Source organism: Colletotrichum phormii (assembly GCF_030913505.1).
Source record: "Colletotrichum phormii strain CBS 102054 chromosome Unknown BDP81scaffold_18, whole genome shotgun sequence".
NCBI classification, from domain to species: Eukaryota; Fungi; Ascomycota; class Sordariomycetes; order Glomerellales; family Glomerellaceae; genus Colletotrichum; species Colletotrichum phormii.
Window position 1 is genome coordinate 352,108 of NW_026851460.1, and position 129,307 is coordinate 481,414.

The 129,307-nt window shown below is 52.0% G+C and overlaps 44 protein-coding genes across 44 annotated transcripts; 27 read left to right on the plus strand and 17 right to left on the minus strand.

The window, feature by feature from the left end:
* Positions 1–2,046: 2,046 nt before the first annotated feature.
* Positions 2,047–7,608, plus strand: BDP81DRAFT_397203 (kinesin motor domain-containing protein; the record flags this gene model as incomplete). The annotated part of the gene is made up of 4 exons (XM_060588283.1): positions 2,047–2,212; positions 2,328–2,651; positions 2,744–6,978; positions 7,033–7,608. 4 exons carry the CDS (start codon positions 2,047–2,049, stop codon positions 7,606–7,608), a joined length of 5,301 nt encoding a protein of 1,766 aa, XP_060441909.1.
* A 667-nt stretch (positions 7,609–8,275) lies between these two features.
* Positions 8,276–9,224, minus strand: BDP81DRAFT_72154 (6-O-methylguanine DNA methyltransferase). Its single transcript, XM_060596205.1, has 3 exons — positions 9,052–9,224; positions 8,752–8,875; positions 8,276–8,652 (listed from the first exon to the last, which is right to left on the minus strand). The coding sequence occupies exons 1-3, from the start codon at positions 9,164–9,166 to the stop codon at positions 8,508–8,510; spliced, it is 384 nt and encodes a 127-aa protein (XP_060441910.1). The 5' UTR covers positions 9,167–9,224; the 3' UTR covers positions 8,276–8,507.
* A 4,182-nt stretch (positions 9,225–13,406) lies between these two features.
* Positions 13,407–14,452, plus strand: BDP81DRAFT_354879 (Alpha/Beta hydrolase protein). The gene has a single exon (XM_060586274.1). It carries the CDS (start codon positions 13,439–13,441, stop codon positions 14,357–14,359), a length of 921 nt encoding a protein of 306 aa, XP_060441911.1. The 5' UTR covers positions 13,407–13,438; the 3' UTR covers positions 14,360–14,452.
* A 652-nt stretch (positions 14,453–15,104) lies between these two features.
* Positions 15,105–17,281, plus strand: BDP81DRAFT_408889 (sulfatase; the record flags this gene model as incomplete). The annotated part of the gene is made up of 4 exons (XM_060589060.1): positions 15,105–15,441; positions 15,521–15,678; positions 15,732–16,700; positions 16,767–17,281. 4 exons carry the CDS (start codon positions 15,105–15,107, stop codon positions 17,124–17,126), a joined length of 1,824 nt encoding a protein of 607 aa, XP_060441912.1. The 3' UTR covers positions 17,127–17,281.
* A 54-nt stretch (positions 17,282–17,335) lies between these two features.
* BDP81DRAFT_434637 (Mss4-like protein) lies at positions 17,336–18,565 on the plus strand. The gene is made up of 5 exons (XM_060590977.1): positions 17,336–17,798; positions 17,870–17,895; positions 17,960–18,069; positions 18,126–18,151; positions 18,205–18,565. The coding sequence occupies exons 1-5, from the start codon at positions 17,713–17,715 to the stop codon at positions 18,323–18,325; spliced, it is 369 nt and encodes a 122-aa protein (XP_060441913.1). The 5' UTR covers positions 17,336–17,712; the 3' UTR covers positions 18,326–18,565.
* Positions 18,566–18,591: 26 nt separating this feature from the next.
* On the minus strand, positions 18,592–21,183 carry BDP81DRAFT_326715 (family 92 glycosyl hydrolase; the record flags this gene model as incomplete). Its single annotated transcript, XM_060585084.1, has 2 exons — positions 18,592–19,285; positions 19,343–21,183. 2 exons carry the CDS (start codon positions 21,181–21,183, stop codon positions 18,592–18,594), a joined length of 2,535 nt encoding a protein of 844 aa, XP_060441914.1.
* Positions 21,184–22,511: 1,328 nt separating this feature from the next.
* On the minus strand, positions 22,512–25,747 carry BDP81DRAFT_380347 (uncharacterized protein). The gene is made up of 2 exons (XM_060586839.1): positions 24,110–25,747; positions 22,512–24,054 (listed from the first exon to the last, which is right to left on the minus strand). Exons 1-2 carry the CDS (start codon positions 25,661–25,663, stop codon positions 22,612–22,614), a joined length of 2,997 nt encoding a protein of 998 aa, XP_060441915.1. The 5' UTR covers positions 25,664–25,747; the 3' UTR covers positions 22,512–22,611.
* Positions 25,748–28,304: 2,557 nt separating this feature from the next.
* BDP81DRAFT_495638 (uncharacterized protein) lies at positions 28,305–29,134 on the minus strand (the record flags this gene model as incomplete). The annotated part of the gene is made up of 3 exons (XM_060595410.1): positions 28,305–28,679; positions 28,860–28,886; positions 29,048–29,134. 3 exons carry the CDS (start codon positions 29,132–29,134, stop codon positions 28,305–28,307), a joined length of 489 nt encoding a protein of 162 aa, XP_060441916.1.
* A 1,084-nt stretch (positions 29,135–30,218) lies between these two features.
* On the plus strand, positions 30,219–32,814 carry BDP81DRAFT_327015 (sulfate permease; the record flags this gene model as incomplete). Its single annotated transcript, XM_060585111.1, has 3 exons — positions 30,219–30,492; positions 30,618–32,173; positions 32,233–32,814. The coding sequence occupies 3 exons, from the start codon at positions 30,219–30,221 to the stop codon at positions 32,812–32,814; spliced, it is 2,412 nt and encodes an 803-aa protein (XP_060441917.1).
* A 2,572-nt stretch (positions 32,815–35,386) lies between these two features.
* BDP81DRAFT_434651 (uncharacterized protein) lies at positions 35,387–36,548 on the plus strand. Its single transcript, XM_060590978.1, has one exon. The coding sequence runs from the start codon at positions 35,651–35,653 to the stop codon at positions 36,287–36,289; it is 639 nt and encodes a 212-aa protein (XP_060441918.1). The 5' UTR covers positions 35,387–35,650; the 3' UTR covers positions 36,290–36,548.
* A 674-nt stretch (positions 36,549–37,222) lies between these two features.
* BDP81DRAFT_434652 (uncharacterized protein) lies at positions 37,223–38,301 on the plus strand. Its single transcript, XM_060590979.1, has one exon. The coding sequence runs from the start codon at positions 37,509–37,511 to the stop codon at positions 38,007–38,009; it is 501 nt and encodes a 166-aa protein (XP_060441919.1). The 5' UTR covers positions 37,223–37,508; the 3' UTR covers positions 38,010–38,301.
* A 555-nt stretch (positions 38,302–38,856) lies between these two features.
* On the plus strand, positions 38,857–40,171 carry BDP81DRAFT_452413 (uncharacterized protein; the record flags this gene model as incomplete). Its single annotated transcript, XM_060592746.1, has 3 exons — positions 38,857–39,148; positions 39,219–39,349; positions 39,407–40,171. 3 exons carry the CDS (start codon positions 38,857–38,859, stop codon positions 40,169–40,171), a joined length of 1,188 nt encoding a protein of 395 aa, XP_060441920.1.
* A 113-nt stretch (positions 40,172–40,284) lies between these two features.
* On the minus strand, positions 40,285–41,654 carry BDP81DRAFT_397213 (glycoside hydrolase superfamily; the record flags this gene model as incomplete). The annotated part of the gene is made up of 2 exons (XM_060588284.1): positions 40,285–41,362; positions 41,425–41,654. 2 exons carry the CDS (start codon positions 41,652–41,654, stop codon positions 40,285–40,287), a joined length of 1,308 nt encoding a protein of 435 aa, XP_060441921.1.
* Positions 41,655–45,270: 3,616 nt separating this feature from the next.
* BDP81DRAFT_397214 (uncharacterized protein) lies at positions 45,271–46,907 on the plus strand (the record flags this gene model as incomplete). Its single annotated transcript, XM_060588285.1, has 3 exons — positions 45,271–45,368; positions 45,430–46,499; positions 46,573–46,907. 3 exons carry the CDS (start codon positions 45,271–45,273, stop codon positions 46,905–46,907), a joined length of 1,503 nt encoding a protein of 500 aa, XP_060441922.1.
* Positions 46,908–47,359: 452 nt separating this feature from the next.
* Positions 47,360–47,800, plus strand: BDP81DRAFT_397215 (uncharacterized protein; the record flags this gene model as incomplete). The annotated part of the gene is made up of 1 exon (XM_060588286.1): positions 47,360–47,800. One exon carries the CDS (start codon positions 47,360–47,362, stop codon positions 47,798–47,800), a length of 441 nt encoding a protein of 146 aa, XP_060441923.1.
* Positions 47,801–47,802: 2 nt separating this feature from the next.
* Positions 47,803–49,384, minus strand: BDP81DRAFT_434671 (voltage-gated potassium channel subunit beta-2). Its single transcript, XM_060590980.1, has 3 exons — positions 49,050–49,384; positions 48,532–48,926; positions 47,803–48,474 (listed from the first exon to the last, which is right to left on the minus strand). The coding sequence occupies exons 1-3, from the start codon at positions 49,061–49,063 to the stop codon at positions 47,981–47,983; spliced, it is 903 nt and encodes a 300-aa protein (XP_060441924.1). The 5' UTR covers positions 49,064–49,384; the 3' UTR covers positions 47,803–47,980.
* Positions 49,385–49,686: 302 nt separating this feature from the next.
* On the plus strand, positions 49,687–50,646 carry BDP81DRAFT_327061 (NAD dependent epimerase/dehydratase; the record flags this gene model as incomplete). Its single annotated transcript, XM_060585113.1, has 1 exon — positions 49,687–50,646. The coding sequence occupies one exon, from the start codon at positions 49,687–49,689 to the stop codon at positions 50,644–50,646; it is 960 nt and encodes a 319-aa protein (XP_060441925.1).
* Positions 50,647–50,920: 274 nt separating this feature from the next.
* On the minus strand, positions 50,921–52,705 carry BDP81DRAFT_326805 (cytochrome b2; the record flags this gene model as incomplete). Its single annotated transcript, XM_060585088.1, has 5 exons — positions 50,921–51,084; positions 51,152–51,360; positions 51,426–51,886; positions 51,948–52,486; positions 52,555–52,705. The coding sequence occupies 5 exons, from the start codon at positions 52,703–52,705 to the stop codon at positions 50,921–50,923; spliced, it is 1,524 nt and encodes a 507-aa protein (XP_060441926.1).
* Positions 52,706–53,449: 744 nt separating this feature from the next.
* BDP81DRAFT_463521 (dihydrodipicolinate synthase) lies at positions 53,450–54,436 on the plus strand (the record flags this gene model as incomplete). The annotated part of the gene is made up of 1 exon (XM_060594036.1): positions 53,450–54,436. One exon carries the CDS (start codon positions 53,450–53,452, stop codon positions 54,434–54,436), a length of 987 nt encoding a protein of 328 aa, XP_060441927.1.
* Positions 54,437–54,757: 321 nt separating this feature from the next.
* BDP81DRAFT_463522 (BNR repeat-like domain-containing protein) lies at positions 54,758–56,412 on the minus strand (the record flags this gene model as incomplete). Its single annotated transcript, XM_060594037.1, has 3 exons — positions 54,758–55,605; position 55,775; positions 56,185–56,412. 3 exons carry the CDS (start codon positions 56,410–56,412, stop codon positions 54,758–54,760), a joined length of 1,077 nt encoding a protein of 358 aa, XP_060441928.1.
* Positions 56,413–57,233: 821 nt separating this feature from the next.
* Positions 57,234–58,913, plus strand: BDP81DRAFT_326992 (general substrate transporter; the record flags this gene model as incomplete). The annotated part of the gene is made up of 6 exons (XM_060585109.1): positions 57,234–57,404; positions 57,466–57,685; positions 57,754–57,915; positions 57,972–58,073; positions 58,139–58,421; positions 58,478–58,913. 6 exons carry the CDS (start codon positions 57,234–57,236, stop codon positions 58,911–58,913), a joined length of 1,374 nt encoding a protein of 457 aa, XP_060441929.1.
* Positions 58,914–59,935: 1,022 nt separating this feature from the next.
* Positions 59,936–61,196, plus strand: BDP81DRAFT_463523 (fungal-specific transcription factor domain-containing protein; the record flags this gene model as incomplete). Its single annotated transcript, XM_060594038.1, has 2 exons — positions 59,936–60,005; positions 60,094–61,196. The coding sequence occupies 2 exons, from the start codon at positions 59,936–59,938 to the stop codon at positions 61,194–61,196; spliced, it is 1,173 nt and encodes a 390-aa protein (XP_060441930.1).
* Positions 61,197–61,528: 332 nt separating this feature from the next.
* BDP81DRAFT_380377 (aminotransferase class-III) lies at positions 61,529–63,550 on the plus strand. The gene is made up of 6 exons (XM_060586840.1): positions 61,529–62,067; positions 62,139–62,485; positions 62,551–62,638; positions 62,709–62,874; positions 62,933–63,131; positions 63,200–63,550. Exons 1-6 carry the CDS (start codon positions 61,683–61,685, stop codon positions 63,461–63,463), a joined length of 1,449 nt encoding a protein of 482 aa, XP_060441931.1. The 5' UTR covers positions 61,529–61,682; the 3' UTR covers positions 63,464–63,550.
* A 306-nt stretch (positions 63,551–63,856) lies between these two features.
* On the plus strand, positions 63,857–64,937 carry BDP81DRAFT_434680 (uncharacterized protein). Its single transcript, XM_060590981.1, has one exon. The coding sequence runs from the start codon at positions 63,891–63,893 to the stop codon at positions 64,608–64,610; it is 720 nt and encodes a 239-aa protein (XP_060441932.1). The 5' UTR covers positions 63,857–63,890; the 3' UTR covers positions 64,611–64,937.
* Positions 64,938–65,190: 253 nt separating this feature from the next.
* On the minus strand, positions 65,191–66,367 carry BDP81DRAFT_463525 (pectate lyase 2; the record flags this gene model as incomplete). Its single annotated transcript, XM_060594039.1, has 4 exons — positions 65,191–65,353; positions 65,424–65,937; positions 65,992–66,161; positions 66,219–66,367. The coding sequence occupies 4 exons, from the start codon at positions 66,365–66,367 to the stop codon at positions 65,191–65,193; spliced, it is 996 nt and encodes a 331-aa protein (XP_060441933.1).
* A 5,181-nt stretch (positions 66,368–71,548) lies between these two features.
* BDP81DRAFT_397225 (MIP family channel protein) lies at positions 71,549–73,110 on the plus strand (the record flags this gene model as incomplete). Its single annotated transcript, XM_060588287.1, has 2 exons — positions 71,549–72,869; positions 72,932–73,110. 2 exons carry the CDS (start codon positions 71,549–71,551, stop codon positions 73,108–73,110), a joined length of 1,500 nt encoding a protein of 499 aa, XP_060441934.1.
* A 298-nt stretch (positions 73,111–73,408) lies between these two features.
* Positions 73,409–74,521, minus strand: BDP81DRAFT_452426 (HPP family protein; the record flags this gene model as incomplete). The annotated part of the gene is made up of 2 exons (XM_060592747.1): positions 73,409–74,011; positions 74,255–74,521. 2 exons carry the CDS (start codon positions 74,519–74,521, stop codon positions 73,409–73,411), a joined length of 870 nt encoding a protein of 289 aa, XP_060441935.1.
* Positions 74,522–78,283: 3,762 nt separating this feature from the next.
* BDP81DRAFT_397227 (retinol dehydrogenase 12) lies at positions 78,284–79,425 on the plus strand (the record flags this gene model as incomplete). Its single annotated transcript, XM_060588288.1, has 3 exons — positions 78,284–78,298; positions 78,348–79,093; positions 79,149–79,425. 3 exons carry the CDS (start codon positions 78,284–78,286, stop codon positions 79,423–79,425), a joined length of 1,038 nt encoding a protein of 345 aa, XP_060441936.1.
* Positions 79,426–79,528: 103 nt separating this feature from the next.
* On the minus strand, positions 79,529–81,963 carry BDP81DRAFT_326599 (uncharacterized protein; the record flags this gene model as incomplete). Its single annotated transcript, XM_060585077.1, has 2 exons — positions 79,529–81,194; positions 81,269–81,963. 2 exons carry the CDS (start codon positions 81,961–81,963, stop codon positions 79,529–79,531), a joined length of 2,361 nt encoding a protein of 786 aa, XP_060441937.1.
* A 6,274-nt stretch (positions 81,964–88,237) lies between these two features.
* On the plus strand, positions 88,238–88,918 carry BDP81DRAFT_452429 (uncharacterized protein; the record flags this gene model as incomplete). Its single annotated transcript, XM_060592748.1, has 4 exons — positions 88,238–88,382; positions 88,484–88,554; positions 88,596–88,648; positions 88,876–88,918. 4 exons carry the CDS (start codon positions 88,238–88,240, stop codon positions 88,916–88,918), a joined length of 312 nt encoding a protein of 103 aa, XP_060441938.1.
* On the minus strand, positions 88,895–89,671 carry BDP81DRAFT_434696 (uncharacterized protein). Its single transcript, XM_060590982.1, has 3 exons — positions 89,596–89,671; positions 89,372–89,546; positions 88,895–89,318 (listed from the first exon to the last, which is right to left on the minus strand). Exons 1-3 carry the CDS (start codon positions 89,644–89,646, stop codon positions 89,107–89,109), a joined length of 438 nt encoding a protein of 145 aa, XP_060441939.1. The 5' UTR covers positions 89,647–89,671; the 3' UTR covers positions 88,895–89,106.
* Positions 89,672–89,699: 28 nt separating this feature from the next.
* On the minus strand, positions 89,700–91,941 carry BDP81DRAFT_434697 (uncharacterized protein). Its single transcript, XM_060590983.1, has one exon. The coding sequence runs from the start codon at positions 91,720–91,722 to the stop codon at positions 90,067–90,069; it is 1,656 nt and encodes a 551-aa protein (XP_060441940.1). The 5' UTR covers positions 91,723–91,941; the 3' UTR covers positions 89,700–90,066.
* A 433-nt stretch (positions 91,942–92,374) lies between these two features.
* Positions 92,375–95,945, minus strand: BDP81DRAFT_327064 (uncharacterized protein; the record flags this gene model as incomplete). The annotated part of the gene is made up of 4 exons (XM_060585114.1): positions 92,375–94,387; positions 94,442–95,074; positions 95,128–95,612; positions 95,669–95,945. The coding sequence occupies 4 exons, from the start codon at positions 95,943–95,945 to the stop codon at positions 92,375–92,377; spliced, it is 3,408 nt and encodes a 1,135-aa protein (XP_060441941.1).
* A 194-nt stretch (positions 95,946–96,139) lies between these two features.
* BDP81DRAFT_72476 (uncharacterized protein) lies at positions 96,140–98,791 on the plus strand. The gene is made up of 3 exons (XM_060596206.1): positions 96,140–96,698; positions 96,796–98,022; positions 98,079–98,791. The coding sequence occupies exons 1-3, from the start codon at positions 96,584–96,586 to the stop codon at positions 98,744–98,746; spliced, it is 2,010 nt and encodes a 669-aa protein (XP_060441942.1). The 5' UTR covers positions 96,140–96,583; the 3' UTR covers positions 98,747–98,791.
* A 633-nt stretch (positions 98,792–99,424) lies between these two features.
* Positions 99,425–101,701, plus strand: BDP81DRAFT_495702 (major facilitator superfamily transporter). The gene is made up of 3 exons (XM_060595411.1): positions 99,425–99,755; positions 99,811–99,864; positions 99,991–101,701. Exons 1-3 carry the CDS (start codon positions 99,594–99,596, stop codon positions 101,236–101,238), a joined length of 1,464 nt encoding a protein of 487 aa, XP_060441943.1. The 5' UTR covers positions 99,425–99,593; the 3' UTR covers positions 101,239–101,701.
* A 572-nt stretch (positions 101,702–102,273) lies between these two features.
* On the minus strand, positions 102,274–103,168 carry BDP81DRAFT_408910 (uncharacterized protein; the record flags this gene model as incomplete). The annotated part of the gene is made up of 1 exon (XM_060589061.1): positions 102,274–103,168. One exon carries the CDS (start codon positions 103,166–103,168, stop codon positions 102,365–102,367), a length of 804 nt encoding a protein of 267 aa, XP_060441944.1. The 3' UTR covers positions 102,274–102,364.
* Positions 103,169–105,853: 2,685 nt separating this feature from the next.
* BDP81DRAFT_326648 (cytochrome P450) lies at positions 105,854–109,610 on the plus strand (the record flags this gene model as incomplete). The annotated part of the gene is made up of 8 exons (XM_060585080.1): positions 105,854–105,971; positions 106,062–106,180; positions 106,231–106,266; positions 106,331–107,023; positions 107,152–107,983; positions 108,041–108,618; positions 108,680–108,876; positions 108,932–109,610. 8 exons carry the CDS (start codon positions 105,854–105,856, stop codon positions 109,608–109,610), a joined length of 3,252 nt encoding a protein of 1,083 aa, XP_060441945.1.
* A 711-nt stretch (positions 109,611–110,321) lies between these two features.
* On the plus strand, positions 110,322–111,359 carry BDP81DRAFT_397236 (Alpha/Beta hydrolase protein; the record flags this gene model as incomplete). The annotated part of the gene is made up of 1 exon (XM_060588289.1): positions 110,322–111,359. The coding sequence occupies one exon, from the start codon at positions 110,322–110,324 to the stop codon at positions 111,357–111,359; it is 1,038 nt and encodes a 345-aa protein (XP_060441946.1).
* A 4,577-nt stretch (positions 111,360–115,936) lies between these two features.
* On the minus strand, positions 115,937–116,656 carry BDP81DRAFT_473983 (uncharacterized protein; the record flags this gene model as incomplete). The annotated part of the gene is made up of 2 exons (XM_060594671.1): positions 115,937–115,982; positions 116,202–116,656. The coding sequence occupies 2 exons, from the start codon at positions 116,654–116,656 to the stop codon at positions 115,937–115,939; spliced, it is 501 nt and encodes a 166-aa protein (XP_060441947.1).
* A 1,035-nt stretch (positions 116,657–117,691) lies between these two features.
* BDP81DRAFT_397238 (uncharacterized protein) lies at positions 117,692–118,270 on the plus strand (the record flags this gene model as incomplete). Its single annotated transcript, XM_060588290.1, has 1 exon — positions 117,692–118,270. One exon carries the CDS (start codon positions 117,692–117,694, stop codon positions 118,268–118,270), a length of 579 nt encoding a protein of 192 aa, XP_060441948.1.
* Positions 118,271–118,429: 159 nt separating this feature from the next.
* BDP81DRAFT_434714 (maltose permease) lies at positions 118,430–120,564 on the minus strand. Its single transcript, XM_060590984.1, has 4 exons — positions 120,105–120,564; positions 119,985–120,047; positions 119,213–119,909; positions 118,430–119,160 (listed from the first exon to the last, which is right to left on the minus strand). Exons 1-4 carry the CDS (start codon positions 120,284–120,286, stop codon positions 118,561–118,563), a joined length of 1,542 nt encoding a protein of 513 aa, XP_060441949.1. The 5' UTR covers positions 120,287–120,564; the 3' UTR covers positions 118,430–118,560.
* Positions 120,565–120,903: 339 nt separating this feature from the next.
* Positions 120,904–123,095, plus strand: BDP81DRAFT_434716 (uncharacterized protein). The gene has a single exon (XM_060590985.1). It carries the CDS (start codon positions 120,986–120,988, stop codon positions 122,924–122,926), a length of 1,941 nt encoding a protein of 646 aa, XP_060441950.1. The 5' UTR covers positions 120,904–120,985; the 3' UTR covers positions 122,927–123,095.
* A 334-nt stretch (positions 123,096–123,429) lies between these two features.
* Positions 123,430–125,263, plus strand: BDP81DRAFT_434718 (glucan 1,3-beta-glucosidase). Its single transcript, XM_060590986.1, has one exon. It carries the CDS (start codon positions 123,525–123,527, stop codon positions 125,004–125,006), a length of 1,482 nt encoding a protein of 493 aa, XP_060441951.1. The 5' UTR covers positions 123,430–123,524; the 3' UTR covers positions 125,007–125,263.
* A 136-nt stretch (positions 125,264–125,399) lies between these two features.
* Positions 125,400–126,894, plus strand: BDP81DRAFT_463540 (N2227-like protein-domain-containing protein; the record flags this gene model as incomplete). Its single annotated transcript, XM_060594040.1, has 3 exons — positions 125,400–125,549; positions 125,627–125,890; positions 125,944–126,894. 3 exons carry the CDS (start codon positions 125,400–125,402, stop codon positions 126,892–126,894), a joined length of 1,365 nt encoding a protein of 454 aa, XP_060441952.1.
* Between the last annotated feature and the right edge of the window lie 2,413 nt (positions 126,895–129,307).

Genomic DNA, 129,307 nt, shown 5'->3' on the forward strand with positions numbered 1-129,307 from the left:
AAAGCTCTAGTAGGTACGGATTGCAGTCGAGAAAAAGGGAAGCCCGGGATATCACGGCCCTCTCATCAGTGGATGGATCATCCCATCTTATCCTGCCTGTTCCATCCAATCCCCTGTCCTGGACCCTGGCTTTGTATCGCTAGAGTGAAGACCGGACTCTATGCCGTTGTCTCCCTGGACATTACAGCTGGAGATAGGTCTGCCAATGGTGATGGCTCCTAGATAATTAAGGTAGTTCTTAAGACCGGCATAGACTGGAACGAGCAGTCTAAAGAGACTCAATGTCCTTGGCCGAGTCTTATTCGTAGTCCTATTCATGATAGGAGGTAATGGCTTGTCTTTGTTTAATGGCAATGCGAGGTGACGAGTTTGGGGGGAACTAAACGAGGAATCTATTGTTTGTGCCTCTGCTCCTTCCACTCAATGTTCCCATTCATTGCTTTTTCCGTGCCAAAACCTCCATTCCGAGAGGAAGGTACTCCTAGCATGGCGAAATAAGGCGAATAGAATTGGCAAGAAGAAACGTCAGTCGCTCAGCCGTTTTATTCTTTCCTCTTTTCCTCCATTCCATCCCGTGATTACCTCCTTCCCGTTTGCCGCCTCCTTCTGTGATCCGTGGATTATTCATCTTCCACCATTCTTGCTCTTCCTCCTCGCCATTCTCGCTCTCTGCCTCCCGTCTCCGACTTCATCCTCCCCCCACAACCCACCTGGCAGGCAGTCATCTGGTCGGATATCGCGACTCAGAAGCGGCCCATACCTGTCACGACGATCCGCCGGGGATTATTTCGCACTCGACCTGATTCAGACCAGAAGCAGCAACAGACAGGAGTCCCCCAAGTCGCCCCCCTTGAGCCCTTCTGCTGCCATTCCCGAATCGGCCCAGGAGACATCAACTGTGAGAACGGGCGCATCCGTCACATCTCGCGCCACCCAATCACAGACCACCATCGACGCGCTCCTAATTTGCGAGACATCCACACCACACCCCCGGCCTGTCTGCTGCTTTCTGCTTTATGCTGAGTGCCACGGTGCCACCTCCTCGACTTCTCGAGACCCGTCGACACTTCTTTCTTCTCTGGCGAATAAACACGACCGAAGGTTGGGTTCCCCTGTTTTTTTTTTCTCTCGACCTCTCCCCTACTGTCTACACAGTAGGTACGGATACCCACGGTACCTTACTCTCCCACCCCTGGACCTCGCCAGTCTAACCACTCCCAGGTCCCAGTCCGGCCCAGTCCAGTGTGAGGTGTCTGCCACAAGGACACAAGGAGGCGGACTCGGCACAGAAGAACAGTCCAGCGCAACATTGCGAACCCCCAATCCCAATTCGCCGTCTTCCTTAGTAGCTTGTACACGCATGCCCCCCTCCACACTGCTCGGCCAGCAGAACCCGTAACAAAACACTCCAACATCCCGGGCTACCCTTCCTACGAATATCTACAACAATCTCGCGCGCCCCCCAAGCAACGCCAGACAACGCATTGCACCCGCAACGCAACACGACGACGGGCTCCGAACGAGCCATAGGCGACCCGTCCTTGCTTGTGCTTGTTTTTATTTTGCTTCCTCGACACAGCAATACGATATTCGATACCTTATGACGCCTTTGTTCCTTCACTTCTACCGAGCTGCTGCTGCTGCTGCATCTGCTGCGCTGACGCTTTTGTGGTGAATCCGAAAAAGAGCACCTTCTCATCACTCCTTCACATCCAACACAAAAATACACAATCTGCCGCCCCACGATAGCATAAAGAAGTAGTGCACCGGAATCAGCTTCCCCCCTCCTACGGATAGGACCCTCCACACGCTCGCGCAATCCGTCACCCGTCGATTCGATCACACTTTTGAGACAACGGCACAACCGCACCAGATTCCGAACAGTGCTTCATACCCTCCGCTGTACAGGGTTCGAGCCTGGGGATCAGGATTGCACAATCTCGACACCCCGTTCGCTCTACCGTTTGCCTCGCGCGCGATTAACCTTATACAAGGAGAAAGGCATTCCGCTCGCGCACCCGCTACCCTCTCTTTCCCTTTCCCATCATGGCCAGCTCACCGCCGGCCTCTCCTGGGAATCATCTGCCCCAAAGACCGATGAGCGCAATGGTGCGACCATCACCACGGAGCAACAGCCGTCTGAGCATGACGAGCAAACATGGCGGTGGAAGCAAAGCCTCCGACGAAGACTCCCGGACAGCTGTAAAAGTCGGTAAGTCTACAATTCCCATGTGCAGTGCCGTTCGTCGCTTGTCCGATCCTCGCGTCACCTCCCCTTTCATGCCGGCGCATCATCAAACCACTAACTTCTTTTTCTTCTTACGTAGCCGTGCGTGTTCGACCGCCTCTGAAACCCACAGATCCGGGTTACGAACTAATTCCTCAACGATTCCAAAAATCAATGGCCCAAGTGACATCGAATACGAGCTTAGCAATCGACTCACCACAGGGAAGGAAACTCTTCGTGTTTGATCGCGTTTTTGGCTCCGACGTTGAACAGGAGGGTGTTTGGGACTATTTGCAAGACTGCGTCGGCGCCTTCGTCCAAGGCTACAATGTCTCGCTTTTGGCGTATGGCCAGTCTGGCGCTGGAAAGTCGTACACGATGGGCACATCGGGTCCTATCGAGCAGGACGACCTCGAGATGATGGGTTAGTTACACTGCGTCGTGTTACCGTGCTACTCGGTTATCTGCGAAGCTCTCCCGCTTCCATAGGCTCACAAGCTGACAAAAGTCTTCCAGGCGTTATTCCCAGAGCAGCGACGGCTTTGTTCGAAAAGCTCGACGGCCCGAAGAAACAAGCGAACCGTGGCTCCATGTCTCAGCTACGAGCACCAAACCGATATTCCGCCCAAGCATCTACAAGCTCGGTAGCGGACAGGACATGGTCGTTAAAAGCAACATACCTCGAAATCTACAACGAACAACTGCGCGATCTGCTCCTTCCGGACCACGTTCCACAACATGAGCGTGGCAACGTCACAATTCGCGAAGATGTCAAAGGAAACATCCTCCTTACCGGCCTGCGGCAGGTTGAAATTAACTCGGCCGAAGACCTCATGAATGCATTGAATTTCGGCTCGACCCTTCGACAGACAGATGCGACGGCCATCAACGCTAGGTCTTCCCGGTCCCACGCCGTCTTCAGTCTCAACTTGGTGCAGCGGAAGAGCGGCCTGCAGGGCTCAAATGGGGCCGACAAGCGTTTCTCCGTGCCCATCGAAGCTATGACGGGATCCGAGACCTGGGTCACCACAGACAGCAAGCTGCATTTCGTCGATCTGGCAGGTAGTGAGCGGCTGAAGAACACTGGCGCACAGGGCGAGCGTGCCAAGGAAGGTATCTCTATCAACGCCGGCCTGGCTGCGCTTGGAAAAGTCATTTCGCAGCTTTCGTCACGACAAGCCGGATCGCACGTTTCTTATCGCGACTCCAAACTCACCCGTCTACTTCAAGACTCGCTAGGTGGAAATGCCATCACGTACATGATTGCTTGCGTGACACCTGCCGAGTTCCACCTCAGCGAAACATTAAACACCGTCCAATATGCACAGAGGGCCCGAGCCATCCAAAGTAAGCCGCGGATTCAGCAGGTGGAGGAGGGTGACAAACAGGCCATCATTGATCGTCTGAAGGCGGAGGTTGCCTTCCTGCGCGAACAAGTCCGCAGCGTGGAGCGAGGCGTGGGCGAGCGACGCATCGCCTCCACGGGCGAGCGGTCCGAGCGACAAAACGAGCGTGAAAGCGAACTGCAAAACCAGCTTCTGGACGTCCAAGAAAACTACACGACCCTGAGTCAACGTCACGCGAAGCTTATTGCCGAGATGGCCAAGGCCCGCGACAACGAAGCTGCCGAGAACAATCAACACGAGGAGTCCATGGGCGACACGGCGACAGAAAGACTGAATCGATCGAACTCATTCGCTGCTGCAGTAGAACAAGTCGTGCTCGAGTACGAGAAGACCATTCAAACTCTCGAGCAGTCGCTGTCCAGCACACGTGGCACACTCGCCAATACCGAGGCGAATTTGCTGGAAAAAGAGACCAAGTGCACGTACATTGACACTATCAACACACAGCTACAGGCACGCTTGCAAAAGCTCATGGATCGGGAAGCGAGTACCGAAAACTACCTGCATGACCTGGAGAACAAGCTGGACGGCCACACCTCTGGCGAGGAAAAGAACACGACCGTCATTGTGGAACTCCGCAAGGAGATCTCGCGGATCAGAGAGAATGAAGCTTCTTGCGAGGACTACATCTCCACCTTGGAGGAGCGACTCGCCGAGGCTGACCAGGACGCTGAGCTGATGCAGCGTGAAATCGATCGACTAGAGCAGGTGATCGAGCGCCAGAGAAGTCTCGGAAAGTTGGACTCACTTCTTCACGAGCTGGATCATATACAGGGCGACAGCAAAGTTCCCGAGCCAACTGCGGAGGCACCGAACGGTGTCGCGCGACAGATCGCTGACCACAGTCGTAGCCAGTCGCAGTCGCGTGTAATCCGTATGAGCCAGAACGATATTATTCCTGAGAATGCGGAGGAAGAAGCTGCAGCGGCAGCCGAGGCAACGGGCCTTGTGCAAAACGGCGATCACATCGAAAATGGCACTGACATCGCAACCCCCGATACGAAAGAGAACCTCCAGGCCGACCTCAACGACTACCCACCTCACAGCCCTGCCCAGTCCAAATTTGTGCACGACAAGCTGGAGAACGTCACTCAGGAGCTCATCGATTTGCGTGTAGAGCATGAGACCACGGTCAACGAATACGATCTCCTACACTCAAAGTACGAGGAAGCCCTGCGCACCTTGGCAGAGCTTCAGGACACCATTGATGAGTCACGCCACCCCGAACGCAAGGTCCGAGACTCTATGATGTCTGTCACGTCTCCTAATCTGACCCGACCTCCTTCGTTCTTTTCCGATGCCAGGTCGAGTGATCTCAAAGATGGCGGTCAATTCTCATCACGCTCTCTTTCATCAGAGCTTTCATCGGCCATGGAGTCGCCTGCCACTATTGACCCCTCGGATGCCGAGACGGCAGTCACTGCGAAGCCCGAGTCCGGCCCCGATCATTTGTCAACGGAAGACCTTATGCACCAAGATCTCCTGGCAACGGAGGTTGAGAGGTTCAAGACTCTTGCCGTAGAGAAAGAAGAGGCAGAGAAGGAGCTGGCTGAGAAGTATACACAGCTTGAACAGAAGCACCACGATGCTCTGGACATGCTTGAGGAGCTCAAGACCGAGGTTGCCCAAGCAAAGGCACTGGAGGCATCGTCACCACGAACTGGCCAACCTGTCATTCGCCGCAAATCCAGCCAAAATGTCATGATTATCGACCGTGCTCATCGATCTTTTGCCTCGCTCCGCAACATTGCCGCAGACAACTTCGAGGGTCAGCCTGACGTCATGCAGAACTTCGAGCTCAATCTCAACGCAGCCATGCACGAGCTGCATGCTCGCTCGGAGCGAATCCAGGAGCTCGAGGCCGACATTGCGTCCGCCAAGAAAGAGATGGAGACTAAGATGGCTCTGATCTCGGGGCTTACCCGGGAGCGATCTAGTTTGCAAGCTTCTCCGATGGATATGTCAATGATCTCTACTCTGAAGAATCAACTCGAAGCCAACGAGAAGCAGATGACAGAAATGAGAGAGAACCACGAGGCAACGGAGAAGAAACTCATGGCCGAGCTCGAGACATTACGCACCGCTGTGAAGGAGACTTCTGCTGAGCGTGACGCCACAAAAGGCACTACGGAGGCTGTGATTGCGACTGCTGCGGCCGGCGCTGTTGCTGACATTCCCATGGCATCGACCGAGGTGGCCAATACCGAGACGAGATCTTTGCAGACCACCGAGGAGAACGACAAGAAGATCACAGAGCTGCAAGCTGAACTTACGGCCTGGGAAACGAAGCACAAGACCGCCCTCGACACGCTGCAGGAGACGGAGACAAAGATGAAGAAAACCATCGAGGAGCTTGAATCTGAGATTGTAGCGCTGAACACGCAGGCCTCTGTGCATTCCACTGCTCGGAGTGCCGAGGAAGTCAAGGAAATCGAGGAGAGGCATGAGACGCTGGTCAAGTCTCTTCGCGATGAGATTGACGAGCACAAGGTTGCCATCACTACCAACTCCAGTAAGGTATCTGAACTTGAGGCAGCGCACGCTGCCACCAAGACTGAGCTGGAGGAGGTTGTCAGGGCCCGTAACTTGCACGAGACCCAGGCGAAGACGCAGCAGAGTCTCATTACGAACTTGGAGAACCAGATCACGGCCCACGAGCAGGCTCTCAAGACGCACCAAGATGGCATGAAGTTGCTTCAGGATAACCACGCAAAGGATCTTGAGGAGATGAAACAGATGGAGCAGAAGGGATACGAGGAGCAAGTGGCGGTTCTTCTCAACGAGCATGCAGAAAACGTCAGAACCCTCGAATGCGAGCTCAATGACGCCCGGGAAGATCTCATGAAGGTCGCTACCCAAGTTGCGTTTGCTCTTGGCCTTGACGTCAGCATCGAAAAGATCACAGAGCGTATCGATGATTTGATTGCGGATCAGAAGGCTTTGGGTGAAGAGCAGAAGAAGTCAAGCGCAGCTGAGAAGCAGGTCGCCGAGTTGTCGAGCGTTAATGACAACCTGGTCAAGGAGCTTGAGCAGGCTAAATCGACTCTGACGGATCTCCTCACTGCGGAGGGTGAACCCCTGAAGAGCCCCGCTCCTCTTCCAGACCAGCTTTCTGCTATTCGCAAGAAGATTTCAGATCTGCAGAGCAAGAACAAGAAGAACTCTCGTCTTGTGGAGGAGCTCGAGGATCAGCTGCAGAGCAACTTTGATCAGGTTCAGATGACCAACAACCGCCTGTCCACGCTGCAGACAGAGCGCAACTCGCAGATCGAGGAAGCTCAGGCTGCCAAGTTCAAGGCCGAAAGCGAGCTTGATTCGCTCAAAGCCGAACACGCGGCTCTCCAGGTATGTGTCTCTCGAGGCAGTCCGGTATTCTGTTCAATTGCTGACATGTTACAGGCTAAGATTGACGAGGCTTCGGCGTCTGGTCAAGTCCAACGATCCAACTCGATTAGCTCACCGCTGCGAAAGAGCGCCTCCGTGGCGTCTCTCCCCTCCCCGCCGCCGGCTATCCCCTTGCCACCATTGCCCGGAGCGTCGTCCGGTTCCAATGGCACGGTGCCAAGCACGCCTACTCAAGCAGGCCGACCAGGCAGCAAAGACAACATGGGTTCAACCAACCAAATCCAGGAGGACCAGGAGGCTCGCATCCGCACCATTGAGAAGCATCTCCAGGCCGAGAAGCAACTCACTCAGACTCTGGAGGAGGCTCTCACGGACCTCGAGCGCCAGTCGAACAAGGTCAAGGCCGATAGCGACGCTTGGCGCAAGCGCTGCGTGGAGTTGGAGTCCGAGGTCAAGGAGCTCAAGGATCGCCCCGCGCCTACGCCGCAAGCCGACAACCGCTGGAGTTTGCACGCCGTTGAGGAGGAACGCAAGAAGCGCCAGGCTGCCGAGGCACAACAGCGTCTGCTCGAGGAGCGTATGAATGCCTTGTCCAAGAAGAAGAAGAAGGGCTCTCTCAACTGCTTCTAGTTAAGGCCTTGTTGCTGGGGCCTCGCATCTCGGAGGGACCGAGTCCGACTGGATTAACCTGCGTCAGTACTTCAAAGTCTACTGGGTTGGGGGTTTGATCCTTTTCTCGGCGTGATGGGGCGTTCTTTTGATTTTCGTTTTTGCCTTTCACATTACCCCCCCGCGCCATCTCGTATTATGCGTTTGCGGCATTTGTTTCATGCTGGCCGAAGATGATTCCCCTTACGCATGGCGAAACCCAGAAAATTGGGCAGGAGTTTTTCATACTGGTGGCTCGTACGTGCGTTATTCTGCTGGAGGGTGTTGACGATGGACTACTCCTTTTTTTCAATACCACTACGCGACTTTGCTCATACTATATGCACCATCCAACCCTTCACTTCTCTTTGTTTCTATTCTAATTATTTCTCTTACATAACATTTGTTTACGAATAGCAAGACCGACGTCGTGCACTAATGACGGCACGAGGGAAGGATGATGGTGGCGGGAATGGTGATGGGTTGGAGGCGGACCGGTTGTGTTTGGTGGCGGTCTCTTGAGGCATTCGTGAGGCTGACTCGCACAACTTTTAGCTACGCGGTTACTCAGAGGAGGCGATTTGAGAAACGAGGCGAGGACGTACTAGACTTAACACCTTGGCTAATGCTAGTTTTTGGTGCCCGCTGGAATGCCGTCGGTTGAATAAAAGGTGGTTTGGAAGTTCACTGGTACTCCACGTGTGATGCCCTATGCCGTGCCTCATGCCATGCCTCACGCCTTGATGGGAAGTCCCCAATGGCCGGCCTCAGCGACCACTTTGAGGATCGCCCAAGGCATGCTCGTCCCATGCGGCCTTTCGGACTCTCAATGTCGAGGCGTATCTCCAGTCTGATTCATGGTCACGACTGTCCGTCCGCCTTCATTCTTCTTCAGAGGGGAGGGCCTCGGGAAACCAGCCGTAGGAACTAAAGTCTACCTGGAACTCGCCCATGGCCGTCCGCGAGACCTCGACGTCCTCGGCTTGTAGGGCTTCGGCTTGGTTTCGGGCGCCTGAGGGCTGGGAGCTAGAGGTTGGTGTTAGGTAAGGTACGTAATGTGAGTGTGAGTGTGATGGTGCGGAGTGCGGAAGGGTTCGGAGGTGTAGATGGGAGAAAGGCCGTTACCGTGGCGAGATTGTTCCTTTGGCGTTGATGACGCGCTGCCATGGGACGTTTTCGTTATTGAAGCGGGATGTTGGGTCTGTGGGGAGGTGTTTGAGGCAGATTCCTACTTGACGGGGGCGTTCGGCTGTTGGTGGGGTGGGGGTTGTTAGCAGGTGGATATTCTTGATGAATGTCGTATACGTCGCATTCTCTCCTGAAGAAGGAGTGAGGGAGGAGATGATGATACATAGATTGTGGGTAAGATGAGGTGAGATGGGGATGTTAAGGTGATGGCAGGGAGTGAGTGAGGGAGAGACTCACGGGTTCCGACGAGCCTGGCGATGTGGCCGTAGGTTGTGACTTTGCCGACGGGTATTTCTTGGACTGCGGTGTAGACTGCGTGAAAGAATGCTTCTGCTTCTTCTGTGCGGGCCATGTTTTTGAGGTATTGATGACAAAGGGTCTGGGAGGTGGGTATGGTGGTGAGAGACGGTGTGGCGATGAGCATGAATGATGAGTTCGTGAAGTATGGTTGGTGTTGTGCTGGATGGAAGTGAAGTCGCTGCTGACAATTTTAGCTAGGTGTTTAGCGTTGCTGATTGGACAGGGAATGGATGCAGGCACTTTAGGGAGCTACTTCGTCCCTTCACCCCTCCACCCCTCCACCCCTTCAAGCGCTTCGCGGTCTACTAAACGCAATAGTTGCTATTACTCCTTCATCAATGAGAATCATTGATGGTCTATCACGTTCGAATCTAACAAATAATATGCATTCGACTTTGGCGGGAATGTACTCCTCTGGCAACTGCCTTTGCGTTTTTACCTGGGCGCGTCTCATGGTGTCAGTACCTCCCGAAGAAGAAACCAAGCCCGCACGTGTATCCCCGGCCAATTACATGATCCCCTGAAAGGAAGCAAGCCATATGAGCAGAACCTCCTGCCATTGCTCAGCTCAGCTCAGCTCAGCCTGCTTGCCGCATACTCAACCTACGCCTCTTTTCCATCATTCACAATACATATTTGCTGGAAGGTCAGAATCCAGTTTGACAGCTTCGCCAACGGTATCCAGTTAATCGACCTGTCACCCTCCATTTGAGTCGACGACGACTTGTCTGGCAAGCAGTCTCCCAGGCCCATCCATTACTATTTGTACATGCCAGCGAACCCGTGCCAGGCTCCAAAGACCGTGAACAGAAACCACGCAACAGACGGCGACCGACCATGTCCGATCAAGTAGGCTTCAGCTTCCAAGCCGACGTCGTGAACACGGCCTCCCTGGGACATGTTTTGACCAGAAGACTGCTCAAGCCGTTCAGCGATGGCGGTGTTGATACGTACGCCATATGGGCTGCTGTTCAGTTGGGAAAGCGTATCCCGGTGCAAGCTTTGCACCAGAGCTCATTGCACGCACACATAACGTCGAAAAAGACATCAATCAGTCCTGTCTAAAGCACGCAGTATTGGCTGGGGCCACTCGGCACCAGTGGCAGATTTGGCTCGAACTGTTGCTGGAGCGAATGCTATCATTCTGATTGGCGCTCTCGGAACGGGAAGTCAGGCATTTGCTGCCGCCCAGTGTCTTTCCGAGGTGATGGCAATTTTCGGGCATGAAACCGACACGCTGCCAAGTGTCGATGTCCTCAAGGGACTGGTCAACTACTTGGCTCCCTTTACCCAAGACCTCGGCTTCGCGAAAGTTGTCCATCATATCACGAATGCTGCGGAAAGAGTGATGAGGCATGCCCTTGGGGACAACGAACTGGAACGCCTCGATCAAGCGAATGCCCTAGTCCAACGACTCAAAAGTCTTGGAAGCGCTACTTCCCTAGCAGGCGCTATCAAACAACTCATTCACACATCTCAGAGGAACGAAAAAGGTTACATGGCACTTAAGACGCGCGGATCATGGCTCCCAGCCTTTGCGAGCCATAAACTTGGCATGTCTGTGGAAGTTCGGTTCAACGGAACTACTGTCTGGGCTAGCGGAGGTGATCACGGGCATTGTCTCTTCCAACTTGAAGATGAATCCACCGTTCACCCCGCTCTCCATTCGTTTTCACAGGCCGATGGGGTCGTTGCACGTGTAAAGGAAGACTTCGAAGGCGTAAGCGATGGATCATCTTTGATCGTTGATTATCTGGTCGGAAAGGCTCTCGAGGCGCAGCTCCTCAAAAGGCCAGAAATTAATAACGAAATTGCTGCATCTATTCGAGTTGGGATAAAATGTCTCTGCTTACACCTTCTGAGAAGACTCCGGCTTGATAATGGCTACACTTCCGCCAATTGTGTTAACGGCCTCCTCGATGGCGTGGGGGCATTGGAGAGCGTCTTAAATACGATGGGTATTGACGTCAACTCTAATCAGCAAGTTCCCCCAGGCCTGGAAAAGTACCTTGGACCTCCTCCGAAGTCAGTGCTAGAGGGGACAGCGTACCATGGACTTTATTTTCTCGACCCCAAGGCTTTGAACACACTGACTGATTCTTGTCCTCTGCGTCACTTCGAGGGCCGTGGATTTGAATGCACTGGAAACCCCACCCTTTGCGTCTGCATGGATGTTGGGAGGTTGATTCACTGCACTGCAGCCACGGCCATCGCACTCATGTTCTGCAATTTCGATGCTGCCGAAGTAAGAGTAAAGGAGAAGGTCATGGCGGGAGACCTTATCACGATCTGGAGCAAAAATCTCGTCTCAAATCTCCATGAGGATGAAGTCCACAGGAGCGAACAGGAAGGTGGAGAAATGACCATAAATGTGAACCATCACGACTTATTCCATCACCTCGGGGAACTGGTTTGCTGTGACTATGAGTATCACTGGTTCGACAAAGCTGATCAATTTCCGAGACCCGGAGAAACATATACAATCTTGGGAATTTCAGGAAGAGCCTTCACCATCAATTACAAATGTGTAATGGAAAATGAGTGTTTCGACCAGTGCGGCAGATTCATCCGCATTCAGTCCGGCCGGGCATCAGTGGCCGGGACCTTTCGCAGCGTCATCGTGGAAGGAACAGTTGGCTTCGAGGATCAAATGAACGAGACGGCGGAGGTTGTCTCCTTGGCGGGAAAGACCACGCTGGAGCCTAGTCACAGACCACCGGAAACTGGGATCACATTGGATGTATTCGTGCATGAGGCGGCCATCTTGGTCAGACTGAACTTGACTGGAAAGATGTCAAGGTCAGTAGCCGCATCTTTTACGTTTTGCGTGCGTCATATATTTTCTCAGTGGGCCGTTCCAAGATGCAATCATGACAAGGACGGGTCATACACGTTGTTACACGATCAGGATGTGGTTTTGAATGGTTTCCACATCGCCAGTTTACGCCGACGAGAAGCTACAGAGGTGCTAGTGTACGCTTTGCGTGGGAATCAACTTGAGCAGCTTCTTGTTTGCGGTTTGATGCTATTGAAGGTGGCTAGATGGGCACATGGGGAGAAGTTACTTTTCTGGTCACCGGCCGACGAGCTTGGTGTTCTTCAAGCTTCAGCTTGCCTCAAGTGCTGCATTGACTTGGCTCGGCAACCGGGTCATCTTCCTTGTGTTGTGATGGGGGGTTGAAGAGGAGCTGATACGTTTTCTCTGGTTAGGTGTCTTCAAAATGTAATTGCACTCTGTATCGTTGCCACGAGTTGACTTTAGAATAAGCTAGACGAGGCCTGTTTCGCTTCATGTTTGCACCATATAACCAATGAAATATATCTTCGAGGATGTGGATAAATCTCTGGAACCCAAATCTTTTGAGATGGCATCCGCTATTGACGTCGAGTTGGCTCCCTTTCAAATTACCTCGGGCATGATTAGTGAAGTGGCCTACGAAAATTGCGAGACTCTGCAGAGATATGAGGCAACGACAGCTGCAAACGGATTAGCCAATATTTATCTTGCAGTTTCTAAACGTAGTAGCAGCAAGATATCTCCGGCGGGGTCGTTAAAGAGAAGTACTTATCTGTGTCGAGCACAGTCATCGCTCACGGATTACCCTCCGGATCTGCCCGTCTCAAGTCCGAACTCCTGTGGTGGGTATCAAACTGCATGTTGATTTTCCCTTTGATGAAAGATCACTCCTATAGAGTCTTGCCCTTCTCCGAGGGACACTGTTCCATGAGCGAGGCTCAAGACTTTCCCCATCACCTCCAGCTAGCATACTCGACGATGGTGGTGACTACTTTAGTCAGGTCTTCCTTCATCAGTTAGTGGTACCTAGTAAAGAGGTTCATGGCGGAGTGATACACAATGTGATGGCACCGCAGTATTTCACCACAATGTGTAGCAGGGTTAGTTAATATGATAGACCCCTGTGAAGCGTTCGTGTAGATTTGACAGCCCATATTCCCGGATCCGAAGGTGATTATTGCCGTACCACCATGTTAGACCAGCAGCAAGGAACTTCGGATTCCGTGCTGAACAACCCGTCGACGGACCCGTCGTGACAATTCGAACCACTGAAATGCTCCTAGACACCTCCGACGTCGCATTGCGGCCGCCGGACTTGGCCCGACGCCCCGCGTTCTCGACTTCTCCCCGGATCCACATCCATGGGGGCGGGGGCTGTACGACTCGGATTCTGAATACGACAAATCCGCGAGGAAACCCGAAACATCTCCTTCCAAAACGCCCCCATTTCTCTGACCTGTTCAATCTTTCAACTCCTATCTGGTCTCAACTCATCCCGTTCATGAAACCCCGCTATACGTTGTCATCATGGAAGCATTCGTAAAGTGCCGTGAAACCCGACCTCAACTTCTTCAAAGCCTCCTGGCCGCTCTTCCTCCACTTGACAAGTCCCTTGAGGAATTCCGCGACGTCGTAATTCTACCTGATGGCTACAAAATCGACCTTCAAGTCGTCCGCCCGCGCGGCGTAGACGAGTTAAAGGCGGACAGGCCTCTCATCCTGCTCTGGCCGGGCGGCGGTTTCATCGTTGCCGGCGTCGAGCCGACAACCCGCCCCGCTCGAGAATTCGCACTCGAGTTTGGCGCTGTGGTAGTCAACGCGACGTATCGTCTCGCGCCTGAGAACAAGTTTCCCAGGTCTGTCAAGGACGGATGGGAGACAGCTGTCTGGCTTTCGAAGAACGCTAGTCGGTTCGGGGCGGATATCAGCAAGGGCTTTGTCGTTGGCGGGTGGTCTGCCGGTGCGAATATTGCCGCGGTTGTTAGTCAGAGGTCTGGCGTCGAGGGACTGGGCATTACCGGTACGCTTCTGGGTATCCCATTCTTGCTTGTCAAGGAAATTGTGCCGGAGAAGTATGCCAAAGAGTGGGTTTCCCGCGAGACCAGCGCCGATTGGAGCCCGACTTTTACTACCGCTGTCATCAACGATGTGTCGAAGGCGCTGGAGGCGGAGATCAAATCGCCATGGTACTCGCCTTTTAACGACCCTGAAGCTATCCCGAAGTCACCAAAGACTTATATCCAAGTTGGCGATCGAGACCCGTTGAGAGATGATGGATTAATTTACGCAAAGGTTTTGAAAGATAATGGGGTCGAGTCGAGAGTTGATAACTATCCTGACTGGGGACATCAAGGCTGGACTATATTTGCTCCTCAAGACTCGCCTGCGGAGCTGGGGCCGAATACGATGAAGGGGATGCGGTGGCTGTTGAGAATTGGGAAGGAGTAGACTTCAGCGAAGGAGACTGAAGTTTCAGGCAATCTTGGAAAAATTTAGTAGATTCAGAGAATTCGCGCATAATAAAACACAGATAGAGAGGACATCTTGTCGGGTCAACGTCCCTACCTATCTCTTTGAAACTACAGCCAGGCGCAACTTAGCGGATTGAGGCCAACACCGATAACTTTACTTCTCGACTTTGCGATGAAGCTCTCGAAAGTCTACTTCAAAACATTCCAGGCAATGATAAAACCTGCCCAATGATTATCTGCCTGAGTCTCAGTGTCGAAAAGAGACATTACATGGATAAATCAACCATTACTAGTACTGTAATTAGGTACTGTGGAGTAAGTCCCGGGAGCATCGTACACCGAATCTCAACACAGATTTGGTGGAGGTGACGTGAAATACAACGCGCGATTCGCTCCTTGACCGCGAATATTCTGTCGACATCAATATGCGTTATTGGTTCTAGATAGCGTTGTCGTAGCTTTGTTTCTCCGCTTTCGGTGAACGGTGTGGATAATTTGAGCTGTTGCGATGCTGGGGCCGGAGCACGTCATCGGAACTCGCGCACGGAGGACGCTTCTCCCATCCGGCGAGCCCGGTTCGTAGCGCCGGAAGACGGGAAGTCGGCTTAGCTAACAGCCAAACTCTTAAAGTCTCGTCTCTGAGCGTTGCGCGATCATATTCACCTTCCGCTTTCGATTGAAATGATCAATTGAGCGAGAAGTTTCAATCAAGGTGAATCGCAATGCAGTTCAAGACATCAGCGTTGGCCTCCGCGGCCTTGCTTCTCAGCGGCAATGTTGCAGCTTATGGTGACGCCCAGACTCCCCTCGTCGGCCCCGACCTGGATGCGATATCGCCTTCTTCACGGCCGAACATCGTTTTCGTCTTGACTGACGACCAAGACCTGCACATGAACTCGTTGGAGTACATTCCGCTGATTCAAAAGAGGCTCATCGAAGAAGGAACACTGTACAAGAAACATTTCTGCACGACGGCTGTATGCTGCCCATCGCGTGCAAGTTTGTGGACGGGCAAATTGGCTCACAACACCAACGTCACCGACCTCAACCCACCATATGGTAAGATAGTCTCATCCACCCACATGTCTGATGGACTTACGTCGAGATGCATGGACATAAAGCTGACCGGGGTCTGCAGGCGGCTTCCCCGTCTTTGTGAAGAACGGCCACAATGAGAATTACCTGCCCATTTGGCTGCAAAACGCCGGATACAGCACCTACTACACAGGCAAAATGTTCAATGCCCATACTGTTTGGAACTATGACAGCCCGCATCTGAAGGGCTGGAACTCTTCTGTGAGCGTCCTGCTTGACTAAACAACCAATCTCTCCCGCTGACCCTGTCTCAGGACTTCCTCCTTGACCCAAACACATACGACTACTACAACGCCACCTTCCAGCGTGACCATGAGAAGCCAGTCAACCATCTCGGCGAGTACTCAACCGACCTGGTGGCAGAAAAGGCCTACGGATTCCTTGATGATGCCGTCGACGCTGGCAAGCCCTTCTTCATTGGCATTGCTCCCATCGCCCCGCACAGCAACGTCAATTCCAGTATCCTTCTTCCCGTCAAGGGCCCAGACGACAACGTTCCTGTATCTGACGACAAGTTCCGAGTCAGCATCCCGTTAGCTGCCAAGCGACATGAACACCTCTTTGAGGACACTAAGGTCCCGAGAACAGAGAACTTCAACCCCGACAAGCCCTCTGGCGCCGACTGGATTCGCCGCCAGCCCAAGCTGACGGATGAGAACGTGGCATACAACGACAAGCACTACCAAGGACGTCTCCGTGCCCTGCAAGCAGTCGATGAGCTTGTCGATGGTCTCGTGAAGAGGTTAGAGAAGCATGGTATCCTGGACAACACGTACATCTTTTACACAACGGATAACGGCTACCACATTAGCCAGCACCGGCTGCAGCCCGGTAAGGAGTGTGGGTACGAGGAGGATATCAACATTCCCCTCATCGTTCGCGGACCCGGTGTTCCCAAAGGAGGCGTGACTGAAGCCGTCACGGCGCATGTTGATCTTGTCCCCACCATTCTATCGCTTGCGGGTGTGCCGTTGAGAGCCGACTTTGATGGAGCGCCGATCCCGCTCTCGGCCACGGACCTGACTGAGTCTCCGCTCACCCGCGAGCACGTCAACGTTGAATACTGGGGCTGGGCCATCACTGAGAGCAAGTTCGGTTTCAATGGCGATGATACGAAGCGCATCTTCAACAACACCTACAAGGCACTTAGAGTTGTCGGCGAGGGCTACAACCTTTACTACTCGGTTTGGTGCACCAATGAGCACGAGCTTTACGACATGACTGTGAGTTTACTGCCGAATGATGATCGAGTTATCCTATAAGACCTTATCATACTGATCTCAATCTAGACCGACCCCGGTCAGCTTCACAACCTCTTGCATACCGATGAAGCTGCCCTGGCCGCACGCGCAACCATTCTTGGCTACCCTTTCAAGAAGGTCCTACCCAGACTTGACTCCCTCCTATTCGTCCTCAAGTCTTGCAAGGGCACGACCTGCTCGCAGCCATGGAAGGCCCTCCACCCTACAGGAAATGTCGGCAGTCTGCTTGAAGCCCTCGCACCGCGCTTCGACGAGTTCTACATCCAGCAGACTCGTGTGCAGTTTGAACACTGCGAGCTGGGACACATTGTCGAGACTGAAGGGCCGCAATTTGAACACGATGGAGCTGTGTACTGGAAGGGTTCCAAGTGGAGTGACTGGACTTGAGAAGGCTTGGCTACATGTATAACGCGGTTTTGAGGTATCGCCGGATAATGGAAGCTCAACGGGATTACGACTTGCCGAACATTTGCCCGTCGTACGAGAGCAGCGGGGTTCCACGGCATCAAAAGGCGGTGAAAATTCCCGCAGCCAAGGTCCGCAAGTGAAACATGTTCAACAGCGTGACAGTGCGTGATCTCGAATAATCGCAACGGGACCTACGCAACGGCACGCGGCTTGCTGCTCGATCGAGGGGCCCGCCGTGCGACATCATGACCCCTCTTCCCCACATTGAGATCCGCTTCGGAACTAGGAATTGAAGCTCCCTTGTCTTCCGGAACTGGGAAAGCCAGCATTCCCCCCAACTCCGACCGGATTAGACTTCGGGAAACGCTCGACATCTTTAAAGCAAGTGAATCCTGACGTATGTCTACTCGATTCGTCATCGTCCGATGAAAAAGGTGTTTGTAGTTTGGGGAAAGTATCCCAAGAAGAACATCTCAGCTTCTACAACGACTTCCCCACACATCAATCCCGTGCACACTCAACATTTTCTCGCTTGAACACAAATTGCATTACCAATTAGGTCAAAATGGCGCCGTATCAAGGTCATTGCAACTGTGGCTCGGTCAAGGTCACAGTCAACAAGAAGCCGGATAACATCGTTATTTGTCACTGGTAGGTCCACCATCCTCATTGCCCCCACCTGTCGTTCTGAAGATTGCAAATTGACATGAAATAAACATCAGTTCAAACTGCAAACGTGCTGGTGGTCGTACGTTTGACTCTGAAATCTTCCGATTGAGCTAAGGTAGTCTGACCGTGATGGACACATGTAGCCTTCTCCATGAACCTTTTCGTCGATGATGGTGAATGGGAGATCGACGATAGCCAAAACACGCTGAAAGAGTACCAGGACTCGAACACTGATTCCGGAAATACCATTCAAGTCAGTTGAAAACTTGTTATCTAAGACAGGAACCATCTCTGACCTAATGCTTCTAGCGATGCTTCTGCGGAAAATGTGGAAGGTAAGGCTATCAACTAGACGACCCGTCCATTTGTGTACTGACAACTTGTTCAGTCCTGTCAAGACCACAACAAAGGCGATTCCCGGCAAAGCGCTTATCAAGGCATCATTGTTTGACGACATCCCAACCAAGAAGAGTGAAGTGTATGGCCAGAAAGCGATCGACTGGGCCTAGAGATGCTGTCACTAAATTTGAAGTTACGAGATGGGGCGTTTGAGGCGGGTGGGGGGTCACTTTGGCGGATGAGGTTGGGTAAAAGTGACAGATGGCAGATAGATTGAAAGTATATGTGCTTGATATGCAGTGAGAAGCTAAAAATATGGCACTTCACTCCCACCCCGAACTTGACAAATGAACTGGGAAGAGGTATTCCAGCTGCCCAATTAAAGCAAAGAGTCTATACATAGTGATCGCTTAAGTTACTTTACTCATCCACCACCCTACACATTCAAGTCCGCCCCCGTATGCCCGAACTCGCTCTTGTATGTCGTATCTACAACCCCCGTATCTACAATTCTCGTGCTGGTACGATTGGAGGGGAACGTTCGGTTGAACCCCAGGTACGGGCCCAAACTTGGTGGGAGATCCTGGACCCTCGTTCCCCAGTCACTCTCACGCCGGCCAAGAGTAAGTACCAGCTCCTGACCCTCGGTGAAGAACTTGTGATCAACCCAGCTTTTTCTGTAAGGCTGTCCGTTAAGCGTCGCCTTTTGGATGTAGATGTTTCTGTACTGTGGGTCAAAGTTGATGTTGCGGACCTTCGCTGTTCTCCCTGTTTGCGGGTGCGTGATTTCGATGCTCTCGAAGAAGGGTGGGATGATCAAGTAGACATCTTGCCCGGGATTGGGAAACAGACCCATCATAGAGAAGGCAAGGAAAGATCCCATGGCACCACTATCGTCGTTACCGGGAAGGCCGGCTGGATCAGGTGAAAAGAATGAAGGGATGTAGAAATGAGCTCGTCTTGCGGATAGAGCTGGACGACCGGCATAATGGTATTGGAAGACTGTAAGGAAAGCTGGTTCGTTGCCAATGTAGGTGATGTTTTGGTCATGCAAGAAGTTGAGCCTGCGAACGAAGGCGTCCGGGCCACCAAGGGTGTTGATGAGCGTTCCTTGGTCGTGAGGAACAAAGCTATCAAGGTCAGTTAGTCGAGGCTCCCACGGTCAACCACATTACATCTCGACTTACAAGCCATACTCCCAAAGACTGCTCTCAAATGTTTCTGGGCCGTTGTTCTGCAACGAACACGAGCTCTGCCCATCAAGATTACTGCAGTTCAGGGGGTTCTGATAGGCCCAAGTTTGGTTGAGGAATTTGGGCTCAAAGAATCCTCTGAAGCCGGTGTCGGTGCCGTTGAAGAAGGCCGACTTCTGATCCTGCCTGTACAGGTTACGCCAGTTACTGCTTGACGAGAGATACTTTTCTCTGTCATCCCCATGCCCCATGCGGTCCGCCATGGATGCGATGCAAAAGTCGTTGTAGCTGTACTCCAGCGTTCGTGAGACGCTACGAGTCAAAGTTCCGAAGCCTTTGACATCGAAGTCCTGAACGGGAATGTAGCCCAGCTTCTTCCAGCTGTCCATTCCACCACGACCGTTGACGCTCCAGTCGAACGGTTCTTCATCCGCGTCCTTCTTCACCGCTTCATAGCCCAGATCCCAGTCAATTCCCTCGGTGATATTCTTCAAATAAGCGTCCGCCAGAACGTTGTCCGCGTTTGATCCTCCCTGGGTGAGCCCCTTGCACAAACTCATGCGGCAGTCCGGAAGCCAGCCGAGGTGAACGTACGTATCGATGAGAGACCTGACCATTTGCGCAACCGAAGTTGGATCGATAATCACCAGGAACGGAATCTGGGAGCGGAACGAGTCCCACAAACAGTAGAATGAATCCCAGTACGGCTCATCGCTTTTCCAGAGGGGGTTCTCGCCAGTGTAATTTTGGGGGTTGACCATAGTTCGATAGATGCCGCTGTAAAAGTTCCGCGCGAAAGACTCATCCACACGATCGGTGTTGATCTTGATGGGACTGAGCTTACGGCGCCAAATTGCTGTCGCTTCGCCCGACACCCTCTCAAAGTTGTAATCCGAAATCTCACCCTCAGCATGTTCACACGCCCTTTCCTCGCTGATGAAACTAGTCGCGACACGCGCGGTAATGGGCTGGTCCGCAGACTTGAACCGCACAAAGGCGCCGCCGGGCAAGGGATATCCGTTGATAGACCGCGAGATAGTCATGTTCTTGACCTCTGTGCTCGCGCGGCTGTCTGCAAAGATGCCCGTATCGAGGATCTCAGCGCCATTGAAGTCGGTGCAAAAGTGCAGGACAAAGGTACCGCTGCCGAAGCTCGGCTGGAAGCGCGCGTTGCCTGTGATGCGTCCTGATTTGGCGTCCACATTGATCGTTGCGTTGTCTTGTCTCGTGTCGCCGAGATCTGAGAGGTCTTGCAGGATGAGAGGCTGTCCTGCCTGGGGGAAGTTGAACCTTATGAGAGATGCTCGCTCGGTTGTCGTCATTTCCACCCGGATGCCGGTTTTCAGGGTGATGTTGAAGAGTCCCGGCTTTGCGATTACGTCTTTTTGGTTGAAGTAGCCATACTTCGCCCTCGACTTTTTCGGAAATGTGCACCAGTTGATGACTCCGCTGGGGCAGGTTGTGTATGCAAATAATGGGAAGTTTCCCAGAGAGGGCTGTCCGCCAGTACCGGAATCATGCATTGTCGAGAATCCGGTGACTGGGTTCCCATCCAGAGTAAAGCCGCCTTGATTCGAGCTGCTGTTGGTATCCGCAGATGCCTTTGCCATGCCATAGGGTAGTGTCGCACCCACGAAGACATTGCCACCATTCCTAGAGCCGATGAGAGGATCAACATATTGTAAAGCGTCGAAATCGTCTTGGGCCCCGACTGCGGCCGAGTTCGTCAAGTCGGTGGAGGATGAGCCGGATACCCAGTTCGATGCAGCTTGTACGGCGTCGTGAGCTACATGTGAGGCTGCGTGATTAAGTGAAGGCAGATAGGTGTCTGGCATAAGCCACCAGCGAAATATCGCCGCGACGCCATGGAAAGACCACAACTCGCTCCACATCGTGACTCTCGGTTGATAATGCGTTTACTACCTGCACGACGAATGAAGTCTAAAATCTGCAGCAACAACCGCGTTGAAGATTTCCCATCATCCCTTATCATACAAGTAGGAAATGGCTGTCCCGGCCAACACGTGACGAAACGTCAAAGCTAAAGTTGGTCTCAAGTTCAGTAGAGTTTCCTCCGAGCTCTGCTGAGAACGTCCTGCATGCCACTCATGCCAGCTTGAGGCGGCCATTGGGCATCATGGCGTAAACGGCGAAAACCGGCCATCGTGTACTGCGATTCCAACCCCGCAGTAGGACTTGTCATGGACCGGATGGTGTAAACTTTCAATTCTCTTTTCATGGTTGCATTGAATCAGCTAGCTTCAGTGATGCTTCAATAAGCTGAGGTCGCAAGCGGCAATCGAATAATGTAGTCTCGGTCCCGTCGTCGCATTGATCGAGAGCCCGCTTGGACCCGACAGTTGCAAGAGAAACTTAAACAATGGGGCGGGAAGCAGGCACTGGCAGACCTGTATCTTTCGCAAACCCAACCGTTTCACATCAGAAACGAACCTTTTTTCAATCTCATCCACTGGATTTGGGCGTTTCTCGTCGTTTGTTTCCCTCCCGAGTCAGGATGCTTTGGTCCGTGGGAGTGGATTGACGGCCGCCACCCTGCCTGTCTGCCGACATGACGGACGTTACTTTGAGGAGTCCGTCGTCGTACTTCTGCTTCGAGAAGCTGTGGATGGAAGGCATGCAAATTGGACGAACTACGGCTGAGTATCCTGCTACATAGTGGCAGGTATCTGCCCGCCTACCTTAGTCGACTTCTCCCGATGATTACTACAATCTCGTCCTACCGGCTTCTACAAACACCACCGAGGTCGATATATGACCCAGGCAGCGGGCGGTTTGTAACATCGGAGGTGGGATTTCAAGTTGAGTTGACCACCTTACAATGATCTCGCATCACATTTTTCCATGCAGTCTCGAGGATCTTGGCGTCACTTCCCATTGCAGAAACGACTCAGGCTGTGCAGACAGTTTGTCCGATCTCTTTGTGCCTTTTTGAAACGTTCCTCTTTTTTCCAAGTTTCCTGGTGTTTGACTATGCCATCGGAGGCCAAACGAACGAGATGCCAGACCTAAATGTGATCTGGGCAGAGCTCTTGCGGAAACTTTGGAAGAGATTCGTGTCACGGCCATATGATTGGACAAAGCTATCCCGGATACCTGTTCATGCCCGCAGCTTACACGGGTACTGCGAGCTGCAATCTTAGATGAGAGTTGAGTCAATGACCGACCCGATGTCTTTCTCTGCATACGCTTCTCTCTAGTGCTACTCTACTAAGACCTTGCAAGCGCAAGTGACTATCTCATCCTTAGATTTCTGTGTTGAACTCATCAATAACACTTTGAGGCTTCACGAAGCTGCCTAGCGGATGATACTCGAGGTGAGAAAACCCAAAAGCTTCAGGCCCACCAATCTCAAGACCTCTCGCAGAGCCAGTCCACCGATCGCTGGCCGCGATTCCCAGAACAATGACCAATAGTCCGTACCTGTAATCTGGTGTTCCAATGGCTTCGCCGTTTTGCGCATCAATGACGGCGATAAGATCTGGCACGATGGCTAGGACATCCTCTTGCTTCTCTGTCCCGGCTTCGTGTGGCCCGGATCTGGCAGATGTAGCCTTGATTGCAGCGATGTTCTCATTCTTGAACGGAATCTTGACGAAACCTGCGAACCGCTGTTTGTTCTCCCCTTTCCCTGACTCATCCGAGGTGAAAATATCAGCGCCTTCGATGACCAGCTCCCCATAAACGTGACCCTTCCTGAGCACCCTCTCGACGCCCACAATCTTGCCCTTGAAGAGAACCTTGGCCGAGCCGTGGCCGCCGCACTCCTCAATAATGGTCTCCGCAACATTGTCCACACGATTGAGCTTCCTCGCCTTCGCAACAGCGCGACCAATTCGCCACGACTGAGAAATGGTATGTTCGACCACCCACCTCTTGGTCTCGGCTCCCGTCACCGGCGGATCAGCGACAGCCACCTGCGAGCCCATCTCTGCCAGTGCCGCACGCATAACCCGCTCAACCTGCTTATCAGATGACGCCCGCGACATCGTGACGATACTCCCATTTCCGTCGCTCATAGTCACGGGCGTCCAGATAGGACTCCGCTCGTTGAAGACCACAGGCGTCGTCTGCCACTTGGTCGGGTACGCCCGGCCCATCCAGTCGCCGTCGACTGCAGGGACATTCATATTGGTGCTGGAGCCGATCATCATGCTCTGCAGACCGTTGGCGCCGCCTATCTCGACGGAGATCATGTGCGTGGCGGGCGTGCCCAAGTTCTTGTACATCTCTTCCTGTGCCTCTTGCATCTCATCGGCGGATTTTTTCTCGATGGCTACCGTGGGTGACCCCGCGTAGCCTCCACAGCCGACGAGGGCATCATCAGGTACATCGTGGGGGTTCACGACTCTGACGACTGCGCCTTTGCGAAGCTTCTCGCGTAGGATGAGTTGTTGGGAGTATGGAGAGCCTCCTCCGCCAGTGCCGAGGATATAGCATCCGATGCTGATCCAGTTTAGGTCGGTCTCGCTGATGTGCCAGACTCGATCTTTGACAAGAGGTTTGTAAGTCAAGACATCAATCTCTTCCCTGGTGTGAAACTTGGTAGTCTTCACGACTCGATTGGCTGATACCTCATCGTCTTGGCTCTCATTCTCGCTGCTTTGCAGTACGGACGAAAGATCTGTCCGAGAATAGTCGAAGTCACCAGCAGCACGCACAACGAAGCGCGACTTATTGGCAATGTACTACCTCCGTCAGCCGACATGAATCCACGTATCCCAGACTCCCGGAATCACTTACAGCCAGGGGTATCGTATCCACATCCACGATCTGAACAGACGAAGGAACCGCACCCGCAGCAACGGCCTTCTCCTTAGCCTCTTCCTCCACTTCACCCAAGATCTCCTGGACCGATCTGGACTCTGTCGACTTGACCGTGTCCACGGTGGCACTGACACGTGCAATGGCTGCGCCGATCGCGTTGGCGATGCCCGCCCACTCAGGCTTTAGCACCTCGCTAGCTCCCCTTAGCTCGTAGGGCGCAATCACGGCACCTCCGCCGACTAGGAGTACAGGTATGTCTTCGGGCGAGGTCTTCATCGTGTCAATCACCTTTTCGAGCTTTTGCTTGACGATGGTGGTGAATTGGGCTACGCCTTGGGCCAAGGTAGCGTCTCCGATGGGGTTGGCAGGCGACGATGAGCTGGCGAGAACGGTGCAGTCCGTGGCTGTTAGAGTGCACCCTCCAAAGACCAAGGCCTCCGTTTTAATCCTATAACCAACGCTGTCGGGGCCAACTGTAAGCTTCTCGGCGCCCTTCCGGACTATGGAGCCCCCGCCTAGGCCGATGCTCTTGACGTCTGGACAGGAGAAGTTGAGGCGCACGCCGGCGAATTCGCTAAAGGCAGCTTGTTGGCGGGGGAAACCGTTGGCTTGCAGTAGGCCTACATCGGTAGTCGTGCCTCCAATATCAACTACCATGACGGCACGTTCGCTTGGTTGACGGTCCCGTACCAAAAACGCGGCTCCTCGCATGCTGTTGGTCGGACCGCTAGAGAACGTCCGGATAGGCAGTTCAGCAGCCCTCTCGCCTGACAAGATGGTGCTGTCATTCTGAGAGATGAAGACAGGACAGTTGAGGCCAAGTCTTTTCATGGGCCTTTGGAACGATTTGATGGTCTTGCGAGCAAATTTCAACACCGTTGCGTTAAGAATGGCCGCGTTTTCTCGCTCCTGGAAGCCCAGGTTGGCCACATCTTTGGAGCAGGTGACGGTGCAGCCGGGAATTTCCGAGCGTATGATGTCGCCTGCTCGCTCTTCTTGTCGTTCGGTCGTATCAATAGGGCTGAAGATGCCGTTTACAACGACGTTCCTAATACCTTTCTCACGAATGATAGCACAATGCGCTTTGATTTCCTCGGGATCAATGTCGGAGGTTAAAGTGCCATCTACCTCTAGACCTCCCTTACAGAGTGCATAGTAGCCCAAAATCAGGTCGCGTAGAGCTTCGGGCCAATCCAGGCAAGGCGCATCGTGTTTGGAGAACTGACTTGTAAGCCTGATGACGGCAACCGGCGCCAGACGAGTGGCATCTCGTTCGATGAGTGCGTTGACAAAGTGTGTTGTGCCGATGGTCACGCTGGCGATCTCACTCGGATCAATCTTGATGGATTCAAACATTGTGACGATAGTATTGTTGATGCCCTCGCTAGGATTCGTCGTTGTTGGCGACTTGTGCCATGCGATGATACCTTTATCGGGCTCAGAGGCCCGAGAGGGATCGAGAACAACGCCATCCGTGTTTGTCCCGCCGACATCGACGCCGATACGGAGATGTCGTGGTTCGGGTGCCATGATTGAACACCGATAGCTACGAGCGTTTTTGCTGTACGTTGACGGAAGACCGCACTGAACGCTGATGAAGATCGCGGGGTTCACATCTCCATGGAAAGTGGGAGGTGGGGAAAGGAAGGATGACGACCCCTCGGAGACCGAGGCCCGGGTACCGGGGCGAAGACCGGCCTCGGAGCGGCCCGCCAAGACCGGCGGAAGCGGGTAACGGAAGGCCTCGTTCAACAGACATCCGGAAAGTCATTCCGAAATTGCTGACCATAAGATTGCAGATTGTCATCACAAATTGTATCCACCATCGTAAGCTGTCCTCAGAAAGACCCTGGGGGTTTTCTTGGGACACTTCGCTCTAAAACAGAGGGGACTCGGCCTACTTCCCCCGACTGGCGATGACGTGCTCAGAAAACACCGAGACGGCCTCTTGGCATATTTTAGCAGAAGGCCAGGTCGCCAGAGATTGAGCGCCGCCGCTGGTCAGCGCAGAGTGATCAGGTTGCTTTTTGAAATCGTACAGCCAAGCGAGCGGCTTCTTTGCCCGTCTCTATCTCGTAAGTTGCCCCTGTTCGGATGCATGATGCGATGCACCATCGGGACCAGAACTGTGGGATTTCCACCAAGGAGGTCCCCATGTCGCTGCAGTGTAGTGTTTGCATGCGCGTACCAACGTAGGCTTCCGCTCCCGGCACAATCCGGTAATAGCGTCTTCTTTCTTCTGTTCTATTGCTGCGGCCCAGTCTGGAAGCTCTTCCTAACGAATGCCGACAACTCTCATGAGAGGCTAATGATATTGCGAAGGCTGGATGTCCCGGCGATCCCATCGTTCTGATTTGCAGCGATATCACGGCGAACAGAGGCCTTCGCGGACACTCACATAATCCAACAGAACCTTTGATGTGGTCGATATGTGTGTTGGAGTATTTCCTCAAGTAATTGCTTACCTGCCACGGCGAATCCTCCGGGAGACTCCATGAACATTTTGGTCCGATACATGACACAGTCGCGGGATGTGGACTGCAACAGGAGACATGAAAGCGTGCAGCTTCTGCAGTGGGCCATGCATACTTCACTCCAACAATACCGAACCCCAAGTAGTAAACACTGATGCCTTCATAATCTGACCTCATCTCCAATCCTTAAGTCTTCTGTTCCACTTTACATACCCCGGGCTCTGTCGGTGAAGACACCTGATCGAGATGGCGCATGTAAGGGTGAGGCGTGAAAGACATTGTATTTCCGGGACAGAGCTATCCGAAGCTCGGAGGGCTCAAGCGTATGGCGACATTTTGAGATTCACCTATGATGCCTGGGCTACCCTTAAGTTCTCACGCTGAAAAGTAAAAGACCGCTCGAAGCGCGATGAGAAACAACGAAGATCAATTGTGTTCTGGGCCACTTCCGTCACCATTGAGGGCGCCGCGGCACCTAGCCTTTCTGATGATGCCGTCGTGACTCTCAGCCGCGAAGATCATTGTTGAACGATTTGCCATCGAGGCACGTCGAGGATATGCCATATGATCGACCCTTCTAGCCGTACGCCAGGGACATCCATGCAGACACACACACACACATCACAGACGCTCGGCGTCGATGAAGCGGACGAGATGGACCACATCTCGCTTCTGTTGGCATGATTGAGCAAGTTTGTTTCTCGATCGGAAATCTGTCGAAAGACATTTCGTCGGGCAGCATGCATGTCTAGCATGAGTCTCTCCCGTTCAGCTGGGACGCAAAGAATCACGCTACATCCCACGCTGTCCCATTTTATTGCCTGAATTCGGTCTCGTAATAGTCCCAAAGTGGGAGTCCTGGGCCGACATATCACGTTCGGCAGTCAATTAGAAGTGTGAAAACTCTGCAGTCTAATGAAGTCAAAGTGACGGTTTCCAAGACATATCAAAGGTCGAAAAGTGGTTGCATACGTTCTGGCTTTTGCCCCCATTCCCCCGATTTTCGCCTCTGCTTCTCGGTCACAACCCCTCTCATATCGCGTGATCAAGCTGCTGCTTGTGGAGAGACCAAGACTTTACCAAGAGACGCCGTTCCAACTTTCAATCTGGTTTTAGTTTTGTTCCTGTGAAGAGTTTTCTCTCTGATGGCCCTTGACTCCTTGGCTGGCTAGCTGAGTTGCCTTCCCGCGATGCCGAGACTGAACAAGCAACACCAAGCTCAAGGCACCAGCATCGAGGCGCTCAATCAGAGAAGTTTCAATGTCTGGGCGCGGGCGCAGGCTCGTAGAGGATGGCAGAGAACGCAACAAACCAACCCAGCATTAAAAACAGAGACAAGAGATTACTGCGAAAACCTTACTGTAAGACCATGCCAACTGCGAACCTCCGGTGCAGGACCAGAGAGAGATTTGCCAAGATGGCTTTAACCCCCCAAAAGAGACATAGTCACCGAGAGTACTCGCGTGCTGCATAAAGAGAGCAAGAAAAAGCTGGGGGACTCTTCTGTTTGTGTTTGTTTGGCGCGGGTGCGATTTGATCCCTTTGGAATCGGGAGGATCCTTTAACGCTCGTCTCATTTACGCCAAGAATGGCGTGCTCGACACCATCGTCCAATATGCTTCCCGGGACCCGTTCTTTTTTTCTCCAACACCACACCCCCATGCATCCTCACCTCCCCCATATCACACCCTTCACTCTCAGCCCCGGGAGAAAACCAAAGACCAGATGGAACAGGGACCAGCCTTCCTACTAAGGTCTTCTGGGGTGTTCAGCCGTCTTGTCGTCCTTACGGGGGCACTGGCGCGGGAAGAATGGGTGGTGGTGAAGATGGTGGACGGAGCTCCCAAGAGTGGCATTGGATTGTCGATTTTCCCATCTCGGGTGTTCGGCAGGACATCTGGGTCACACACGACGTCGACTATGCTAGACATGGCATCGCGGACGAACCTGACAGTAGTAACCGACAAACCCGTCTGGCATTTAAGCTTATTGAGAGGAGCATCGACCCGGCATGCTGGGAAAATAGAGAAGGAGAGAAAAGGCGTGCGCAAGAACGTCGGTCCAATGTAAGCCTGCGTGTATCCAAGCAAGCCACTGGACATGAGCCTGTGTTTCCGCCGCATACCGCGGAGAAAGACCAAATTAGTTCCTTTTTTTTCTCTTCTCGGCCGCATCTGCTAATAGCTTTTACACTACTCTTTACTACCGCCCGCCTTGTCCGGCGGCCGGCCTCTCCAACGTCTCAAACATACCGCGCGCTCGATACCCTCACCGGTGGTCTGGAACGCCAGTAGTCGACCCTTTACTGATCAGCCCCAGTGCCACCTGCCGTGTCCATCACCGGTTGATCCCTGATCGATGGGCAAGAGGCTGAAGAGGACGGAATGATCACACGGAAGGCCGATCTCAGCTTCGAGTGATCTGGGAGGCGAAGACATACATCTTTCGTAAGTACCAACGTCCCAGTTGAAGTCTGCGTATGTCTGCGCATGTTAGCCGCGCAGTAGCCCAGCTGCATATGGCACATGCCGAATCAAGGCCATCCCGGCGCGCCTTGAATTTAGGACGGCGGAATTTTGTTTTTCTGACAGCTCTCCTTCTCCTCCCCGTCGCCCCCACGCTTCCAACCGAGAGAGCCAGCATCCCGGCGGCCGGGCACGGGCGAGGGAGAAGCCATCGAATTGGGTTGGACTAATTAGCTCGTGGTCAGGCAAGACAGTCGCCCAAGAGAGTGGTGGCACCAAATTCTCGCATTCCACACCCCGACCTGGAGTACCTACATGCACGTATTTCCAACACGCGGAAGTACCTACAATAAACCAGCCAGTCAGACATGAATTTCCTACCACAGAAGAGGACCCCTTATTAGCTCGGTTTAATATGCATACATGTACGGGGAGAAAGCGGTGGTCCACCCCGCCATCCACCCCGTTTCCCCCAGCGCGGCCTGGGCCACCGCATATCATATATTCATAAGCGACGATGCTACGCCAAAATATGGGGGCTATCCCGAAGGACTGGATGCACTTTAGAGACTTTCTGTGTTCTCTGAAATTCATCAGAACGGAGGAAATCAAAATGAGAGGGTGTCTACATCCCATGCGACGCCATAGAGAGTGATTATGTCGTCAGAAAATGGCTTTCAACTCACACACCCCTACCCTTGGCGGCATGTGGGAGTGCAACATTCGCAGGGCTCCAATCGAAGGGTACCTTGGCGAGGCCTGGACGATCCGAAGCCACGCTTCTTGGCGACGCGGCCAAGCTTTACTTCCAAGAGGGGGATAGCATCATCGTGGGACTCTTGTCAGTTTTTTGATTTCTTGGGGACTTTTGTTCCGCCGCATATAAGGTTCCGCGGTCCCGGACGTGCCCTTACACTCAATATGCCTCGTTCGTATCGTCCCGTCTCCCAGCCCAGGTCAGAAACCTTATTAGTCGACTCACTCACCTCCCCTTTTGTGGTGTCTTCTACTCCATTGATCCTTCTTCACCAGCTCCTATCTTTCCGTTGCTGAGCATTGCCTGTCACATCCGGGAAGACTTGTTCGGATCGATCTTCTGGGAGCACCACATACGGCAGCTTGTCGTTTCTGGACGTGCCTTTCGCCATGTCCAGCAAGGTCGGACGAACCTTGGCCAAGGGCCTCGGCATCGACGTCGATGCCCGGTACCGCAACGAGCCTACCGAGGCCGTTCAGTCCGCCGCCGCTTCGTTCTGCTCCGTTGAGCAGTATGAGGAGAGAGAACCTACCGTCGCCGAGTTCCTGAACGACCACCGACCCACGGTTCACGGCGCCGTGAACTACATCAGGAGCTTGTTCCCATTCTGGTCCTGGATCTTCCACTACAATGCTACCTGGCTTTTGGGAGACATCATTGCTGGTATGTCTTTCATGTATCGACATGGGATTTTACGCAGAGAACACCGAGTGATACGAGATCCATGTTCTTGCTTGATACGCCCATAGTAGTATGAACCTCAGTAGCTGACTAGAATTCTCGTAAAGGTGTCACCGTCGGTTTCGTCGTCATCCCTCAAGGTATGGCTTACGCCCTTCTCGCTCAATTGACCCCCGAATACGGTCTCTACACATCCTTCGTCGGCTTCATTCTCTACTGGGCTTTTGCAACCTCAAAAGATATCACGATTGGAACCGTCGCCGTCATGTCCCAACTCGTCGGTAACATCGTCCTCCGTGTAAAGGACTCACACCCACAATACGACGGCCCTCAAATCGCCCAAGCCTTGGCCGTCATCTCCGGCGCCGTCCTCTTGTTCATCGGTCTCGTCCGCCTGGGCTGGATCGTCGAGTTCATCCCGCTCGTGGCAATCACCTCCTTTATGACCGGCGCTGCGATCAGCATCGCCGCGGGTCAAGTCCCCGCCCTCCTCGGTCTGCAGGGCGTCAACACGCGCAACCCGACGTACGAGGTGATCATAGACTTCTTGAAGGCGCTGCCTACCGCTAGACTGGACGCCGCCATGGGTCTCACGGCGCTGTTCTTGCTGTACTCTATCCGCTCGTTCTGCAACTTCATGTCAAACAAGCAGCCCCACCGCAAGAAGTTCTGGTTCTTCATGTCGACGCTACGCATGGCGTTCGTCATTCTCCTGTACGTCCTTATCAGCTGGCTCGTCAACCGCCACGTCAACTGGGACGCCAAGAAGGCCAAGTTCAAGATTCTAGGCAAGGTTCCCAGTGGTTTCCAGCACACCGGCGCTCCCAAAATCGACACGGAGCTTCTGGGTGCCGTTGCCCCTGACTTGCCAGTGACTATCATCGTGCTCATCATCGAGCACATTGCCATCTCAAAGTCTTTTGGAAGAGTCAACAACTACGTCATCAACCCTTCGCAGGAGCTCGTCGCCGTCGGATTCACGAACCTCTTCGGACCCTTCCTCGGCGCCTACCCGGCCACCGGATCCTTCTCCCGTACAGCCATCAAGTCCAAAGCCGGCGTTCGCACGCCCCTCGCCGGTATCTTCACCGCCGTCATCGTGCTCCTGGCCCTGTACGCCCTGACCTCCGTCTTCTTCTACATCCCCATGGCTACCCTCGCCGGCCTCATCATCCACGCCGTCGGTGACCTCATCACGCCGCCAAAGGTGGTGTACCAGTTCTGGGAGGTCTCGCCACTCGAAGTCTTCATTTTCTTCGCCGGCGTTCTCCTTACCATCTTCACCAACATTGAGAACGGCATCTACCTGACCATGTGCGCCTCCGCCGCCCTCCTGCTGGTGCGCCTCGCAAAGGCAAAGGGACACTTCCTCGGTCGGGTCAAGGTCTACCGCGCCACAAAGGACACCGCCGGCAAGGGCGTCCCGTTCAACGAGAGGGGTGAGGCTATTGACGTTCCCTCCCGCGAGAGCTACATCCCTCTGGAGAAGGATGACGGCTCAAACCCTAGCATCGATGTGCAGACCCCGTACCCTGGTGTCTTTGTTTACCGGTTTGGCGAGGGCTTCAACTACACCAACCAGGCGCATTACATGGACGCCCTGGTCGCTTACGTGCAGAAGAACGCCCGACGGACAATCCTCGATCGCTATGAGAAGCTCGGTGTAAATTCACACACCTACCATAATTCCCTTGACCTCTAGTACTGATCATCTATCGATAGGACCGTCCCTGGAACGACCCCGGCCCTCGCCGCGGCGCCAAGATCGACCTCGACGACACCCGCCCCATTGTCCGCGCCGTAATTCTAGACTGCTCCGCCGTCAACAACATCGACGTGACCTCCATTCAAGGCCTCATTGACGTCCGCAACGCACTAGACCACTACGCCGAGCCCGAAGTCGTCGAGTGGCACTTTGCCAACGTCAACAACCGCTGGACCCGCCGCGCCCTCGCCGCCGCCGGCTTCGGGTTCCCCTCCGTCAAAGACGAGGGCAACTTTGGTCGGTGGAAGCCCATCTACAGCTTCGCGCCCGTGGACTCTGGATCAGGCCACGAGCCGCGGGTTACCTCGCAGCGCAGCCGGGATGACGAGGAGGATGTCATCTCTCCGACGAGCAAGGGTCAAGACGGCGCTGCAAGGGTTGTCGGGCGCGGTGATGGCAAGCTTGCTGCTGTGCAGGGTATGAATCGGCCATTCTTCCACATTGATGTTGCTGCTGCTGTGGAGAGTGCGATTCTGAACGCGGAGAGCAAGGGTGATGGGCAGAGATCGTCTGCTGAGTCGGTCCTCAAGAGCGGTTAGAGTTTATCAGATGTTTTTGGTATGCACATCTACGATGATGCTTGATGAGGTGTAGTAATTTGTTGTTCAAAGATTACATGTATCCCATCGAGTGCTGACTGACGCCATTTTTGCCAAGCCCCAAAATCCCCACTATTTACACTTTATTACCCCGCATTTAAAGGGGAACATTGACGATACAACATTTACCACTATGCTCTTTTACCTGTTATCACTACTATTACTAGCATTTCAATTGATGCTGCAATGTCTTCTAGTGATTCTGATACCTCTATTGCTTCCAATACCTCTATTGCTTCCAATACCTCTATTGCTTCTAAAACTTCTGTTACTTCTGTACTCAGCACTATAGTAGTTGAGGTCTACCCAGAAGACCTAGCTGCTGCTTGTAATACAGCTTGTAAGCCAGACGGCTGTGACGAAGCCACAGTCCGGCCCTGTGAACCTCCGGCTACCGAGCATGGCCCTCCGGGCTCCTTCCGGCCCTTGAAGTACCAGCCCGGGCCCAAGAGGTCCGGGGGCTGCCGGCAAGCCCGCTGGAACTATTCCTCCAATACGTTCCGCAAGACCTCGTGGAGCAGTGGGCCCAGTGGACGAATACAGCACCGCCGTCGTCTAAAGAGGGCCCCTGGCTTAGAACGTCTAGAGTGTATAAGTGGCGGGAGACCTCAATAGAAGAGATCTACCTCTTCCTAGGGATCTTATTATATATAGGGATCCATAGGGAATCTAGATTATCAACCTACTGGTCAACCCAACAGCAGAGGGAGGATCCCATCCACCTATTTACGCGGTTTATATCCCGGGACCGTTTCCAACTACTGTTCCGGCGACTGCGGATATTCAATACTGCGGAATTCCAGCCCAGCCAGCCCGACGAGCCCGTCCAGCCCGTCCAGCGCGGGGGCCAGGGCCGGGGCCGGGGCCGGGCGCAGGCCAGCCAGGCCCAGCCGAGCCAGCCGAGCCAGCCGGTCCAGCCCAGCCAACGAGGGGGCCGGGGCCGGGGACGGGGATGGGGACGGGGCCAGGCCCGGGATCGAATGCCCGAAGTATACCAAAAGGTTAACCAGTGGTCAGCCCATATCCAAAAGACTGGGGATTCCTTTTATACAACTGGTTCAGATCTTACAGTTGACGAGGCTATGGTCCGATTTGAGGGTCGGTCTCTTGAGACAACGACGATTAAAACGAAACCCATCCCAACTGGGTATAAGATCTGGACCCTTGCCCAGTCTGGCTACTGTATACGGTGGCTGTGGCACGTACACGGAAAGGGCCCATACGCATTGGTTCCCCAGGCACAGCCCGCCCAGCCCAGCCAGCCCGCCGGGCCAGCCGGGCCAGCTGCTGGAAAGCTGGCCCAGTTGACACCAACACAGCAGGTAGTAACTACCCTTATTTCCCTACTTCCAGCTGCAACCTACCACGTCTTCTTAGACGACCTCTTCTCCTCTGTACGTCTCTTTAGTACCCTACGGAAACAACAGGTTGGTGCTTCTGGTACCTGCCGGAAGGATAGTGGGATAGATGAGATTCTAGTTGATGAGAGAGAGACTGAAGGACGGGATATCCCCTGGGGCAAAATACACTGTATCCCTACGTTAGATGGGGAGGTAAGCTACTAGCCAGCCTAGCCCAGTATATCCAGCCCAGCACATCCAGCCCAGCCTAGTTAACTAGTGAATAGGTCAACCAGTTCACCTGGAAGGATAATGCCCTCGTACTATTCCTGTCAACTATCTTCCAGAGCAGCCAGGAGGTTATTCGAAGCCGCCGTCGCCCAGCTGGGGATACTGCTGCTAAAAAGGCTGCCCGGCAAGTGTTTGGCCCAGACGTCCGCAAGGACCTTCCAGTCCCTAGGGCAATCGATGAATACAACCACAAGATGAATGGGGTTGATGTGAGTGACCAGATGAGGTCTTATTATCAATACGGTCACCCTATTCGGCGAGGGGGCTGGCAATCCCTAGCCTGGAATTTCCTGCTGGAAGTAGTAGTTGTGAATAGCTTCTTATTACAGCTCTGGGGTAGCCCTAGGTGGCAGCAGGTGGAATCCAACTATCAATGGCGGCAGTTACTAGCAGCCCAGCTTATTCAACGGTTTGGACCATTAGCAGGCGGGCGTAGACTATCACGACCTAGACGTACAGACATGAGGAATACCTCTATTCCATGGGAACAGCATACAAAAGGGTCACGGAAGGTTAATTCGCCTTGCTCTTATTGTAGTAATCTGAGGGCAATAAGAAACCGCCAGACTCTAGGCGAGATATCTGGGAATACCCTCACGCGGCGTAAATATACGAGGAAGGGCTGCTTAGCCTGTAACGTACCTTTATGTACCCAGGGGAATTGTCGGTACCTCTGGCATACGCAGAATATGTAGGCAATAGAGGTACTGTAACCCTATTGGTTAACCCTATAGATTTCCAACCCCTAATTGGCTCTACCCCGCCCTTGGCAAAAATGGCGTCAGTCAGCACTCGATGGGATAGATCCAGATACCAAGTTGTGTTGTTGCATATGCCGCTCTATGGGTTAGGCAGAGGCCTTGCGTACATCTTCTAATTCAATCTTTTCATCATTCACATCGGATGAATTTCTCAATCGAGGTCTACAAGACTTATGAAGCCTTCAAAGCCGTGTCTCAGCATTGTATCCGTGCGGATTGGGGTAAGGAGGTGGTCTGAAACGCGGCTGATGCATCTTGGCGTTCTGCCTTCGCCGTCGTCTCATCAGCGTGCGCCAACTTTGATGGGACAAATTCCGAGCGCAAGGTCAGTTTTTAGTCTCTACAACTTCAAAGATCCTTCTTGAAGAAAATCACATCAAAAACATGCGAATATCATCAAACCCCATCATACGAGCCGCCCTCGTGGCAGCATGGCTCGCCTCAACAGCCCTCGCGATGCCTCAAGTGGTCGACCGCGAAGACCCCCCACCATCCCCACCAGCACCGCCGAAACCTATCGCGACGGCCGACCAAGTCGACATAACCCAACCAAACACCACCGCCCCTCCACCACAAAAACAAAAGCCGCCCGTTCCAATCATGGTCCGGCTGTTCCCCAGCTCACCTGGCGTCAAGAACTGCCGCGGCGCGTCCTTTGTAGACATGGAGCTTCCGCAAAACGCGTCGACGGAGCCGACATTCACGACCAAGGATGGGCAGTGCTACAACCTACCGGGCACGGCGCAGTGCGGCATCTTCATGGGAAACAAGGCCGATGGGTGCGAGGCCAAGTTGTTTCGCGGGGAGCGGTGCAGCGCGTTTTCCAACGTTGCTGTTTTTCAGGACGAGCTGCGACCTGTGGGCGGCTTCTTTGCAAGTATGAGCATCAAGTGCGGTGTCGTGCCTGTCGAGCCAAAGCCGTTGAGCCTGGGAGGGTTGGGCGGCAAGATGCAGAAGCCCGTTCAGGGGAAGGGGAAGAGGGCTAGGAGGGCGGTTGTGTCTGCGATACTCGACAATGACTAGATTGAGCCGGAACGCGGCAGGAAGGAAACATTGAGAGCTTTGCTTGATAGGCGTTGGGAACCTGGGATTTGGAGCGAGACTACGCCCCCGGTCCAAGGCACCGGGAGGCGACGGGAATTGCGGCACGTAGACGCCGGCAGTGGAAGGATGGCATTAGCCGTTGACGAATAATGATTATGACACTTGACGACCACATGAGACTTTCTCTTTTAGTGAGGCAGTCCGATTAGCTGTGGCCCTAGCCACCCCAGTAACCTGCCAAAGCCAAGTTCCAATCAGTCTGTCGTTCTGGGTCTCATGACGTGGAACGTTAGACAAACAGTACCTGGTAGACGAACGTGGTCGGTTTCTCGGCTCATCAGGCCTAATTCACGTCTGACCGGCTCGATGCCTCGGGCTCATCATGCTTGTGGCGACCAAAAACAACGACCGTCGTGCCAGAGGGAGGATCAAACAGGAGGGGGCCACAGCCGGACCACATCGTCCACAATCTTTTGTTGTGGTTGATTGGTCTGTGCTTAGGGAGGAGAATTGTGAGACACCCTGCTTGGTGATCATGGACTTTGAATCTGGCCCCGTTTGCTGAGCTTATTCTCAATGGTCGTATTGCAGATTGGAGACTATGGAAACTCTCTTCTCTCGATCTCAAGTTTGGCATCAGGAAAAGAATTCGCCGAAGGATCCAACGGCTTTAAACGTGCTCATTCATACGAAGAAATAAGCTAGCCGCGGCGTCCCAAGTCTCTGGCGTGGCTTTCACCCAAGACACCAGACCGTCTGATCTGAGATCCCAAATGTGTCATCTCGTCTCAGACGCTCCAGCCCCTTGCACTGACAAGAACACCCTCCTACCCAGTGTCCCCCCTTCCTCCTACCCTCCATGTCAATTATGGCACATATAACGACACAGACTTCCTGGATCCCTCTTTTTTCAATTGCCTGCTGCCACTCTTCCCTCGTTTTTGAACGAGTCATCCTTCTTTTCTCTCCTCTTTCCTTTTGGGGTTATATTCTTTCATTTCTCAGTGGCCGGCCACTTTTAAACTTTTGGGTTGTCATTGAACTTTATCGGCTGGTTCCTGTCGTAGTCCTTTCAGTCAACTTGAAGCTCTCTTGCGACCTACCTTGTCTACCTTTCATAATACAACACCATCCATTTCCCCATATCACCTTTCGTTTAAGCTCTACATCAAAGCGAAAAGTGTCACCGAAAGCCAAGATGCAGCACTCAATCTTCACCAACCTCTTCCTGGCGGTCTCCCTCATGAGCACCGCCGCCTTTGGCAAAGCCATCGAGGTCCCGGCCCCGGGCCCCGCCATCGTCGTCCGCCAGACGGCCCCCACGACGCCTGCCCAGTCGACCATCATGTCATGCGCCGATTACTCCCGCATCGCCAACCTTTCCACCGTCGGCGCGAACAGCACCTACCGCGCCACCTTTTTCGAGGCCTCGCCCAACGGAAACCAGTTCAACGCCGAGGTCCTCGACACTGCCATCCTCAAGCTGCCGACCGTCATCATGGACCGCGCGCTGAACGAGGCGTGCGGGAACCTGACGGCGCTGGCGATCCAGGAGGCTGCGAACAACTTCTCAATCCGCACCGTGTTGCAGTTTTCGAACATCCCGCCTGCTGAGCCGCTTGATACCTCTACGCACATTATCTTTGTCTGTGCGGGTGCGTTGTTCTTCATGGGTGGAATTTGGATTTCTATGCCGTGAGTGGAGTTATCTTGAAATGGTGTTGGGGACGAGGAGGGAGTCGATGGGAGAGATGGGGCAAGAAGAGGTACAGGGAGGAGAGGACCAGATGTTCAAATCACCCGGATTCTACAGACCTAATGCATCCTTCCTGAACCCACCCTTGAATGCGGATTTACCTTGAGTCGGAATGGGACTTTGAAATACTACGTATGCTTAGCGCGGTGTTGAACATGAATGAGATAACGATACCCAATTAAAGTCACTTACATTACTTTGGTCGCTGTACTGGCAATTCATTTGAAACTCTTTTCCGATCATTTTCCTGCGCTTTTCATCACGCTTGACCTGCCACGGCCTACCTCGTCTCGAAAGTCACATGCAGCGTTCCTAAAAGTTCGAGGTCTCGTTACCCAATTTTTCTTGGAAATTGTCTGTACATGTACCCGAAAACTGTTGGCAAGAAGAACATTGGCTAATATCAAGCGGAATACGGAACGATCCATCTCGCCCTGCTCCCCGAGCGCAGGAAATGCACAATATCGTTGAACGGGTCTTTCAAGATCCGACGGCTTGCATACTAGATTTACATACTTTGTTTATGTAGTATCTTTCGCCCATTTACTCTGAAAACTCACTATGAATCACCATGGCTCAGTGTAGTGGCCGACTCTCATTGGCCGGTAAAGAACTAGTAGATCGGCTTGGACCCTGAATAGGCAGGCACGTGCCTCTATCGCTCCTGCCAGTTCAAGGAATTTGATGCCTCGAGTACGTATATATCGAGCTCTTTCTCGTTCTACCTTTGGCATTCTTCTTCTTTCCACTTCCAACTCTGCATACGAATGACAACCACGACGTCTGGAAAATGTCAGAATCAAACCACGCCATCGTCTTCGGTGCCTCGGGCCTCCTCGGCTGGGCCACAGTCGAGCAGCTGCTCTCGAACTACCCTTCCAAGGACTCCTTTGAAAAGGTCACCGCTGTCATGAACCGCCCGATGTCAAAATCCGACTCGTTCTGGCCGACAGACTCAGCAAGCAGACCTAGGCTGCAAATTGCATCTGGTGTCAATTTGACTGGATCTTTGGAGGATCTCACTTCACAGCTTGAGGGCAAAGTCCATGGAATCAAGGGCGTCACCCATGTTTTCTATTTTGGTGAGAATTGTTGCTAGTCTTGAGCCTTGCTTCATGAGAGGACGCGGCTAATCTTTTATCATCATTGCAGTCTTCAACCAGGGCGATGGGGATGATGTCGCCGAGTGCGAGATGAACTGTGACATGATGCAGACGGTCGTAGACGCGGTTACCTCATTGTCGACAAGCCTCCAAGCATTCGTATACTCTGGCGGAACGAGAGTAGGTGCTTTACATCTCTAATCATAGCAAGATATCGAGCTAATAGCCATGACACAGGGATACGGCATTTACACGCCGGGCGGAACCTTCACGCCCCCCTTGGAGGAATCAATGGCCGACCACCTCCCCGAGGACTACGCAAAGACCGTCACCTACCCCTGGTGGCGCAAGATTCTCGCAAAGGCAAGCGAAGGCAAGCCGTGGACCTGGTCGGAAGTTTGCCCGGACGCCGTCGTCGGCTTTTCGCCAAACGGCTCTGGTTTCTCGCTGGCACTTCACTGGGCGCAGTACCTCTCCCTTTACGCTTACAACCACGGAGTGAACAAGAAGTCCAATGTGACCATAGAGGTTCCGTTCCCCGGAAACCAGGAGGGATACAAGAGCCTTTGCACACCTGTCTCTTCTCGGACTCTCGGGCGCATTGCTATCCACGCATCACTCCATGGTGACGAGTGCGGCGGAAAGGTCATCAACATGGCCGATAGAGAGCAGCCTACCAGATTTAGTGACCTATGGCCGTCGCTCGCTGGTTGGTTCGAATTGGTAGGCGTTGGACCGAAGGAGAACGACAATGCAGAGAAGCCTGGAGAATACGTCAAGAAGTACAAGCAGATCTTTGAAGAAAAGGGATGCGGAAGGGCCGTCATTGCTGGCGTCGGAGGTGGCAGCGTCCAGCTTGACAGTGTCGGCTACTGGCTGTCCTTCGACCGACAGCTTAGCTTGCAGAGATTGAGGTCAGTTGGATTCACCGAAGAGAGAGATCCTGTCGAGGGCTGGTTGGAGGCGTTTGAGAAGTTTAAAGAAGCGAAGATTATCTTGTAATTGTGTGGACATGAACGATAAAGAAAGAACTTCTCCTCACAGCAATGGAGTTGAAGAAGCCAATTATGTAGTCTGAAATCCTCAAGAAGACTGTAATTCACTCCCTCGCAACTTCACGGCTTTCCTCTGAGTGTCAATGTGGAGTTGCTCTTCATCCCATTGCGGATATTGTCGTACTGAGAACTCGGGTACGAGAGCAAGTTTTGCGATTGTTCAAGCTTGCCCATCCCTTTCGCCATACTACGAACGAGATTCTCGTCACCCGCCTTGTCGCCTGTAGCCTCCCAGAACATGGCGCCGCCTAGCTTCTTCCTTTTGATATAAGCCTGCTTATACTTTGCGCTCCTCATATCGTCAAAGGTCACCAACTCTCGCGTGACGTTATTGTAGGAATACGTGGCCTTGACCGCACTATCCCAACGTACTGTCACACCGGGCTGGGGGAGGTCTTTGTAGAGATAGATTCCGGCTTGGCCGAGCGTGCCATTCGGTAGCCCGCTGTACGATTTCCCAAGCCCCTTGGTGTTGCTGAATGCACGGCCGTAGAGGGGCATGCCGAGGTTCATGTTCGCTGGAGAAATCCCTCCTTCTCCGACGTAGTCCTCGAAAGCCCTCTCGACGCTCGCCCTAGTGCTCTGCGGGTTCCGCTTGCTGCGAAATACGTTGGACTGGTGACCTGTAGTGTTCTCCCAGGCACCAGCAAAGTCGAACGCCATGAGTGACCAGAAATCTAGCGACTTGTCCATCGCTTGAAAGTCAAATGCCTTGTAGTTCTGGGGTCCCGCAGGAGCAGGAAAGCCTAGAGTGAAATGGTGTCCGCCTGCGTTCTTTGCTGAAAAGTCGTCCAGTCCCAAGCGAAGTTCGGACAGGAGCTTTACGCACTTTTGGTTCTTTTCAGTGGTGTTGGGGTTACCCCACTCGTAGTCGATGTCGATGCCGTCCATACCAAAGTCGGCCATGAGTTTAATAGCGGAGGAGACAAATGTTGCGCGGCGAAACTTGTCTGCAGCGACGGGGTCGAATTTAGGCGACCAATTGTAGCCGCCAATGGACAGAATGACTTTCATGTTTCGATTGGTCATCTTCTTTAGGTAGAGCTGTTTGACGAGGCCGTGGGCGTTGTGACCAGGGCCAGTGGTGCTTTCGTTGCCAAAGGGCTTGCCAGTGTCGGCCCAAGGATCTGACGAGACGCTCAATCGGGACGCGAATCAGTTTTATTATCAACTTATATTCTAGCATGATGCATGACTTACACAGTTCCATTTGGCTTGATGTCTGCGAAAGCATACAACACATGCGTGATGTCTTTCACGGGAAGGTTGTTGGGGTTGTAGCCCGCTCCATAGATCCCCCAATTAGTTACGTACAAGAGATTCCGATGACCTTGCTTTACGGTAGAGTTCTTCCCGCAAGGACGGCCGGTCAATGGGCTAGCGATTGCGTGTGCTACAGCAAGAGCTGTCACAAGAACTTGGAGCATCATCGTGGCGCGATCATGGAGTCGACGACGCGACTTGATTAATCCAGCTAGCAAATGCTGGTGCATTGGCAGATGATTTGGATTCCCAGTCCCTTTCCGGGCTCTTTATGGACGATACAGAGGAACCTTGGAGACATGGCTGCCAAGAGATGGCAGCTTTCGAAGTTGAGACGACGCGTCGTTCATCTCCCCAAGCTTCTGGCAGCAGGGAACAGCTTCCTTAGAAAGCTTGCTCGCGTACCATTGATCCCCCCACCTCTGGGCTAATGCTGTGGGATGCATTCCTGGCTTTGTGGTTTGGGGGTTGAGCAGCTGAATTTTGTTGCTTTCAACCAAGTCCGTGGCAGGGCCGACGAACCCTCAGAAAGTTAACATGGACCAATTGGATGCTTCCATGGCACAACATTGGCTCGTGGCTGAACGGCTAGTCGAAGCTTCTTTCCATTCTTGGCTCCGTTTGCTTCCCCAGAAGGCAACGGAGAATAGGGATATCCATCGTCGTAGTGTTTCAGCTCCTCAAAGCTTGTTCGCCTCTTCGAAGATTGACGGGAATCATCGGCTTCTCGTCCAGCGACCATGAATGCCCCTCAAGTATTGGCCCGACTCTGAGTTAAGATTCCAGGATGTGGATTCCATATATTGATGCCTCTACTTCTCCTATGAGGAAGACTTTCGATGGAATTTGCAATGTGGTGGGATCTCTGGATGAAGATGAAAGTGCTAGCCAGCCTTAGAATCAATATCCCATCGGGTGCTAACTCACCTCATTTTGCCAAGAGGTGGGGTAGAGCCAATAGGAACTTCCCAGCCTATTAGACTTATCCAATGATTCAACAGGATTTCCAGTACTTCTATTCTCTATATATTTTGTGTATGCCAGAGGTACCAGCAGTCTCCCTTCATACATAAAGGTACATTATAGTCTAAACAGCCCTGCCGAGTTTTTCTTACTTGCTGCGTGAGGTTATTCCTAGATATCTCGCCCAGAGCCTGGCGGGCTCTTAATGACCCCCTATTACTACAATAAGAGCAAGGCGAGCATACCCCCCTTGACCCCCTACGATGCTGCTCCCATGGAATAGAGGTATTCCTCTCGTCTGTAGCCCGTCTAGGTCGTGAAAGTCGTCGTCCGCCTGCCAATGGTCCAAACCGTTGAATAAGCTGAGCTGCAAGCATCTTCCGCCATTGGTGATGAGTTTTTACCTTCTTCCAACTCGGGCTGCCCCAGAGCTGTAGTAGGAAGCTATTCACAACTACCACTTCTAGCAGGAAATTCCAGGCAATTGATTGCCAGCCCCCTCGGCGAATAGGGTGGTTGTATTGATAATAGGACCTCATCTGGTCACTCACATCAACCCATTCATCTTGTGATTGTACTCATCGATTGCCCTAGGAACTGGAAGGTCCTTACGGACGTCTGGGCCAAACACTTGCCGGGCAGCCTTCTTAGCAGCGGTATCCCCAGCTGGGCGGCGGCGGCTGCGAATAACTTCCTGGCCATTCTGTAAGACAGTTGACAGGAATAGTACGAGGGCATTATCCTTCCAGGTGAATTGGTTGACCTATTTCCTAGTTAGCTGGGTAGGGTAGGGCTGGGCGGGCTAGCAGCTTACCTCCCTATCTAAAGTCGGGATATAGTGTATTTCCCCCTAGGGGATACCCCGTCCTTTAGTCTCTTTCTCAATAACTAGGATCTTATCTATCCCACTATCCTTCCGGCAGGTACCAGAAGCTCCAACCTGTTGTTTCCGTAGGGTACGAAAGAGACGTACAGAGGCGAAGAGATTGTCAAGAAATACGTGGTAGGTTGCAGCTGGAAGTAGGGAAATAAGGGTAGTTACTACCTGCTGCGTTGGTGTTAACAGAGCCAGCTTTCCAGTAGCTGGCCTAGCTGGCCGGGCCTGGGGGACTAATGCGTATGGGCCCTTTCCATGGACGTGCCACAGCCACCGTATACAGTAGCCAGACTGGGCAAGGATCCAGATCTTATAGCCAGTTGGGATAGGTTTCGTTGGAATCGTTGTCGTCTCAAGAGATCGACCTGTAAATCGGACCATAGCCTCGTCAACTGTAAGGTCTGAACCAGGTATATAAAGGGAATCCCCAGTCTCTTGGATGTGGGCTGACCACTGGTTAACTTTACGGTATACATCTGGCATTTGATCCTGGGCCCGGCCCTGGCCCCGGCCCCGGCCCCAGCTAGGCTGGCTGGGCCGGCTGGGCTGGAATTCCGCAGTGTTGAATATCCGTAGTCGCTGGAGTAGCAGTTGGAAACGGTCCCGGGACATAAACCGTGTAAATAGGTGGATAGGATCCTCCGTTTGCTGCTGGGTTGACCAATAGGTTGATAATCTAGACTCCCTATGAATCCCTATATAAAATAGGATCCCTAGGAAGAGGTATATCTCGTCTGCTGAAGTCTGCCGCCATGAATTCGCTCTAGACGTTCTAGCTCTAGGGCCCTCCTTAGACAACGGCGCTGTATTCGTCCACTGGGCCCACTGCTCCACGAGGCTCTGCGGGACGTATTGGAGGAACAGTTCAAGCGGGCTTGCCGGCAGCCCCCGTATCTCTTGGGCCCGGGCCGGCACGTCAAAAGCCGGAAGGAGCCCGGAGGACCATGCTGAGTAGCCGGAGGTTCGTGGGGCCGGACTGTAGCTGCGTCACAGCGCTCGGGCGTACAGTCTGTATTACAGGCAGCAGTAAGGTCTTCTGGGTGGACCTCAACTACTATACAGCTGCGTATAGAAGTAATAGAAGCATTAGATGCAATAGAGGTATCAGAATCACCAGAAGACATAACAATATCAATCAAAATAGTAATAATAGTGATGATAATGGGCAAAAGAGCATAGGAATGAGTGACGTATCGTCAAGTACCCCTTTAAATGCGGGGTAATAAAGTGTAAATAGTGGGTACTTGGAGGTCTTGGCAAAATGAGGTGAGTTAGCACCCGATGGGATAACTAGTTGCTTGGATAGTCCAACTCACTTGTAAACGAGGGCGGATGTAACCTCGGAAGACAACGTTGAGAGACAGATCCCAGCATTATGCGGGGAAGCGGGGTCGTGTCCGAGTCTTCAATCATCTCCAACTGCTTTCTAAGCTGCCGCGGGGGGAAGCCATTTGATCTCAACCCTTGACTGTGGACGGCGTTGGCCCCCTGTTCTTTTCTCCACACAAGTGCCGACCACGCAGTCGACTCGCGCGGGCCATTGCGTGTTTTGGAGCCGAAATTCTCCTCTTTTCACCCTCCTCACGGCCGACGACTTCAACTACGCAAGCGAGATTTGAGTGCGAGATTCTACAGCCAGCCTCATTTGGAGGCTCGAGGTTTCAGCCATGGCGAAGAGAACCTGGTCTGATGTCAATGATAACATGAAGTTTATGACGGTAGGATTGACGGTCCTTCTTTGGGGTTTACAGACCACACACTGATACTTACTGTATTGCAGTTGATGACGGCCGGAAACGGAGAGCAGTCTTTTCCGCAAATATCCCGGAAAATTAAGGCATGTGCCGCCTGTCGAAAACACAAGGGGCATAGACGATCATGAGATTGAACATGAAGTGATGAAAGAGTCTCAATTCTGACCTAGCTTAAAGATCAAATGTCTAATGGATGAGAGTGGACCATCATGTCTGCGATGTTCTGAAGGAAATCTGGGCTGTGTGCTGGGCAAGAATTTGCAGAGCATCATCGACGAGAAGACACAGTGAGATCCATGGCTTGAAGCAAAACGAAGCATTGAGTCGACTAACCATCTTGAGGTACAGCGAGGCGGTCTTACAAGACATCGAAAACCTGCACAACACTCTGAGAGAAGTCACCAAGAAGATGGGCCTACCAGAGCCAGCGGCACTACAGAGTTCAACTCTTCAAAAAGCAGCCGAGTCCCCGTCACAGCAGAGCCACTCCGGCCCCGGGCTGACTACCAACGCAGCCCGCTTTGGCGTTGCCGGGCAAGATAACCATGGTCCCTCGTGCGACAACTCACCCAAGATATCCCCTGAAGACGAAAACCTCCCCCACGTTCCGATCCATTCACTCTACGCTCTCACAAAGCTGAGAGCGCTCAGGTCACCAGACGCCCCGGAAGGCCATTCGAGTCCAGCCCAAGACGACTTCATTGCCCGAGGTGCCCTACGCCTAGAAGATGCCGAACGCCTTTTTCGACTCTATCGAGACCGTTTAGATGCTTTCATGTACGGCGTGGGATGCAAGTACCAACAACTAGATGAGTTGCGCCGCAAGAGCCCCATCTTAGCTGCAGCGACCCTGACTGTTGCCTCGCTTCACGACCCTCAGTCAAATAGTCTCTACGGTGTCTGCAGCTCGGAATTTCGGCGGCTCAATGAGAGGTCCATGTTCGATCGGCGGGTGAATCGTGACTATCTCCGCGCCATGTGCGTGGCGTCGTACTGGCTCTCCGATATGTCGTGGATGCTGTCCGGGTACGCGATACGGAGGGCGGCGGAGTGTAACCTGCACAACAGCTATACTCGCGCCATACAAGAGAAGAGCGAGGAAGCTGCTGATGGTGCACGGTTATGGTACATATTGAACATTTGCGATCAACACCTTGCCACGTTGTATGGGAGGCCGGCGATTGTGCAGGAGGACTCGTCCATGCAGCAATGGGAAAGCTTCCTTCAATCACCAATATCGACTGAGGAAGACAAGCGCCTCGCATGTCAGGTTGCATTGTTGGGAATAATTGGCAGCATTCGAGAGCTCTTCGGGCCTGACAAGGGTCAACCGACACCGCGAGCCTTTGTTCACCAAATCACCCACTTCAATAAGGAGCTCGATCACTGGATCAAACATTGGTCTGAGACGCTATCAGGTGCGTCGGTCCTTCACTCGATCTGCTGACGATACCTGTACTAAGCCAAGCATAGAACAATATCAACACATAGGCCGCTTCCCTCGCAAAGGCGCTCTCCTCCATTTTCACTTCGCCAAGCTTCACCTCTACTCCCATATCTTCCGAGGCCTCTCAGGAGACAGTCCAATACCGCACCACTTTCTCGACTGTGCTGCGACAGCAATCTCGGTAGCCACGTCAACCATCGACTTCATCAACACCGACCCGGATGTCGCCGCAGGGGTAGTCGGCATGCCGTCCTACCTGCATTGCATGACAGCCTTTGCCTGCATGTTCCTGCCGGCGTGGTGTAGTGGCATACACCTGGCAAGGCCTCTGGAGCCCAGAGGTCGCTGGTTCGATTCCAGCCGCCGGCAACTGCTTTAACTACCTGTGGGAAGGGTAGGGCAGAGCCCAACGCGGGGCCTAGGACCCTTTCCGGGCCCTCGCCAGGGTTTTCTCATATCCACACCCTCCGACCAAGAAAAAGTGGATATGCGGCGAGTACACGTCGTTAACCTAGTACTGGGGCAGGAATGGTCTTGTACAAATCAGAACATGTACGAGGGGCCTGTTTCGGCAGGCCGCCCTCTCCAGACATATCCGGCCTTAAGCCGCAAAATTCAAGAATGGAACTGGGGCACCAGCGGGAACCAGGGACAGATAGAACGCATAGTAGCCATAAGGCACGATTTGGAGGACGATTTGAACTGTATCTAGCAATAGTTATAGGGCGACGGCTCTCCACGCCATATACCCTTCGGGAGGTCGGCCGCAAGGGCGGCTGCGCCCTTGCCGCCACGGCGTTAAATATAACAAACAAACAAACAAAAGCCTGCATGTTCCTCATTAAGGTGGCAGTCAAGTACGGGGGCGACTTGATCGAGCCGGACCGCGTCTGGAATCTGACCACGAGTCTTGTTCAGCACTTCCGATCCCTACCAGCTGGTCGGTGGCATTTAGCGAACCTCATGGCGCCCGGTCTGGAACGCATGGCTAGGACGTTGAAGTCTGGTCGAGGGGAGACATCAGCCCAGGTATTGGAGGCTCAGCCGCTCAACGGGGATCACTCAGAGGTGATTGACCCTCAGCTCGCTGGCAGTAGTGCTGATGGGACTCTGATGGGCCCGGAAGAGGTATTCTTCTTCGACTATGACATGAGTTTCGGCCTGTCCCCGGTGTTCCAATTCGACATGACATCGTTGAATGCAGATGGTACAACACTGACGGGTCAAGACTTCTCGAACGTGGAATATCAGATGGGAAGACCCGGTTCATGAATGGGAGAAAAAACGTTTTAGCTGTTCATTGTTTCTCGAGACTTGTCATTCGTACGCTTGTAATTATCTACATACCCTGAATATTCCTGGGCCGATACTCGCTCTCCAAGTACTCCAGTTCCTCTTCAGTCAACTTAACCTTGAGCGCCCCTATCGTCTCCTTGATTCTCTTCTCAGAACTCAAGCCCACAATCGGCCAACACCCCTGCTGCAGCACCCAAGCAGTCGATACGAGCGCCATACTGACACCCTTTTTCTTCGCGATCTCTTCAACCCGGTTACAATATCCAAATTCGCATCCGCAAACCACGCCTGCGTTTTCTTATCGGTCTGGCTACGCAGCGACGTGCTCTCATCTTTCTCTTTGGCCAGGGGCTTCGCCAGCAGTCCGCGAGCGATTGGCGACCACGGAATGACACCTACGCCGCTCGCGCGGCAGAATGGCAGCATCTCTCGCTCCTCTTCGCGGTAGAGGAGGTTGTAGAATGGTTGCATTGAGACGAACTCTGTCCAGCCGTTGGACCGAGCGATGTATTGCAGGCGGGCGAATTCCCATGTGTACATGGATGAGGCGCCGATGTAGCGGACTTTGCCGGACTGGATGACGTCATGGAGCGCTCGCATAATTTCTTCGGGAGGTGTTTCGCGGTCGAGGCGGTGGATCTGGAGAACATCTATAAAATCTTAGCTTCCGGCACGTTCCTCATGGCTGATACATGGGTTAATCTTACCGATATAATCCGTTCCAAGACGCTCGAGACACTGGTCGATGGCATGGAAGACGCGTTTCCTGCTCAGGCCCATCTGGTTCACAAGCGGACCATCGTTGACACTGGCGGGTCTGGAGTCGTCGTCCGGCACGGGGTTGAAGATCTTGGAGAGGATGACGACTTTTTGGCGCGGGATGTTGAACTTCTTCAGAGCCTTGCCGATGACTACCTCGGACTTTCCATTAGAGTATGTGTCTGCCGTGTCCCAGGTGTTGATGCCGTTATCATATGCTGCCTTGAGGATTTGGAGTCCTTCTTCTTCGTCTAGGACCCATGGTGAGCCCTCCCATTTGGAGGAGCCAAAGGTCATGCATCCGAGGATGATTTTAGAGACCTTGAGGCCTGTGTTGCCGAGTCTACATGATGATTATCAGCATGTGGAAAACTCCCAGAACGCTTATGGCCGTTCACTCTGGTGTAGTGGGGTGAACTTTTCACAAGGTGAGAGTGGTTATGGCTGAAAACAATGTAGTACTAACCTCACGTATTCCATTTTGTTGACCCTAAATTATTGACGGAGAAGTCTATCAATTGAGACTGATTGAGCCTAATTGTACTGGGCAAGTAGCACTCTTCACCAATTCTGATCTGGAACTCATACAGAAGCCTCGAGGTTTTGTTTTGTACCATCACGTCATTCCACCGTGCTCTTCGGCATCACTCCATCGGCTTTTAGCTCTGTCGCCGGGATCCCTAACCATCCTTGTCGCCTCCGACTGCGCGATGCCCCTCTCACGCAGTGCGGGGAAGCTCCCGGGCAGAGATCCACCGGTGGGATGATCGGCATACTCGCCGATGTCCGAAAAAGAAGACCTGCATCGGCGACATGTCCGGCCTCCATATTCTGAAGTCTGAACCTCGCAGATGGCAGCATATCCGTCCCTGAGAACTCGGATATGTTCGGTAACTGTGTAGAGGTATGAGGAGAAACTTCGGCGACGTAGCCATGCAAGCAAGCTGTACCCCTCATGACGGCACAGCGAGATCGGATCAGTTAAAGCCGAGGAGCACGCGATCGCGTCTCTTTTGAGAGGAGACGCGTAAAGACTTCCTCGCTGAAGAGCTTTGTTTTCGCACGAATTTTTCAAAGAGACACATACCGGAACTTGAGCCAAAATGTCAAATGAAGTTCTCGTAACGGGCGCTGCAGGCTTCGTCGGCCAGGCCCTTGTCTCTGCCCTCATCAAATCCGACCCCTCAACAACCCTTACAATCACAGATGTCATCGAACCTCCCATCCCCGACGATGTAGCAGGAGAAAGCAGCAAGATCACCTCCCTGAAAGCCGACCTCACCGACCCGGCAGCGGTTAGCTCCCTGCTCTCGAAGCAGTTCTCTGCCGTCTACCTCCTGCACGGCCTCATGTCCGGCGGGGCGGAAGCGAATCTCGATCTGGGCCTCAAAGTCAACCTCGATTCCGTCCGCGCCGTCCTCGACCATCTCCGCAAGAACTATCCCGGCACCACTGTTGTGTTCACCAGTTCGTGCGCCGTGTACGGCCCGCGCCAGCCCGTTGTCGAGAGCGAGACTGTGCCGAAGCCGCGGACGTCGTACGGGACCGAGAAGCTTATTATCGAGTTGCTTGTGGAGGACTTTTCGCGGCGTGGGCTTATCGACGGTCGCATTGTGCGACTTCCGACAGTCACAGTGCGACCTGGCGCGCCGTCTGCTGCAGCGTCGAGTTTTGCGTCGGGCATCGTTCGCGAGACCCTAAAAGGGATCAAGAATGTGTTGCCTGTCAGCCGCGATCTTGAAGTTTGGGTCTGCAGCCCCGCTACGGTGGTGAAGAACCTTGTTAAGGTCAAGGACGTGCCGAAAGAAAAGTTTGGTGAATCGAGAGTCGTCAACTTACCTGGTATCACCGTCACGGTGCAGGAGATTCTCGATGCGCTGGAAAAGGTTGGTGGCAAAGAATCGCTGGCGCTCATCGAAGAAAAAAAAGATGACGCCATCTTGGCTATTGTAGAGACATGGGCCGCTCGGTTTGATGTGAGCAGAGCGTATAGCTTAGGCTTGGAACCTGATGGTACGATCTTGGAGGCTGTCGAGGCATTCGCGAAGACTCTTAAAGCATGATTTTCTCATGGAGTGACCAGCGCAGACCCTACATAATAGTCATGGAATCGACCAATTTTTCTTCAATTTCACTTTAGATACTGCCTATGTGCGAATCTAACCTTCATATCAGTAGCCTGCGATAGCTCGTGGCTTCGGAGTGAAATACGAGTGGTCTGCCAAGAATGGTCCTAAGCACATCAACAATCCTCAATTTCTTCAACTTTGTGCCACCTTGGGTGTTATTATGCGACCGTAATCATGTGAGTCTGGCTTATTTACATCTTGATCTATGCTAGAGCTTTGATCGTGGCCTTCTCACGAGCCTCTTTTGCCGGGCTCGATCCTCAGAAACCACCAAATGGTCAATATCCAACGTGTTGACCATCGCGGGAGCAGCCTGACTTAGGCTAGTAATGCCACAGAGTCTCATCGAGGTCTCTAACTCGTCTTTCAGAACTATTGTGAGTTAAAGAGTCAGCTTCCACCCTCAAAATATGTCGTGTGAGAAGGGTCCGGAACTTACTCTGAGAAAGGTGCTCTACGCCATCCTTGCCATAAACGAGAGAGTACAAGAACGGTCTCCCAACACCCACAGCCTTTGCTCCAAGGGCGATTGCCTTGAGAATATCCGAGCCGCGCTCGAAACCGCCATCAATATAGACCTCGAGCTTCTCGAATATCTCGGGACATTGTTCTTGGAGTTCTAGCAGAACTAGGATTGAGGGTTGCGACCTTGTATCCAACTTTTGTCAGTTTTCTGGTTCATCACAGGCAAATTCTCAAGCTCCAAAACTTACCCATCCAGAGATCGACCACCGTGGTTGCTCAAGAAGACTGCTTCAACTCCGTACTCAACCGCTAATCTGACATCATCGGCAGTTTGGACACCCTTGAGCACGATGGGCACTCCGCTGGCTTCTCTGATCCAGGTTAGGTCCTCCCATGTAATCGACTTGTCGATATACTGCGCCATCAAGCGTCCCAGTCCACTGCCCTTCTTATCTTTGCTGCTTTCGGCGCCGCTGATGGCGGCTTGGATCGTGCCTGCCTGGGCTGCGCGCTCGTCTGCTTCCCTCTTGCCGGGCACAGGAGCATCGACAGTCACGAAAATTGCTTCGATGCCTATTGCGCGAGCTGATCGGAGGATCTCGATGGTCTTATGTCGTTCTGAGTTGATGTAGAGCTGGAAGAACAAGGGCTGTGTCGGTGGTGCGGCGGATACGATGGACTTTAGGGTGTACGATGCGTTGCTCGAAATCTGAAGGATCATTGTCAGCTCAAACGCTCCTCGACTGAGTTAAAACTAGTTTGAAACTCACACATTGAATTATTCCTTCACTTGCTGCGCCGCGACTGAGAGCCAACTCGCCATCTGGATGCACGAGCTTTGCCATAGCGGCAGGCGAAATGAAGAACGGAGCCGAGCTCTCGTACCCAAGAATATTCGTCTTCATATCAATGTGTGAAATATTTCTGAGAATCCTTGGCCGGATCATAATGCGTCTTGTAAGCTGCTTGTTGTTCCGGTGTGTTATCAGATCGGTGGCGGCAGAAGAGTAGAACACCCATGTCTTCGGCGTCAGTTCTTTCGAAGCTACAACCTCTAGATCTGGGGCGCCGATGATGGACTCTAGGGGTGGAATGGCGTCTTCTTCGGCGGACTTGGTTTCCGCAGTCTCGGCGGGTGCAGTTACTGCACCATTCCTACTTTCTGGCTGAGATGCAGCTGCAGGCACATCTGGAGTGGCATCTTTCAGTATGCCGATGAACTTCTCGTCTGGTAGCTCCTCGAGGATATCTGGTGCGTGGACTTCATCGAATATCTTTGTGACGTTTGAGCCGGCGCATTTGAGAAGGACTGACCATTGCTCGTTCGTCAGTTTCCCACATGCAGAGACCGAAGCTAGTAGGTTATGCCAGACTCACCTGAAGGACCTCCCGGATGCTCGTTGATAAAGTCCGTGATATCCCAGACTTTGGAGTGCACTGCTATCCAGCAATCCGATTTGGTGTTGTGCTTGCTGAGATCAGTCACACTTATCGTGGCTCTCTCGCTTTCCTCAATCTCTGTCGTCATTGTGGTTTGAATCTTGCTGGCGTTCGGACTCGCTCCTCGCCAGCTCACAAGCACATCCCAAGGTATCCAAGTGACCAGTCGCCAGACAATTCTCTTGCAAGACGGAGTTTTGTCAAGCACGTTAAAATGGTGTAGGTTAATGTTTAGATCCAATTGCCCATTCCCCGAAGTTGCCACAGCCACGGTCAAACCCTATTAACCCCTACACCGCGTTTGTCTGCGACCTGACGGCATCTCGGATCGCCTCACAGATCGCGACATCCCCGTCATTCCGGCCGGTGCTTTGCCACCCCTGTTAGCTCCGCACGCTCGTCCCCCACGTTTCGGTATTCTCGCCGATGTGGGCCGCGGGTAAGCAGCCATGGCCGGCAAGCTTTAATTCTCGCATCGTAAGCACATGACTTCTTCATTGCGAGTCTTCAAACATGGCTGATACTACTGGACGAAGCTACTACAGCAAGGAAAGGATGGGTTCGTTGCGTAATCGGAGCGGAAGCCGTGTGGGATGTGATTCTTCGCAATGTGCAGGCCGAGATGTCTCTCCGCAATTGTCTCCGCATATTGAGAATTGGAGTCGGATATTATGAGGGATTGACTTTCTCAACCAAAAGTGAAGTTGCCTGGCTATCATCCTAGTTCTCAGTACTCAAGTCCATCCTAAGATCACTGGCATCATCTTCGTACTAGGCCTGGCTACTGTTGCTTTTTTTTTCTTCTTCTCATACGCTCACCAGTACCTTCACAATGCCTTACAGCACCATCGCACCCAAGTCGAAGCCCCTCCCGCCGGGGGTCTACACCCCCATCGTCACAATCTACAAAGCAGGCGATCCTCTGCAACCCGTAGACCATGACGCGCTTTACAAGCAATGCCAGGCGTTAGTCCGCGCCGGGATGCACGGCCTAGTCTACCTGGGAACCAACGGCGAGCTCGTCCTTCTGACAGTCGATGAGCGCAAGGCCATTCTCGAAACAGCAGTACGCGCAATCAAAGACCTCGGGAAGCCTGACTACCCTATTGTAGCTGGCATATCCGCAGAGTCAACCCGTGAAGCCATTATCAACGAGAAAGATGCTGGCGCAGCGGGCGCAAGTTTCGGACTCTTGCTGCCGCCCAGCTACTGGGCCAAAGCCTTGTCCAACGACGCGATATTGGGGTACTACCGGGACGTCGCGGATAACTCACCCATCCCCATTGTCATTTACAATTTCCCTGGCGTCACGTCCGGCGTGGACCTTGATTCGGACCACATAACCGCTCTCGCGTCGCATCCCAACATTGTGGCTGTGAAGTTGACCTGCGGTAACGTCGGCAAGGTGACTCGTTTGACGAGCAAGTTCACGCATGAGCAATTTGGTGTTTTTGGTGGTAGCAGCGACTATCTTCTTCCTACACTACAGGCTGGAGGAAGTGGTTGCGTAACGGGCATGGGAAACATCTTTCCGGGTTCAACGTCAGCCGTGTATGATCTGTGGAAGGCCGGGAAGGCTGACGAAGCTCTCAAACTGCAGTATGATGTTGCGAATGCGGAGTGTGCTTGCAAGAAGGGTATTGCCTTGACAAAGTACGGTGCTTGGCACTTCTTTGGTCGCGATATCGGGCTTACTGACGAATCATCGTGGGAGATGAGGCGACCGTATCTACCACTCGGCGACGCCACTAAGAAATGGGCTCTAGAAACACTTGGGGTACTCGGAGATACAGAAAAGCGAAGGTCGTGGAGCAAATAGTCACTTTGCAAATCGGGCATGTATAAGTCGTTAGTTGACTTGCATTCATGTTATTACCTCAGTCAAGACCGTTCTGCATGCGGTCGCAACTGCAATGAGAACATATCAAATCCCTCATAAATTTCTGTTGAAAATGCAGAAGATGTTGCGCTGCAATGTGCTTACATTAAAGTAAGAATGGACGTAAGTTAGGGAAGTCGGAGAGGGGTGGTGCAAAATTTGGAATGTACCCATTGATCACTGAGTTAGTATTATCACCGATCGATCCTTGAAGTGAAATCTCAACGCGGGAGCGGACGCATCTTGATACCTGATATTAAACTAGGCCTGATCTAACCAATCCTCTATGTTGTCTATCCTAACGTACTTGATGTACTGGCGATGGAATGTGAAAGCAATATGCACGCTTTCCTTCTCAACAAAGATGCTAGGATAGCTCAGCTCCCGATTCGTCTTCTCAATTGAGTTGTTCGTCATGCAAAACCCATCACCTTCCGCAAGGACCTTTTTCTTCCATGTTAAGCCATCGTCGCTAGACACAGCAACCGTCAGTGTTTTCCGCGGGGTTCCCCAAATCGCGTTCTTCCCATTCACCGAAGCTTGATTCGGTCTCTTGTCGTCTTCTGGTGTGATATCATCATAGAGACCCTCTCGCTTGACCATGTCAGATTCGGCAGCGGAGCGATTGAATACAATGGCCAGGTTTCCTGACGGCAGCCTTGTGGCACAGATGCCACTGTTAGGGTTCGGAAGAGATGTCGCCTTGGGAGGTGCCCAGTTCAGACCATCTGGCGATGTTGAGCGGTAGACGTTGTCTGCCCATCGACTGCGGAAGAACGCAATGTATTTGGAACCTTGGCTCTTTGGCGCGATGATGTTCATGTGTACAGAGCCAATGCTGTCAGGCACAACATTCTCGGACCACGTTTGACCGCCGTCTTTGGAGTAGAACACTGCAGAGATGTCATTGTTGCCGATCCACCTTTGACCAGGTGTCGATCGGCAATGGAACACTGGAAGGACCCAAGTTCCGTCCTCGAGGATGACAAGAGGCTGGCGCACAAACGCCCCAGTGACACCTTTCAGAGGATAGCGGGGCGGTGACCAGGTCTTGCCACTGTCGCTTGAGGTGCGAGCCATGACGATGGCCCCATCTTGATTGCCAGCATCTTGAGAGGTAGTAGTAGTAGTAGTAGTAGTAGTGGTGTTTTACATCATCAGGGACAGGTGCCCAGCTATCTATGTAACTAAGCTCCGATCAACCAGAGCGCCCTTTGGGCATATGATGTGCCGTGCCGCCATTATAGCGTACGACAAGTCAGGCAGTCTATAATGTACACTTTTCTTCTCGTGCCTAGAGCAGTGGAGTTTAGTATCTAATCCCCAGGGTCCGTTCAGTTCCAAAAAGCACGCCAGCAGGGGGTCCCTGACTCGGCAGAAGCGAATGGGTCTCTAGCAGCCCTACGCCGTCCACAGACGGCGTTGCCGCAACAAGTAACCGGCCCTCGGAGGCATATTTGCCTACGCGAGCATTTTTCTGTTTTCTTATATTTTCTTATATAGAAGATAAAGGAGGAAGGAAGAGAGAGGGGTGTGGTAAGGCCGGGGCCTCAAGGCGTCGGTGGGTGTGTGAGAGAGTTGTGAGGCGCGGGATCTCGGGCTCGCTATCTTTGCAGAGAGTGAGCCTCATCATCTTGAGAGGTATGGAAGAGCCAGATGTCTCCCGTCTTGGGTGCCCGGAAGAGCACTGGGTTCTGGCAGCTTCGATTGGTGTCTGAAGAGATCTTTTCAGGCTTCGACCAGGAAGTTACGCCTGGCTCTTGACGAGATAGCCAGATGCTAATATCTGGAAGGCCTTCCTGGGACCCCCCGAACCACGCGCATAGGAGAGTCTTATCGGGGAGTTGGAGTAGGTTGGAGGCATGGGACTGAACTGTTGCCGCCGGGATGGCGGCAGTCTGCAGGTTTGGAGACATTGCAGGCCTAGTTGTGCGGGCGCTTTGGTATCAAACGAGATTGGGAACTTGAAGTATGTCTACTCTGGTAGGTTGTCTAGTATCGATCTAGCCAACAGTCTGGTATCACCACCATGCAGAGCCAGGTTGAGTCTATGTATTGAGTCGAACCACGTTTGCCAAGTACGACTCCGATACGCACTTTCCTCCCACGCTTCTCCGCACTCAACTGCCCTCGCCCGCCGGCGCGATTTCCGGCCCCGTAATTCATAACCTCCCGGAAAGCCCCCGTCCATGCTCCGTGTCACAGGCGTTTGGAGAGTTCTGGGCTAGGACAAGTCTCCGAATTTCGTATTCCGTCCAAGGCCAAAGAAACAACATTCACAGCCACCAGAAAAACAGCGTAGGTTATTTCCTGTCTTCCTGAATACGGGGCAAGTCAGAGATTGAGCAGGCGACGATCAATCACTGTCAAATAGCAATACGATGCAACCTGATGACACCTCATGAATGAGCTACGGCCTTCTCCCCGATAATTGTATTGGTTGATTTTCCATGGGCACCCCCATGCAGCCATGGCTCGAGAAATGCTGTGGATTACGCGGGGTAATTCGGCTCTTGGAAACTGCTCCCCATGGGGGAAGTTGAGTCTTGTGCTAGGGCCAGTTCGTGAAATGGGGGTCGAGTCAGTTTATCCGGGTATATAATACAGTTGGAACCTTCTATTGACTTGATCTAAAACCAAGAGAGTGCCAACATAGAGTTCCTGGTCCGACAAACTCAACCTTCTACAACACGCAACTTGTGGAGGCAATACTACTGTATTGGATCTGATGATGATCATGGGAAAAGCTGAGCGCTGGCTGGGCTGGATATCTGGGCAAGGTGTAGGTGGGGCAGCTCCGAGATGTGAAGGAGCTGCCTCACGTGACCCACCTGCACCTGCCACACAACTCCTATCAACTTTCGCCGGAAGACTCCTAGCTGGTGTGGCCATCGGAGCGACCTCCATGGTAAGAACTCGGTCACGGTGATATCGAGAACTCAGCCATGAGACTAATGCAAAACTTGCAGTTGGCTCCCCAGTACCTGGCAGAAAACTCCCCAAAGTCTATCAGAGGCTCTCTTACCACATCCTACCACCTGATGATCATCTTGGCGCTTGCCATTGCCTTTTGGGTGAACTATGCAGTCAGCCTTTGGCCGAATCAGGATCCAGATAACAACAAGGCTTTGCAGTTGGCTCTTGGCATCCAGTTGATTCCCGGGTTCTTTCTCTTCGCTCTTATTTGGTGTAAGTCCATGATGCTCCCCCCAACGCCTGACAAGCAACATCAATACTAACAATGATCATCTGGGTAGTCGTCGTTGAAACCTCCCGAGCCCTCATTTCGAAAGGCAAACAAGAACGTGGCCTCAATAATTTGTGCAAGCTGAGAGGCCTGCCCGCCAAACACCCATACGTACACCAAGAGTATCTGGAGATTCTGGCCCAGTCGGAAGCCGAGCAAAGCCAAGCAAAGGGTACGTCAAGTGATAGAACATGCAAACACAAGAACAAAGTTGACCAATACTGCTAGGCCATGGCTACATTGTGGTTGTCAAAGACATCGTCACCAACGCCAGCAACAGACGGAGACTGTTCCTCGCTGTCATGCTCTTCCTTTTCCACAAGCTTACAGGTACAATTGCCCAAACTGCCCTCTAAATAATTCTGTATACGCAGGCTGACAGGAAGCGCCTTTAGGTACTGACTCTCTGAACTACTTTGCGCCACAAATCTTCGCCATGATTGGAGTCCCCAAAGGGTCAAGTTCTCTCTTGACAACTGGGATCTATGGAGTTGTGAAGCTGGTGACGACAATTATCTACGTCACTGTCATTGTCGACCGAGTCGGACGTTGTCTTCCTCTCATGATTGGAGCTACTATTCAAGCTACTGCGATGCTCTACATCGGACTCTTCCTTCGCTTCTCCGACGTTCAACCTGGGAGTGGAACAACTCCTGGTGGCATCGTAGGCATCATCATGTGAGTCGAAATGTCCTATATATGTTAAGGAATTCCCATCTCTAACGTGATATTAGGATTTACCTTTACGCCTTTGGCTGGTCTTTCGGCCACTCTGTCGCACCATATGTGGTGGCCGCTGAAATCTTTCCCTCGCGAGTTCGATCGGTTTGCATGTCCTGCTGCCTCTTCACAAACTGGATCGTGAACTACGGTATTACCTCCGCCACACCGCACATGCTGAGCACCATGAAGTATGGCACGTTCTTGTTCTTCTCCATCATGACGTACATTGGTGTTATCTTCGTCTTCTTCTGTCCCCCCGAGCTCAAGGGCCGAAGCATCGAATCCATGGACGATCTCTTTGCGAACTCACTTTGGACCATGTTCAAGCGTGCCTACCCCACCGAGGATGAGAAAGTTAGGCATGATGTTCAGGAGCAACTGCAGCATGAGGAAGATAAAGGTGTGTCGCATGTAACAATGGTTGAGGACAGTGGCAGGCGTGCTTAAGCGATTAGCAACTACTTCATGATTTTGGAATTCGGGCCACAAATACGGCCTGGAAAAGGAAGATCATTTTTCTCAAGCATGAAAGGAAACATTGATTACGCAGCGAATGCAAAGTCAATGCTCTCCACAATACCTTCTGTGCCACGGGAAGCCTTCCGCAATTCTGTTCGGTGACTTAGTCTGGGCTCCAAACTCGAGTCATGCGCCCCAACAATTGGCTGATAACGAAAGATAGTGACCAAGAAAGAACCCTGGCGTTCTGATAAGACAAAGTGAGGAAAGAGATAAGTCTGTCAAGTTGAACCAGCGAACAGGCATTGCTGCAAAGACTCAAAAAGAAGTGAGGGTCCGATGACGCTCCACGGCGGGGAAAAGACATTCGTCCCGACACAGCGGTGCTAAGACAGAACAGGCAAGTGTCCCAGTAATAGGTGCATGGAAACTTCCGTTATTTCTCCCTGTAATCCACTCACCATGCTTGGGCCGCTGGAAGGGTCCCTCTTTTTCCTTCTTGGCATCAGGATCCCCCCACGTGTTTGTTGTTCGTTACGCCTAACACGCCGGACTTGAGCCACAGCAACGTCGCTTGCCTGTTATAATGGAAGGTCAAACCGAGGTCGTTATATCTTCACCTTTTCAATTAGAAACGCGGCGTCGAAAGGGCTCCAAACACGACAAAACGGGATGTCTGACCTGCCGATATCGGTAAGCCCGCCTCACCGATAACCCTGTCTCACTCACCGGACCTCTCATTCTGATAAGTATCTCTGAACATCAGGAGAAAGAAATGCGTCGAAAACACGTTTCCCGTCTGCGGAACATGTTCTAGATTGAATCTGAAATGTATTCGATCGACGGCTCGTGATGTGGTTCCGACGACCTGGGCGGAGCAGAAAAAGAGCTCGACACAGGCGATGCGGCCATCGACGAGAGATGACTCGATTCAACCACCGTTATGTTTTCCACTGGTTGCTTCACCGCCAGGCATTGATCAGGCCGAACCACCCCAGAAGCGACAAGTGATGCGATACTATATCACAGTGTTGAGTCATTATTTGACTGCAAGCGAGCAGGTCAACTCTTTTCTATCAGGTGCGTTAAATTTCTCACGCCATGAATGAACCAGACGTAGCCTCACGTATATTTTGGCGGACCATAGTTGACAATCAGTTGATCCCAGAGTTTCTACCTATGGCTATGGAGTCGAGCGTGCTTTACGATGCGCTGGTAGCCTTTGCTTCTGGTCACTTATCGCTCTCGAATGAGTCATATCGAGTCTCTGCCTTGGAGGCACACTCGACAGCAATTACCAATCTGGCCACAGCCCTCAGTCAACCGCAGCATGAAACTACATGGTACGAGACCAAAGCGGCAACATGCTTAGCCTTTGTCATTGGTGAGGTATGCGTGGGAGACAATGATGGGTGGAGTGCCCACCTGAACGGCGCCAAGCTCATCATTGAGTCAGCCGTGGCCAACTCCAGCTCAGGCACGACCTTGCGAGGTCCGGAAGTCTTCAAACGGAGCTCCGAAGGCCAGTGGATTCTTCGAAACTTTGCATATCACGACATGATTGGCAGCGTGACAATGCGGAGGAGGCCGCTGCTGGACTGCAGCTATCTGGATGGTATTACGGATGTTGTGGACACCTACCTAGGCGTGGCCACGGACCTTTTGCGCCATGTTGCTACTTTGAGTAGCATCGACGAAGAGACCAGGCTGGATGTTGATATGGGAACGGAGGAAAAAACCAGAAGAAGGGAGGTGTTTCAAGCCACCTGTGAAGAAGTCGAGCAAGAGCTGCAAGATTGGCGGTGCAGACCAGACGCCGCTCCAGAACTTGCTGCTCTGGCACATGCATTCAGAAGCGCCGTCTTGATTGTTCTATTTCGACTGATTCGAAGTCGACTGAGTTCGGAGGAAGGGTCTACTCGAGACGAAAGCTCCGAAGCAACGACATGGGGCGTACTACCCACAAAGTTGCGGACCCAGGTGTCCAATACCCTGAGGCACGTATCTGATATTCCGGTTGGGTCACACACAGAGTCGGCAATACTCTTTCCGCTCTTCCTTGCCGGCGGCGAGGCGACTGAAGAAGAACACATGGATGCTGTCCGTGTTCGGTTGCAGATGACGTTGCAGAAACGACGATTCCAGAACATTTCTCGCTCTTTGATAATACTAGAAGAACTATGGCAAAGGCGGCAGAGCTCTGCTTTGACGGAGAAGGTAGATTGGACCGACATCTTGGATGAAACTGGGGAACATCTACTCTTGACCTAGAGCCGGGTCTCGGTGTTAATGCACTTGTGTCTACTACTTATGATAGAACTGCGCATACAAACACTGGATGTATAGAGCGTGAGGTCGGCGACCATGTATGAACCATGCTCATCGAGCGATGCTGAACCAATAGTCTTTAAGCTCACAACTAGATCTAGGATGGTCAGGATGATCGGCACCTTTCCTTACCCCGCCTTGGGCCGACGCAAAGCCTCCACACACGCCAGATACGCCATGCAGATACGCCTTGAACCCACATGATACCGTATCAGATAGTTAACCTCCAATCTCGGCCGGCGTTCAGATGAAGGGCACGATAACGATAGAAAGTGGTACACTTACGACTATATCTCTAACCCACATCCCGCTGATGGTCACTTAGCTTGCCAGCTCGCACGCATCTGCTTACAACGTCTCATACCCTCAAATACCACATCTATCTCATGTCCACCTGATTTTCTCCCACAACTACCTGATACTCTAGAGATGGCCACTGCCTCACAAAAGGTTGTCAGGACAGTAACAAAGGTTGGCCCAGAGTTGGTCTCAACACTCGCCGTGAAAGGGGTCCCAGCTTCCAGCGCAGTCCTTCATCGCTCACTTAAAAGCGCTCCACCTCACGTGGTATCGGCGAAGGGCAAACATCTGACATTTTCCGATGGCCGAACCATCCTGGACTCAACATGCGGCGCAGCAGTGGCGTGCATAGGATCGAACAATGAACGGGTCAAAAAGGCTATGGTTGAGCAAATCGACAAGTTTGCCTATTGCAACTCTATGTTCTTTGGTCACGAGATTGGCGAGAAGCTGGCTGATGAACTCATTGACGGCACGGGCGGTGCCATGTCGAAGGCGTACATTATGTGCTCTGGTGCGCTTCTCGAACCCAGCTGAGTAAAAAGAATCCAAGTAGCGGACGCTAACTTTATTATGTGAATGTAGGCTCCGAGGCAATGGAATCTTCGATGAAGATGGCACGACAGTATTTCATGGAGCTGTCTCCACAACAGCCAAAGCGGATCAACTTCATTGCGAGAGAAGGATCTTACCATGGCACTACTCTTGGCTCTCTATCAATGAGTGGTCATGTCGCGCGACGGAGTCTGTTCCTCGATATGTTACTTCCGAACATTTACAGAGTGTCTGCCTGCAACCCATATCGCGGCATGAGCGAGGGCCAGACCATCGAGGAGTATATTGCTCAGTTGGCCGATGAGTTGGATCAAAAGTTCCAAGAGCTTGGCCCTGGTACTGTGTGTGCGTTTGTAGCAGAGCCTATCGTTGGTGCAGTAAGTTATCAATCCGTCTCCCACATGTATCAAACTCTTGCTCGTTCTAAGAGCCCTTGGTGCAGACTCTAGGTTGTGTTCCGGCCCCGCCTGGATACTTCACAGCCATGAGAAAGGTTTGCGACAGGTATGGCGCCCTTCTCATCTTAGATGGTAAGAATAATAATCCATGGCGTACTCCTGGATACATGTATATTTGCGCTGGATGCTGACATGCGCAAAGAGGTCATGTCTGGCATGGGCCGCTGCGGCTCCTTGCATGCTTGGCAACAGGAAGGGGTTGTCCCTGATATTCAGACACTTGCTAAAGGTCTCGGTGGCGGCTACGCGCCCATGGCGGGCATGCTTATCAACCACCGCTTAGCTGACGCCCTCAAGAATGGTAGCGGGTGAGAGCTCCTAAACTTACTCCACGTGTAACTCAAGGGTCGACTAACCACCATCCAGCTCATTCTCACACGGACACACGTATCAAGGCCATCCAGTTGGATGTGCCGCCGCACTAGAAGTCCAGCGGATCATTCGCGAAGAAAATCTCATTGAAAACGTTCGAAATCAGGGCGCTCTGCTTGAGGCGCGCCTAAGGTACTACCTGGATGACCATCCTCATGTTGGCAATATCCGAGGTAAAGGCCTCTTTTGGGGGGTAAGTCCATCAGAGCTGGCATAGTCCCAATTGCTTTTTCGAGTAAACTCACAGTCTCCTCTTTTTAGATCGAGTTCGTCGTGGACAAACAAACCAAGGAACCTTTACCAAGATCTGAGGATATTGCCAACAAAACCCACCTCGTGGGGTTCAACGATTTCGGTATTAGCTTGTATCCTGGAATGGGAACGAAAGATGGTATTTTGGGCGACCACGTCCTCCTTGCGCCGGCATACACCAGCACTAGCGAAGAGATTGAGGAAATCGCATCCAGGACTCGAGATACTATCTTCCAGGTATTCAAGAGCGTTGGAACTGCAACCGGTATTTGACCATTTTGCAGCCCAGATTACATGTATGTACCCTTTAGCAATAGTAATGATCAGCCGAAGTCGCCCCTAAGCCTTCAAAGATCCGACCTTATTCTAAGTCAGCCAGACGAGAATAGCAGAAAGCCGTTGTGAAGTACGTTTCCAGCAAAGTTCTATTAGCTATAGAGTCTTCTGCAAGTTTTGCCCAATGGCATTTCGTTGCTTCAATTCTTATGATGATAGGACAGGACGATCGCCACCCCAGGTGCCCAGTCACCACACCAAATGCAAGCTAGCGGCGGCCTAGCCATCACACCCTGATGTGTCAGCAGGCTTCTGCATCAGCATTTCGCGCCTTTCTGAATCCTCCGAGTCTTCACTTCTATGCCCCTATTCTTGAGGTGAACATAAACAACGGGACTTTGCTCGAAGAGCACGACTAGCCACCATGAGCCTCGACCCAAGGTGTGTGGGCGACGTGACCTTCAACACCCTCTCTTCGAATGCATTCTCCGAATGGCCGGAGTCCATCGCCGGCATAATATGCAAGACTCCACCCGTCGGCCGCAACAGCGCCCCGCGCTTCGCCGAGTGCTGCTCCGGCACGGTCTACAACATCACAAGCCCAACCTCGCCCAGCGACATGGCGTACCCAGTCTCGTGCGCTACCTTTTGCCAAATCAGTCCGCAAATGAACGTCGACAACCCGCAAAACCCATATGGGTTCAGCGACCACTTCATGTGTCTCACCGACGGCACCAGGGAGCCCTCGTCTGGGGAGGTCGTCTGCGCCACGGTGACTTTGCCGGGTGTGGCGTGGCCTACGGTGTTTCCAAATACGCCTGTTCTCTCGTCGAAGACCAGATCTTGGACGACGGATATTTACTCACGGATCAGCGAGGTTACGTCTCTTGGTGACAGCCAGACTGCATCGCCCACTGCGACGGTGTCGACGGATGTAGCGACAACTTCGTCGTCTCAGAAACTTTCCATCTCGACGTCAGAATCAAGCGCCGAATCCACCTCGCTTACCACAGCGTCGGCAACAGCGACAAGCGCGGCTGCGGCGACACCGACGGGCAACAGTGCCGCCACAGGTGCAAAAGTGCATGCGAAACACCTCATGCTGAACGTACTGCTTCTTGTAGGCGCTTTCTGTCGCGCTTAGAACAGTTTTCACAATCGATGAAGTCGAGAGAGTTAACATACGGACTTGTGCTGTCAAAGGTCCCGAGCATGCAGCCGTCAGTCGTATCGGGCTTTTCATCGCTTATGTCGGAACGTCCCCATGGATTTGACTCGTTTTTCAAGCTTAAAACCATGGACTAAGATTGGAATTGCTGGTCACGGAATGCTGAACAGTATGTAGTGTTCCGTGGTCAATATCGGCGACTTTGCTTCGATAACCTTGTTGAGATCTTTAGCTGAAACCCGATGACACTCGGGATACATTCAATGTTAAGTTGCCAAGCTTTAAGACAAGCATCCTTCTCAGTGCTGGGCCCACCTATCCAATGTTGATGCTCAAGTGATCCACTCATCGTCTCACCGCTAGTTGACTCCAATTTGTTGTCACTCACATAATCATGAAAGGAACATGGAGAGAGTTGAGCACATTTCACGTACGACGCCCCAGAGACTTATCAAATGAGTAGTGAATTATCTCATTCAGTCTCGAGACTTCTCGAATGCACGCTTGGCGAAATACTAGTTCTACCTCAAAGCATTAAATACTTCACGTGAGCTACTCAGAATCCAAGAGTCTGTCCCGCCTCCTTGGTTACAGCAGCTTTCACATTGGCAGAACCAAGCAGGGAGTAGGAGTAAGGGGGGCTGTTAGCATTTAGCGTGCCAACTGATGCAGTGTTCTGGCTTTCACCGCCAAGTACAACATCAATGGCGACAACATATCTGTGGAGCGAACTTGTTAGGCCTGAACTTTACCAGCTTAAGGTCAGTCAAAGTGGTTGAAGAGACTTACCCGATTTCCTTGCTGGACTCGCTAAAGATGGCTTTCTTTCCAACATTCTCAAAGACTGAGCTCTGGATGAGAGCTTGTGCGCCCATGCGGGTGTTAAGACCAGTGTCCATGGTGTTGTAGAATTGGTTGTAGACGTGGACAGTGCCAAATCGCAACAGAGGACCGCGGCTGCGGACGTTGTAGAAGTGGTTGTTGGCATAGGTGACATGGAGAGTTCCCGTATCCTCAGCGGCATTGCTATCAGAGTGACCAACGAGAGAACCCTTGGAGTGATCATGGAAATACGTGTGGGAGATTGTGACCCAGTCGGCGGCGTGGGAAAGATCAGTCAACCCATCGTAAAAGTCCTTATCGCCATCGCGGGTAGCAGACAGATCGCAATGGTCGACCCACACGTTCTTTGACAGCTGGATGGTGATGGCATCGCCGTAGTCTGCTTCGACCTTACTGATTTTCATGTTGCGGACGATGACATTCTTTTGGCCAAGGATGGTGAGGCCGATGCCCTCTAGGGCTGTGAACGGAAATCATGAGCGTTGAGGAAGTCAAACTGAGTGGCGTCACTTACAGCTGCCCGTCTTGCCAACGATTGTCTTGTCAGAGCCCACTTGGACTTTCGCCGCGCCAACAATGTTTCCTGACACAATCACAATTCCTGGGCCGGATGCAATTGCCGCAGCGGAGAGTTGAGCAAGGTTCGTCACTGTGGTAGTAGTTCCTCCGGCACCACCCTTTGTTCTAAGTGTCACAGATCAGTATAAGTCATCAAGAATTACAGGCGTTATGTTTCCCCACCCGCCATTCTGAGTGGCATAACCAATGTTTGCCGCATCCGTGATGGCGGCCCTCTTGTTCAAGAGATGGACTTCAGGGCTCGTCGGGGTGGGTGAAGCCGATGCGGCGACAGCCAGCAAGGCCCAGGATGCGAAACCGGACAACTTCATAGCGAAGAATACGAAGAGAGACAAAGTATATACAAGAGAGACAAGTTTCAAGAACCTGGTGGAGCGCTGGGGATTAAGCTTATACTATTTGGCAAACATGCGGACGACGATCGCTTATATGCCGATGGCTTAAAGTCCCAGCAGCATCATGACATGAGTTCTTTACTCCACATCTCATCCTGATTCTCCTCAACTCTTTAATTGATATGAAGCCAAGACACACACCAGAGGAGAATATCATAGCCGACACATCGTTTACTTGGCATTGTGGCATTGTGGTATTGTCTTCCTCCATTGCTAACCATCCCAAGCCTCTGAAGATGCCCTCTTAGGTGGAATGGCCGGGGTATTTCAATTCCCCCGAATGAGACGACATCTTCTCAACCATGCTTCACAAGACTCGACCATGGTCGCTCGCTTGAAACGGAAACTTACCAAAATCGTAACGGACGCAACGTGAGGTCTTTCTCCATTGGACCAGCAATCTATCCGGTTCTCTTGTCGACGGCGCTGTCCATCCCCATTCACACATTAAAAGGGGCATTCTGCGGAGAAAATTGTTGTTGGAGGAAAATTGCCGGGGTTAATCGCCCGCTCGCCCCACGACGAATGGCGGAATAAGGCGTGGGGGTCCGGCGAAAACGTGATCAACTTCGGGTGCTGCACTCCACCGTCTCCACTTTGCCCCGGACTGATCGGGACCGGCACGGCAACCGCATCGGTGGATCATAATAGCGCACATCTAGCGTCCGGATCATCGTTCTTAGTTCTCGGATTAAGACGATCAACATCTCTAGCGCCGACTATCTACCGAAAAAACAGACGAATGAATTGGGTAAGCACGTCGGCGACTGACAGATAGTTGAGCTCTGAGCTCTTCCTGCGATTCAGTGACGGGTGAGACGTCCGACAATACTCCAACTCAGGAGCCATTAGCTTACATGATGGGCTTATTTCGAACATCTACAGGCCCTCAACTTTCATTCCGGGCGAGGACACGGCCGAGCCTCACAGTGGTGGGCGTCTCGTACGAGAGGGGGGCTGTACGGGAATGGGAGAGAAGAGACTCACGGCCGAATCTTGATTTTTGGAGACTTTTTCTGCGTCGTATGTGGCTGCATGGACAAGGCAGAAATCCAAAAAGCCAAAATAGTTCGTCTTGCATTCCAATAACCATGGGCTTTGCATGTTTCCCATGTGAAATCCCGCCCTGGTGTCGCTACACTTGACCACGGGCGGGAATGGGTTGTTCCGAGCGTCTATTCACGATGTGTTTGGCCCCAATTACACAGGTGGAAATAGGATCTGTTTTGAGCTCAGTTAGACCATAAGGAAACATTGGTCACAAATAGTTGTGAGGGCTGCGACCCCTATCTTAATGCTTGATTAAAATGAACCGATTGGCTACTGAGAACTCACAGCGTAGGGCTGGAACAAAATGCCAACATCTTATCAGGAAAGGAAAAGAAAACGAGCATTCAGCGGCATCAGGGCGGCACGATCCGGGTTGGTCTGGACTGGACTGCTTGAGCATGCCGCGTACGTTCAGGTTTCACGGCATCCCTCAACGCTTTTCTTTTTCGTTAGAGGCTGGTGCGGATGGACCTCCCTGACTCTATTTTAGATTTCATCTCAAATCATCAGCTTGCTCGAAATATGTCGCAAAAACGACGCCGTTAATTACGGGCAGCAATTAACGCCATATATACCCTACGACAAAATACACCTGCGACGTCGGGTGGATTTGCTCCCCAAGGAAGCATTTGGTATTTCGTAGGAACCAACATACTTTCCCAGTCAAATTATAACGGTCCCTGGAGATTCCAAAGGCTCTTCAAGTCGAGTGTCACAGGTCTTCTTGATGGTTCCATTCCAGCTTGCTTCTGGGTTACCCTACTGTATTTCCCTAACCCCAACATCATCCGTTTCGCCAGATCTCTCTTGGAACCTGCACTGGCTGGAAGGTGAACAACCAATGGAAGAGCTGACGTTGTCACAGCGCCCCTGAGCCGATTTCACTGAGTTCGAACGGAATTAACCACCTTCTTTGTCTTAGCCCCTCGCCGGACTTTTCCCGAAATAACTATTCGATTTATTGCTATGCCAGCTCGAGCTACCGATGCAGGTACAAATGTTCGATGGCCAAAATTCAGAGAAGTATGTGGCCCATAAATTCGTTCTAGAAATTTTGTAAACGTGCCGTATCTCAACCGGCGGTCTGGACCAGCCGTTGGGTTTTCAGTGTTCTTGCATATTTAGAGCCTTCGAGCTGGGTTTAGGATTCCAGGCAATCACAAGCCTAAGTATGTGGCACTTGATGTGTGAGGCTGATACTCAGGGGTACCAGGCCTTGACCAAAAAGTTGAGCCAGGGTATGCCGACTTCTCCGAAGACTTGCCTTTTCGAACCCGCCCTCTCCAACCTCATCCTTTCACCTAACTTGGGCGGCTGTTACGGCTTCTTGCGCATTGAAAAAGGGTATCCTAGCAATCTCGATCGAGATTCCGTAGATCATCACCCACTTTAGGGGAATTTCTCACAGAACTCCAACTGGGTCGTTTCAATTCGGAAGGCTGTTAGCACTTTGTCCAACCTCACTTTTGAGTAACCAGCCACACAACATTGACTCGACAGCAAGCCACTGGATCGCGGTGCCAACTCATTGTGACCAGTAATTGCCAAGAGGGGGGAACTTTTACCACCTGTTTGACACAACTCTCCTGCCACCATCGTGTCCGCCTCGTCGCAGATGGGGCAGAGTGTCGTGGCATCGGTGGAGGTTCTGCAGTCATCTGCAAAGACCTGACATGTTCAAGTCATGAGGCTAATTTTCTTGCAGAAGAAGTAACTCTAGTGAAGGGATTCCCACACCTCGTACAGAAGGCCAACACCGCCGAAACCCGGTCCAAGACTCTTCACCCACTTGGACTCATTGCGATGAGAGTCGGAAGAGATTTTTGTCTGCCACACTGTGTCACGGAAAGACTGGAGAAAGGGGGCTGGCGCCCGCCATAATCATGGCATTGGCACGTTCAACCTCCCATAGAACACTTTCATTATGGCCTTCAGCCTACCTATCGTCGCTGCTCTTGGACAGATGACAGCCTGGGGTTAAAGGAGGATGGAGGGGGCGCACAGATGAGAGGGAAGGGAGCACGGGAGTGGTCGTAAAGCCATCGGATGTCCGACGTGGAACCGCGTAATACTCTACGTACTCGAACTCACAACTTGCGCAGCCGGCAAGGCAAGTTTTCGGGTTGAGAGCTCCCACATGGAGGAAGACCGCATAGAACAAGGGTGTCCGAGCTTCCCTCGGTTGCGGTGAGCGAGCTCAACACTGGGAATGCTAGACGACGGTTGCAGAATATTGATGGAGTTCCCACTCTAAGGGTCGTCAAACGACTTTCTTTTTGAAACTAAGCGAAGCGAGAAGGATATTCGAGCTTGAACGGCGAAATGCAAACGGAATGAAAATAGGAGTCGTGATTTCCTCGGCGTGTGGCACGGTGCAATCGTTGAACCTGGCAATCCGTAATTTTCACAGACTGATTGACGCCCAGACATCTAACGGAGTTTCCCATTTGCACTAGAACTCTAGTTAGCGACAGGTAGACTCTTTGGAAGTTGCTGTCATTTCTTCCGTCTCCCGCCGGTTGTCTGAAATTCCACCCGAATGGAAGAACAAACGGCCGCTACGATGAGATAACCCAAGAGAGGAAGACGCTCGCGAAAGAGGATGGTAGACGTACAGAACTGTGTAGTGCCACACGGGACACCGTCCCAGGTACTTCATTTGAATCCATCAGTCTGCTCCTCATCCGAGCCACACCATCATCGGCTCTTCTCAACTCTACGTTCGTGTGAAAACTGCCCATTTCGAATGACAAGGCCAAGACCACCATATCGCGCAATTTTCCTCTCGGACCATTCCTTAAAGTTGGGCGATCATCTGCATCAAGGGTTAAAGGCCACCCGAAAAGCCAAAGAAACCTAGTGGCAGTGGTGGAGCAATGCGACGTTTCCAAACCCCAGGCGATGGATCGTCGTCCTCGGTTTTGAGCAGGCCTTTCACGATTCAGCAACACCGTCCCGACTACCGGTGACGCGCCGTATTTCCCAGCCCTCGATTCGTCTCATTCGGCAATGCCAAAGCTTTCACTAGAAAACTGGGCTAAAGCCCCTCAGCTCATATTTGGAGTTGTTAATGGGTGTTCTGGAAGTGGCAGCTTAGCGTCTCCCGATCTTTCTGGGATCTCTTCACTAGAGGCCATAATCGTGAAGCTGTCATACAAGGATACTGCAGTCGACGTGTCAAAGGTGGTGCACTAGCGCCTTGGGTCTCCTGAGTTTAAACGTCGATGATCCCAGCTCCGAGCCCGTATTAACGCCCGGTTTTATAACTCCAGACCCCAACCACACAGACGCCGCAATGCCTCATTTGCCTCAAAATTGGACCTCGTTTCACCCTGTCCCTTCAGCCCCTACACAGTTGAGTTGATGTGATCCCATCGCCTTCAGTCTGATTTTGACGTCACCCGTCCGGGATCTCGGCTTGAGTTTCCCCCCATATCCCTCGCTCTCGCCGGGGCACGCCAGCAAGCCTTACCCGGCCATAAGATTCGCTTGCATGAGATCGGCCCTGGGGTCATCCATGACTTCCGCCCTCCGCACTGCCCGGTCTGCCGACCACTCACGTCCGTGAGATCGGCGACCCCCGTGAGCCAGAGGCAGGTAAAGCATCCTGTGAGCACTTTGGGAGGTCGATGGAGGCTCAACGGTCCCTTGTCGAACCTCCCCATCCCACCATTGCCTATTTCGCAATCCAATGTCCCCGCGGTCCTTGTCGAAACTAAGTCAGTGGCTGATCAGACGAAGGAAATCAAGGCCTAACTAACCGAAAAATGCGGTGACGTCGAGCTAAAGAGAGGGCTGGTTGGGCATCCATTTGAGTTTGAGAGCAGAGGTATATTATGCCTTCGGACACCTTCGGAATACAGGACCATGGTGCCCTCCAAACATCGAGCCCACTTCAAGACTAGACAACAAAACTCAAGCTTACTCGAGAGTCAAACATCTCTCAACAACGTTTTCACGACGGCGGACTTAACTATTCAAGTCCCCCCTCGCTCTATAATACTTCCTTCCTCGTCTCTGCGTTTGACACGCGACTTCGATCAAATTATGTCAGCCCAGCAGACAGGAACACTCAAGGCACCTGAGGGTGAGCCCTCTCCAGTATCACCAGCAACAGCAGTAGACCCCAACGCTTTCTCAGACGACGAGAACCCAGTTCAATCACCAAGATTCGTACCATCACACTCACAACAACCCTCAAGAGGCGGCTCACGTTCTGTCCCCCTTCGCCGCACAAACACTCAGACACGGCAGAGAGAATCAGTAGACGATCCCCTGCCAACAGGCGTCTCTACAAAGTCCAACCGCCCTCTGAAGGACAACGCCCGCTTCGGCGACTACGACGACGATTCGGAAACTGATCGCTACTGGGGAACCAACGACCGCCATCCAGACTACAGCGGCGGTCGTGCACCTCGGACGCGCCCTCCCCGCGCGCACCTGAACCGTCCTCAGCCGTACTTCAACTACGATCCTCAGACGGAGACCAAGGATTACTACGAGGAGACCCGCTCGTACGAGCCCGGTGACTACGGCGGCAGACCGCCCTCGCGCAGGATGTACGACGAGGAGATGGCGGGATACCCACGCAGCGGTGTCGCTGTTCGCAGCACCAACGGCGAACAGGCTCGCATCGATTGGCACAACCTATCCAGGGAAGAGAAGGCTCAGGTCATGCGTCTTCCTCTTACTCAGTGGATGAACTCGGACTTGAAGAACCACTTTGTGGCAAGTCTGGGTGAGCTTGTCGGCACCACCATGTTCTTGTTCTTCGCCTTCGCTGGAACAGAAGTTGCCAACATCAAGTCTGCTTCCAACAACTCCAGCAACCCGTCAGACAGTAACTCTACCACCGGCGCCTCCACGGGCTTCAACACCGGCACTCTCCTCTATATCTCTATCATCTTCGGCTTCTCTCTCATGGTCAACGTCTGGGTCTTCTTCCGCATCAGTGGTGGCTTGTTCAACCCAGCTGTCACACTTGGAATGCTTCTCGTCAAGGCCATTCCCCCGCTACGCGCCGCCTGCTTGTTCGTTGCTCAACTTTTGGGCGGTATGCTTGCATCAGTTATCGTCCGCTTCCTATTCCCCGAGAACTTCAACGTCCGTACAACATTAGGCGGCGGCGCATCACTGGTCCAAGGTGTTTTTATCGAAGCAATCTTGACGGCCGAGCTGGTTTTCACCATTTTCATGCTCGCCAAAGAAAAGCACAGAGCCACTTTCATCGCTCCCGTCGGTATTGGCCTGACGCTCTTCATCGCCGAGTTGGTCGGTGTTCAGTTTACGGGTGGTTCGCTCAACCCGGCACGAAGCTTTGGACCCTGCGTCATCACGGCAACCTTCGACCCTGAACACTGGATCTACTGTAAGTTTTTGCCTTTTGACTTCTCCTCATGACTAGCGGAAAGCTAATCTTGCGTCTCTTAGGGGTCGGGCCTTTCCTTGGCACAATCATTGCTGTCGTCTTCTACAAGTTCATCAAGACCTTGGAGTATGAGATGGCTAATCCCGGTGCAGACGGTGACCCAGAGAATGATCCCACTCAGAACCCCGCGAAGCTGGCAGAACTGCGCATGTCTCGCATAAAGTCTGCCAAGCAAGGTTGAAACCAGACAATTGGCGACAAAGACACACGACAGAATCGGCACGATAATGAGGGAGAATTTGATGTGGATAATAATGATTTTTGATAATGATTTGAAACGTGTGAACCAGGAAGTATTATCTCCTGGCAAAATGACGAGAACCGTTTTCTCACGATGAGAAACCAGAGCAAGGGGTGCCGCTTAATAGCGAGGCACTCACTTAGGGCTGGGAAATGAATTTCTTAGGAAACTACTTTTACGAAACAGTATGCTTTGGTTTCATAGCCTCGCAACTACATAGATCGCTCTCGAAGGCGGCTCATAACCGATTACTCAATTCTTCTAAGAACAACTTCTCTTCGGGTGTGATGAACATGTGTTCTGGAACGAGTACTTCCCCAGGCCTCATAATCAGCACCGCATCTTCCCTCACGGTGGAATCACTTCTGCTCCGCCCATCAATCTCATCAGGTTTGGGCTCCCCCTTGCTCTCCACATCGCCCACATGGCGCCTCCAAGGCACGCGGTGTAGCCGAACGTCCTCGGGTGACCACCAATACTGCGGGAAGCGCCGCTGGATATTGTTGATGAATAATGCGACGACCAGCATCAGGGCACAGCCAAGGAGTACAATAGGCATCAAGAACCACCCCAAGTGTACGACGCCGTCATCGACGACAGCGAGCAGCGCCGTCGCGCCAGCAGGGGGGTGAACCGTCTTCGTAAGCGCCATTACGGTCGTCGCCAAGGCGCATGACAAGGCTCCTCCCAGCCAGCGAATAGAATCAAAGTGCGGGCTCAGCTGGAACAGCTTGCAGATCGCTACCCCTACGATGGCGGAGAGAAGTTGGCCGAAGACTGAGTTACGGGGCTGAGAGAGGGGCGATTCGATCGAGTAGAACTCTAAAACGGCGGCTGCGCCCTGTGTCGGGAAGAGAAAACGAGTCAGCCAGTCTTTTACTGAGCGTCACTTCTTGGCCGGTGTGCTGTGTAGCAGTGGTCGGTGTCGTCACCCGAGAGGCGTATGAAACGGGATGGGGGAGTTGAGGTCCGAGCCTCTCATCCACCCCCTGACGGTGCTCTCCGTAACAATTCTCGGTGTGTGGAAGGTGTGGGTACATGTAATGTGCGCAAATTTCAAGATGAAAGGGGAGGCTAGACTTACAAAACTGCCCACAATAATGGGCGCACCATGGTCTCTGAAGGATGGTATCTGACGGGAGACGATGGAGACTACGGCGACGCCGCAGAAGACGCCAACGCAGGCCCAGAAGATCGAAACGAGGTTGCCGACATTTTGGGGCTTTGACTTGCGGTAGCCAAAGAAGTGAGAAATGGGATATGGAAGGTGTTTCCAAGGAGGAGGCGGAACAAAGGGGTTGAGAAATCGATCAATGTCGAAGTCCCAATTCCTTGGGTTGCAGCGCAACATCGGGTATTATGTGATCGTCGTTGCGCCAAGTCCGGGGTAGGACTGGATAGTATGGGGATGCGGAGCCACCATGCAAGGGGACAGAACATGAGTTGCCCTCTTCGAAGCATGCAGAGTCGAAGGGCTAACTGGTGCTTCTTTTCAGCAACATTTTCTTCCTTTGATTGGGAACTTGAATTTGAATGTACTCACATATTCTTCGGCAATAGTTGTCGATGAAAAGTTGGCTAGGAACGATAACACAGGCCACACGCTGGCGAAGGTGGTATCGTGCAAAATATGTCACACAGCATGCGTGGTGAGAAGAGACTGGATCAAACAAGAGACGAGTGGACAAGTGACAGCAACACGGCCCATTCACATTTCATCCAATTCAAGCCCGTCCCAAACTCGATACGGGATCTGGGGATCTCGCATCAGCTTTAACGGCCCTTAGTGCCGCGGAGATTCAGCATCTACAACGACCGGCTGACTGTTCGTTTTGGTGTTGACCGGGGAGGCCCCACGTCATATTTGGTAACAGAAACTCCCAAAGAGGCTTAGATGCCGGGCCGGGCGGGCTGCCACCGGGCATATGTGGACCCAAAAACGGCTTTTGAAGAGCTTGAAGGCTGTTGAAGCAGTCTGAAAAGCAAACTATTATCTAACAGATGGCAAGTCGCCCATAGGTTGACTGTCTTGGTCCATCCGGGTGAGCAACTGTGCCGTCCTGGCGCGCTTTGCTTAGGTAGACTCGGCAATGTCGCGGTGTTCGTTCGGGAGTGGCCTTTTTTGGGTGGGGAGGGCTAGCCTTTATGACTTCCCTTTGCCGCTGTCAAAGTTGTTGTCGTGATGGCTTCAACCATCTGTGGCCTCACTACCCGTCACGTGACCTCGGTTACATAATCACCGAGGCCCACACTCGCTCGCATCACCTATTTCAGAGCAAGCCTCTTACCTATTCTCTACTTTCAATGGATAACCGTTCTCTATCAAACATCTCGATGCCCACATTGTGACCATACGACAGTTGTCAAATCTCCGGACTCCCGGGACGGGTTGTTACTGTCTCAGAGCTCCCGAGGGATCGGCCACATGAACGAGAAGAGGACGGGATTTGAGTTATGCTCTAGATGATTTTACCAGAATAATTGATCCTGTTGGTGTGAGTCAGGTTTGTCGCTCGTCGTTTGCAGGGCCTGCTAAGGCGCATTTCTACCCCGAATCTGACGCTGTTCGCAAACCTCAGAGGTGTGGGATGCCGACACTACGGAATCTGGTCAACCTCATCTTCCAAGACTCAAATACTGCTGAAGTCGCACACCTTGTGAAGCTTTTCCGAGCCATGACTCTAACCCTGTTCTTCTCTGGTCGCCCAAGACGGCACCAGCCGTTCTACCAGTCAAGCCAGCCGGTCTCGAACCTTACACATATCGAGATGACGTCCCGTCGCTAAGAAGCTTTGTGGCGCACAGGAAAACTACCACCACATGTTACACGGTACACCCTTGTGGACGTTGCACCGAAGCCGTTGGCATTCAAGCAGAAGGCACACGACATATCGCGACAGTTCGGATTGTGTCCCCAAGAGATATCTGTCTGGAGACTGGTTGCTTCATAGGTCTTTATCGCGGTTACAATTACAACCACTCGGTGATACTGGCACCAACGTTGATGTTAACACGAGTAACAGATGATCCGGGAACAATAGCCGATCTATGAGGGTTCAGCCAAGAGGACGACGCGGTCCAAGCACAGCTAGTCGCCTGGTGTTTGTCCTGAAGTCGTTGGTGGCCTTGCTACACCCCGCCGATGCTGTGCCCACGATCGATGCGTGGGAAAGTTGGCAAAGTATGCCTGCGGCAACGTCGGTTGCAAAGCTTTCTAGTGAAGTTAGATGAATTTACAGTCATCTAGGGGCAATTACAAGCTACCTACTTGGGCAACTCCGCTTGAGGTGGTAGACTCTCCACTAATTAATCGAGGATCACGCGTCGAACGTGATTGCAACTGAAGACTTCATGTTTGAGAACGCGGAAGCCGGGTCTCTTCGGATTTGATACGATGAGATTCCATGATTTGAATACACCTAGCAGTACATGCATTAAGGGTAGTTCTTGCACACCAGTGTCAATGTACTAGAAGTCAACTCATACGGTGCAATTTCCGGCCAACAACTATTGATGAGTGCACGCCAGTTAACAAACGAAAGAAGAAGGCTACCTAAACTAGAGATGGTGCATTCATCCAAATGAGCTCATAGATGAGGCACCTCCTCGTGCAACATAAATCTTACTCTAATTCGACTGGACATTGTCGTCATGGTGGACAATGAAAAGATGAGAAATTTCATCAATGAAAGTTCCGGCGTGATGTTGAGCTGGCAACTTCGAAGGGTACGTCCCATAGTAAGCCCGACCTAGCGCTGGACCGGAGTCTAAGAATGTGTGGACCCACTGAGCCAGGCCCTGTATCCCCTAAAGCATCCCCTAAAGGTATATTTCTTACGATGTTTTGATTTCGACATGATGTTTGTGCATTGACATGATGTCATCCAGTGTTACGTGGAAATACCCATAGGCCCTATGTTAGAGGAGAGCCTGGGAGGAAGGCTCGTACATGTATCGGTAATATCCGATACTTTTGAAAGTCTTGAGCTAGGTTTAGGGCGTTGGCATTAGCCTCAGCGGGCCGAACTGATGAAGCCGTTGCAGAACAACAAGTATTTTCCGCAAATAAACCTGACCTCCACATAGTTTTAATTTGCATTGATGGTATTTACTTTCTACGAATGCCCTGGCCAATAGCCATCTCCATTCTAGTCAATCACATAGAAACGGGGGACAGCAGCGGATTCTAACTATATGATCATTTCATAAATAGATCAAATGCTGTGCCTTGGTGATTCGCTTGCGTAAATGTAGACTTCTAAAGAGGAGGATAGTTCAGGGACGATTCACACTACGGGTAATCCAGCCCAATTCAGGCACATCAACAATGCTCCTGTCAGGAATGCACAGTGACTTAGTGCTATAAGAAAGAAGATCATCCAATGTTCCAAGGGTGATGTCCAATAATTCAATCTTCATTGTGTGAGTCGATAATGAGATTCAATAAGAGGAACTACAGTGATGATTTTATGTTTATTCGGGCGAGAGCAAGTTTCTGCTGGAAAGAATACCAACACAAACGTCCAGTCATCGTGGGATTCTAGAAGTGTTATTGACAGAAGTTTGACGTGCACGGCAGCTCAACTACGTAACCATTACGACACACGAACCAGATATCTCGTGCTGCAGTACCTATCGCATACCTAGCGGAATGGGTAAATAAATAGCTTAATATGCTATTGACCTGATTTCCAGTCTTCCTAGGCGTAGGGCTTAGTTCCTCTGGGGAGCTTTAGCCCCGGATTACAGCGGCCAAGCGCCAGCCCGGATGCGCCAACACGGACATCAGCGCGTCATCAAGCAGCCTTATGCGGCTGCGATCACCGGTGAGACAGTGACATGATGGTGATTCATGGGGCTCAAACTACTTTCCCTTATAAGCAATCAGAAGCAGAAGAGGTCCAAGAGTCTTGTCCAGTGACAGACGGATGAAATCATTTGACATTGACGGGCACCAATGAATTGCAAGCGAATTCAAATCGGTGTGTTGAGGCGTGGGAGGCTTTTAGTCTCATCTCACCCCAGATCCTCATCTATTGCGCCTCAAACTCTCTCGCCCTCTGTCAACACTCGCGGCTACAATACGACGAGAACTCTCAGGATCCCTATAGTCATGGATGCCATCAAGGTAGAAATCACGAAACTGGTGACTGAACGAGAAATAACGTGGATGACAGAACACCATCGCCGAAAACTTCGGCGGCCCAGCCTCAAAGCTGGGAACTCACCAGTTCAGCTTAGACGAATGCCCCGACCAGACGGGCAAAGTAGCCGTCATTACTGGCGGCAGCGAAGGTATCGGCTATGGCGTCACCTACACCCTTCTCAAGCACAACATCTCTAAGATCTACATCCTCTCCGTCTCAAAGGAGGTCGTCGACGGCGCCAAGGATGCCATTGCAAAAGATCTTGGCGCCGACAAGGCTGAGAGAACTAAATGGTTCCAGTGCGACATGGGTGATTGGAAGCTCGTCAAAGAGGTGGCTGAGCAGATCAAGAATGACACGGATCGTCTTGATATTTTGGTCAATAACGCGGCGAGGGGCATCATGACCTACCAGCTCACCGACTACGGTGTCGATCGGCACATGGCCGTGAACCACATGGGCCATGTCATTCTCACGTCGCACCTTCTGCCACTTATTAAGAAGACGGCGGAGAAGGGCGATGTTGTGAGGATTGCGAATCAGGCTAGCAACGCGCACCAGGCTACGCCTAGCGACTGCAAGTTTGAGAGCCTGGATGAGTTGAACACCGACTTGGGTCCCAACGGTCAGTATGGTCGGAGCAAGCTTGCTGGTATCTTGTATGCGAGATACTTCAACCGCAAAGTCACGCAGAATGGACACCCAAACGTGTTGATGAACGCCACTCATCCTGGATTCGTGAGCACCAAGATGAGCAAGGAGGAGATTTTCGAGCCGTGAGTTATAGCCTCCGTTCTAAGTTTGGGAGATTTACGTATTGACACGATGTAGATATCCTCTTGGAGGATATGCTATGGCGGTTGGGATGGAACCATTCAAGAAGTCTCAATGGGAAGGAGCCGTATCCATGGTGTACGCCGCTGCCGCGACGAAGGAATCCGGCCAATACATATGTCCGCCTGCGGTTCCTGAGCCTGGCAGCAAGCTTGCTCAGGACGACGCGCTGGCCGACCAGTTGATGGAATTAACTCGCCAGATCATCACGGAGAAGACCAAGACGTCTTCTGTGGATAAGGGATGTCCCATGGATGACTTGGTCTTGCATTAAGTAGAATAGTCCATCGCATGTATTGACATAAGCATGCTTTAATAATTGTAGGGATACAGGTGTAATCCTCGATATTGATCTGATTATTGACAATGCTCGCTCGCTATCGGTGAAATAAGGAACCTTCCTTCCTCCTCTGATTAACATCACCCTCCAGTCCAAACCCACATCTGATCTCGCTTGGTGACCAGAGCATGCTATCCCTTGCCCGGGGGTATCTCCCTCCATCTGGACCCATTCCGCTGCCAACGTTCGAACCCATGACGCCGTATCCCACTTTCAGCTTCTTCACATCGCTTGGAACATCGCCCCGGTCTCTATCCGGGCCCTCCCAGTTCACCTTTTCCAATGCCGGGCCTCTCGTTGCCGCCACGACGCTGGAGAAGCGCGTGTTTCTCAAAACACCTCCATTCTCCCTAACCGCTAGCGCGCCGACTGTCACGCATAAACTGGCTAGGAATATAGCGATCGAGTACACTATCCACAGGTCGCGGGCGTGATAACTGTACATATTAGCCATGCGCGACTTCTGGCAGTCAAACCGGTACGCCGAGTGATTCCCGTCAACGCCGCCCTCGCGCAGTCCGCCAGAGACCTCATCCGGATGAGCGGCCCACACGACGGGGAGGAACTGCGGGGTCGAGAAGATGGAGAGGATGAGGTCCTCGTAGAACTCCTGAACCATGTCCTGTAGGTCGAAGACGGGGAAATAATTGTTGCGTGGGTCGAGGAGCTTGGTCTGGATGGCTTCCGTGTTGGCCATTGGATTTGCGGATTGTTTGTCAATCTGCACGGTGCCGTTGAGGAACTTGCGGAGCATGAAGCCTAGGGAATGGTACGCGGCGATGCGGCGGTATCGTTCGACGTCTTGGGGGACGACGTAATTCTCCTTCGGGGTCGCCGTTATGTTGTCTGCTGTGCCGTCGTTTGCGTCAAGACCAGGGATGTAGGTCGTGTTGATGATAGGTATGGTGAAATTGTGTTTCTTCATGTATGCTGACTGCGTAGTGTCGGTATAGTTGAAGACGGCAGTATACTCTGTGACATAGTGCTCGCACGCAAAGATCTTGGGTACATATTGCATCAACTCATCTTCCTCCTTGGAAGAAGCTGGATGCTCCGCGTCGGGCGGAACGACGTGGCCTATCCAAATGACCGGTTCCGTGCGAAGAGCTCCCATGTACTCAGGATACGGCGGATCCATCTTCGGAATACCCCCAATCTCAACATCTTTCATCTGTGTGGTGGAATACTCTCCCCCGCTCGTGAAGGCGTAATAGGCATACGTCCCATCAGGAATGAGAATATCTGTTCCGAACGGCGGTGGAGCCTGCCCAGACTCTTGTGTGAGGTTCGCCGGCGTCGATCCGATGCCTCTAGCCTGTTCGCTGCACTTGTATCCTGGGGCGGTGAAGTCTACCTCAAAGGTGCAGTTCCAGCCCTTGCTGCACACCTCCATCGATGCGTTCTTCCGCGCGACAACCTCCTGCAAGAAAGCTCCGAGGGTCGCGGTCTGCTGAAAGTTGGGACTTGGCCCGGTGTAATAGTCGAACCACCCTTCCGGCTCCAAGTCCGCCGGCTTGGTGGAGTTCCAGATGGACAGTGGCATCTCATAACGGCCATCGATCTTGATGGGTTTTCGCCAATCGTGGGTGTCCTCCCTCGCGAAATTCAGACTGCGGACGGCTGGGCAGGTGGTGTTTTGCATAATGGTCTTGGGCTCAACAAGCAAAGTGTTGGCTGTGAGAATGACCACCAGAGGAGAAAGCCTGTGACCCGCGTGAGCAACAATCCATCATCGGTGCGTTTTTCATCACCCTTCATATTCGAATAAGATGCTTACCACACGAACAGGGCCAAAGCAGCAGCCGCCTTGGCACCCTTGAGGAACTCCCAATTTACAAAAGCAATAACGTTCTCCGTTGCAGCGAACATGGAATCCAGAGCGGCAATGCTCATGAACCTCGATCTCACAGTCGTCCAAATCCGCTGCTGGAGCGCCGATATTACGGCGGCGCCCAGACTCGCCTTGGCTGCGAAAGCAAGGATCGTCCCGTACCGCAACATGCGCACCTGATCGTCCGCAGGTTGGCCGTCCAGGGCGTGGTAGTAGACGTGGTGGCCGATGGCGCAGGCGATGCCGAGCAAGAGCCAGAGATACATATTCCATGATGAGTGCCAGCTGCAGTGAGGTCTTTTCATCCGGAACGGCTTGTTGTTGTCATTTGGCGGGCCTAGGTAATTCGCCGGGACATAAGGCGGCGGTTTCGGGGGCTCGTGCTCGTGACCATGATCGTACTGCTGCTGTGCGCCGGGAGGAGGTGAGCGATTCCCATCGTAGATAGATTCTTGCACATTCTGCAGCAGGCCGGCACGGGCATCATGGCGCTGGTCTCCGCCTCCTCCGCTTCCGTGGTGGTGAAGCGCATCCGCGTCTCTTGGGGAATCCTCAGGCGACTCCCGGCCGTGGAACGTGGGATCAGCGCGGTAATGCGCCGATCCGCTAAGCGAGCTCAGGTCGATGCCATGCGTGTCCATTGGGCCGCGGGTGGTCGTCTTCTGCGTCGTGGTGTCTTCCTCGGGCGTCGTCTCCGTGACATGAACGGTTGGGCCGAACTTGTTCGGTGCAAATACTGATGTGAGAGGCACTGGTTTGCGAGGGATGGAGTTTCTTCGAGCGTGCCATCCCAGTTGCGGAGAAGAAGTTGTTGTTGACTCTGGTGACACGGGAGACACCACTTCTGAGGTGGGTTGAGGAGCTTGATGAGAGGATGAAATGGAGGATGCGCTAGTCTGCTGGCGCGGATCGAATCTGCCGAGGGGCTGCGGCAACGTCATGTTTGCTGTCAAATGTCTATGGCTGGACGAGATCCAGCTGGAGTTTCAGGCCCCCCTTGACAGTACGGTCCCACGACAGAGAGACAAGACACACACTCAGTCTCACACACACCCAAATTGCCCATGCATGTGCCACCAGGTAACCACAATGAGCAAGATCCAGGAAAGCTTCCGCGCGGTTGGCGTTCCCCGTAGTCGGACGGGTCACGGGCCTGGGCCTCCCTGGGATACAGTAATCCTCGTGGCTGTGTCTTGAGTTTGCTGTTGCTGTTGCTGCTTGGCCACGCGAAGGAATCCCTTTCTGCAGTCTCCCGGAGGCGGAGCGGCGCGCGGGCGTCGTAGACACGGGATGGCTGATGCGTTTCGATCTTTGTTTTCGTATCAAGAACCGGTTCTTCCAGTCCTTTTCCCCTCAATTATGACCCGGGGTCCCGGCAGTGTGGACTCTTCTCGCTCCTCCGTGTCCGAACGCTACCACCGTATGGTTGTCGATCGGCGCGTGTATCCGTAGAGCAATGGATACCAAAACCTTACAAAAGTTTTTTTTTTTCGCAAGAAATAACCGGCATGATCTATCTGAATTTTCGGGGACCAGTGGAGCATTTGTACACAGGGATGGACATTTCTGAACCCTCATCAAACCCATGTCGGACCTCCAGCCCCCCTTTCCCACGCTGTTGACACCAGCCGCAACATTCTGGTCCATTCTGCTGACACCTGTGGCCTGGGCCGCACGAATAGAGGCACAGCAGTTCTGGAAGGAAAAGTCTTCCAGGGTTCCCACTGTCTGACAGTCTGACTGTTGGTTATCTGCTTGGTGTCGCCATCTGATCGGATTCGCGACCAATAGCATGCCGCTGTTGGAGAAGCTGAGCGAAGGATTCAACAGTCCCCGTTCCAGACTCTCGGCTGCGATGCAGGATACAGGTGGGTGGGCGGTGTCTGACTCAGCGACAGTTGGTCCCAAAGAAGAGCTCCGTTCCGACACCGTGACGGCGGACCTGGGTCCGGAACGAGACCACGGGCACCGATAAAAGGTTCTTGGTCGTCCTCTCTATCGTCTTTGATTTGTGATTTACAGCTGGTTTCCGTCTTCTACATTTGAAAGGTCGATTAAACTAACATGTCTTGGATGAAACGGACCCATCCGGTGCAGCAACTCGTGCACACCCTGGCATCACAACACACGAGGCACTCAGCGCCCTAATACTCTCAACTTTCAAAAGCAGCTTCTCTGACAAAAGTTATCATTTCGATGCCCCGAACCTGCAGGTGACCCGATGTTCGTTGTTAATCATCACCTTTAGATAGCAGTAACAGCCAGCTTTATGTCGCGTCTAGAGCCTTCAGTGCGGGGATGCCGACTCAAGACAGGTTGCGACAATAACCTGTCTTCCATCTCCTGGTCTGCTGGAAGTCCAAGGAGCCACGGGAGCCCAGACCATCCCCCATGACTTGACCAGCGACTCGCTGCAGAGGTTCTGCTCGTACCATCAAATTCGTTTCTACTGCGTAGTCCACGTTATCAGCCAACCTCAATCGGCCAGTGAGAAGGAGGTTGGTTGACCGCCTGATTACCCTTATCCCATCGAGTGCCAGATAGCTCCATTTTTGCCAAGGCTCAAAATACCCACTATTTACTCATTATCACCCCGCATTCAAAGGGGTACTTGACGATACGTCGTTTACCTCTATGCTCTTTTACCTGTTATCGCTACTATTACTACTATTTTGATTGATGCTGCGATGTCTTCTAGTGATTCTGATACCTTTATTACTTCTGTACGTAGCTGTATAGTAGTTGAGGTCCTTCTAGAAGATGACAGAATCCATGCATGCTTCTACGCGAGTCATGGACATAACCCATTCGGAATGGTCTGACCATCACGAAACAGGCCAGACTGTCATTTCCACCTGGTCCTAGCTCTGCAAGACTTATTAGGATAGCATTAGGCCCACAAGCCTGTGGTGATTCCATCCACTCTTTAGTACGAATAGACGCTCTTTTCTGCTCACTCACATATGCATATTCCGCTGGCCACCCTGACTAACCGTCAGAAGACCTTACTACTACTTATACAAGCTATATGCTAGAGCGCTGTGACGCGGCAATAGCCCGACCCCACGAACCTCCGGCTACCGAGCATGGACCTCCGGGCTCCTTCTAGCCTTTTGACGTGCTAGCCCGAGCCCAAGAGGTACGGGAGCTGCTAGTAAGCCCGCTTGACTTATTTGTCCAATACGTTCCGTAGGGCCTTGTTGAGTAGTGGGCTTAATAGACAAATACAGCACCGTTAAATCAGGGCCCTCCAACTAGAACAGTAAGAGTGAATTCATGGCGGAAGACTTTAGTAGAAGAAATCTACCTCTTCTTAGAAATCCTATTATATATAGGGATCCATAAGGAATCTAGATTATTAAACTACTGGGTAACCTAGTAGTATGTTACGGCCAGCTAGTCGGAATGAGGTATGTTTGCAGAAGTTGAGGCTGCGAAACTGGTAACAGTATTCGTAGTCGGGGATAGCTTCAGGGAAGCTATGTCTGTAAGTCGTAAGGTAAGGGAAGGCTGCGGTGATCAATCGTAGTCTTATCAAAGAGGTTCTCAGGGAAGATAGCTGAAAGCGATCATAAGATCTGATACGAAGTTAATTGCTGAAGAGCTATGGAAAGTCTGTCCTAGAGTCCGGCTCGAGTCCATCCTATATACAAGTCCTGGTCCTGAACATTTCCTTTGTGCTGGACAGTGTCCTTGTTTGGATATGTTGGATAGCTCATATCCTGGTTATCCAAGGATCGCTTGGATAACTCATATCCAACATATCCTTATCCTTATCTCTTATCTCTTATCATCACGTGACTTGTACCATAGTTCTTCCGTTCCGTGAGATGGTGCCTAGTGTTCCTTGTCCTCTGCATACATGGTGCGCTGTAGCCGCCGCGAGCCTGCGGGGCAGGCCTTGTTCTTGGTCATGCATGTTGGGTCGTAACAAGAGGTAGATTCAACTTTCTGACACGTGCGAGCATTATGGCCAGTCTCTCCACAGATGCCACATCGTCGCGCGCGCGTTTCTATCCTTCTCGCACGACCACTACTCTGACCTATTTCTACCTGTAACTGCCTCGTCACATCAATTTGAGACTTTATATCCTTTGCCTGATTAATTGTAAGTGTTCTACCATTCTGAAGCTGTTTTTTTTTCGTATAGCGACGGCAGCTTATACGCTCATTTACCTCTTGATACTCAGTCATTTATGCCTGTATTATCCCATCGAGTGCTGCAAGGCGACAGTACATTGAGATGCGGGGGAGCAGCCAATCGGGCCACTTCGGGCCCCTTTTTCCAACCAACCAACGTAATTGATAATAGATACTTCCAATTACTAGAGATTCTGCGTATGAAATCGGTACCAGCAATCTTCTGAGTTACAGAGAGCTACATCGCACTCGAGGCAGCCCATCCTCGTGTACTTCCCAGGGATACCGGGCTCAACCTCCGGAGGCTCGCGGGGCCGAACAGTGGCATTATCACATTGCTCCGGCGTACAGTCGGCAGTGCAGGCGGCGGCGAGGTCCTCGGGCAGCAGGGCAAAGATACACGACTTCGCCGAGCCCGTGGAACGGCCAGATCCGTCAGAATCGTCAGAATCCATTAATTGAGTATTGGTAATGATGGATTTGGTAGATGTACCGGAGTGGAAATCATAGGGGCAACTCAAGCAGTGGATGTACCAGATGCGGTGCGGGGTAAAAGGGGGCCCGTTATGTGGAGCCAATGTACTGTCGCCTTGCAGCACTCGATGGGATAACCTGGTTGTGTGCGACTACCATAATTCCCTTCTTTAGCTGCTGTATGTACCTGATAATTGACGTCGGGGAGCTATTCTGGTGTCGTACGATGCGATTTGTAATAAAATCAGACTGTGAGGTGAATTCAATTGGGTTGTTTGGTGTCTTTGGGACCCAAGCTGGTGGTAAGCCAGCAGAAGAACCTGGAGGTGTTGGGGTATGAAGCTTCACATCTAGCTGTGAAATTACATATTCTGGATTGTACGGGACAAGGCCAGTTGCTCTAAAGCCTGCTTGAATGTTTGACGTCGTTATTGCCTTGTCGTACGCCTTGTAAAAGGCTGGGAGGAAGTCTTCCTTTGCAATATGCGTAATATGTACCCGCATAAGGACCTCAATTTCTTGGCCGTACGCCCGTTTTAAGGGACTAAAGCACCCAACATCAAGAGGCTGGAGCTTGTGCGATGAATGAGGAGGCATACAGAGCGTAAAAATCTTCTGCTCCTTGCAGTATAGCTCAAAATCGACAGAATGGTGGCTTTCGTGGCCATCAAGGACAAGGAGGCGGTAAGCACCCTTCGTACGCCTCTTTGTATGGAAATCAAAGTGCTTTACCCATTCTAGGCCTTTCTCATTTATCGTCCAACCGTTTTCTGTAAGTGCAATTACCTAGTCGGGTAGGAGGGGGCTATCGCACGTCCAGGAATCAAGATAGACCTTACTTATAAAGATAATATACGGCGGGATAGAATAGCCGCACGACCCAATGCCCTAGATTACTATAACCCATTCCTGATTCCCTTGTTATGCTCCTCTTAGCTTGCCACGTCGTTTAGAGGCTATAACAACCATTTCGGAGGACATCTTACTTATTATAAACCCAGTCTCATCAAAGTTATAGATATCGGCATCGTGTATCCCGTACTTCGCAATTATATTTTGTACGAGGGAAAACCAAGCGTAATATACGTCTAGATCTTCGCAGAGGACTCTCTGATAGTCGATTCTTCGATTAAAATGCGTCTGGAGCTCAGGTCGTCGTCGTATAAAGTTTGAAGCCCAGTTTATTCCGATGCGTCGCGCGCCACGGTCGCAAAATAGTCGATCGGCCATTTCTCGAACAGCGCTTAGGCGAGGCGAAAACGCTCGTGAATCCAGGTCAATAATGTATCGCACAATGGTCTCCTCTTCGTACAAGGTTAAATTTTGGTTATGAGGTCGTGTATCGCATCTAGCAGGTTGGCCAGCTTGTCGTCGTTGAAGAGTAGCGCGAGATACATTGTAGGTTAATGCAGCTTTTCGTACGCTTAATTTTGGATTAGTGCCGAAAGCGTAGAAGGCATCTCCCTCCCAAAGGGCCCATGGTATCAAACATGCATAACGCATGCGAGTTTCATTTCTTCTGAACTGTTACTGATAAACAATAGGCTCTGCTAGATATTTCGTTCCACACTTCTCAAAATGTCTTTCCGCTAGCGCTCACATGTACTTACTCACTTGAGTACACGGATCTTCAGGCAATGCATCTCGAGTTATACTACTTCTTTCTCTTTCCAAGACTTTTCGCGTATTACGCGCTTTTCGTCTAGCCTCTTCGGATCACGAAAGATGGGATTTGGCATTCAGTCGCGAAGAGGTAATGCTGAGAGGATTTGTGCTGAGTTGAGCAGAGGAAATGGGGAGATGTAGTTGCGGAAGGATCGACTTGGATGTAAGCGAAGTCACCCAAGAGTTGAATGTTGGGTGATTTTGACATTCCTCCTGCACCTTTTTGCTTGGCTCAAAATCAATTGGATGACATAGGCGGGCCGCGCCGCGTTTCGAGACGATTAGGAAGGTGCTTTCCAGGCTCGGTCTCTTGCTATTGGCCTAATCGCAATTCCGCAAAAGCTCCTATGGCACATTTGTCAATCCTTCAACGTAAGTGTCGTAGCGTATATATGGCGTTAATTGCTGCCCGTAATAAACGGCGTCGTTTTTGCGATAGTAAGAAATTAGCTTTGCAACATTTAGGCTCTATCAGTCGCGAGAAAATACGATATAAGAGAACCTTAGGCTCGAAGTGGAATCAGATACCATGAGACTCTATCGGCACAATATTCATTCTCTTATTACTAAAGTCTGCGAGCACGATATTTGTCGACTTCTTTTCTCGAACCAAGAGTGCAGTGAACATCCGGTATCATGAAGATCTACTCATTGGCCTTGATCGCTCCTCTTGTCTCGGCAGCCTGTAGCGCGAACCTGATTAGCCTGACGTTTATGGTCAGCAACTTCTATCCGTATCAGTATGAAACTGAGGGATTCTGCCCTGTAGCTGGCAGCTGTGGTAAGTCAGTATCATGCGCTCTCAGTTGCTGATTGTACATTCGTCCAAAGTCTGGGGTTCGAGTATTTTTGTGCGTCAAGCTATCTGACGAACCCACCTAGTGAACATGGCTAGCGGCGCCAATAGCTGGTCTCAGAAGGCGAACTGGGTACTCATGAAGGCAAACACCTGTGTGAGATTCTATAAGTAGGTCTACCTTCTACGCAAGTCCAGCTGAATGCTGTTTCTGGTTTCTGTTCGGGGACATATCTGACCTATGGAAACCAGTGAGTCCGACTGCCCGCAAGGCGCCGCGACCTGGGAGCCACCTTGCCACGATGTAGACTGGGCTGTAGGTGTTCTTTCGGACTGGTCGAATGGCGCAATGAAGTCTTATACGGTACTTCAGAAGTAAGGCCATCTTCAGCTAGATGGAATATCGACTTCGCCGTTAGCTGTGTTGGAGAGATAGTCGCATGAAGTTATGAGTACATGTACTTGAATCAAATACCAGAGATAGTAATTACTTCATCTACTGTCACAACCAGGTCTATTGAGGCCGTCTCTCATAGTTGTAAACATTGGAATGAATGTTCTCAATACATGTATCATTCGAAAAACTAGAAGCATAGAGCCGATGGTAAATCAGCTGCAGACCCAAAACCAGCTTCTGTTAGATTGTAGTGCAACTATCTCGGCGTACTCGTTGTGCTGCTGTGATATTCTTTGTTCCGACAGAGTCTGCCTACGATTCCAATTTCGCAACAGCTGCAATCTTTTCCCTGACAGGTGTGTTATCGAGATAGACATCGAAACGTGCGATCTTGCCAGCTTCTTCCCCCTCCGTCACGATCGTGACCAGCCCTGCAGCCGGGATGTTAATGTCCTCGTTATCAGGGTCGCCCTTGACTCGGTAGGTGATATCCACAGCGAGCCAGATCCTGTTGTCCACCTTATCTGAAAGCTTTCAGCACTAATACTAGAGAAGGTATATGGCTCGGAACACCTACCCGCCTGACGAGTAACATGCTTCATATACGACAGCTGCCCAAACGCCGCGTCCATGATCTGCTTGATGGAATCCACACCCTCGGCAACGGGAAAGTTGGTGAATTTGACCTGGGCATTTTTGGAGTAGATCTTGTCGAAGTCTGTTGTTTGGAGAGAGTCATGGACATTGTGGGACTGTCTATCAAGTGAGCGTGGTGTCCTGGAATATGGCATATATACTCACGTTTCGAAGCCAAGCCAGAGCCTCGGCCTGAGTGGTTGGAACGGTGACCATTTTGATCGACAATATGACACACGGCTACGATGATAGTATGTGGAGATACAACATGAGACAAGCTTTGTTGTATTTGCGAATGATGGCTATCTTCTTATGTGTTGTGTTCCCTCTTAGTGCTGACAAATTGTGATTGCGCAAGAGCTTACAAATGTTGCCGAATCCTTCGAGAGGTCCTAGTCTCTGAAGGTTGCTGCGGCACCCTGCGATTAACTTACACACAACACTTGCACATCTCCATATACTAAAGCCCAGCATCTTCGGCGGCCAGTATAGGCTTGTTTGCTTTTCTACATATCTCAAACATCCGGAGAGTCCATGTCTCCATGATCCAGTCTCCACGGTCCATCATCACCAAACGATGCACGAGCGCATTTCCACGATGAGATGTGAAGGGAGTTAAGAGGAGAGAAGGAGGCACTACTCTGTGACCGCCTCCAGCGGACCATCTACCAAGACCTCGCCAGGGAATGGCATCTTTGCTAGACCTCGAGCCCAGTCCATAGCGATGATTGGAGCCGCCTCTGCGTCGCGAGACCACCGCATCTTCTTGACGAGGTTCCCCAACCGTCTCACAGCATGCCGATTACATGTGATCGTTGTGTGGTTCGTCTTCCAACCGTACAAGAAAGACGAGCAGTTTGTCTTGTTCAACGTTGGCTCCACCGCCAACACGACCTTTGGCAGTGTACCCTTGCGGACCTCTTCTGCGACATGCTCTCTGCGAAAGTCTTCCACAATACGAATGGGTAGTTGTAGGTCTTCGGGTACTGGATGGCAAGACAGCTTCTGGAGTTCTGCAACGAGGTTTCGGCGTCGCTTTTCCGTTGCCTCATGGTCCTTTCCCTCCATGCACCACCCATCCTGCCGTAGAACACGATCCAGGAAAGTCATCTTGTCGTCTTGCTTTCCCCTGATCGTCTCCTGGCCAAGCAATATCTCTATTCGAGAGACTTCTGATTCTGTAGATGCGTCGTACACCATGCGCAGACATGTCTCGGCCGCCTCTCGAGTGCACACGAGCGTGTGGCCGCAAAGGAGGGGATAGAGGGACTTGGGCAGCCTAGGGCCGTGCTCCGCTTCATCCCCAACGTCTTCCAAGATCTTGGGACGCCACTTCCTTTGGGAGCTGTGGCTGTGGGAGATATCTGTCGTTAGGGCCACAAAGATGGACGTGTCGATGTTTAGACACGGAGTCAGGGATGGTGCTTTCGCAGCATTGCCATGACTAAGAAGATTTGGTATCGCGACTTCGAGAGGCGGGGGCGAAGCCTGGATCTTTTCGGCGCATTCCAATGCAAGTGAGATGCGGTCGTCACTGAGGCATTCAATACCTTTCAAAAACCTGTCTATGGCAGGTACATTGCCACGGCTGATATTGGGAAGCACGATTCGTACACGATGCTGGTAACCCCCATGTATCTCGCGAGCGGCAGCCAACAGCTGTTTTGCGCTCTTCAGGACCTCGATCTGGGTTTTTTCGTCATTGATAACCTCTTCGAGCTCGGCGTCATCGTCCTCATTATCGGGCTCGTCCCAGGGAAAGTCTGCTTCGGCCATCTGTACTAACAGAGCCCGCTCGGTGATGCTAAGTACCCTCATCCACTCATGCCCGTTGTCGACAATGGCACTGACGAACACCGAAGTTTGCTGGCCGCCCGCCTTGGAGTAGGGAACAGCAAAGCGGAACCAGGTGATTGAGCGGCACTTCTTGATCGCCGACCAGTGATTCTCGTATGATGCGAGTTCACCCTCTATTAGTCTGAAGTCTCGAGATAGCGAACCCTCTGCTTCTGAGCCTGGTTCGTGTGTTTCTGCGCATCGTTGAAGCAAGGCTTCTGCCCGTGTGCGTTGGCTGACGTTGGCCTGCCAGAATGTGCTGAAGCCGGGGATGTAGGCGTGCCAGTGGTTGTTGACTTTGGCGGCTTGGGTTTCAACAGCTGAGCGCACGTGCTCGAGCTCGTCGCATATTTTGTTGCAGCGGGAAATGAGATCCTCGGCGGTCTTGATGAGCTCTAAGGACTCTGTGGCCTCCACGGTTGGAGGCGAAACCCCTTGGATGCCATTACCGTCCATCGATTGGATCAAAAGGTTGTTCTAGAGATGCTTAATGGAACAGATATGTACGGATAGTATTTGCGGTTCAGCCTGTAGTGAGTGCGATGTGAGGTGCTGTTGGCCTTACGTAGTAATCGATCGAGGTGAGAAAACCGGGGCGGATGAGTCATGACGTGGGGAGGTTTTTCTGAACGCTGGTAAAGAACAAGGGTCAATAACTTGTATCCTTTTGATATAGGGACTGGTTGTCATACATTGTAGTTCAAAGTCTAGCAGAAATATCAACGCCGTCCACTCAAGAGAGGAAGACTTGGGGACAGTTCGAGGGTCGAGAGATGAACAATTGGGGAGGGAGATGTACGACATGGGAGCCTGGGAATGAGCGCCCAATGACTGGTCAGATTATGAAGGTGGGTCTTCTCGCGAGCTATCTGATTACATCAGCCAGTCGGAGTATTATCCCCGACAATTCCCGACGACACTCGCCGAACAGGTCATCTCCAGTCAACACACACACACACCACAACCACCATGGAAGTAAGTCTTCGATCTCGACGATCAGGTTCATCAACATCAAATCTGTCTGTCCACTATCCAGAACCTCCCAACGCCTTGTTACTTGGTATACAGCCGTTACATGCTACGCTTGTCCCGCTTCCATGCAAATTTTCTATGCAACATTCTCAATCGACCACGACTCGACAACTTCGGCGAGCGTGCTGTCACTGCCAACATTGCCAGGGAAAACAACGTACGGCACTCCACGATGCCGGCTAGTTTCCTCATCGCACTTCCACAGCGGGACACCGGGAGCAGCTTGACCCATGATGCGGGCCCGTCTCATCCTCAACCCCTTTGTGGCCGCGTCGGATGATGTGATGCCACCCTTCGCAATCAGATAGCGCGGCCGTACATCAATCTGCTCAACGAGCTGAACCAAGGCCCGAGCTACCTTGGAACCGATTTGGAGAGAGCTAAGCGCATCGCCTCCCTTGATCAGTTTCCGGGATGTCATGACGAGAACATCCTCGCCAGCTGCAAGCTTGGTTGCTGTCTCGGCTGCTGCTGCAGTCACGACCTTCTCGGCCGCGTCGGAAGACTCGATGAGCCCTGCGACATCGAGCTCGATCACCACCAACTTGTCGCCCCTTCTCTCCCTGAGCACCTTCAGCTGAGCCGTCGTCTTGGGAACGTAAGAGCCGGCGACGATCAGCCCACCTGGCTGCTTGGTACCGACCTTGACCGACACCCCGAGGTCTGCCATAGTCAAAGGCGGGATCCCAGTGATGCCCATGCGGGAGGAAACGAAGGCGGCACCAGTGCGGTAAAGATACCGCCTGCCCTCCTTCTCTGCTTCAAGTAGGCCTGCCACGAAGACATGCATATCCGACTCTGCGGCAGCGTTGACGATGACGACTGTGTTGGAGCCAGGTGTTACCGAAAGGAGCTTTTTGGTTACACAGGCAGGTCCTCCTACGCGGATATCAACGAGAGTGACCGACAAGAATGACGATTCTTCGAATCGGTGGCCACACTTCTCGAGGACATACTTCCGCAAGTTCGAGTTCTTGTATCCAAAGGTGGCGTCTTGGGCAAAAGGTGTTTGGCTCGCAGGAACCAGAACATCGCCTTCCTTGACATAGTGCACGTCGTTGATCGTGTATCTTCCGCCTTGATAGAAGAAAGGCGTCACAACCCAGGCATCGAACTTGCCAAGGGCCTCTTCGGCAGCCTCGGGCTCCTCCGGAAGATGTCCACGGAGCGTCGAGTCACCTCGAAGGACGATTTCGAAGGCTTTGCCCGCCTTCTCAGCCGCCGTCTTGACATTCTTGCAAATCTCGACGATGAGTTGCTTGGCTTCGGCAGAGGGCAGTGCGCGAGAGTTGGTCAAGATGAAGAATCCAGTCGGGTTGAGGCTAAACTCGTCATCCAGTGTGGCAGAGTCCCACACGGTAAGGACATCGATATTGTGACAGGTTTGCGTTCCTGTTGGATCGTCATCCAAAACCACAAGAACCGGGACTTCGCCATTGTCGACCACCTTGCGAGTGGAGCTGATCACATCTCCTGAGTATTCGGCCGGGAGCGAGTCGATTGTTTCTTGTGCCGGCAGGCCTTGCTCCTGGCCTACTTTAACCTCGGCATTCTCAGTTTTTGGGGCGCTGCTCTCCTCAGCCTTGGGGCCAGCATTGCCGGAGACAGAAAGGCCCGTCAACTCCCAAAGTCTAACGACACCAGCATCGGACTCCTTCGTCCACCCGTGAGACGCACCAGCGAGGTACATGTTGTGAGCTGCTGACGAAATCGGAGCAAAGTAGGTGAGTCGCTTTGCCTCGTCGAGGACGATGCCGAGGTCCTTGACGAAAATGGCCAAGGCGGAGTGTGGTGTCCAGTCGGCATCAAGCATTTGAGGCACCCTGTTCTCGAACATCCAACTCCATGCGGCCGCACTGCCGAGGATCTCGAAAGCGCGTCTCGTGTCGAGGCCTAGGCGAGCGGCGAATGTCATAGCTTCAGCAGCGGCTGCGATATGAACACCGGCCAGTAGTTGGTTGATAAGTTTCACTGAAGATGCAGCACCGACACCTCCCTGCACGTGGCAAAGGTTGCTTGAAGTTCCTGTCATCGCTAGTAACGGGCTGTTGACCTTGGAAAGAACAGCCTCATCTCCAGAGCAGATGATCTAACAGACGTTAGTGATGAGTCTTAGCTCGGGCGAACGAGATGAAAAGCTTACTGTAAGGGTACCATTCGCGGCGCGGACCACACCACCGCTGACAGGTGCATCCACAAGGCTCAAGCCCTTGCCAGTGTTTGTGAGCTTGGCCTCAAGTTCTCTGCCAAATGAGGGTGGGACCGTCGAGCTGAGAATCACGATGGCGCCATCGGGCAACGTTTCCGCCGCCTTCCCGGAGCCGAAGAGAACATCGTCGGCTTGGGCAGCGTTCTGAACCATCAGAACTAGAATGTCTGCGCCTTTGGCTGCCTCCGCAGGGCTGCTAGCCTTGGAAGCGTTGCCTCCGTTGGCCACAAACTTGTCGATAGCCGGCTCGTATACGTCGTAGCCGTGGACGGTGAAACCGGCTCGGAGAAGAGACCCAGCCATGCCCTGGCCCATCGCGCCCAATCCCACCATACCAATCTTTGAGATTTCCAGTGGCGTACTACTCGGAGTCAACTTTTCTTGTGTGTTCAGCTGGCCTGCCTGCTCTTTCACAGCATTCGGGGATCCAGGGAGAAACACCCGGACGAGTCCGGAATCATCCTCTGCACCATATCCATGTGCAGCTCCTGAGATATACAGCTGCTCGGCTACTGATGCAAGAGGCACCGGGAATTGTAGAGTTCTCGCGGTTGAGACGACGATGCCCTTTTGAAGATCATTAGCCACGACATCACGTCGAAACCGAGCGAACAACTCACCATGTCCTTGACAAAGATGTTCAAGGCAGACAACGGTGTCCAGTCGCCGTCCAACATGTGCGGCACGCGATTTTCGTATGCCCAAGAATTACCGGCGGCATTTGTGATGATATTGTATACCTCGCGGGTGTTCAGGCCAGCTTTGGCGGCCAATCCCATAGCTTCTGACGCAGCAGCGATGTGCGTTCCGACCAGGAGCTGGTTGACCATTTTGATCTTACTACCCGCTCCCGGCCCCCCTGGAATAATGTACAGCTTCTCCGACATGTCGCGCAGAACGCCGTCTGCACGTTGCAGCGCTTCAGGGGCCCCGGAAGCGAAGATACTGAGTGTGCCGTCGGCTGCACGCTTCGTGCCACCCGATACGGGGCTGTCCACGACCAGAACATCTTGCCGGCCCGCCGCCGCAATCCGGGGCGTCAGTGCCTCATGATACGTTGGCGGGACTGTGGAGCAGAGGAGAACGGTAGCATTTGCTGGTAATGCTACGGGAATTAGGTCAGTTGGACGCTCATGGCTGCGATGCCTGCGGACAACTCACTTTGCAGAGCACCCGTCTGATCATTAAAAAGTATGTCATCGATTTGCTGTGCGTTGACTGCCATGCAGACTAGGATATCGCTGTTTTTCGCCACTTCTTTTGGAGACTCTCCTGACAAACCACCCTGAGCGACAAATTTCTCTGGGCTTGGGGGATAAACATCGTGGCCTTGAACACGATATGACGGTTTCTTCAACAGGTTGCATGCCATACCAAAGCCCATGGCGCCTAGGCCAATGAAGCCGACGCGGGTCGCCTCAGCGCCTGTGGCAGCCATCGTGGATTATCGATTGAGGATTACTTTGACCTGGCGTGACTCGTCGGCGACTTTTCTTCCGAAAATCAACGATAGCTTGACTCAAACTGGGAATAACGGTAGACCCAGTCATCTTATACCCTACCTTGCATTCCCCAGATCGGCCAAGACTCGGAAATCCAGCCGCGACGGCCGGAGGACTCTTGCGACGGTCTGGGACTCTGGATGGACGAGGACACCCGAGGTGGATTGCGGGCCCGTGTCTGTCCAAGTTTAATGGGGGTGTCCTCCACACCCTGGACTCGCCTGGAGGCTTGTTCCCCTCACCATCTCTCCATTCCTCCCATCCGCAAATGGGACGAGACAGAAACAGGACTAGCCCGAGCCGGCACTCCCAGTCTCCCAGCACAACAACAAGTGCCTGGCGCTGAAGTTGATCAAGTGGACGGGACTGAGTTTGAGCAGGTGGAGGCGTCGCAACCCCGCACGGAAAGAAGACCGGCCCGCTTATAAACAAAGGAGATGCACGTCGTCCGGCGAATCTTTTCCCTCTTTTCTCCCCTCGGCCATCGTCCCGCCCTTCTCTCTTGTCCACTCCGTCCACCTTCCCTTCCAAGACCCACGAAATTCACACGGACTTCTATCCAGCCCTTCGGACCATGAAACGTGCGAGAATCGACGGTCCGGACAAGACCCCGTCATCGGCGGCGGTCTCGGGAGTGGCCTCCGGTCAGCAAGCTCATTTGCCCAAGATTTCGAGAAAGATCCGAGCATGTGAGTTTTTCCCAAACTTTCGGACTGAACTCCCACTCCCTTGCAGAAGTATGACCTCAAGAGAAGACTAGTCGCTGATAAACATGAGGAGAGACAGGCCAGGAATGCCAGAATCGTAAGATCAAGTGTGGCATTGAGCCGGGCCAGAACCAATGTGCCCGATGCTCTCGCCTTGGTCTGCAGTGTGTCGTCAACAAGAGTCTCCAAACCTTGCTCGACAGCGAGAATGAGTGGAAAACCAAGATGGAGATGCAACTTCAGACTCTCCAGGCTTCCATGATGGAAGTGAGGCGGGCTCTGAGTATGCCGCAGCTCGTGCCTGTGCCACCATTCCACCACGACGGCGCCGGCATGTCCCAGAGTCCTCAGAATATGGCCGGCTCACAGAGCAGTCCCGGTACGGGGCCGTCTCCCATTCGGCCCCCGGATGTCACGGCCATGACGCGGGAGAACTCACCAGAGCCCACGGCGCAAGACAACGGCGAAGACCAAGCCATTGTAAGTGCGCCAATGGCCAGCCTCTTCGAAGTGACTAAACTGCGGAACATCCGGAGCGACCCTGGGGCGCGGGTCCACCTCCCATCCAGTCGGGCCCAAGAGCCAGACTTCATTGCCCAGGGCAAGTTTAGCGTCCAGGAGGCCGAGCAGCTTTTCTCCACGTTCCGTGGGACCCTCAATGCGTACTTGTGGGGAGGGATTGCACTAGTCCACGACAACCTCACGGCCACGCGCATGTCCTCACCACTGCTCACGGCCGCCATCCTTGCTGTCACTGCCTTGCACGAACAAGATGAAGGCCGAGCTTTCGATATCTGCTACCCAACCTTTCTGGAGCTGGCTAGCCAGACCATGTTCGATCGCTACCACAGTCTTGATGACGTGAGGGGACTTTGCATCGGCGCATTTTGGCTTTCAGACATCAGCTGGAAGGTATCTGGCCTTGCAGTGCGGATTGCGACAGAGCTTAACCTTCATCAATTTTGCGCAAAGGCACTCAACAAGGGACCGCAACATGTCGAGAAGGCTCGGCTTTGGTACCTCCTCTACGTCTGCGATCATCACTTTAGCATTGCTTATGGCAGGCCTCCTGTCATCAACGAGGACGCTACCATCACACACCACGAGGCATTCCTAATGTTGCCAGGCATCACTCAAGCGGACCATCGTCTGCATAGTCAGGTTGGTGTCTTTATCATTTTGAGTCGGGTTTTTCATACATTTGGGCCAGATACATCAAGGCAAGTTGCCAGAGATGAGTTTGAGGCACTCAAGCGATACGATGCCGATCTAGGTCGATGGAAGCTTCAATGGGAAACTCGGTTAGGTAAGAGAATTCCCGGCCCCGGCACCAACAAATTGCCAACTAACATTTTCCATTAGTGCCGGACAAACACATTTCAAAGTACCCTGCTAAGGGCGTCATCCTCCACTATCACTTTGCCCGTCTCCTACTGTTTTCCATCTGCCTCAGAGGTCTGAATCCATCAAACCCGACTGACCAATACGCCATGTCCGATGAACGCCGCGACTTCATCAACCTCGCCATCGGGAGCGCGTCTGCCGCATTGGAGCTGATCTTGACAGACACCGACATGCGGAGGGCAGTAATTGGGGTGCCTTTGTACCTGCTGACGACCATCGCGTACGCCGCGATGTTCTTGATGAAAGTCCACGCGCAATGGAAGCCTGCGAGGCTGGACATACGTTACGATGATGTGGTCTCTCTCATCGAGCGGGTCGTTCAATTATTGGAAGAAACTAACCGCTGCGCCCGTCATGTGGCTCACTACATCGGACGCGGTCTGAGCAACATGCTGGACAAATTCAAGGAACGTGGTCCCCAGGAGAGGCAGTACGTCGTCGGAGGCCAGCCCGGTCAGCCTGGACAGCCAGGCCAACAGATTCCTCAAGTCTGGAATGAAGGGGAGATGGGCCAAGACTGGAACCAATGGATGTTCAGCGGAGAGATGATGAACAATTTTGGCATGGGTCCGGAGCAATATCCGCTCAACATGCTAGACTTGTTGAACTCGCAGATGCCCGGCTGACGACAGCATCGTCGACTTAATGAGATCACATTTGATGAATTGCCCACCTTGAGCCTTGCTTTTTCACGTTTGATATGCACACATGCAGCGTTCGTGATGTTCGTCTCGAGCTTCACATGGTTGAAGGCGGGGAAGCTCAGACGGGGCGAAGCCCGGTACCAATCGGAGGGCACACCGCCCTCGCTGGCCGGCACTTAGACCCGGACACAAGACCGCGCTGGTGCTCGCTTGTTGGTTGCCCCCTCCCACTCGTATGGATCCAGATCCGGTCCTCGACGCATGCAGCCCAATCACGCCTCGTCTGGTCCAAGAGCAATAGTTCATTGTCTGATTTCGAGCAAAACGATGAACGATTCGTATGTGACAGGTCCAGAACTCCAGACTTGCCCACCCTTTCAAGCGGCCCCCGCTTTAGTTCCCCTATAGTTCGTTCCCCAGTTTGTGTCTACCCCGTGGGGGAGGAAAGCGAGCAAGGACGGAGGACCCCGGGCAAAGACACGACGCACTAGACACGAGTCGCGTTTTGTGAACATTATATATCAGACGTCGCTGTGAATGCTACCGTGTTTGGATGGAAAGAAGGTTTCATCCCTTCACAGCCTCATCATCTCCAGATCCCCGGATCTTTCTTTCTTCCTCCTAACAACCCCTAGTCGCTCTTCCAGTCGAGTGAGATCGCGTCGCGTTCAGCTCCGCTCCAGAGGTCGACACACAGACCAACACTGTGGTGTGTGAAAGAGCATTCGCCAATTTCAGCCGCTCCGAGTCAGGGTAGACAAAGAAAACGGACGACGCTCGACGACATCAACGACGACCACGACAACGCACGAGCGAGGGTATCGCAATCATGAGTTTCGAGAACGGTCGCAAGCAATCTCTCGAGATGAAGGAAGACAAGAATGCACCCGTCGTCAGCGAGGCGGACGCTGAGCTCGCCGAAGCATTGAGGAACTATGTGCCCGGCACACGGGAGGAGAAGCAGCTCGTCAGGAAGATTGACCTTTACCTGGTAATGTCAATCGCCTCAGTGATCCTCAGTAAGATGATTCTGACCCGGACTCTAGATGCCCATGCTTTGGATCATGTACATCCTCAACTACGTCGACCGCACAAACATCGTAAGTCTATCTCACTCATCTCTGCCTCCCACTTCCCCTCATGGCGATAAGGGGCAACGAAGCATCGCATGAAATTTTCAACGCTATTTCAAAGCACGGTCCCACTGACAATACTCTCAACCGCAGGGAAACGCAAAGATCGCAGGAATGCAAAAGGACCTCTCACTCACCGACGATGGATACGCCTGGGTCCTCTCGATTTTCTTCTTTGGGTACCTCATCTGCGAGGTCCCCTCCAACATGATCCTCAGCCGCAGCAGGCCATCGATCTTCCTTCCCGGTATCATGCTCGTATGGGGCGCCCTCAGCGCCCTCATGTCCATCTCAAAGACCTACGGCGCCCTCCTCGGCTTCCGCTTCGTCCTAGGCTGCATCGAGGCCGGCTTCTTCCCGGGCGTGCTCTTCCTGCTCTCGTGCTGGTACACTCGCGCCGAGCTCGGCAAGCGCTTCGCCATCTTCTACACGGCCGCCGTCCTCTCGGGCGCGTTCGGTGGTCTCCTCGCCGGCGCTATCACCGCGAACCTCCATGATGCGCACGGCATCGCCGGCTGGCGCTGGCTCTTCATCGTAGAGGGCGTCGCGACCGTCGGCGTCGCGCTCATCGCCTTCTTCGTCCTGCTCGATTACCCCGCCACCGCGAGGCAACTCACCCCCGCCCAGCGCCAGCTCGCGAGCATCCGCATCATCGCCGACGGCATTGCCTCGGGTGGGCAGAGGAAGGCGCGCCTGTCGCACTGGAAGGCCTTTGTCGCTGCCGTGTCGGACCCGCGGACGTACATGTTCATCCTCCTCTTCATGCTCGACGTTGGCGCGGGCACGATTTCGTACTTTATCCCGACCATTACGCTTACCTTGGGTTACGACACTGTCAAGGCGCAGTACATGACGGTGCCCATCTACGCCGTCGCCTCCGTGTGCCTCAACATTGTTGCGTGGAGCTCTGATAAGCACCAGGAGCGGCGGTGGCACGTTGCTGCGCCGCTTGGCCTGGGCTTCGCGTGTGCTGTTGTGTGTGCTGCGGTGCAGACGCCGATTGTGCGGTATGTCATGGTTTGCTTCTTGGCTGCGGGTATTTGGTCTGCGCTGCCGCTCGTTCTGTCCTGGACGAGTGGTGTTATTAGCTTGCCGGCTGAGAAGCGCGCCATTGTGTTGGCCATGGTGAATGCGTTTGGCAACTTTTCGAGTGTGTACGGGAGCCGTATCTGGCCGAGCAAGGATTCGCCGGCGTATCACACTGGATTTGGTGTTACGGCTGGGTTCTTGGGTGCGGGTATGATTATTGCAATCTTGATTCCCATTCTACTCAAGATGGTGAATTGGCAAGGGACAAAGGCGGAAAGAGAGGTTCTTGAGGAGAACCGGTTGGAGGAGTGAGCATGCTGATATGTTGTTGGGAAGAGCGGGGGTTTGGTTTCGAGTGGAGGATTACGGAAGCGTACATGATACTTTGATATGGATGGCCTACGGGACTAATTGAGTCACCTGACATTTCACGACTATGCTTGGATAACCCTTCTCGTGCCACTTTACCTTGATCGTTGAGAGGATCTCTGCGATACCGCTGCGGGCGCCAGAATCGCAAGTACGCAAGCATCAAATTAAGAACCTTGATTCTAGGTCTTGTTTCTCACAAGGGTAGAGGCAAAATCACAGGAAGATCAACCTATGGGGGCACTTGGCCAATGCCATACTACCTTGACGCTGACGCCTTGCTGAGTGGAATGAACTCTGCACGCCTTGGTGGAAGTTGGGGAGAGAAAACGCGGTAAAGTTTCGAACTCTTCCGTGGTTCTTGATACGGCCCCACGAATCATCAAGGTGATGCGGCCAAATAACCCATACCGAACCCTACCCACGCGGATAAAGCAAGGCGTACAGACGATGGGCGAGCGAAAAGTAAAGTCTAGTATTAGCATCGATGCTTGGATTGGCAAAGTCATGTCGAAACTATATGTAGATTGGATAGCAAAAAGCACAATGAGGCCCCAGGGCGCAAAGTGACGGTTAGTCAGGGTGGCCAGCGGAATATGCATATGTGAGTGAGCAGAAAAGAGCGTCTATTCGTACTAAAGAGTGGATGGAATCACCACAGGCTTGTGGGCCTAATGCTATCCTAATAAGTCTTGCAGAGAGCTAGGACCAGGTGGAAATGACAGTCTGGCCTGTTTCGTGATGGTCAGACCATTCCGAATGGGTTATGTCCATGACTCGCATAGGAGCATGTATGGATTCTGTCACAAAGCCTCTTTTTATGTACGTCGTGCAGAAGTTGAAGGCGATACAATGGGCGTTTGATTGAGCTTCCTAGGCTTTAAACACTTTTACCTTCTTTATTAGGGATATTGAACTAAGCTCTCTGTGGGTTTTACCAACATTGAGGAGTTTTCCACGACATTCGTTGGACCATTAATCTATAATGTGCGCGCTGTACTAGTGCTTGAAGCTCTTTTTGAAACCGACTCATTTACAATGCTGATGGGGCCAACAGTGCCGACGTCGGTCAGGGTATGGGCTTCTGCTTCACCGGTTTCAGAGGCCTGTCATCCTGCTGATTCGCCCAATTGTTGGGGTGAGGCTCGCCGTATATGTTGTACAGGGGCTCGATCTTGTAGGTGTACTTGAATTTAATCATTTTCAACATTGTGTAATCGTCAATTTTGGCCAACATGGAGTATGAGCGAGTGTAAATATCCGGCCGTATCTCGCCAAAGTTCCTCGCCCTGATGAGCATGCAGGTGTTTTCTCTGACGTCTTTGAAGAGGGGCAGCCACTTGTCGCCGGTGATGCGGTAGGTTCGGGGAATGACCTCGTATTCCCCGTTCGCGGGTGCTTCCTTCATAAGTCTGGGGAAAACAAATTTGTGCCGGTAGCGTGGCTCCATTTGTCCGACGAGGGCCCAAGGGTTGTAGGGCTTGTAGGAGACGTCGTAATGGCTTCTGGAGATGCACCAGACTGTATTTTCGTCCTTATCGTCTTTGTTGGCGAGCCAGGGGAGACCGTTAGGGGGTCGCTGGACGCTCGGCGGGGCAACGCTCGGCGGGGCAAATAGTGCCATCGATGCGGCGGGCCCGGTGGATATGATGCAGGTTGTCGGGACTGGGATTGGGATAACTGGTGAAGAGGCGTTGGCGATGTCTTTAGAATTCTCATCAACGTGGGACGGAGAAGCTGAAGCGAGTGGTGTGATCAATGAAGGCTGTGTCGCTGTCATGCCCAGAGAATCGGCCTCTCGGTTGCTGCCGTCTTGCTGGCATGATGCCGTAGCTGCAAGCAGCAAGTACACGAGCGAAGACGTTATTTGCATGATTGAAAAGGAAAATTCAGTTTAGAATAGAGGGATATCGATAATTCCAACGAGTAACACATGTAGAATGATGTTCTCGAGGGGCTCTATATCTGCAAAGAACTTTTATAATGGCAATGGCGGGTTTTGGGTTTGCGGGCCATTTGGTCGCCTCGATACGGGTTCATGATAAACCGTAGAGGTGTCTAACCTTTTACCTGGAAGAGTAGATGGGAGTACAGTTCTCGCAGTTCAATCCGTAGAGGGCTACCTTGATCGTCATACATGACGCACTAATAGAAAACCTTTCTTCCTGCTCAGCTTGCCTCCCGTGCCCAACCTTTTTGGCATATGAATGTCTGGCAAGGAAATAATTGACCTATGCTCTTGTCGCTAGAGCACATTTTCTAATCAAATTCAATTTATTATAACCATATTGATGGGTTGGGATGGAGTATTCTTTTTTGTTCTTTCTGGATAATTTCAAGTAACTCTTCAAAGTGAACAGCATCGAACAACTAATACTCGATCTAGCAACTAAGGAAATACCCTTTGCATCAGCGAGGTCTGGGGGATTGTTCAAAATCAAATTAACTTTCTACGACAATTCAATTATGTTCTCCTTGTAAAATAATCTGTAACTAAATTACTCGAATAGCTAGTTATCACAAAGCGAGGTAGCAAGTGGAAGACTTGTATAGTAGAAAGTGGCTTGATTCCTCTAAGTGGAAGATCCGTATGAGGGTCATATCTATCCCATCGAGTGCTGTTGGGCTACAGATACATTGCTCCACTCTTTTACCCACTCTTAACCCCTCACATCAGGAATACATGACAGTACGTCATTTACCCCTAGGAATCCCTGGCTTCCCTTCACCACCAAAATCGCCTATCTACACATGCCAATTCGTCACGATGGCCTCGAGCGACGATAGTGACTCTGAAGGGTCTGTACATTCCTGTATCAACGTTGCGATACTTCCTGAAGACCTCGCAAGCGCCTGTACAGCTGACTGTACGCCCGAGAAGTGTGATAGCGCGACTGTACGCCCACATGAACCACCTTCGCTGGAACGAGGCATACTTGTTAATAGCTTCTTTCTCCAGCTCTGGGGCGAGCCGGAATGGGCTCGGGCCAACTCTCAGTACGAATGGCGAAGGACCCTTTCCACCCAGCTAATTCAGTGCTTTGGGCCATTAGTTCATGGGAGGCAACGGGCCCGGCCCCAGAGGGCCACTGATACAAGAGAGAATTCTATTCCATGGTAACAATTCACGAGGGTATTACGGAAGCCCTCTGCTTGCTTGTCTTGTAATAACAAACGAATAGCATTAGGCGAAGTCATACGGAACTTGCGAAGAGATAGGAGAAAGAAGACGAGGTCAGGATGCAAGCAGTGTGGGGTTGCGATTTGTAACTCTGATGATTGCTGGTACCTCTATCACACTCAAAATATATAGGCAACCGAAGTACCTTTCAAATAGGGCCATTGATTGGTCGAGAAAACTCTTGGCTGCCCCTGAGTGGTCAGGATCCCTTCTGTGAATGTATCTGTAGCCCAACAGCACTCGATGGGATACCGTACAAGACGGGTAATCGGCTTGTGGAAAGCGGTATCGTACGGCAGTAACCGGCAGCGCCACGTGTGGCGCTGCGACACTAGTCACGATGATAAATTGGTTCTTTGCTCCGAGGCTCGGCCGCTCTAGCCTCTAGAGCTAACTGCCGACTATGCATATTTGCGAAATCGTACTAATTAAGCACGACTCTTTCGCAGGATTAAATCTTAGTCATCATCGATGAAACCCGATAACCTCGTACTCTCGGGAAGCACTTCGGTCGACAATTCAGGGTAAGAGCAGTCATTGGCCGATTCCCGTACTTTTTGGGCACGATCTCAATTGTGTTTCCAACAGAAGAATGGGTTTTTACCAAAATCAAGTATGTTGGTAGTCGAAACTGACACCTTTACTCCAGCTTCTTCCAGCCTTTGATGTCACGAGGGCTGCGGCCCGATGCCGAAGAGCTTCGATTCTTTGCGCTCACTGAAGCGTACTGGGAGATACCAGTCGGATTTGAGTGCACATTGACGAAGATCGCCCAAATGAACAAATCTGATTTCCAGGGGATAGTCATGTTTCTGATCCAAGAATTCTCATTCCCATCGTATCACATAGAAAGTCTGGCAGCGAGGCAAAGGGGGTAGGGCGGTCGAAAAAGTGGACACCGGACGCCCGCGGAGGACCGGTTGGGGCCAATGCACGGCGCGAAAGGACTCAGAGTCCCACTTGCGCCCTCCGCGGACGAAGACATGACGAATCTTAGACACTTGTCGTGGTAAATGTGGTGTTCTTGTCCAATTCGAAAGTCTCTCCAACGTGGTGTTCTGTGGATTCGCTCCCTCAGCCACAATCAGCCTTGCCCCGAGGACACCGAAGGGAAGGATCACCGGTCTGACCGACTCCGGCGGCCCTCGAAATTGTCCCACTGTGCTTGGCAATCGCCTCGGACTGCCTATATATCATCAAAATTACAATATCTGTGCTTTGGGAGACATCGATATATAGGCTACATCAGACCATCGAGTCACCAAGCCCATCATGTCGTCCATCTCGAATACTCAGTCGTCAGACACCCTTCCAACGTTCGAAAAGAGAAAGCGAGTCTTCAGCCTTTCTCGAAGGTCTTCTAGGAAAGCCGTCGACATGCCGAACGCCATCGTCGAAATTCCGGAGCCGCCTCGGAAGCCCGTATTGGGGCACGTGACCGAGATCGACCAGGACTATCCCCTAGGGTCCTTTGTACACATGGCAAACAAATATGGTGTGTAGCATTACCCCAGAAGTGAATATGTGGCTTTCGGAAGACGCATAGGGGGGGGGGGGGGTATAGACAACGCTGACTGTTCTCCAGGCCCTATTTACAAGCTTGATCTTCTGGGCCAGAAGCTAGTGTTTGTCAACACCCACGAGTTAGTCAACGAGTGCTGCGACGACAAGAGGTTCAAAAAGTCGATAGAAGGGGACCTCGCTGTAAGTCACTTCATATGAGTGCTTGTGATGTGACTGACACCACATCATAGGAGCTTCGCGAGGCGGTACACGATGGCCTTTTCACAGTAAGTCTAATAATGTCCCTAGTCCTCACAGGCTTTCCGCTACATCGGGTTAACCCTATGGTAGTCGAAAGGCGTTGAGGAGGAGAACTGGGGTATCGCCCATAGAGTCTTGATGTCTGCTTTCGGTCCTCTTGCCATCAGAGGAATGTTTGACGATATGCACGACCTAGCCGCCCAACTAGCCCTCAAGTGGGCACGCCACGGATCTTCTACTCCTATCCACATCGGCGAAGACATGACGAGACTCACCATGGACACAGTCGCCCTTTGCTCGATGGGATACCGGTTTAATTCTTACTACCGCGAAGACACGCACCCCTTCATCACAGCAATGTACGCTGTCATGAAAGAAGCCGGTGACAAGGCATTGCGCGTCCTACCTCAAGTCTTCTACAAGAAACAAGATCGCAAGTTCAAGGCAAATATCACCTATATTCGGTCCATCGCAAGAGAGGTTCTCGAGGCTAGGAAGAAGGACCCGGATGACGCCAATGGTCGAAAGGATCTGTTGACAGCAATGCTCAACACCGTTGACCCTGTTACTGGCCGTAAGATGACGGACGAGAGCATTATTGACAACTTGATCACCTTTCTTGTCGCCGGCCACGAGACTACTGCTGCTACATTCACCTTCACCATGTACTGGTTGCTGAAGAGACCTGAAGTGTACCGGAAAGTACAAGAAGAAGTCGACACCACGGCTGGCGATAGACCTCTCAAGATCGAACATGTTGCAAAGCTGAAGTACTTGAGTGCAGTAAGTTTCTCTCAATCTTCTCACATCGAAACTCCCTCCAATACAGGACCTACGCAGAATTACACAGAACCCCCTGATCTTGATGTGTGATGGCGCTCTAACTCTTCTATACTAACATCAGTCAACAGGTCATCAGAGAAGTTCTGCGACACAGTGCTCCCATCTTTGGTTTCGGCAGAGAGGCCATGAAAGACGAGATCATCGGTGGCAAGTACCGCGTCAAACCCGGGGAGCAGATCCTGTGTTTCTTGACCAAGTCACATCTTGACCCCAAGGTATTCGGAGATGACGCAGAGGAGTTTCGACCCGAAAGAATGCTCGACGAGAACTTCGACCGGCTGATGAAGGAGTTCCCTAACTGCTGGAGCCCCTTTGGCACCGGTATGCGTGGCTGTATTGGTAGGGCATTCGCCTGGCAAGAGATGGTGTTGGCCCTTGCTTTGCTGATGCAGAACTTCAACTTTGTCATGCACGACCCCAATTACGATCTTAAAGTCTCCCAAACGCTCACAATCAAACCCAAAGACTTCTATATTCGAGCCATTCTGAGAGAGGGATTAACACCGTCGATGCTGGAAGCTCGGATGGCCGGGTCTTTGACCGGAGGAGTGCCCGCCCAGACAAAGGCCAAAGCCCCCGAAGCTACATGTACCAGCGGAGCAGGGGCTGCAGATGACTCTGCTAAGAAGGCGAATGTGGCAATTTTCTACGGTTCGAACTCTGGCACCTGCGAATTTATGGCCCAGAGACTTGCTAGCGATGCGGCGTCACATGGCTTTAGCGCGACTGTTGACTCACTCGACACCGCACGAGAGTCTCTTCCAACAGATCGTCCCGTCGTTATCGTCACCTCTTCTTACGAGGGTGAACCGCCTCACAACGCTGCGCTCTTTGTTGACTGGATGGCCAACCTCAAGGCCAAGGAACTTGAGAACGTGTCTTATGCTGTGTACGGCTGCGGTAAGATTTGACCAACTCTTCGAGATGACCTCTGCTGATAAAGTGTTATTTATCTAGGTCATGCCGATTGGGTAAAAACATACCTTCGGGTACCCAAGCTCGTCGATTATACGCTCGAAGAACGCGGAGCCCGTCGGATCATCCCGCTTGCTACGACGGATGCCAAAGACCGAGACATGTTTTCTGACTTTGAGGCCTGGGAGGATGAGTCTTTATGGCCTGTGCTCGTCAAGGAGTTTGGTGGGCAGTCCGAAGGAGACAACAACAGCATCGCTGAGGCAGGTTTGTCAGTGTCATTCTCTACTCCGAGGACTTCAACTCTCCGCCAAGACGTCAGAGACGCTCTCGTACTAGATTCTCGGACTCTTACCCGCGGACACCTGGGCCCTGTCAAGAGACACATTGAGGTGCAGCTTCCCACAAATATGCGATACTCGGCTGGTGATTATATCGCCGTGTTGCCTCACAACCCCAAGGACACAGTCGCCAGGGTGATGCGTCGCTTCCATCTTACCTGGGACTCTCATGTCACCATCCAGGCTTCAGGGCCCACGACATTGCCAACTGATGTTAGCAGCCCGGTTTCTGACGTTCTCAGCTCTTACGTTGAGCTATGCCAAACCGCTTCAAAGAGGGTGAGCTCCGAGATCTGCCCTTGATGAGTCCTTGAAGCAAATACTAACAACTAGAGCACAGAATATCTTGACTCTATCGCAGCTTGCGAAGAACGAAGAAGTGAGTCGCAAGCTTCAGTACCTAGGCACCGGTGGCTACGACACCGAGATCAAGACAAAGAGGCTATCGGTTCTCGATATTGCCGAGCAATTCCCATCCTTGATCATCCCTTTCAACCACTTCCTCCTCATGCTTCCTCCTATGAGAGTTCGTCAATAGTAAGCTAAGGCTGGAACGCCCGTCTCCAATCATCATGCTAACGATAGTGAATAGTTCAATTTCTTCGTCACCTCTTGTGGATCCTGGTGTCGCCACCATCACCTACGGCGTTCTAGACGAGCCTGCCTTATCGGGACAAGGCCGGCATGTCGGGGTCACTTCCTCTTACCTTTCTACCCTGATTGCCGGTGACCGTCTACAAGTTGCCATACGTGCTTCACAGGGCGGCTTCAAGCTTCCAATCGACATGCATAAGACGCCTCTTTTGTGTGTAGCGGCCGGCACCGGCTTGGCACCGTTCCGTGCCTTCGTCCAAGAACGTGCTACCCTACTCAACAACGGTCGCTCTCTCGCACCGGCTATCTTGTTCTTAGGGTGCCGTGACCCGGAGGCTGACGACCTGTACCGTGAAGAGTTCGACAAGTGGGAAGCTGTCGGTGCTGTAAGGATGTTCAGGGCATACAGTCGCAAGCCTGAAGCTTCTAACGGATCCAAGTACGTGCAAGATCGTATCTGGCAGGAGCGTGAGATGTTGTACGGGCTGTGGGATCAAGGTGCCAGAGTTTATGTCTGTGGTTCGAACAGAGTGGCCGAAGGAGTGAAGGATGTTCTGCTTAGAGCGGCTAGGGAGAAGAGTGAGTTGGACGATGGAAAGCCGATGAATGATGAGGAGCTGGAAGAGTGGTTCAGCAATATTCGCAACGAGCGTTATGCGACTGATGTATTTGACTGAGCCTTATGGATGGCCCGAATTTATTAGCACAGTCAACTTCGGGTTCGGTTTAGGTGTTCTTGCTTTTTTAGTCTGCATGAAAGTTTTCTTTCGGCAATTTGCAAGAAGAGTTTCCGATTGTCAGACGAAACTTTTAGGCAGTATTTAGTCTCAACTCCAGAATGGCAATATCTCTGTCAGCGTATCATCGCAACCATCAGTCATCAAGTCAGTCATGACAGCACTACACGGACGAGAATTGGTGAAAGTCCGAGATTTGACAACTAAACAAAACTCGACACGTGGGCGACGTCATGTGCCATGCAATGTAAGCCGAAAGTCAATTCAGAAGGCAGAACGTCTCCTAGGAAGAAACGAAAGAAGCCATACCAGCATTGCCTACGTGGCAATGCCCATCGGTCATGCGCTCAGAGGATTTCACCCGAGCCCCAACGGATTGCTGGCCTGGAGCTGATTCATGCCGCTCGGACGAATTGGAAGCTTCCACCATTCAGCGCTTTGTAACGCGGAGCTTATAGTCATCTGAAGTTTCGAGACTAATAGGTTCATGGTGCCGAGTGGCGCCAACGTTAAGCTGCCCAGCTTGAACCCATGATTTATGGGGATATAATGCCTTCCGCTTACCCCCAGCAGGGAAGGTATAACAGGGCGAAAATCCATCTCCTTGGCAGATTGGGAGCTTGTAACCAGCTCTTTGCATAAAAAGCCACCATGGGCCCAGGTTTCTCGCTCCTGGGGATGGTTGTCGGGGTTCTGTCCATTCTCTACTACGCAAAACAGACTCAAAGAATGCCGGGTCTGAAATTTGACACAGAGTTCTGGGCGGTTGCCGGTCCGCTGATTGCCATCCGACCGCCAAAAGGACCTACCAATGCGTTGGAGCTCCGAGCCAGCGTCAACGCGGGTCTCTCGGCTATCCTCAAAGATGCGCTGCCGGAGGGTATAATAGAGACCAAGCACGAGGTCAAGTCATTCGACGGCGAATCAATCGCGCTCCACCAATTCACGTCAAAATCAAACGAAACTACAAGCAAGCAGCCAGCTTTCATATACGTACATGGAGGAGGGATTGTTGCGGGGAGTGTCGACCCATACAGCCGGCCCCTCGCTGCGAAGGCCGCTCTGGAATCCGGGGTCCATATGTTCGCTATCGAATACCGTCTAGCGCCCGAGTTTCCATATCCGACGCCCGCCGAGGATTGTTACGCCGCGTTAAAGTGGCTGAACGAGCATGCAGGCGACTTGAATATCGATGCGTCTCGCATAGGCTTTTACGCGTTGAGCGCCGGCGGTGGCATAGCAGTAGGCGCATCGATGCTGGCAAGGGATCGAGGCTTGTCGCCGCCATTGGCCAAGCAGATCCTCATATATCCAATGCTAGACGACAGAACTAGGGTTGAAGCAGACAATCCTCTTTCAAAATTCCTCACCTGGACGGATAAGTCGAATCAGATTGGCTGGAACGCGTACCTCGAAGGCAGGGCCGGAGGATCGAATGTACCTCTGTATGCGGCACCAGGGCGAGCGACTGACGTTGTGAATCTTCCTTACACATACATCGACGTTGGCGGAGTTGATTTGTTTTGCGCTGAGGCAGTAGCCTTTGCAAGTAAGCTTGCAGCCGCAAATGTGCAGATGGAGCTACATGTTTACCCTGGGCTCCCTCACATCTTCGATCTCTTTGCCCCTACGATAGGGCTTACGCAACTTGCTAGACAAAACAGACTCAAGGCGGTTAAAAGTCTTTGATGATACGGGTGCTTCCAACATAACTAGACATAACCCGCTTCAATTCCATATACATTCTTCTTCCCCGCAATATTCATTCTACCTGCTTACATGTAGTTTACACCACCGCCCATCAAGTGGTGCCTTTTTACTTTAGCAACACTAATTAAAAGACTCTGGAACTAAATCAGTTGTTGGAAGAGTAACTTGTGAGGGCAATATGGTTCGGAAATCGTGCTGAGAGGCTCTAGTGGAAGACTGCGAAGTCTATTGGTTTTTCAGCATCCCGGTTCAACAGCTTTCCCACTGTGAAGCAGACCCTAAAGACTCTAGCAAATCAGAAAACTAATGAAGAAATCTTTTAGTATTTGGTTTGCAGGGCGCGACCATAAGAATCAGCAAATTGGGAATGAGCTAGCGGCCAAGCCCATACGGACAAAGTCCGAGGCCGATTTTGCGGGATTATTGCTGGGAACAGGGGTCCTGTACCCATTTCTCGACTCGAACGAGTAGCAATAACCACTCGAGTAAGCTTAATTCAGGCTAAAAGCAAGCACTATCCAGGTTGCTACATAATCCGTGGGCTGATATCTCCAGAGAATTTTCTCTTTCACTTGGAACACCCGTACCGCTCACGTAACTCGGAGATGGTTCCTCATTCTCGAGATATTGGTCTAGGATCGGAGCCCAGAGAAATGGCAAGCCGTGAAAAGTGCAGCTTCCGCGGCGGCACATCTTGACATACAGTCCAATGGCACTGTATACTTTGCCCGAGAAGGAATCCATCCTTGCTTTAGTCGGAGTCTAGTCCCGCCAAGGTGGTGATCCCTCCCCAACAGAGATATGGACCATCTGATTAGATGATAGGTTCCCTCCGCAGTGGATCAAGAAAGGATCTGATAAACACAAAGAGCCAACCACCCAACCTTAAGCTCAGCTATCTCACCCACAAATCCGGGACACTGGGCGAACCGATGTCGGAACGTCCCGAAAGATACTTGTACTTGAGGACTCAAGTTCATGTCGCTCATCGGAACCTTGTCGTTGGCCAGTTCTTGTTGCCTCTGTCCATAGCGTGGGGTGATCATTAGCTAGCATTTTACTAGATCCCACCGGAAGGATTTCGAGGTGGCACTGTACCGCTGCCAAGACTGCAGAGTTTTTGCTGTGCCTATCTCGTCCGGAGTCTTTAACAAATCACTCCTGCCCTTCTCCATGTCGCTTTCTCTGTTTTTGTAAATCATCGACTTTCCCCCAATACCTCGACAAGTTGCCAACCATGTCGACACCTGCTGCTGATAATCGGCCGGTGGCTTCCGAGACCCAAAAGGCTCCCGCTCAAAACGATGCGCCCCATGATTTCTTCGAGCCGGACGAGAAGCCTGACAAGAAAAAAAAACGACCCTCTAATACCAGACGGGATAGAGAAATCGTGGCTCCTTAACTATTCACGAGAGGTAGGCGTCTATTATATTAGTAACGCCTTCGACCGTCGACCGGCCAGATGCCTCGAGCGCCCGATGACCAATAGAGGACCCTTTATTTATACCGACTTCCTTATAGCCAGACCGTAACTTCAAGTCTATTAAGTATACTGACTACGGTGTCACGGTAGCAGGCAGGTTGTTTGGCAGGTGGATGCTGGGCAGGCTCTATCCTAAGCAGGTACAGGCTCTGTTGACAAGACGTAGCTCAAGGAGCTACGTTTCTGGACATGCGCGACAGAATACAGGATGCAGAGTTTTATCCAGCCTCAGGCTTACGTAACCCGGCCACCGGATTACTCAACACCAACCTCAAGGTTGGGGGCTAGGACAGCGGGTCTGTGACAATTGGCCAGATTGGTTAAAGTACTTTAATTAGTATATAAGGACTCGTACGAAGGGCTCTTATCGCCTCTTAATCCTTAATGGCTATAACAGCTATAAATCGACTAACTTTAATAAATATTAGTTATAAGGAATAAAACATTATTGCTCTTTACATGCCTCCCTATTTATTATATGAGCTTTATGTTACGGCCAGCTAGTCGTAGGGGTAGTTTGCAGAAGTTGAGGCTGCGGAACTGGTAACAGTAATCGTAGTCGGGGATAGCTTCAGGGAAGCTATGTCTGTCAATCGTAAGGGTAGGTAAGGCTTCGGTGATCAATCGTAGTCTTGTCAAGGTAGTAGCTGAAAGCGGATGTTAATCCTGATACGAAGTTAATTGCTGAAGAAGCTATGGAAAGTCTGTCCTAGAGCCCAGCTCGAGTCCATCCTTATATACAAGTCCGATCCTAACTGAACAGTGCTGAACAGTCCACTTTGTCTGGATATGTTGGATATGCCGAATATCCAACATATCCTTGACTCGGTTGGATATGTCGCATATCCAACATATCCTTATCCCTTATCATATCTCTTATCATCACGTGACCTGTACCATAGTTCTTCCGTTCCTGGGGTTTCCCCAATGTTCCGTCCCGTCCTGCATATATGATGCGCCGTAGCCGCTAGGCGTCAGCGGGGCACGCCCTGTGTTACGACCCAACATGCACGACCAAGAACAGGGCCTGCCCCGCAGGCTTACGACGGTTACGATACGCCATACATGCACAGGACAAGGGGACACAAGGCACCCTCTCACGGAACGGAAGAACTATGGTACAAGTCACGTGATGATAAGATAAGGATCATTTGGGATCAATATGATCCAACACGACTTGGGGGCTAAACGATCATTCTGGATCAGAATGACCCAAGACGACCCAAGGGACAAGGGACATGTTCAGGATCAGGACTTGTATATAAGGATGGACTTGAGCTGGACTCTAGGACAGACTTTCCATAGCTTCTTCAGCAATTAACTTCGTATCAGGATTAACATCCGCTTTCAGCTACTACCTTGACAAGACTACGATTGATCACCGAAGCCTTACCTACCCTTACGATTGACAGACATAGCTTCCCTGAAGCTATCCCCGACTACGATTACTGTTACCAGTTCCGCAGCCTCAACTTCTGCAAACTACCCCTACGACTAGCTGGCCGTAACACCCTGGTCTCATGTTGGGTCGTAACACATCGCTCGCTATGTAAGTACGTTAAGTTATACAAATTGCTTTTTATTTTTATTTTTTTATAATTTAAGCTAGTTAAGTATAGGGTAAAAAGTAGTAGATTTTGGTGTAGGCCCACCTAAAATGGGGTGGCCAAAAGGGGGTAGGTTGACTTATCTCTGGGATCCCCTGTGTCACCAAACATGTAATGCAAGCCCATATCCCAATGCTCTACTTTCCTGACTCGTCAAGTTAAGACCTGTCTCGGACTGTTTTCAGTGCCTTGTCACGCTACGCACCAGACCCCGCCCCCCCCGCCCCGGCAGCCGCCTTTTGAACGACCGAGGTAAAGAATCCGAAAGAAAGCCGTTATTCGCCGGGTGCATGGAATGAGGGAAAAAGAAACCGCGTATGGCAAGTTCGTACAACTGACGGGAGAGCTGATCTAGCGAGGTCTTGGAGACTTGGGAAGTCGAACACACCCAATCAACTGCTGATATTTTGAGTCTTGTATAGCGGACACTAACGTTTGTGGCTTGGTTAGTAATGCTAAAGAAAGACAATGTCACAGTTTGACGGCAGTAGTGAAACCCTGCACCATCCGCCTGGGCCGCTTGATCACCAATATGTGATGACAGCATGTGAGATTCAGAGATATGGGTATTATATAAGGGCATACATTTAAACGAGGAAATTTTCAGCAGCGGATCTTGACCCATAACCAAATGTTTCCAGTAGATCTTGAAAGAAGCGTATTTGAGAAGGTAAGTCATCTAACACCCAAACAAGAATTTAAGGCGACTAATACCTTCAGGGTATTTATTAAGGAAAGCGGAAGCATGGAATCCGAGCTGACTGTTTCGTTTGATAGGACTTTAGCAAAGAAGGCTGACTTCTGGGATTATGACCCTTAGCCATGTCTTTTTCTACCAGTACGCATTTACAACCAACTTCAGATGAGTGACGTTGACGTGAAGATTCACAGTCAAATCCTACTTTCCACTAGATTTGTCTCCTGGATAATCCCAAGATCGGGGACCAAGACGAATCAGAACAGTGCCGATCTGGACATGCGTGAGTGGTTTGGTCCTGAGTTTCGATTAACTGTAGCTAACGCATCCATGTTGCCGTAGTGTCAATGTGGTCAGGGCGGGCAGGCAATTAATAAGGATCTGCCTTGCGTCTGCTGTGGTGTAGCACGCTGTGCGTATTGCCCAATTAGCCGCCATCGTGCGCATCTTGATGTGTAGACAATGCAGCATCTTGGCATATTGGGGCCGCACCCTTTTTTTCATGCGGTGGGAAATTATGACAGAGCAACAATCAAATACTTATCGTTAATTGTGGAGGCAATACTACTGTATTGGATCTGATGATGATGATAGGAAAAGCTGAGCGCTGGCTGGGCTGGATATCTGGGCAAGGTGTAGGTGGGGCAGCTCCGAGATGTGAAGGAGCTGCCTCACGTGACCCACCTGCACCTGCCACATTAATCAGTCTTAGTCAGATGTTCTAGTTGTTGGCAGGTATTGTACCGTTATTTGAAGTCAGTATATGTACCTAGTAGATTGCCACAGGCGATACAGCGACGGATTTGAGTGAAGCACTATTATTGGTGTTCCCAATGTTCCAAATGAGATGCGAAAGATCAAACTCAAGGGGTGTAAATTCTTTGAGGACGCGAAAAGCGTATAAGTCAGTCAAGATGATTCATTGGCCAATGTCAATGGTGCTTTAAAGAGTGAAAACCACGAATTCAAATTCAGCAGAATAATTATTTTCGTCCGAGAAAATTCTCCAATGTTCAGTACTTTTCAATGCTTACGACGCGTCCGGCCCCTTCTTCACCCTCAGCAACTGCGCCCAGTCAATCGCACCATCCGCGCAGAATTCCTTGTCAATCTTGCAGCAGCCACCATTGAAGGGAATTTGCAACAGCGCGTTCGGCTGCTTAACCTCAGTGTTCCCCTTTCCTCGTTCCTCCTTGCCGCCGATCCAGATGCCGCAGAAGTCGTCTCGGCCGCCAAATGTTCTCAGAGTGCAAGCTCTAGGATCGATCTCAACCACGGCGCCGTCCTTACCGCGCGTGGACCAGATGTTGTTCTTCCAGCTCATCTTCGGGCCGTCAAGGGTGTCGGCGTCCTCTTTGGTGTTGCCGATGTGTGGGCATTCTGAGCTTGCTACGGCGAAGACGTCTGCGCATTGGTCGTTGCAACTTTGAGCGACAGAGTGGCCGGCCAGGGCGGCAATGAAGAGAAGGACAGTAGAAAAGGAACGCATGATGCGTTTGAACTTATTGCAAGTAGTGTGAATATAATGATTTTTGAAACACTCAAGGTCGTCGTAGATGGAGGAGTGAATGCAACAAACTGTCTCTATCCTATTGCCCATCTGACTACTTATATGGCTAGAACCATTATAGGCCCATTGAGAATGGTTGTATCGATGAGGCTCTGCGCCATTGCCTTCACGTCCGAGTATTCTAGTTTGATTAGACGGGGCTTACGATGGCGGATGGGGACAAAAGAAATTTTGCGATAATTGTGCTTCATCATGGGTGGGATATTACGCCCAGTGTTGGAAAGTTTTACTTAATTAATACATGGTTGTACTTATAGTATGGCCGAGAAAGTTAATACAAGTGCGCGGCCGTTCCTCGTAGGCTCGCAGTAGCCCCAGTCGCTCTCAGCTCGGTCCAGTTGATGATCTTGTACACGGGCGTTCGTCCTGCGCGGAAGTAAAATAGAACATTCACTCAGTTCCATGCATAGAACAACCTTAGTGGCTACGAACGGCACCTCCGTGCGCTAGCGCAAATTTGACGGTAAAGTCTGTATTGGAAGCCTACTTACTTGGTCGACTGTCAACATCGTTGCGAGAAGTTAGAATGAAATGACTGCCGACGCTCTCGGCTTCTAGACCCCACCGACCGTTCGACAAAAGTCAATACGTGACGCTCGAACGCCTCGATTTTCGGTTTCGCGGACGGAGAGACCGATTCCCAGGCAAATTTTGACTTTCCGGGGCTATTCTCTGTGTCATAACTCCCCGTATGCTCCATTCGTATTTCAGGTTTTGGATTCAACGTGCTGGATACCAACCTTCTAAGCGGCAGCTTTGGGGCTGTTCCTATGTCAAGGAATGCTAAAAGTTGGTAGACATAACGTTTACTCTTGATGCGTTTCCTAAAGTACTTAAGCACCTGACAATGGGCCAGCTTCGAGTCTAGGGTCTCACGCATCTTCAATTCCTCCCAGAAGCATCTGCTCTCTACCCTCACACTCATTCGGCCACCCATTCTTGCTCTTTCCAGACATGCGGTCTATCCTCCATTACTGCCTCGCAGTCCTCTGCGGCCTCCTGTCTCTCGGACACTGCGACGAGCTCGACGACGCCGGCTACAGCGTCACCAACAGCGACGACACGTGGGTAGTGTCGTCTGGCGGCTCCAAAATCAACGAGTTCCGCATCGCCGGCAACCGCATCAAGGTCGACTATGTCGCCAACGGCTTTGACGAGAACGGTATGACCCTGCGTGACATCATCGCCCGCGTCTGGAGCCGGGCAGGAAAGTGGCTGTCCGACCTCGACTCTGTTCAATTCGTCGACGTCATGGAGTTCAGAGCGATGAACTCGATCGCGCAGGCCCGGCAGGTGCGCGGCGTCGGGCCCAAGACGAGCTTCCAGATCGACATGGGCCAGATTGGATGGGAGCAGATTTCCAACAACCCGTTCTACTGGCACATTCATAAGATGTGCTGGGAGTGGAACAGTATGGAGGGCAAGGACGTCACTGGAGCGTATGTTTCGAGTTTGGAGGACTCGGACGGGATCCAGCCGGATGACTTGATCTTCTACATTGCCGAGTATGACCAGCCTTCACCGAGAAAGTAGAATGAACGCCATGTTCTGCGTAGAAGATCAAGCGCGTCTTTTCTAGAGCCCTGGGCCTACCTGGCCAGGAACAGAAGGGCAGCCTAAACGCTAAAGGTATTTGCAGCCGAGCTGCAATGCACGTGCACGTTTAATGTCACATAAATCAGATAGAAGGAAGCCTCTTTCAGGGGGTGACAAGGGTTCAAACTGGTATAATTGTGCTTTAAGCACTTTACATTGTATGTCGATCTACCGCCATAATTCAATGACAATTATATGTACCTATGATTCCCTGTCCAATAACTAGCTTACATCTTTCCCATCCTTCTTGGTGGCACCTTCGCCACGAAGAGACGGTCGATCTCATCAAAGGTCTTGCCCTTGAGTTCAGGGACGTAGAAGAAGCTTCCCACAGTTCCAATCAACGCCAGACCACCAAAGATGAATCCAACCTTGCCCTTTAAGTTGCCCTCATCGGGATTGACCATGTAAGGAATCGCGAAATTCATCGCCAAGCCACAAATTGCTTGGGTAGCGGTAGCGAGAGCCATAGTCTTCGCGCGTAGAACAGAGCTGGAAGCCTCGCCGAGGATGGCAAAAGCCATGGCACCAATGGTCATGAAGTACACAAAAGCATAGATGACGGTGCAGGCGGCTTGCACCCACTTCGCGGCGTCCGTAGGGACGACGTCCATGATGCCAATGAGCAGGAGAAGCGTTGTCAGGGCTCCCATTCCAGAGAGGAAGATCTTCCGGCGGCCAAAGGTCTCGATGACGAACCAACTGACGATATTTCCGAGGACGCCGCAAGCTGTGACGCCCACACCGAGATCGAAGGATTTCGAGACGTCAAGACCGGCGAGCTGGAAGAAGTATGTCGAGTATCCGAGAACAAAGATAATACCGACCTTGTGTAGAGTTAGCAAAGAGTCGAGAACTTCCAGGCCAGGAGATACTTACCAAGTGCTGGCAAAGGAAGACGCCAGTCGAGATGCCTGTCCGAAGAAGGTTGGTGCCCTTGAAGCAGTCGACAAATCCAAGCTCGTGTGTTTGGTTCGAATTCTCCTCCTCAATCGTGGCCACAATGCCAGAGAGCCTAGCGTTGACATCGTAATTCTGTCCATATAGCTTCTTGAGTGACTTTGCTGCTTGCTCAAGCTTGTCTTTTCGGGCAAGGTACCAGGGGGTCTCGGGAGTGAAAGGCAAGAAAATGGCGAGGAAGAGGACGAAGAAGAGCTGGGTGGCGAAGGGTCCGCGGTAGGCCCAGCGGTCGGATCGTTCTCCAAAGGCCTTGACTACGGCATTGGACAAAAGTTGGCCGATGGCGATGCCTAAGTTGACGCCAGCCGTGGCGTATCCTCGAAGGGCAACAGGGGCCAGCTCACTGCATGTGAGGGGCGCAAGAGTGAGGTAGAAACCGAGTCCCAGACCGAGGATTAGCTTGGAACAGAGGAAAGCTGCTTTGGTATCTGAAAGAATCTCGCCGACGCAGCCGCCGGTGCAGATGACGACGCCGATTAGGAGGGAGTTTTTGCGTCCGATTCTATCTGCTAGCCAACTGCAGGCAAACCCTCCGAAGAACTGGCCGACGGTGCTAATGATGTTGAAGGCTGACTGCCAATCCGCAGGGAGAATCGCTTCGCCGTCGAGGACATATCTGTAAAGTCTTCAGTCAGTCTTTGCACCTTTGCGATGTTGAAGTCTTGCGTAAGAGTGAATATTAAATTCGTACCCAAAGTCCCTCCTGAAGGATGCCACGGAAATCATGGCGCCGTTGATCTGAGCGTCAAAACCCCTAGGAGTCGTATAGTCAGCCAATTGCAACTTTTCGAAGCCTTCCTGGATAGCTTACCATCCAATGGCCGCCATGGCCCAGTAGAAACACCACCAGACAATGGCTTTGTGGTTCTTGAAGACTTCTCGAACAGTAAGATCGTGCTCCTGCTGGTTGGTTGCGCCGACAGCCATCCCTTTGGCATCATGATGGGAAACACTTGCTTCCAAGTGATCCGAGACGTCGTTCTTCTCTGCCATGCTTGCTGGGAGTTGTCACGAAATGTGACAAACTTCGACTATGACTCGATGTGGAAACTGAGGATGGGTGACCAGGGTCGAGGAGTTGCGGAGACTGGAGAACAAAAAGACGATCAACAGGAATCCGGGGAAGTCTTGGAGGTTATATCCTCTGCCGGCTACTCATTACCGGCAGTCAGGTTGTTGGATCATCCTATTCGTGATGGCGGTATAGTCCCAAGCAACCTGTGTTGAGGTCATTCGGATAGCTCCTGCTGAACCCCTTGTTCAAGAAAAACAAGACAGGCGGCGTAAGAGCGACATTCCGCGACTGATCAAGCCACAGCTAGGCGAACCAACGCCCAATCTGGCAAAGGCTGAGAATGGCTCGTGAAGAAAATCAGTCCACGCGCCTCCGTGTTGGGCCGAGACCACCGCGTTCGAAAATCCGAGAGTGTGGAACGACAGTACGTATCCTCGGGTTGGTGTGGAGCCCCGGACTTTCCCCGCAATCCATTTCGGGCTAGCCCGGCAAGAATGTCCAGACGGCGAAGGAAAGAACATTAAAAGCGACATTCCGCGACAAGTTCCCCCTTCTTTTCTCCAGCTTTCCACCTCATCCGACCTCTCATCACAACCCACAAACCGTCTCCCAGAATTAGTATTGTTTATCCCCCACACATTTGAGCCATTGGGCGCCTGGAACCATCCCGTTTCTTAATGGCAGACCCATCTGCCCCGGACAGCCACGTGCCGTCAACCATAGACGAGCCAGAGCCAGACCGTAGTCGGCCGGAACAGTCCACGTCTAAGACCAACACCCGGCCTGCAGCCCGCGGAACCGCATTCTACCAGCGTAAGAGAGCCGTCAGGGCATGCCAAGTATGTCGGGCTCGGAGGACGAAATGCGATAATCTTAAGCCGGCATGCTCTTTTTGCCTCAAGGTTGGAGCTACTTGCATCCAGTCGCCCGTCGACTTGTCTAGTTTCGACCCAGCGAGTCTCAAGATTTTGGAACGTCTCGATGATCTAGAGGAGATGATGAGATCGGTCACAGTCGATGGACTGCCGAGCAACAAGACACGAGTGGTCGAGGCCTTGGTCGAGCATCGGGTAGAAGCACCTCCTGTGGGGCCTCTTATCCTGATGGGTATGATTCTGCCTCCGAGGCCAGAACATGTCATGTCATGGGCCATCTTTGAGGAGCTCGCCAACGGAATTGAGGCCGGAGACACGGCTTTGCATGTTGATCATGTCTCAGTAGCTGCAAATTCTCCAATGTCTCTAATTGGCGCTCTCGACCTGGAACCACGGCGCATCAACGACCTGCTCGACAATTTCTTCAGTTACGTCCACGTCAAAAACCCGATCCTTGACGAGACAGCAACTCGAAAAATGGTTTCACATACGGTACTTGAAGGAATCAACTGGTCAGCCGAGTCCTGTCTGTCTCTCCTGATCTGCGCACTGGGGTCTTTAGCCACAGCTTTTGGCCCTAGTCAAGAGACAATGCTGGGCTCCGCAGCCCACAGCGATGCTCAAGCTTTCTTCCAGGCTGCGCAGAAGCGACTAGGTATCTTGCTATCGTCAGATGACATTATTGCGGCTCAATGTCTGTTTCTTTCAGGGGTCTACATGATGTGCGTATTCCAGCCTGTTAAGGCGTGGAGGTACTTCGTGCAGGCACTGGCTAGCTGCCAACAATTTTCTTTTCTTACCCCTGAAGCCCAACAACGCTACCACATCAGCGTCGAGTCGGGCCATGAGTCTCAGAATTATTCCATCGACACTCTGCAGCAGGCTGTTTACTGGTCCTCATGGAAATCAGAGCGAGAGATGCGAGGGGATCTTTACCTCCCGGACTTTTCCCTAAGCGACCAGGAGTTGGCATTTTACCCGCCCTTCTTCCCGACGCCGCCAGCTCCTAGGGCAGAAGTTGAGACTGCAACGGATCCGCGTCTGGCTCGCGAGAGAACGTCCTGGTACTTCTACCTGGCCGAGATCTCTCTCAGAAGGCTTGCCTCTCGGATTAGTGCCGAGATGGTGGGCCTTCAGAAACAACATCCCACGCGCCAGGCATACCTCGCGGCAATGGCCGCGGCAGTCCCGCAGTACGAGGAACAGGCACAGGAGTGGATAAGCTCGCTTCCTCCGAGTCTTTTATTCGCCGAGCCTCCGGAAGAGGACGATGTCTGCAGATTCGTGCTTCGAGGTCACGCGGTGAATCTTTATGAGGTGATTTACTGGCCGTTTACCACCGCTTTCCTCGATGCCTTTGGGGCGAATCCCGATTTTTCCGGCGAAGCTCTTACTCCCAATCTGGAGGGATTAGCGAAAAAGGGTCTCGAAAACCACCTTTATCGACTCGCCATCAATCGCCTAGGGTACAGGCATCGCCACCATGGAACGTTGCCCATGATGCGTTCCTGCTCGCGTAGCGCACTTGCGTTGGTAGCGGCAGCATTACTCACCCAGTCTAGCGGTTCTGATGGCGGAACCTTCTTACCAACTGGCTGGTATGGCGCCGTGGGAGAGGTGATTGACCTACTCGCATTTTGGGAGTGCGAGACTCGCGAGATGGAGCTTGTGCGTCGCGTTTTGGAGAAGGCATATAGGATTTTTTCGGTACCATCTCCGCCGGCTTATCGTTTACGGGTCTAGTCGAAGCTAGTTGCCGGACATGATGGCTGCATTCTTCGTCTATCAAGGGCCTGAAAGCTGACTACCGGTAATACTACACCGATTCATTCAGGCTGAATACAACTCGATCGATACTCCGCTTAACACGACATGAAACCGGAAGCAATGAATATTGTTATGGAGATGCCATGATTTAACTTGTTCGGCACAGAATGAAGACCTCCAAGAACGCCATCAAGCAGCTCCCGGCGTCTCATCGGCCAAAGCCTAGTTCCCAGTCATGCGCAAATCGCTGTACCCCAGACTCTAGCTGAACCAGTCGGGTTGATTCACATGCGGGATAAGATGGAGGATGTGTCTTGAGCCAGGCTCCACACTACCCCACCTTCGCGGAGTGTCGCTTTTAAGACCATGAGGGGCAATGCCGGACGCTCACCTAGCTATGCGCGATGACAGCAGAACAGAGCCTCGATAGGATGGCATGATTGGGCGACGACTATCACTTTGGTCCACTAAATGGTCTTGGTCACGATGCTGATGGGTATAAAGAACCGTCCTCAGAAAGACTGACAATCAGCAACGACATACCCCTTAAGCTAGAACCCCGCACCCGCTCACAATGACGCCCGCCACATCTAACCCTCCTCTCACGATGCTACGCGTCAAGGGAACCAAAATTGTCGACGAGAGAGACAATGAAGTAATCCTCAAGGGCGCTGGTCTCGGTGGCATGCTCAACATGGAGAACTTCATCACCGGATACGCCGGTCACGAGTTTGAACACCGTGCTGCCCTGGAAGAAGTCCTAGGCAAGGAGAAAGCCGACTTTTTCTTCAACCGTCTCATCCACCACTTTTTTACAGAGGCCGATGCCGCCTTGTACGCACAATTGGGTCTCAATTGCTTGAGGATACCTTTCAACTACCGTCATTTCCAGGACGACGACAATCCGAGCGTGATCAAGCAGTCCGGCTTTGATCTTCTCGATCGCCTCGTCAATATTTGCGCTAAGTACAACATTTATGTCATTCTTGACCTGCATGCCGTGCAAGGTGGACAGAACCAGGACTGGCACAGCGACTCGGGCATCAGCAGAGCACTGTTCTGGGAGTTCAAGGACTTCCAGGATCGCGCAATCCAATTATGGGAGGCCCTTGCCCGTCACTACGCTGGCAACAAGGTCATTGCAGGATACAACCCCCTCAACGAGCCAGCAGACCCTGAGCACACCCGCCTCATCGCATGGTACGAGCGCGCCGAGAAGGCGATCCGCGCCATTGATCCCGATCACATCCTCTTCCTGGACGGCAACACCTACGCCATGGACTTCTCCGCCTTCTCACCAGAAAAGACACTACCCAATAGCGTCTACAGCTGTCATGACTACAGCATGATGGGTTTCCCCCTTCCCGAGCAGTACGACGGCACATCCGAGCAGAAGGAGAAGCTGCGCACAAGTCTGAAGCGCAAGGTGGAATTCATGCAAGAGGCCGGCGTGCCCATTTGGAACGGCGAGTGGGGCCCCGTCTATCAGAACCCGAAGACGGATCCCAACGCCGAGGCGACCAACGAGAAGCGATTCGCCTTACTGAAGGAGCAGCTCGCCATTTATCGGGAATTCGATGGCATATCGTGGAGTATCTGGTTGTACAAGGATATTGGATACCAGGGTATGGTTTACCTCGACCCGGAGAGCCCGTACATGCGCCTCATCCAGCCGTTTGTTGAGAAGAAGCAACGGAATGGCCTGGACTTCTGGGGTTGCGCAGACAAGAGTGCTATCGATAATGAAGTATACGCCCCCTTCATCGAGAAGTTGAAGAAGCAGATTCCCGCCCACTTGCTTAAGAAGAAGTACCCCAAGGTGTGGAACTTTGATAGGCAGGTTGAGCGTGTGGTACGGGAGTGTCTGATGAGCGAGTATGCTGGCTGGGAGTTTGCGGAACTCTTTAAGGGCAAGACGGAGGGTGAGCTCGAGGAGTTGGCTGCTAGCTTTGCGTTGGAGAACTGCAAGACGCGCGATCGTCTGAATGAGTATTTGAAGGAGGACGCGGTAACAGCGAATGGGAAGCTCACCAATGGAACTAATGGTCACGCATAATGGGACACAATGACAGCAAGGAGTTTATAGCGGGACCTAGAGATGGAGTAAGATCCTGATGGGAATAGACATCAGATCTCTTGTACATGAATGCGATGCGAAATCTCACGAGTTTGGTGTATCCACATTCATATCTTGGCATCTATCAAGGTACTCACAATCGTGACTACGGTCATTTGCAGAATTCTCCTCATCCTCAGATCAAATGAGGGAAGAACCTTTCCCTCCTTCTCACCGACAGAAAAACAGCGGCCATTGACTTTGCTCCCGTCGGATTGGAACCGAAATTGAAGCAATCTGCTTGTTTTTCTGCACTGCTTTTGAAACCGGCGAGCCATACCAAGCCCCACCCCTAGCAAGCTCACTACATTACGGTTAGCGCTACCTGCTGCCATGAAGCTGTCTCACACTTTTATACGGGCTGCCTTCAGTCTCGCCTATAGTATCCATTCTGTAAGCGCTGATATAGACAGCACTCGGGACGTCGGAGACAATGCAATTGTTTTGGACGATGGGTCGTTTGCGGAAAAGATCCTAGGAACGGTAAGGGGTCACTCCAATGCACAGTATCCGTGTGTGGTGTTTGTCAAACAGCATAGATAACTGACCAAGAGCTGCAGATTCCCGATCAATCCTTCACTGAGATCCATGAAATAATTATCACTGTGGAGGATGTCCCAAAAAAGCCTAGTCCTCTCCATGAACAAGAGAAGAAGAGTCTTCTGAAGCGGATGAGCAAGCATCACGGAAAATGGGATACAAACCACCCTCGCCATCGATTATTGGAGGCTCTTTTCGGGTTCTCCAGGTACAAGTCGAGACAGATGACAGAACTCGATCGTTTGAGGGGATTGTACAAGCACGTCACCAAAGCACAGGAGAAAGTGAGCGAGGGGATCAAAAAGCCAAGAATGAACCACACACTAACAAGCTTCAGTTACTAGAGAAGGCAATTGGCTACTCGAAAAGGTTTGACCAAGTAGAACAGCTCATTAGCGTCAACCAAGAACTGTGCGACGGCATCGTCGACACTGCTCTCGACTATTACGGACTCTCGCATGAGGAGCTCATGCAGCACAGCAAAGCGAAGGACAAAGCGGGTCAACTGGCCGAAAAGGTCAGCGTCTCTCAGGCGTTGAAGCACTTTGTCCGTGACTGGTCAACCGCTGGCCAGGGGGAGCGGGAGGATGCTTTCCCCTGCATTCTCGATACCCTACAGTCTCTCTTCCCTGAAAAGTCCCGCACAAACATTCGGGCTTTTTTCCCAGGTTCAGGAATTGGTCGTTTAGCCCATGAAGTCGCCTCCTTGGGCGGGTTTGAGGTCACAATGAACGAGTGGTCATCTTTCATGAATCTTGCATACCGATTCTTAGAAACTCACCAAGAGGCCGAGATGAGATCATTTCATCCTTTCGTGGATAGTTGGTCACATCATGCAACCACAGCAGACATGCTTCGGCCAGTCTCGTTTCCAGATAAGCTGGTAAATGCGAGCGCAGTACTTCTGGTTGAGGGCGACTTCACGTCCATTTTTAAATACCAGGAAGTAGAATACGACGTGATAGTCACACATTTCTTCATCGACACGGCAAGGAACTTTATGACATACCTGGACACCATACACTCTCTCCTGAGAACGGGTGGCCATTGGGTCAATTGCGGGCCCTTGCTTTGGGGTACCGGCCCGTTTGTTCAACTTTCGCTGGACGAAATCGTTGAAGTCACGAAGAGTATTGGGTTTGAATTCCTGGAATCTGAAAAGGCCTGTGGAGGAGTAACACTGCGAGGCGAGAAGGTTAGGGGCAAGAAAGCATTGTATGGGTTTGATTCCAAAGCACTCACGGCTAATACTTACCTGGCTCAGTCTTGGGTGGCAAAGAAGGCTTAGCAGAAAAGATCTCGAAAAGTGTCTTGCCCTCCATAGGTTATGGTGATGCCGTAACAATCAATGGGATAGCTCTCAAGTTACCCTAGCAAAGTCGTCCAGGGGTTGTTACTAGGTAAATTTAGGTCGTGCAGTGTTATGACAGAGTTCACATTCCGCGACATTCAGTCAAATGACCCTAGACCATGTTTGCTAGCACTTGAATCTTGGCACGGGTATCACCATACTCATAGTGTTGATCGCAGGATCTCGATCTCGTCCTACTGATAGCCATGAAAAGCCAACGGGATGCTCAACAAATACTCGTTGTTCGAAACACATACGTAGAAGGCATCGCTATTTGAGAATCAACTCCTAAGTTTCAAACGCCCCTGGGTAGTTTGAACAATCAGAAGCCCCAGATTCTACTGTACACAAGAGCTTCCTTGCTTGTATGAATGTCCAGTCGATTCGGCGATATGGCCATGGTGAACACTCCTCAACCTTTTTTATTTCCGCTTAAAGCCTGAGTTTATCAGGCCATAATGTGATGAAGAAAGGGCCTATTCCATGAAAGCTTGAAGCGCTGCGCTTGCCCCAACATCCCAACATGCATGAACTTTATAAAAGAGTTTGTGGGGGAACGTTACCTTACTCGTTGTAAATCTATAAGAACCATCCCCGTTGGTTTACATTCATTGTGCTGATCGCCTAATGCAGGATGCAGGTCTCTCCCACCAGCATTAGATTGGCCCTGGGCCAATGAAACAGCACTCTCCATTTCCATTGCTGTTCCATTTCGACACGCGCACAATTCTTTTTCACCAAAAGTATTTTCAGAATTCCGATCTCATTCTTCCGCCGGTGACCGATTATTTTCTATACCCATCAAGACACTGTAAGGAAGTCGCCGGTCGAAAGATCGAAGATGCAGAACATCAAGAATGCTGAGAACTCGTTGATATCTGTGTAAGATTGCTCGCCAATCCTTGCCAGCCATCCGATAACTGACACCCCCAATCGTGATCAGGAACGGCTCGTCTGCTGTTGGAGCAGGGCCCGTGCCCGCACCTGCCTCAGGTTATGGGCAAGAAGACCCTTGCGCGATCCTATGTCAATGTGCCCAAGGATGTTCATGTCGGGAAGGCCATGACAATAATACCGTACCTAGCAATGAAATTGTTTTCGACATCGCCGACCTCTCGCTTGACAATACATCCAGCTACAGAATCATCAACGATGCTGAATCGTGGATACTTTTGACGCCCAGCCAATCTCCTCCTGAGAACGCAAGACCCCTAGACGTGGACGACCCTGGCGGCACGGGCTGGCTGTGGGCTGGGATCTCCCAAAGAGGACCGAAAAGGAAGCAAGTTTATCTTTGGAGCTGTGTTAGTCGTCTCGAATAATTATGATGGACAATACTCACAGCAAATAGTGCCGTTGTGGTCAAAGTGGCAACCCTATCCGGCATGAGAGCTGCGCCGCATGTCATTATCCGCGCTGCGCTTACTGCCCGGTTTCAAAAGTTAGAATTTGAGCGCAATAAGGTATGCCATTGCAAATCCGATCTCCCCACTACTTGCTTAACGTTCTGACTTCTTTCGGGCCAGGTATCAGGATATTCATGTCCGTGCAGCATTCACGAGATCACATGCCTCCTCATGGCCTAGGTGTTGACTTATGTACTGATGATACCAAATCTCACCTGTAGTATGGGTACTTAGTACATATACTCAGGTAATTCACCTTACACATGCAATGCGCCAACATAGTGGAAACAAAATGCAAGAGGATGAAGCAGGGTGGACTTAAGCAGGTGGTGGAATTAAGCGGGGTGAAATCAAGCAGGGTGGGTGAAGCTTCAATGGTTGGGGGAGCAGGGATCTCATGAGCGACGAGCGGGGAGTCTCGGAGCGAACTTTCCCTCAAAAGCACACTCTCCTAAATCAACGCAACAGGAAAACTCCGCACCCAAGGAACTCCAAGTGCACTATTGCTTTTGATGAATTTTTTCCGCGCACGATATCTCAGTTACTTGGAGGGGTTGTTCAAATAGAGTAGACCGGCGAAAGACATCGGATGAAGTGACCTTATGTGCCCACATGTCTAAGTGGCGCTACGCTAGCCTTCGGCCGATCCCGCAGGTGGTGGGCGTGGGTCCGGCGGTCTCAAGGCAAAGTTGCCAGTCTTGATATGTCCCTTCTTGACTGACCTGCAGTGTGCATTCTACAATGCCCCTTTGCCGTAAGGTAGCTAATTCATCTCAATTGGTACATGAAAACTGCATACATGTACTTCGGGCGTCTGCGAGATGGATGGCGTGGCATCATGCATTCGGCCATTTGCCTATCACCCCGGGCCTGCCGATGTCTAACCATGCAAGTTCCCGATGGTTGCGCTGCTTCCACGTTCAGGGAATTTCTGCCCGGGTTCC

Excerpts from the sequence above, each read along its gene's own strand:
- BDP81DRAFT_72154 (XM_060596205.1), bottom strand. The coding sequence starts at position 9,166 with ATGGCCCGCACAGAAGAAGCAGAAGCATTCTTTCACGCAGTCTACACC. Across the intron at positions 8,876-9,051 it reads CGCCAGGCTCGTCGGAACCC|CCGAACGCCCCCGTCAAGTA; the intron begins GTGAGTCTCTCC and ends CCCCACCAACAG. Across the intron at positions 8,653-8,751 it reads AAAGGAACAATCTCGCCACG|CTCCCAGCCCTCAGGCGCCC; the intron begins GTAACGGCCTTT and ends ACCAACCTCTAG.
- BDP81DRAFT_354879 (XM_060586274.1), top strand. The coding sequence starts at position 13,439 with ATGGAAGCATTCGTAAAGTGCCGTGAAACCCGACCTCAACTTCTTCAA.
- BDP81DRAFT_434637 (XM_060590977.1), top strand. The coding sequence starts at position 17,713 with ATGGCGCCGTATCAAGGTCATTGCAACTGTGGCTCGGTCAAGGTCACA. Across the intron at positions 17,799-17,869 it reads AACATCGTTATTTGTCACTG|TTCAAACTGCAAACGTGCTG; the intron begins GTAGGTCCACCA and ends AATAAACATCAG. Across the intron at positions 18,152-18,204 it reads TTCTGCGGAAAATGTGGAAG|TCCTGTCAAGACCACAACAA; the intron begins GTAAGGCTATCA and ends CAACTTGTTCAG.
- BDP81DRAFT_380347 (XM_060586839.1), bottom strand. The coding sequence starts at position 25,663 with ATGGCACCCGAACCACGACATCTCCGTATCGGCGTCGATGTCGGCGGG. Across the intron at positions 24,055-24,109 it reads TGGATACGATACCCCTGGCT|TACATTGCCAATAAGTCGCG; the intron begins GTAAGTGATTCC and ends TGACGGAGGTAG.
- BDP81DRAFT_434651 (XM_060590978.1), top strand. The coding sequence starts at position 35,651 with ATGCGAATATCATCAAACCCCATCATACGAGCCGCCCTCGTGGCAGCA.
- BDP81DRAFT_434652 (XM_060590979.1), top strand. The coding sequence starts at position 37,509 with ATGCAGCACTCAATCTTCACCAACCTCTTCCTGGCGGTCTCCCTCATG.
- BDP81DRAFT_434671 (XM_060590980.1), bottom strand. Across the intron at positions 48,475-48,531 it reads TCTTGGAACGGATTATATCG|ATGTTCTCCAGATCCACCGC; the intron begins GTAAGATTAACC and ends AAGATTTTATAG.
- BDP81DRAFT_380377 (XM_060586840.1), top strand. The coding sequence starts at position 61,683 with ATGGCCACTGCCTCACAAAAGGTTGTCAGGACAGTAACAAAGGTTGGC. Across the intron at positions 62,875-62,932 it reads GCCCTCAAGAATGGTAGCGG|CTCATTCTCACACGGACACA; the intron begins GTGAGAGCTCCT and ends ACCACCATCCAG. Across the intron at positions 63,132-63,199 it reads GTAAAGGCCTCTTTTGGGGG|ATCGAGTTCGTCGTGGACAA; the intron begins GTAAGTCCATCA and ends TCCTCTTTTTAG.
- BDP81DRAFT_434680 (XM_060590981.1), top strand. The coding sequence starts at position 63,891 with ATGAGCCTCGACCCAAGGTGTGTGGGCGACGTGACCTTCAACACCCTC.
- BDP81DRAFT_434696 (XM_060590982.1), bottom strand. The coding sequence starts at position 89,646 with ATGGTCACCGTTCCAACCACTCAGGCCGAGGCTCTGGCTTGGCTTCGA. Across the intron at positions 89,547-89,595 it reads CTCTGGCTTGGCTTCGAAAC|TCCCACAATGTCCATGACTC; the intron begins GTGAGTATATAT and ends CTTGATAGACAG. Across the intron at positions 89,319-89,371 it reads GCATGTTACTCGTCAGGCGG|ATAAGGTGGACAACAGGATC; the intron begins GTAGGTGTTCCG and ends GAAAGCTTTCAG.
- BDP81DRAFT_434697 (XM_060590983.1), bottom strand. The coding sequence starts at position 91,722 with ATGGACGGTAATGGCATCCAAGGGGTTTCGCCTCCAACCGTGGAGGCC.
- BDP81DRAFT_72476 (XM_060596206.1), top strand. The coding sequence starts at position 96,584 with ATGAAACGTGCGAGAATCGACGGTCCGGACAAGACCCCGTCATCGGCG. Across the intron at positions 96,699-96,795 it reads TTCGAGAAAGATCCGAGCAT|GCCAGGAATGCCAGAATCGT; the intron begins GTGAGTTTTTCC and ends GAGGAGAGACAG. Across the intron at positions 98,023-98,078 it reads TCAATGGGAAACTCGGTTAG|TGCCGGACAAACACATTTCA; the intron begins GTAAGAGAATTC and ends ATTTTCCATTAG.
- BDP81DRAFT_495702 (XM_060595411.1), top strand. The coding sequence starts at position 99,594 with ATGAGTTTCGAGAACGGTCGCAAGCAATCTCTCGAGATGAAGGAAGAC. Across the intron at positions 99,756-99,810 it reads GGAAGATTGACCTTTACCTG|ATGCCCATGCTTTGGATCAT; the intron begins GTAATGTCAATC and ends CCCGGACTCTAG. Across the intron at positions 99,865-99,990 it reads ACGTCGACCGCACAAACATC|GGAAACGCAAAGATCGCAGG; the intron begins GTAAGTCTATCT and ends TCTCAACCGCAG.
- BDP81DRAFT_434714 (XM_060590984.1), bottom strand. The coding sequence starts at position 120,286 with ATGGCAGAGAAGAACGACGTCTCGGATCACTTGGAAGCAAGTGTTTCC. Across the intron at positions 120,048-120,104 it reads GCCATGGCGGCCATTGGATG|GGGTTTTGACGCTCAGATCA; the intron begins GTAAGCTATCCA and ends TACGACTCCTAG. Across the intron at positions 119,910-119,984 it reads TCCTTCAGGAGGGACTTTGG|ATATGTCCTCGACGGCGAAG; the intron begins GTACGAATTTAA and ends AAGACTTTACAG.
- BDP81DRAFT_434716 (XM_060590985.1), top strand. The coding sequence starts at position 120,986 with ATGGCAGACCCATCTGCCCCGGACAGCCACGTGCCGTCAACCATAGAC.
- BDP81DRAFT_434718 (XM_060590986.1), top strand. The coding sequence starts at position 123,525 with ATGACGCCCGCCACATCTAACCCTCCTCTCACGATGCTACGCGTCAAG.